General features: G+C 45.2%; 2 protein-coding genes across 4 annotated transcripts in view; both read left to right on the plus strand.

The window, feature by feature from the left end:
* The window catches only part of TUBB (tubulin beta class I), a 14,438-nt gene extending 1,941 nt beyond the window's left edge, over positions 1 to 12,497 (plus strand). Inside the window, exons 2-4 of the mRNA XM_040323471.1 lie at positions 4,984 to 5,092; positions 7,415 to 7,525; positions 10,317 to 12,497. Of these exons, the coding sequence (XP_040179405.1) occupies positions 4,984 to 5,092; positions 7,415 to 7,525; positions 10,317 to 11,374 (1,278 nt within the window). The 3' untranslated portion in view covers positions 11,375 to 12,497. The remainder of the gene's footprint in view (positions 1 to 4,983; positions 5,093 to 7,414; positions 7,526 to 10,316) is intronic.
* Positions 12,498 to 38,531: 26,034 nt separating this feature from the next.
* On the plus strand, positions 38,532 to 109,018 carry MDC1 (mediator of DNA damage checkpoint 1). Of its 3 annotated transcripts, XM_040323473.1 has the most exons (18): positions 38,532 to 38,604; positions 46,156 to 46,271; positions 50,683 to 51,132; positions 55,462 to 55,552; positions 58,639 to 60,656; positions 69,098 to 69,169; positions 71,446 to 71,511; positions 72,666 to 72,710; positions 76,532 to 77,326; positions 77,387 to 77,746; positions 78,493 to 78,539; positions 84,446 to 84,907; positions 86,889 to 88,913; positions 94,268 to 94,432; positions 96,551 to 96,733; positions 101,299 to 101,424; positions 108,107 to 108,217; positions 108,484 to 109,018. In XM_040323473.1, exons 2-18 carry the CDS (start codon positions 46,157 to 46,159, stop codon positions 108,673 to 108,675), a joined length of 7,323 nt encoding a protein of 2,440 aa, XP_040179407.1. In that variant the 5' UTR covers positions 38,532 to 38,604; position 46,156; the 3' UTR covers positions 108,676 to 109,018. The 3 variants fall into 3 exon arrangements, with proteins under 3 accessions (XP_040179407.1, XP_040179406.1, XP_040179408.1); XM_040323472.1 differs by having other exon boundaries at positions 76,532 to 77,746; XM_040323474.1 differs by having other exon boundaries at positions 76,532 to 77,746; positions 84,446 to 84,555; positions 86,999 to 88,913.
* Positions 109,019 to 112,794: the final 3,776 nt, after the last annotated feature.

A 112,794-nucleotide genomic window follows, 5' to 3' on the forward strand; every position in this document is an offset into this window, starting at 1 on the left:
GTCTTTGTTCTCAGGCAACCTCTAAAATAGGGAGGGAGTTTCCTTTAAAAAAAATGAATTTTTGACTTTTTTTCAATATCAAAAACTCCACTGGGAGGCATATTTTCTTCTCCTAGAAGTGGTCTCACCCATAGTCATTTATATGTAACCCCTTAAATCCCCCCGGAAAAAAAAAACTGCTTGTGACGTAGACGCTAACTGCAGTGCAGTAAAGCTGCCCAGTAATGCTATTACAGGGAAGATTAGGGGAAGGGTGTATTCACATCACATAGCCATCTGCAGGGTAGAAGAATGTATATCTTCACCATTGGAAGCCTCTTTATAAAGCCAGAATGGCTTATTTCCATTTAAATAAACAGAAATATTAAACTGCTGCATTTCTTAAAAAAATATACATTTGTTCATGTATTTTTTTTTTTTTTACAAAATATAAATCTTTTTGGCTTTGCTATGTACAAGCTAATATTTTAGCAATAGCTTTGTTTGGCTGTATTATTATGAAATAGTATTCTTCCTAATTGCTGCAAGACTGGGTGATTAAAGTGTCAGAGTATTGTGTCGTTTGCTGGCTATTAATAGGATAGGGGGACCCTCTAATTATAATGGGCTGGCAGCGTGACCGATGGCTGAGATACACATTGTACGTCTATGGTGATGACAGCCTGGTACAGCTGCAGTGCCACACCCTGGGGTGTAAACCTACACCCCCCCATCTATCCCCGAGCAGCAAAGATCTGTGCATACTATAGGATTTCAATAATGGATACAAGAGGTTGTTTAATATAAATGACAATATTAATAGTATGATGGTACAGAATTTAATAAACTAATAATACAGGGATACATACTAGATAGATAAGAGAGTGATACAGTATATAGATAGAAACCTAGCTAACCATATACATACAATAGATAGATAAATACAATACAGACAGGAGATATAAACAATTTATACTGTATTTGCGGGCGTATAAGACGACTGGGCATATAAGACGACCCCCTATTTTTCCAGGAAAAATGTTCGTTTTGGGATATACTCGCGTATACGACTACCCCCTTCCTACTAGTCTTTCTGGAAGCTAAGGGGTAGCCAGAACCGCTGACAGGAACAACCGCTGACAGAAACAGGCTTTTTTCAGATCTCACTGTGCCATTACATTACATTACATGCCTCACTGTGCCATTACATTACATGCCTCACTGTTACATTACATGCCTCCACTGTGCCATTACATTACATGCCTCCACTGTGCCACCACATGCCTCCACTGTGCCACCACATGCCTCCACTGTGCCACCACATGCCTCCACTGTGCCGGCCAAGATGATCTCCCTACCTTACTTTCTTTTCAGATTTTGGCTTCCAGGCTGCGGGCATCCATGATTCAAAAGCCGCGCCTCCTCCTCAGACTGTTCCCTGATAGGCGGAACACTAACTTTCCCAGCAGGGCCTCTGTTCAGTGTTCCGCCTATCACGGATGTCCTCTCGTCCGAGGATGAGAAGGCATCCGTGATTGGCGGAAACACTGAACAGAGGCCCTGCTGGGAAAATGAGTGTTCCGCCAATCGCGGAACAGTCTGAGGAGGAGGCGCGGCTTTTAAATCATGGATGCCCGCAGCCTGACGGAGACAGGTACCGGCGTATAAGACGACCCCCGACTTTGGATGCATTTTTTTGCATCCAAAAGGTCGTCTTATACGCCGGAAAATACGGTATACAAAATTATATTATTTAAAAAATTACATATAGAGTAAAACCTTGGATTGCGAGCATAATTCGCTCCAGAAACATGCTTGTGATCCAAAGCACTTGTATATCAAAGCATTTTTTTTTTACAGGGTATAAAAGAGAAGAGAGGTACATCTAAGTGTAGCAATAAGTTGGTAAATGTTGTACATTCATTAAATGTAACCATATTGCTACACTTAGAGGCTCCTCTCTTCTTTTTTATACTCAGTTGTGACATGACGCTACTTGTATATCAAGACATCGCTTGTATATCAAGGCAAAATGTATTACAACATTTTGCTTGTCTTGCAAAACGCTCTCGAACCAAGTTACTCTCAAACCAAGGTTTTACTGTATATGTGTGTGTGTGTGTGTGTGTGATATATATATATTATAGAGAGAGAGATACATTCTTTATGAAGAGAGTTTAATACATACATACATAAATTGATAGGGATAAATAGATACAAACCTGAATAGTTAGGGATAGATGGACAGATTATTATTATATTATACATATACATATACATTCATATCGCGCCAACAGGTTGCACATCACTTTACAATGGCAGACAATACAGTTACAATACACTTCATTAGAGAATCAGAGGGCCCTGCAGACACATCCATATATACGTTATGTACCAAGGGTGGACTGACCATGGGGGCACTGCCCGAGGGCCCCATGCCACTAGGGGGCCCCATCAGGGTTGCCAGCCTCAGTAAAACCAGGGACAGTATGTAAAAATCAGTGTTTTTAAAACAATCCCAAGGGTATAGCTGCCCCGCCTCTCCAGTACCTTTTCAGTGTGTGTATGTGTATTCTGTGTGTGTATATTGTGTGTCTGTGTATGTATACTGTATGTGTGTGTGTACTGTGGGGCCCCATAATCTATTGCCTGGGGGACCCATAATCTCCTATTGCCCGGGGGCCAAATGAGTTGTCAGTCCGCCGTTATGCACACACTGCTTACACTCTACATTACAGTTGTGTTCCTGAGCACTCTGCAATCTATACTAAGACATTCATCATTTGTAAGTGCATTTTGTGGTTCTTTTCTGAACCTTATGGTGCAGGATCACCACCAATGATGTTCCAATCATATCAATCAACTCATGGGGCCCCTGGGCAATAGGAGATTATGGGGCCCCCAGGCAATAGATTATGGGGCCACTAAGTATACACGTGCACACACATACAGTATATACACACAGAATACACACAGACACACAATATACACACAGTATACATACACACAGAATACACATACACACACTGAAAAGGTACTGGAGAGGCGGGGCAGCTAAAATCTTCTTCTTTTTTTTTTTAAACACTGATTTTTACATACTGTCCCTGGTTTTACTGAGGCTGGCAACCCTGATGGGGCCCCCTAGTGCCATGGGGCCCTCGGGCAGTGCCCGGGTGCTCGAATGGTCAGTCCGCCCCTGGGTCCTTCATAGGATTGATAATAGATATTGACCTTGCTTTGACTCTCATTGACCACGTTACAAACAAAATGTTCTTTTGGATTGCTGATCTCTTGCTATGCAAGTGACTTAATTTGGGGTGACTGGGCCTAGTGTCACATCCCCTTGCGTCCCCCTCTGTATTTGTAAGGCTGAATTGTTCTCCAATTTCCTCTGTCGATGTGGAGGGTGGAGGAGGGGAGGCCAAACCACAGTATGCTCAAGTGAAGCAGCAAGAGGGAGGGTGGAGGGTAGGTCTGCGTTCCATAGAGTAGGGATAGCATTGTAGAGCCACAGAATCAGACATAGCACAAGACTGCACATGATTCATACACACAGAGCTCCTAGGAATGTTTTGTTCACATTTCCCAGAAGAACTATAAAACCCACCAGTTCAATAAAGTTACTGTGTTACATTGGTGTTGGCACTCTGATCTGTGAACTTAAACACGAAGTTCAGCCTGGGTCAAAAAAATAATAATAAGTCAGCAGTTACAAATACTGTAGCTGCTGACTTTTAATATAGGGCACTTACCTATCCAGGGAGCCCATGATGTCACCATTCCTGGTAAGGGAACCAGGCAGTGATGCCTTTTGGCTTCACTGCTGGTTCCGTACTGTGCATAAGCAAAGCGCACTGTGCTTTCTAATTGGCCCAGCGGGGGGGGAAAACTTCTGGGAGATCGGGCCATAGCCCGTCTCTCGGAAGTGGGGAAGCTGCCCACTCCCCAATAAAAGGTGCCAAATCTGACACCAGAGGGGGGGGGGGGAGGAAGCATATAAGCGGTAGTTCCACTTTTGGGTGGAACTCCGCTTTAAGCTACTTTATTTAAAGCCGTGGACTCCAAACTGTGGCCCAGGGTCCAGATTTGGCCCTCGGCTTGCCTTTATCTGGCCCTTGGGGCACTATTCCTCCCATTGGACCACGGGTGGTGCACCATTTCTCCTACTGATATCAACGAAAGGGCACTCTTCCTTCCACTAACACCAACGATGGGGCAGATCTTCTTCCATTGACACCATGACTGGGCACTATTCCTCCTACTGCCACCAACAATGGGGCACATTTACTCCCACTGACACAAAGATAGGGCATTGTTTACTCCCACTGTACGCCAGGACATTCTACTTCAGCTGGCACTAGTCTGGTGGCCTGAAGGCCCTTTGTTTAGAAAGTTTGGAGACCCCTGATTTGAATGGTCAGTCCAACCACAACATATGATTTGATTATGGGTGTGTTGAGTCGCCCACTGGCCTCTTAAATATGTTAATGGCTGTGGGGCGACATTTCTTTGCTAGGGTTCCTCGCTTAGTTCTCCATTGCCACAATGTCACATTGATCCTACTGCAGCATAGACAATCGGTAAAACAAATCAAGTGGGGTGGATAAGCCTCACTTCTAGTTGCCAGGCCTGCAAAAAAACCAAATCTGGTTTCTCAAAACCTCAGCATTTTGCCTTGAAGCCCGACATCCCATATGTGTCACACCTGCTAGTGGGTTCTCAGCTAGAGACTGGTACGTTGGCGAGTACCATCTGGTCACCAGGGTTCTTGAGGGATTAACGACTTTTGTGGGTAACTCACATGACCATCAACCACCAGTAACTGAAATACCAGTTTTGGGTTGGAGTGCACTTGAAGTGAATCTGCAGATGTATTCAGGTTAAAAAGCAGCAGAATGAGGATGTGGTTGGAGATTCCTGTTTCTGTCTGCCAGTAGATCAGATTGTGAAACTGAGCATCTTCAGTGACATGTCCCTTAAAGTTTATTTCATCTTTCTTTACAGTTCTGGGAGGTCATCAGTGACGAGCACGGAATCGACCCAACAGGAACATACCATGGAGACAGCGACCTGCAGCTGGACAGGATCAGCGTCTACTACAATGAGGCAACAGGTAATCTGAGTCCCCCTCAAACATACTTTAATCCTATGAACTCATTTGTGGTGACGGCACATAACTTGGTGAGGACTGGAAACGCCACCCTATACAGATACTTAGAAGCTTTAGCAAGGTCTAGAATCCAGCAAAATAGTGCTGTGAGAAATACAGATGTTCTGTAGACCAGGGCTCGACAAATCCCGGTCGCCAGGTCGCCATGGCGACTAGAAATAGCATCCTGACGACTTGGGTTGGTTTTTTTTTTTTGTGAAGTCCCCAGCTCTTCCTTGTGTGAGCTGGCATCATCTGGTGGTGGCCGTTGGTATTACAAGTTATTACCACCAGATGTGAGCTGGCGCCATCTGGTGGTGGCTGTTGGTATTACAAGTTAAGCATTACAAGTTAAACAGCAATTCTAATGTCATTTTTCACTATTTTCACTGCCATCTTCTTCCCTCTAATTAGAACCCCCAAACATTATATATATTTTTTATCCTAACACCCTAGAGAATAAAATGGCGATCGTTGCAATACTTTCTGTCATGCCGTATTTGCGCAGCGGTCTTACAAGCGCACTTTTTTGGGAAAAAATTACACTTTTTTAAATTAAAAAATAAGACAACAGTAAAGTTATCCCCATTTTTTTTAATATTATGAAAGATAATGTTACGCCGAGTAAATTCATACCCAACATGTCACGCTTCAAAATTGCGTCCACTCGTGGAATGCCGACAAACTTTTACCCTTTAAAATCTTCATAGGCGATGTTTAAAAAAATCTACAGGTTGCATGTTTTGAGTTACAGAGGAGGTCTAGGGCTAGAATTATTGCTCTCGCTCTACCAATCGCGGCGATACCTCACATGTGTGGTTTGAACACCGTTTACATATGCGGGCGCTGCTCACGTATATGTTCACTCCTGCGCGCAAGCTCGTCGGGGCGGGGCGCGTTTTCTGGCTCCTAACTTTTTTAGCTGGCTCCTAGATTCCAAGCAAATTTGTCAAACCCTGCAGTAAATAAAGTCAATACTGCCGATCTGCATACTTGTTCCCGGCGAGTGACACCAAAATGATTGAAACCATTAGATTAGCATTAAACCAAGGTAGCTGCCATTTTCTTGAGAAAAAGAAAAATCAACAGTGACTGTCCCCATATTTCTGTCAGCACAGGTTTCCTTAAAAAATAAATCTGATTATATTTTGCCTTCCTTCGTTCGCCATTCGTTAGCATGCAAAGTATATTTCACTGTGTGTAAAAAACAAAAAACAAAACACAAAAAAAAAAACTATTTTCAGCCCACACTGGTCTGATCACATGTTCCTCTATCCACGGAGCAGCAGCTGCAAGGGGGAGGAGAGGGCGCTTAACATGAGCTTGGTTTTCCCAGAGCGGTAAAGTCACAATAGCCTACAATGCCCAAACCATTGTTAGTGCTCCCTCCTCTCCCCTGCAGCCTCCACTGGCTGACACACAGGTACCGTATAACGTGACCAGGCCAGAGCGTGCTAAAAATGAGTAAGTATATGCATTAAGAAGAGGAAGGGGGCATTTTTAGGACTGGTTTGGTTTAGGCTGGACTTCTACTTGAATTTTATTTGCATTCGTTGAGTACAGGTATTTTTTTTTAATTTTACATTTTTTTTTTTTTTGCATTGACTACCTTGCTCACACGTTTCATTTTAGTGCTAGCTAGCACAAAATGGTTATGGTCCAGTTTTAGATTGTGCAGCAGTCTGTAGCATCCAATGGCTCATTGTCTTCTGAGAATTTAGATTGGTTAATATGGATTGCTACACATTGTTGCTTCCTGTACTGTACAGCTTATTAAAGCTGTTTATAAGTATGTTATCGTATGCAATGCAGAAAAATGCAGACTTCTATTTTTCCTGCAGTGCACTGAATGTCACCACATATTATCACACTGCTCTGCAGAAACATGAATGAAGTGTCATTAGGTGACAAATAAAAGGAACATTGCACTGCCCCCTGCTGGACTTTACACATTAGCCTGCATGGTCAAATGCTGATTTTTACCAAGTCAGCTAGTGTGAATGATCCCTGAATGCTTCTTCACAGTTGTCATTTTAAAAATGGGTTTGGAATTTTGAGGAGTTTTTATTGTTGTTTCCCTCCCTAGAGCTCTAAATGTCAAAAGGGGGAGTGGCTTGCGGATTGCATTCCTCTAACTGACTTGCATACTGACAAAGGTGTAGCCAGTGGTGCCATTAAAATCAAATGACAGTATCTGTTTTGGCCATTCTGTAGTCAGATTCTTACCTATTATTATTATTATTATTATTATTATTATTATTATATATATATTTTTTTTTTATCCAGGTGGCAAATATGTCCCAAGAGCCATCCTCGTCGATCTGGAGCCAGGAACAATGGACTCTGTCCGATCCGGGCCCTTCGGACAGATATTCAGGCCCGACAATTTTGTATTTGGTAAGCTTTACTAAGTTAAAGAAAATATAATTTTACGGATTTTTTTTATTTTGAGTACAAGAGTCTAAAAATTTAGGAAACCTAAAAAAAGAACAGCTGCTATATATCATGATGTCCTTCATTGGGATCTGTAGCTTAGTTGTATGAAAATACAGGCCCGGATTCAGATACATTATCGTATCTATCGGCGGGCGTAGCGTATCTCAGATACACTACGCCGCCGTAACTTAGGGCGCAAGTTCCGTATTCAGAAAGAACTTGCGCCCTAAGTTACGGCGGCGTAGTGTAAATGTGTCGGCGTAAGCCCGCCTAATACAAATGTGGATGATGTGGGCGTGTTTTTTTTAAATTACTTGTGACCCCACGTAATTGACGTTTTTTTACAAACGGCGCATGCGCCGTCCGTGAAAGTTTCCAAGTGCGCATGCTCCAAATTACGCCGCAAACTGTCAATGCTTTCGACGTGAACGTAACTTACGTACAGCCCTAATACGCCGCTGTTCGTGTGTTTCCGACGTCCATACCTAACATGACTTACCCCTGCTTTATGAGGGGTAACTTTACACCTGAAAAAACATTACATAAACGACGTAAAAAAATGTGCCGGGCGGACGTACGTTTCTGAATCGGCGTATTTACCTAATTTGCATATTCCTCGCGTAAATCTCTGGAAGCGCCACCTAGCGTCCAGCGTAAATATACAACTAAGATACGACGGCGTAAGAGACTTACACCGGTCGGATCTTAGGGAAATCTATGCGTAACTGATTCTAAGAATCAGGCGCATAGATACGACCCCGCACACTCAGAGTTATGACGGCTTATCCGGAGATACGCCGTCGTAACTCGTATCTGAATTCGGGCCACAGTATCTTGTCTCAGAAGCAAAATATAAAGATTTATTTTGTGCAAACTGCAAATCTTTAAGTTCAAAGTCCAGCACTTATAGCAGAAGCTATATTTTTCCGGTCTGGAATTCTGATTGCTTGCTTTGAGATGGGTTTATGTACAGTGAGGAAAATAAGTATTTGAACACCCTGCTATTTTGCAAGTTCTCCCACTTGGAAATCATGGAAGGGTCTGAAATTGTCATCGTAGGTGCATGTCCACTGTGAGAGACATAATCAAAAAAAAAAATCCAGAAATCACAATTTATGATTTTTTAACTATTTATTTGTATGATACAGCTGCAAATAAGTATTTGAACACCTGTCTATCAGCTAGAATTCTGACCCTCAAAGACCTGTTAGTCTGCCTTTAAAATGTCCACCTCCACTCCATTTATTATCCTAAATTAGATGCACCTGTTTGAGGTCATTAGCTGCATAAAGACACCTGTCCACCCCATACAATCAGTAAGAATCCAACTACTAACATGGCCAAGACCAAAGAGCTGTCCAAAGACACTAGAGACAAAATTGTACACCTCCACAAGGCTGGAAAGGGCTACGGGGAAATTGCCAAGCAGCTTGGTGAAAAAAGGTCCACTGTTGGAGCAATCATTAGAAAATGGAAGAAGCTAAACATGACTGTCAATCTCCCTCGGACTGGGGCTCCATGCAAAATCTCACCTCGTGGGGTCTCAATGATCCTAAGAAAGGTGAGAAATCAGCCCAGGACTAAAAGGGAGGAGCTGGTCAATGACCTGAAAAGAGCTGGGACCACCGTTTCCAAGGTTACTGTTGGTAATACACTAAGACGTCATGGTTTGAAATCATGCATGGCATGGAAGGTTCCCCTGCTTAAACCAGCACATGTCAAGGCCCGTCTTAAGTTTGCCAATGACCATTTGGATGATCCAGAGGAGTCATGGGAGAAAGTTATGTGGTCAGATGAGACCAAAATAGAACTTTTTGGTCATAATTCCACTAACCGTGTTTGGAGGAAGAAGAATGATGAGTACCATCCCAAGAACGCCATCCCTACTGTGAAGCATGGGGGTGGTAGCATCATGCTTTGGGGGTGTTTTTCTGCACATGGGACAGGGCGACTGCACTGTATTAAGGAGAGGATGACCGGGGCCATGTATTGCAAGATTTTGGGCAACAACCTCCTTCCCTCAGTTAGAGCTTTGAAGATGGGTCGAGGCTGGGTCTTCCAACATGACAATGACCCGAAGCACACAGCCAGGATAACCAAGGAGTGGCTCTGTAAGAAGCATATCAAGGTTCTGGCGTGGCCTAGCCAGTCTCCAGACCTAAACCCAATAGAGAATCTTTGGAGGGAGCTCAAACTCTGTGTTTCTCAGCGACAGCCCAGAAACCTGACTGATCTAGAGAAGATCTGTGTGGAGGAGTGCGCCAAAATCCCTCCTCCAGTGTGTGCAAACCTGGTGAAAAACTACAAGAAACGTTTGACCTCTGTAATTGCAAACAAAGGCTACTGTACCAAATATTAACATTGATTTTCTCAGGTGTTCAAATACTTATTTGCAGCTGTATCATATAAATAAATATTTAAAAAAAATCATACATTGTGATTTCTGGATTTTTTTTTTTTGATTATGTCTCTCACAGTGGACATGCACCTACGGTAACAATTTCAGACCCCTCCATTATTTCCAAGTGGGAGAACTTGCAAAATAGCAGGGTGTTTAAATACTTATTTTCATCACTGTAGTTTGCAGTTACAATTTGCACTTTGCACAGTTCATTGAATGTAAATGCTTATCTCATACACACAGTTTTAATAAGGCTCACATAAATTTGGGTCATTGACTGTTTGCTGATTTAAGATTAATAATAGCTCCAAGAGTATACTCTTATACTTAAAACTTTTCTTCCTTCCTCAGGACAAAGTGGTGCTGGCAACAACTGGGCTAAGGGCCACTACACAGAAGGAGCTGAGCTGGTAGACTCTGTTCTAGATGTGGTGAGAAAGGAGGCAGAGAGCTGTGATTGTCTTCAGGGCTTCCAGCTTACACACTCCCTGGGTGGTGGTACCGGATCTGGTATGGGCACACTTCTCATCAGCAAAATCCGAGAAGAGTATCCTGACCGTATCATGAACACCTTCAGTGTTGTGCCCTCCCCCAAGGTGTCCGACACTGTTGTGGAACCCTACAACGCCACACTCTCTGTTCATCAACTGGTTGAAAACACAGATGAGACCTACTGCATTGACAATGAAGCCCTTTACGACATCTGCTTCCGCACCTTGAAGTTAACCACCCCAACCTACGGAGACCTGAACCATCTGGTTAGTGCTACCATGAGTGGAGTCACCACCTGCTTACGTTTCCCAGGCCAGCTGAATGCTGATCTTCGCAAACTGGCAGTCAACATGGTCCCCTTCCCACGTCTCCACTTCTTTATGCCAGGGTTCGCTCCTCTGACCAGCCGAGGCAGTCAGCAGTACCGTGCGCTAACCGTGCCTGAGCTCACTCAGCAGGTGTTCGATGCTAAGAACATGATGGCTGCCTGTGATCCACGCCACGGCCGGTATCTGACAGTGGCAGCAGTGTTCCGTGGTCGCATGTCCATGAAGGAGGTTGACGAGCAGATGCTTAATGTCCAGAACAAGAACAGCAGCTACTTCGTAGAATGGATCCCCAACAATGTCAAGACGGCAGTGTGCGACATCCCACCACGCGGCCTTAAGATGGCAGTCACATTCATCGGCAACAGCACTGCCATCCAGGAGCTGTTCAAACGCATCTCGGAGCAGTTCACTGCCATGTTCCGTCGCAAGGCTTTCCTCCACTGGTACACGGGAGAGGGCATGGACGAAATGGAGTTCACAGAGGCTGAAAGCAACATGAATGACCTTGTCTCCGAGTACCAACAGTACCAAGATGCTACAGCAGAAGAAGAGGAAGATTTCAATGAAGAAGCAGAGGAGGAGGCTTGAGATCTCTCTACCGCCACCTTTACCACCACTACTCCTTCTCCGTCTCCACTTCTTCCTCCTCCTTCATTCTCAGGCTGAGAGAAAAAAAAAAGTCTTTACAGATGATCTCCATTTGTTTTATTCCTCCATCCTTTTTCATTTTTCAGTGTTTTTGTTTTATGCTTCTCATTCTTTCTCCTGTATATGTTGCTTCAGTCTTGTAGAAAGTCCTTGATAGTAGGCCCTGGTTGGAGCAGGTTACATCTTGTTAAGGTTTTCAGTTTGATCTTAGGAGTTGCCGTAGCGGGCTCCTTAGATGACCGGCAAACCTTTGATTACTCGGGTTCAATCAAAAGGTGGCCTACTTAAAGTAAAAATTCTCGACCTTTACCTGTAGCTTAGTGCTGGTCTCTAGCTACAGGTTGGTTCAAAGTCTAATTATACCCGGAGATTGTAGAAGAGCCTAAAACCATCTAATCCCAACGATACTTTTCTGAGCCCCGTTCAGTGGCGGCTTCTTTGTCCTTTTTTACAAGCGGTTTCCTTTGTTTTTTTTTGTTTTCCTTAAGTTATTACTGTGGACACACATAAAATGTACCAATCACTGCCACTTCCCTAATTGCCAACTAAATGGAAACCGTGAAAAAATGTCTCCAATTTTAGCTTGGCTTAATATAGGTCTCAATATAAAAAAAAAGGCTTTGCCCCCATCATTGTTTACAATATAACAACTAGTGCTTGAGATCTAACAAAATGCACTTACCACTCTTTACAGCAAACAGTATTTTTAAATTTGCAGATTTTGGTTTTATTAATGAAATGGGCCTTAATTCTGCAGCCTGGGACGGCCGTACTCGAGTTGGCCTGAAGTTATCAAGGGAACGATTGTATTTAAAAAGAGAAAAATAATGAGTCTTGCTGTAAGCAAATGGAAGGAATTGTGGGGAAGAATCTTTCTCTAAGTAAAAATTGGATGTTTGTTTTTTTTCTCCTGTTTTTATTTTTGTTGTTCTGTTCATCCTTTTCCTCTCTTTCTCTCCCCATGCCATAATTATTTTTTTATTTTACTGTTGCTTTTTCATATTGAAAAGATGACAAGCCTGTGACGGAAAAAAAAATAATAAAACAGTTTTTTTTAAGTTTTGTTTGGTGTATGATGGGCTCTTTATTTGAATGCAGGGTGGAACGCTTCAGTTGGAGGAAGGTAAGAGTGTTGGAACTTAACCACTAAAGCCCCGGACCTTTAGGCCCCATACACACGATAGAATTTATCCGCGAATACGGTCCAGCGGACCGTTTCCGCGGATAAATCCTCTAGAGGATTTCGGAGGATTTTCATGCGATGGAGTGTACACACCATCGCATTGAAATCCGCGCCGAAATCCTCTGGCGATGACGTGTCGCGCCGTCGCCGCGATTATGACGCGGCGACGTGCGCGACACTGTCATATAAGGAATTCCACGCATGCGTCGAATCATTACGACGCATGCGGGGGATCCCTTCGGACGGATGGATCCGGTGAGTCTATACAGACCAGCGGATCCATCCGTTGGGATGGACTCCAGCAGATGGATTTGTTCTGCATGTCAGCGAATATTCGATCTGCTGGAATCCATCCCAGGGGAGAAATATCCGCGGAAACAGATCCGCTGGAGTGTACACACCATAGGATCTATCCGCTGAAACCCATTTGCTGGGATTTTTCAGCGGATGGATTCTATCGTGTGTACGGGGCCTAAGGCAGCTAAATGCCCAGGCCAGGTTTTGCGATTCGGCACTGCGTTGCTTTAACAGACAATTGCGCGGTCGTGCGACGTGGCTCCCAAACAAAATTGACGTCCTTTTTTCCCCACAAATAGAGCTTTCTTTTGGTGGCATTAGATCACCTCTGCGGTTTTTACTTTTTACGCTGTAAACAAAAATAGAGCGACAATTTTGAAAAAAATGCAATATTTTTTACTATAATAAATATCCCCCAAAAACATATATAAAAAATGTTTTTTTCCTCAGTTTAGGCCGATACGTATTCTTCTACCTATTTTTGGTAAAAAAAATCGCAATAAGCGTTTATCAATTGGTTTGCGCAAAATTTATAGCGTTTACAAAATAGGGGATAGTTTTATTGCATTTTTATTAATATTTTTTTTTTACTACTAATGGCGGCGATCAGCAATTTTTTTCGTGACTGCGACATTATGGCGGACACTTCGGAAAATTTGGACACATTTTTGGGACCATTGTAATTTTCACAGCAAAAAATGCATTTAAATTGCATTGTTTATTGTGAAAATGACAGTTGCAGTTTGGGAGTTAACCACAGGGGGCGCTGAAGGAGTTAGGGTTCACCTAGTGTGTGTTTACAACTGTAGGGGGGTGTGGCTGTAGGTCTGCCGTCATCGATCGTGTCTCCCTATAACAGGGATGACACGATCGATGCAGCCTCCACAGTGAAGCACGGGGAAGCCGTGTTTACATACGGCTCTCCCCGTTCTTCAGCTCCGGGGAGCGATCGCGAGGGGGCGGCTAGAAACGAATAGCCGCGCCCTCGTCCCGGATTGCTCCCCGCGGGTTTCCGACTGCCGCATGTACCGGGGGGGGGGGGGGGTCCCGATCGGCCCCCTGACCCGCGGAAAGGCAGGGACGTACATGTACGCCCATATGCCTGTACGTGCCATTCTGTGGACGTACATATACATGCGGTGCTCGTTAAGCGGTTAAAGTGAACTTTTGCTTTGCCTATTCAAGGCAAAGCAACGGTTTCACATGAATACCGGAATGGCTTACCGATCAAGGAAGTCTGATAACTCAAATGTAAGCAAAAGACTTACCTCAGCCGGCTGATTATCAGAAATTCACAGATCATCTCAAGCTCCCCGTTTCGGATCCTCAGGGTCAGCTGTAAATCTCCTCCTGGCTGGCTCGCCACCTGACATGGACATTTTATAGATAGGCAACTCCTATCCTCATATTGATTAGTGGTTCCAAATTAATAATGTCTGTGGCAGTAAGGAACAGACACAAAATATGCACTCTGCATTTTTCCAAATAACTGTTCTGCTTTATTATGACGCAATTGAAGGTTTTTATACACATGATTACGTAGGTATCACATTAAAGCGGGGGTTCGGCGGGAATACGTTTTTTTTTTAAAGGTTATTCTCCCGCTGTTACCATAGCAAATCGTGTACTCACCAGTCCGATCATTGCAGCCGCCAGCATTCTCATTTTCCCACAAAAGATGATTTATAAAAATGTAAGATGGACGTTTCCATGGGCACTCTGAAGTCCTCCAGGATTTCCTTCCGGGATGCGGTAAAAGCTGATGTCCCAGCATTCACCGCTCTATCCCGCGCATGCGCAGTGTTGACGGCGAGCCGCGCCGTCAACACTGCACAGTTGCCATCACAACGGCTGGCGGCGTCCTGAAAAGGACACGCCCCGTTGTGACGACATACAACAGATCTTTTCTATCAGCGAAAGCTCAGAACGCACTGAGCAGCTGATGAAAAGGTGTTTTCCACCTGTTTTCCATGAGTTAAAATGGCGGAACTGTATCCGCCCTCGTCACATGACCAGCTGCAGAGTCATGTGACGTGTAAAATCTCACGAGAATTCCTCTGCTGCTGGGCAAAAGAATCTTCTCCTGGTCAGCGTGACGACACACTGCTGAGTAATCCCAGGAATCAATGCGGCGATCGCAGACGAAGCGACACGCCCAGTCTCGCGGGATTGAAACCAGGAAGTGCCTGGTTCATGAGCCAGAAACAAGGTATGGAATCGTTTTTAAATTTTTTGCACAGCGAACTTTGAATAGACAGACTGAGCACTTTAAGGATAAGTTATAAATTAGGGTGTACCTCCACTTTAATATTACAATTGTACGTTTATGGTAACAAGGGGCGTAACATAGGCAGACTAATTCTAATCAGGACTCGAAAGAATGCAAACATGTAATGAAAACATTATTAGTGCTGTATGCACAGTGTGGTCAGTTTGCAATACATACAAAATAGAATACAATTATATACAGAACTTACAAATTTCCTTTACAGAGTGCACACTGAGTTCCCAGCATAGCTAGAGAACTGACCACGTTGTGTTCTCCTTTTTAGTGTGGTCAGTTTCTAATAGGAAAGCAGAGGGACTGGCAGGAACACCAGGGATTTCACACAAAGGAAGCAATACAAGGAGAACGGGACACTTTTATTCATAAAAGGACATGGTACGGCAGGCACATATCAGGAATATGAAATGCTGGGGTAACAAACACTTTAGGAGGGCAATGGAAGAGAAAAAGTTTGTGCTAACAGGGAGAGAGGCATTAAAAAAGCTACTGCTTTTCCCTTACATGGGCAAAATACAGGATTTTGCACATCTGGGGCTATCTAATTAAAGCAGAGTTCCACCCAAAAATTGAACTTTCGCATTTTGTAATCCTCCCCCCCTCTGGTGTCATCTGTCAAATCCAGGTATTTGCTCCCACTTCCGGGCATAGATTGCTACAGGCTCCGCGGCGATCTATGCCATGCCCGGCCCCTCCTCCGACCCCCCCCCACACTGTCTTCTGAGAAACACACAGGCCCCAGAAGACAGCAGGGACCAGTGAGGATGCGCAGCGCGACTCATGCATGCACAGTAAGGAACCAGGCTGTCATACTTCCTGATTCCCTCACCGAAGATGGCGGTGACCTCCACCCTAGAGCCAAGGAACAGGTTGGCTTTGGGTGAGGACATCGCGGGCGCCCTGGACAGGTAAGTGTCCATATTTTAAAAGTCAGCGGCTGCAGTATTTGTAGCTGATGAAGTTTATAAAAAAAAAACACGGCAGAACTCCGCTTTAGCCCAGGTTAACACTGGGCTGCGGGAGTGAAGCCATGCAAGTTCAGCTGAACTCGCACGATTTCACTCCCGCTGGCAGTCCCGATTTCGGCCACGATTTCAGAGACATCTGTGCAGGTTTCTGCACAGATGTCAATGTAAATCGCGGCCCGAAATCGCAAAAAGTAGTACAGGAACTACTTTTTGAAATCGGTGCAGCGGCGCAGATGCGGTGTCGCACCGATTAGGACAGTGCCATTGCCGGCAAATGCCGCCGATTTGAGATGCGATTTGACATGTCAAATCGCATCTCAAATCGTACCAAATCGTACCTAATGTGAACCAAACCTTAAGACATTTTTAGCTGTGAGACAGTTATCTGAAAAGTTACATACAACTGATTGCAAAATAAATTTGATTGTTATCCGTTAAGGCTCCATTCACACTTCTGCCGTTTGTCATGCGACTTTGGACATCAAAGTCACATTTTAAGTCACACCCAATCTTTTCAATGGCACCCATTCAAATCAGTCGCAAAAACTTTGTAAAGGTGCCTGCACTACTTTGGTGTGACTTTGATCCATAGAATGGGAAGTCAGATCAGAATTGCACCAAAAGTTGCATCAAGGTCATGACCCTAAACAGGGAGGTGTGATTCATTTCATTCAACACAGCACATATCTGCAAGGAGGAACATTAGATATGGAGTCGAGACCTTAAAGTGTTAATAAACCCAGTAATATGAAAATAGTTCATCCGCCCCCCCGCACAGTGCCCACAGCTTATAAATCTTCCTTTTACATTAAAATACTGACACTATATACCTTTTTGGCTGATCTGTATACCATGGTTACATCATAAACTGCAGTTTCCCCAGGGCTGAGAGTTCAGGTAGGAGGAGATTTCCAGTTATACTACAGCCTGTATACATGCCCACATGTGTGATGTCAATATCATGTGACCTGTCTAGCTCTAAGAACAAGTAAATGTTCTCTCCAGCATAAGGCTTCATTTCCACTGACGTTTTTACAGCCACTTTTCTGAGCGTTTTTTACAGCTTAAAAACGCCTGTCCATGTTATTCTATGGCATCATGCCCACATAGGCGTTTTTGAGCTGCAAATGGCATAGGCGGTTTTGAGCTGTAAAAAAACGCGGGACCAGGGCGTTCTGTGGCTCCAGCAATAGAGCTGTAAAAATGCCAGACATTAAAAAACGCGCAAAAACGCAACCACGCAAAATAAACATGGACAGGCGTTTTTAAGCTGTAAAAATGCACACTGGGAAATGTACACGGACGGCGCATGCGCCGTTTGTAAAAAACGTCACTCACGTCGGGTCACGAGTGATTAACATAAAACACGCCCCCCATCCTCATTTGAATTAGGCGCGCTTACGCCGGCCGCATTTACGCTACGCCGCCGTAAGTTAGGAGGCAAGTACTTTGTGAATACAGTACTTGCCTCTCTGACTTAAGGCGGCGTAGTGTAAATACGATACGCTACGCCGCCTTAAAGTTGCGGCGGCGTTTATGAATCTAGGTAATAGTCTACAAGATAGTGGTCATAAAAAGGATCGTCCCAAATCTTTCACACACCATATGGTTTCTCACACGTTGCTGTCTTGTGTTAGAATAATGGACATGAAATCCTATTAAATCTTTTGCTTCAGTAAGTGGGATGTTTTCACACTTTGGGGGACAATTACAAGTTGTTGTTTACATTACATGCTGAACCAAGATAAATACTTGGTAGAAACGCAATAAACAGTTTAAAGCCCAACTCCAGCCAGAATTGTTTTATTATTTTGGATGGGGCTGCAAGGGTCAACAGACCTTCTGTTTTGGCTTTTTACGGATGTCTGTGTTCCTATTGAGGTGATTTCCCTCACTTCCTGACAGGATACGAAATGATGGGAAATCTTTCCAATAGGAACATAGAGTAAAACACACTAGAGTGGGGTAGATTTAGAGCCACTGATAATGACAGTGCTGTATGTGCTTTCCTGATAACTTCTCATTTGTTGTCCTGGTTATACAAGGACAGGAGGTAATGCAAAATCTCCCCCAGTGATGTCCCATACAAAAATAAAAACCCGATAGGTAACTTTTCCACAGAAAAAAAAAACAACAAAACAAGTTTGGCTAGATTTGGGGCTTAAAACAAAAACATGAAGATATACACTTTGAATAGACATGACTACGAGAAGGCAGAAGAGAAACTGTGTTTTAGGAGGCAACACCAAACACTCTGGTTCTTGAAAAATACAATCTTTTTCTCATCTATGGAGGGACCCGAGAGTTCAGAAACATTTGGGATATACTGCTGCCTGCAGGAGGCTAGGAGGTTGGCTGGCAAGCATAAAAACATAAGCCCCTGTATAACCCTTCTTCTGCCCAACGTACCTCAATGGTTTGCTTGTGTCCTAAGAGGTTGGACATCCTTTTCCATGGCTCTGCTGAAAAAATTTGAATTTCTTCCTTGATGACTTTAAAGTGGTTGTATACCTTTTACAACCACTTTTCACTACAGGTTAGCCTAAAATAAGGCTTACCTGTAGCTACCGTGGATATGTCCTAAACCTGCACCATGTAGGACAGGGGTGTCAAACTCAATTTCATCGTTGACCGCATCAGCATTATGATTGTCCTCAAAAAGGGCCGGTTGTATCTGTAAGATTAGAAGTCCAGCGCATCCCCTCCCCTTACATTAGATGTCAAGAGCCACTTCACCATCAGGAGTTGAGTCCCCCACTCTGCCTTACATCACAGTGCACCCCCCTTTCCTTATGCTACTGCTGGGAAGAAGCTGGATGCATTGCTTAACCACTTGCCGCCCGCCAATGACAAATTGACGTCGGCAAAGTGGTTGTAGAATCCTGACTGGACGTCATATGACGTCCTCAGGATTCTTAGCCGCTGCGCGCCCCCGGGGGCGCGCATCGCGGCGATCGTTGTTGCGGGGTGTCAGTCTGACACCCCGCAACACCGATTTCGGTAAAGAGTCTCTCACGGAGACTCTTTACCACGTGATCAGCCGTGTCCAACCACGGCTGATCACGATGTAAACAGGAAGAGCCGTTGATGGCTCTTCCTCACTCGCGTCTGACAGACGCGAGTAGAGGAGAGCCGATCGGCGGCTCTCCTGACAGGGGGGGTTCGCGCTGATTGTTTATCAGCGCAGCCCCCCCTCGGATCGCCACATGGACCACCAGGGATGCCCACTAGGGAAGGGCAAAACTTAAAAAAAAAGTCCAAAAAAAAGTCTGAAAAAAAAAAAAAAAAAGTCTGAAAAAAAAAAAAAAAAAAGATGCAAAAAAAAAAAAAAAAGATGCCAATCAGTGCCCACAAATGGGCACTGACTGGCAACAAGTAAACAAGTAAATAATGCCGCCCCACAGTGTCCATCAGTGCCGCCCCACAGTGTCCATCAGTGCCGCCCCACAGTGTCCATCAGTGCCACCCCACAGTGCCCATCTGTGCCACCCCACAGTGCCCATCTGTGCCACCCATAAGTGCCACCCCACAGTGCCCATCTGTGCCGCCCATGAGTGCCCATCTGTGCCGCCCATGAGTGCCCAGTGCCGCCCATGAGTGCCCATCAGTGCCGCCCATAAGTGCCCATCAGTGCCGCCCATGAGTGCCCATCAGTGCTGCCCATCAGTGCCGCCTATGTGTGCCCATGAGTGCCGCCTATGTGTGCCCATCAGTGCCGCATACCAGTGCCGCCAATCAGTGCCACCTCATCTGTGCCCGTCAGTACTACCTCGTCGATGTCCATCAGTGCCATCTCATCTGTGCCCATCAGTGCCACCATATCAGTGCCTGTAATTGAAAGAGAAAACGTACTTATTTACAAAAAAATTACAGAAAAAAATAAAAACGTAATTTTTTTCAAAATTTTCGGTCTTTTTTTAGTTGTTGCGCAAAAAAAAAAATCGCAGAGGTGATCAAATACCACCAAAAGAAAGCTCTATTTGTGGGTAAAAAAGGACGCCAATTTTGTTTGGGTACAGTGTAGCATGACCGCGCAATTGCCATTCAAAGTGCGACAGTGCTGAAAGCTGAAAATTGGCTTGGGCGGGAAGGTGTATACGTGCCCTGTATGGAAGTGGTTAAAAGCAGAAAGTAAGGGTCTGGAGGAGGACTGGAGGTGCGAGGGCCACATGAAATGGCCTGGAGGGCCGGATTCGGCCCGCGGGCCTTGTGTTTGACATCTATGATGTAGGAGATATCCCCTGTATCAGCATGTGCCAACGTTATCGACACATGTGCACTGAAGCAACCGGTTGTTCGTGCCATTGCTTCAGCTGACGTGCCATTACCGGTTACATCATCGCTGCTCCTACCAATCACAGCACCGGAGGCCGCGATACCTGGAAATAACTTCAGGAGACATTTCGCGGGGCAGAGCAGTGTGCCGGGACTGCTGCAGGGGCTTCGATCTAAGGTGAGTATTTCATAATGAGCTATATGTTATTTGTCTTGCAGGGTTTTGTTTTTGTCTTGCAGGTTTTTTTTTGGAGTTTACAACCACTTTAAGGTAAAATATAAAAAAGCAAAAGAAAAAAGAACAAACGTCATACTTACCTGCCCTGTGTAATGGTTTTGCACAGAGCAGCCCAATCCTCCACTTTCCAGCCCCCCCCCCCCCACAGTGCTTCTTGCTCCTCCTCGCATTTTTTTTCAAACCTACTTACTAGGGTTGTCCCGATACCGATACTAGTATCGGTATCGGGACTGATACCAAGCATTTCCCAGAGTACTTGTACTCGGGGGAAAATTCTCCGATGCCTGACTTTCCCTGTATCCTCCTCCAGTTCCCCCATTTGTTCTGCTCTCTCCCTCCATGCTCCTGTGTCCCCCCTCCGTGCCGCTGCCGTTCTGCTCTCCCCCCTCCGTGCCCTGTGTCCATTCTCTGTGCCGCTGCTCTCCCCCCTCCGTGCCCTGTGTCCATTCTCCGTGCCGCTGCTCTCCCCCCCTCTGTGCCCTGTGTCCATTCTCCCTGACGCTGCTCTCCCCCCTCCGTGCCCTGTACCATTCTTCATGCCGCTGCTCTCCCCCCTCTGTGCCCTGTACCATTCTCCATGCCGCTGCTCTCCCCCCTCCGTGCCCTGTGTCCATTCTCTGTCCAGCTGCTCCCCCCCCCCCTCTGTGCCCTGTGTCCATTCTCCCTGCCGCTGCTCTCCCCCCTCCCTGCCCTGTACCATTCTTCATGCCCCTGCTCTCCCCCCTTCGTGCCCTGTACCATTCTCCATGCTGCTGCTCTCCCCCCTCCGTGCCCTGTACCATTCTCCATGCTGCTGCTCTCCCCCCTCCGTGCCCTGTACCATTCTCCGTGCCGCTGCTCTCCCCCCTCTGTCAGGATGGAGAGCGGAGGTAGGAGCCGCTAAATCGGGCTCCTACCTTTTCCGAATGAACAGAGTCAGTGATCACTGACTCTGTTCATTCATATAACTGAGCATCGTAAACTGTTTTACAATGCTTCAGTTTTTGAATGGAGAGGAGCTTCTGCCTCCTGTCCATTCATTTCCAGTGCAGCTGAGAAAGGGACTGGAGAATCTGTGTTCTTAGTCCCTTTCTCTGTCTCAAAGGGGAGATGTTAGAGATATGTTAAGACCCCTGATATCTCACCAAAGCCCCCCAACAGGGCTAAGAAAAAAAAAATAGCAATAAATAATGAAAATAATTAATTGTAAAAAATAATACATATTAATATAAAAAACACACTGACACATCATATAATGGACCTGTGAGTGTCTCAGAAGGCTGCAGGGGAAAGGAGGAGGGGCCAGACATCCTCGTAGATTGCCGCAGCTATCCAACCTGGAAGTGGGAGCGGGTACCTATCAAAACCAGGTACCCCCCCCCCCCAAAAAAAGTGGCAAATGTGGCACTGGGGGGGGGGGGGTGCAAACAAGCAGAGCTTCCTCTTTTGGGTGGAGCTTCGCTTTAACCAGCTTGACCACTAGACTTGATCATCTCTAGAGCCAGGGCGAACATGCCAAAGATTGAGCACTAATCAGCATGCTTACCCCCTAAGCATTAATTCCCCCTCCTCTCAGTACAAATCCAACCACCCTGCTGAAATCCCATCTCCCAGCACAACCCCCCCCCCCCATCTCAAATCCTCTTGTTTTGTATATGCTCCCCTCTCAGCACAAATCCCCTCCACCCAAAAAATTCAAAAATTTCCCATCCCAGCACAAATCCCCTTCCCCCCCATCATATCAACTTTACTAGCATAACCCCCCCCCCCCCCCAAATCCCCCCTCCTTGCCCAAATCCATCCCTCCTCTCAACATAATGCTCCCCCCCCCCCCCAGAGTGCCCGAATCAGTCCGCCCGTCATGTGATTGGCTGATTAGCAATTTGTGTTACCAAGCTATTGAACAGGTATATCTAATAAAGTGGCAGGTGAGTGTAAATGCCTATGATAAACAGTGTTAGAATACAGCCTATTTTTTTTTTTTAAAGAGATTTTTTTCCTAGTTTGAAATATCCAGTTCATCATCTCTATGGCCAGTTTCAATGTCTGCAAACTCATTAAAAGATGGGAAGAAGGAAGACTTTTCTCCAGCCTCCCCCTCTAGACCATTGCCATGGTAACAAGCCCAGCAATTTCCATGTTATCTCTAGTAGTGGGGGCAGGGAGGAGATTTCTCGCTCTGCATTGTATGACAGCACTCATACAGGTGCGTCTCATAAAATTAGAATATCATCAAAAAGTTCATTTATTTCAGTAATTACCGTAAATGTAAAAAGTGAAACTGATATATTTTATATAAGATGCGTTACACACAGAGTGATATATTTCAAGTATTTATTCTTTATTTTATTTTGATGATTATGGTGAAAACCCCAAATTCTGTACCTCAGAAAATTAGAATATTACATGAGACCAATAAAAAAAAGGATTTTTAATACAGAAATGTTGACTTACTGAAAAACATGTACATGTACAGTATACAATGCACTCAATACTTGGTCGGGGCTCCTTTTGCATGAATTACTGCATCAATGTGGCGTGGCATGGAGGCGATCAGCCTGTGGCACTGCTGAGGTGTTATGGAAGCCAAGGTTGCTTTGATATCGGCCTTCAACTCATCTGCATTGTTGGGTCTGGTGTCTCATTTTCTTCTTGACAATACCCCACAGATTCTCTATGGGGTTCAGGCAGTGTTGTAAGTAACGGCGTTTAAATAAACGCCGTTACCTAACGCAGCCCCTTTTGAGGATAACGAGTAATCTACCAGATTACTCTTCCCCTCACGGCAACGCCGTTGCCATTACTTGGGCGGCGTTACCGTAATTACACCTACCTGTCACTCGGCCGCCCGTCGGTCATCCCATCCATTATTAAAAAAGCGTGCCTCCCCCTCTGACTGTTCTGTCCGTGATAGGCAGAACACTAATTTTCCCAGCAGAGCCTCTGTTTAGTGTTCAGCCTATCACGGATGCCTTCTCATCCTCAGCCTCGGCCTTGGATGTGATAGGCTGAACACTAAACAGAGGCTCTGCTGGGAAAATGACTGTTCCGCCTATCAGTGAACAGCCTTAGAAGGAGGCGCGGCTTTTGAATAATGGATGGCCCTCTCCCCTCCTCCTCCCTCCCTCACAGTCCAGAGCCGCCAGGAGGAGGCCGCGTCCTGGCGGCTCCGGACTAGGATGCATTAAGGTAAAAAAACGTTTACCTTTACAACCCCTTTAATCAACCACCTCAATAACGCACGCTGTCATATGACGTCCTGTATTGAGGTGGGGCTATCTGAATGATGGCATCATTCAGATATCCTTCTTTTCAACTGGCGATTCCGCGCACCATAAGAATGATCATAGTGGCAGTTCCACCGCTTGATCGTTCTTATAGGCGCCCCCCCCTCCTGCCATCATCTGGCGCTTCTCTGGGCTCTCCCGTGCCATTGGAGGCCCGGAGAACAAATTGGCCGGCGCCAGTTCCCGAAGATAGAGATTTCTATGACCGCCGGAGGCCCGGGTGCGACGTTATGACGTCACGCCCCAGGTACCCGGAAGTAAACAAAGCCGCAATCGCGGCTGACGGTAAGAGATCTGTGAATTTTTTTTCACAATCTCATGCTTTCAAGCCTGGAGGAGAGACGTGGGGTCTTATTTTTTTTAAAATCAGAAAAGGTTTTATTAAGAGAAAAGAACCATACAATTTTACAAGCATATCCGTTACATTGTGCAGCATAAAAAAACACTGGATACAGGCTGCATCCTAGCACAAATCTTTCTACTCGTACACAAGGTTACTAAACAATATATGCTGTATCCAAACTAAGTTGTTAACATTGTCATACCTAGCGCTGTACATATCACATCCAATTCCGACCCCGCATCTCTCCATAAAGAGGACCTGTCACACACGTAAGTCCCGCCCACATATGTAAACGCCATTCAAACCACACATGTGAGGTATCGCCGCGTGTGTTAGCGCGTGTACAACAATTCTAGCACTAGACCTCCTCTGTAACTCTAAACTGGTAACCTGTAAAAAAAATTAAACCGTCACCTATTTTTAAGTACCGAAGTTTGGCGCTATTCCATGAGTGTGCGGAATTTTAAAGAGTGACAAGTTAGGTATCTATTTACTCGGCGTAACATCATCTTTCACATTATACAAAAAAATTGGGCTAACTTTACTGTTTTGTTATTTTTTAATTTAATAAAAAGCCGTTTAAAAAATGATTGCGCAAATACCGTGCGAGATAAAATGTTGCAATGACTGCCACTTTATTTCCTAGGGTGTCTGCTAAAAAAAATATATATAGCCGGATTCAGGAAGCACTTACGCCGACGTATCTTCTAATACGCCGCGTAAGTGCACTGATGCGCCGTCGTATCTATGCGCCTGATTCTTGCAATAAGATACGCCTGAATTTCGGCTCCATCCGACCGACGTAAGTCTCCTACGCCGTCGTATCATGGGCGCATATTTACGCTGGCCGCAAGGGGCGCTTCAATTGATTTACGCGTCGAATATGCAAATGACCGAGATACACCGATTCACGAACGTACTTGCGCCCGTCGCTGTAATCTACGCAGTTTATGTAAGGCGTACGTCAGGCGTAACGTTTTTCCACATAAAGCAGGTGTAAGTCATGTTAGGGTATGGACGTCGGAACAGCCGTCGTATTTTACGTCGTTTACGTAAGTCGTACGTGAATGGGGCTGGGCGTAGGTTACGTTCACGTCGTACGCATTGAGCTGTCGTATCTTAGGGAGTATATGCGACGTGATTCTGAGCATGCACGCGCATGCGCCGTTCGTTCAGCCATTCATTTACATGGGGTCACGGTTCATTTAAATGTAACACGCCCACTACCTTCCTACTTTGAATTAGGCGGGCTTGCGCCGGCCAATTTACGTTATGCTGGCGCAACGTAGGGAGCGAGTGCTTTGTGAATACTGCTCTTGCCTCTCAGAGTTACGTCAGCGTAGCGCATATGAGATGCGCTACGCCGGTCTAAAGATGCGCCGCTCTACGTGAATCCGGCTAATAATGTTTGGGGGTTCTGAGTAATTTTCTAGCAAAAAAATGATGATTTTTACATGAAGGAGAGAAGTGCCAGAATAGGCCTGGTATTGAGGTGGTTAAACACAATGGACCAACACCAGCAGATGACATGGCTCCCCAAATAATCACTGACTGTGGAAACTTCACACTGGACCTCATGAAACTTAAAGTAGCAGGCAATGCACCTGTCTTCCAGCACATCGCTATGCAAATACATTACATAAAATGGGTCATATGCAAATGTTGGCTGTTAGGATTTCTCGGCTGCCTTCACACAATGCACAACACAATGTGAATTTGTTAATGCACTTCTACGCAGCGCTAAAGTGTGAGCTGGTTCTTAGGCTAATCAAACGTTAATTGGCAATCGTCCTGATTCTATTATCACTTTGTAAAGTACTATTTTATTATCTGCTGTGAAATGCATTGTGCTGTAGTCTTCTCACAATGTATTCTCTAATCTACAATCAGAATTCAAACCTTTGGGGCAATACTATACATCAGGCATTTAGTGCCCATAAATAATATATTCTGGTCAGTCAGAAATCCAATTCTTTCTATATTCTGATCAGTGGCGGCTGGTGATTTCAGGGGGGGGCAGCAAACAATGCACCCACATTGCCTCGGCATCACAGTGGCCGTGAGTCTCCTCCCTCCTCCTCCTAGGCCAATAGGGTCGCTTCTCCTTTCAGTCAATCAGGAAACGAGTCTCAAGGCCGCTTTAAACTTCCCTGACCAGTCCAGCACTCTACAATACGAACAATGGCCCAGATTCAGGTACGATTTGCCCCTTTTTTACGGAGGCACAGGGCAGCGTTTTTGCCCTGCGCCCCCGCAAATTATCTGCGCTGCGCGCGATTCATGGAGCAGTAGCTCCGTAAATTGCGTGTGCGCTCTTTAAAATTGCCCTGCGTAAGGGCGCCTAATGTAAATGATCCCGTAGGGGGCGGGAATCATTTAAATTAGGCGCGCTCCCGCGCCGAGCGTAGAGCGTAGAGTGCATGCTCCGTCGGGAAACTTTCCCGACGTGCATTGCGGCAAATGACGTTGCAAGGACGTCATTTGCTTCCAAGTGAACGTGAATGGCGTCCAGCGCCATTCATGAATCACTTACGCAAACGACGTGAAATTCAAATTTCACGACGCGGGAACGGCGTGTATACTTTAGCATTGGCTGCCCCTACTATTAGAAGGGGCAGCCTTACGCTAAAGACGCCGTACGGAAACTCCGTAACTTGCGTACGCAGGGCCCGCGCAACATTGTGAATCGGTGTTAGTATGCAATTTGCATACTATACACTGAGCACAATGGGAGCGCCCCCTAGCGGTCATCGCAAGAATGCAGCCTAAAATCTGCGTGGCATAAGAGCCTTATGCCACGCAGATTTTAGGCTGCAGTCGGCGTTACGATGTTCCTGAATCAGGAGCATTCGTAACGCCGGAGCAAGTAAGCAATTGCGCTGTGTAACCTATGGTTACGCAGGCGCAATTGCTTCTTGAATCTGGGCCAATGCCTAAAGACATGATCTGAGTATGTACTCTGACATTGCAGAATACATGCTCAGGCCTGGATAGAAAATGTATTTACAAGATCCTAGGTAATCTAGTCAGCAGGGGCCGACTGACAACTTATGGGCCCCCCGGGCAATAGAAGATTATGGGGCCCCCAGGCTTACAGATGGCCACCACTCCAGGAGGCAGTGCAGAGGCAGGGCAGCTAAAATCTCAGGATTTTCACATCAAAAGCATGTCAGTTTCAGACATATCAGGGACAGATGTAAAAAAAATACAGATTTTTACATACTGTCCCTGGTTTTATTGAGCCTGGCAACCCTGATGGGGCCCCCTAGTGGCATGGGGCCCCCGGGCAGTCCCCGAGAGCCCCAATGGTCAGTCCGCCCCTGCTAGTCAGCGATATCTTGCTCATAGGCATGTGTGCAGGGTGTGCCTGGGCATACCCTAATCACCTTGTGCAGTGCAGTTTTCCCCTGTTTTCCCCTGCTTCCTGGCTCCCCCTGTCTCCCCCAGTGCTGCCAGCTGCCAGCTTCACTCCTCTCCTGCTGGATGCTGCAGGGGATGATTCAGGATGGAGAGTGGGGAAGGGGCCAGTAAATAGTTTGGTTCGCACCAGAACTTGCGAACAGGCACAAAATTTGTTCGAACGCGCGTTAAAGTCTATGGGACACGAACATGAAAAATCAAAAGTGTTAATTTTAAAGGCTAATATGCAAGTTATTGTCATAAAAAGTTTTTTGGGACCTGAGTCCTGCCCCAGGGGACATGTATCAGTGCAAAACAAAGTTTAAAAACTGCATTTTTTTCGGAAACAGTGATTTTAATAATGCTTACATTTAAACAATACAAGTATAAATATTCCTTTAAATTTCATGCCTGGGGGGTGCCTATAGTATGCCTGTAAAGTGGCACATGTTTCCCGTGTGTAGAACAGTCCCCGTACAAAATGAAATTTCTAAAGGAAAAAAAGTCATTTAAAACTGCTCACTGCTGTAATGAATTGTCGGGTCCCGGCAATAAAGATAAAATTCATTGAAAAAAACGGCATGAGTTACCCAGTCCATTACCAGGCCCTTCAGGTCTGGTATCGATATTAAGGGGAACCCCACGCCAGAATAAAAAAAAAATTGCGTAGGGGTCCCCCCAAAAATCCATACCAGACCCTTATCCGAGCACGCAATCTGGCAGGCCGCAGGAAAAGAGGGGGGATGAGAGAGCGTCCCTCCTCCCGAACCGTACCAGGCCACATGCCCTCAACATGGGAGGATGCTTTGGAGTCTGGACCCCATTTTGATGGGGACAAGGGCCTCATCCCCACAACCCTTGCCCAGTGGTTGTGGGGGTCTGCGGGCGAGGGCTTATGGAAATCTGGAAGCCCCCTTTAACAAGGGGACCCCCAGATCCTGTCCCCCCCTATGTAAATTGGTAATGGGGTACATTGTACCCCTACCATTTCACCCAAAAAAGTGTAAAAAAAAAAAAAAACGAGAGTCAGCTTGGGACTTTATTAAAAAAGAAAAAAAAAAGTCTAGCAATGTAGCTCCGACGATATCGGGAAAAAAAAGCCGCTACTATGTAGGGGGGGGGACACCCATGCCGTTTCTTTAAATTAATTTTATCTGTATTACCGGGACTCGACAATTCATTACATCCACAATCAATTTTCCATTACTTTTTTTTCCTTTAGAAATGTAATTTTGCTGCAGGGACTGTTCTAAACACGGGAAAAATTCGCCACTTTACAGGCATACTATAGACACTCACCAGGTATGAAATTTAAAAGAATATTTCACTTTTATTGTTTCACTTTAAGCATTATTAAAATCACTGCTCCCAAAAAAAGTCGAGCGGCGAGAGAGAAGACCACCGCGGAAGAGGAAGTGGCAGATTAGGACGATCTGCCTAGCAACAGCCATTTCTATTAGTATATAAAAAAAATCTTTATTTTTTATTTTTTTGGTAGCCTTTTGGGCTTTTTTTTTTTTTTTTTTTTTGGTGGACCTCCGCTTTAACATGTGCACATTGATCTGCTGAGAGACTCATGCAAATGAATGCAATGTTAGTACAGAAGACTTCCAGCTGGGCTGTTCTTCCATGCTGAAGAATCTCTGTTTGTTGTTATACAGAGGCCAGCCACTGTTAGGATAAAAATGGCATCTCCATAGAAATCTGTCCATTTTTTTCTACAAGAAAAGCCAGATCGGGAGACTTTTGCAAAGGCACCCAGAGGGCTGTACAGCACAGATCTCAGAAGAACAATAGGTGGTAAGTGTAAAGACCATTGATAGCCATTCTATAGGAATGAATAGGGGATTCTATTGCACATGCATGGCCTAGAAGATTGAAAAGAATTAGCAGCAATCGGTGGTCCTACAGCACAGAAGTGTGGATTGTGGACATGTAAGTGACAGAGTTAGAGAGCTTGTAGGGGGAAATAAGAAGGTCTTTTACTAGGTAAACTGAACGCAGGGAGGTGTGGGATTATGAAAAAGAGGCCCCATCAACTTTTTATATATCAAAAAAATAAAATAATGGTAGGCAGATTGTTTAAAGCTGAGCTTGAGTCACGCTGCGTGTCCTGACTGGTCTCTGCTGTCTTCTGGGACATGTGTGTCTCCCAGAAAACAGCAGGGGGGATGGAGGAGGGGCCGGACGTGGCTTAGATCACCGCAGATTATGCCGGAAGTGGGAGCAAATACCTGGATTAGACAGGTATCTGCTCCCCCCTCAAAGGAGCCAAATGTGACACCGGAGGGGGGAGGAACACAATTAGCGGAAGTTCCATTAATTACAATAATCGCAAGTTCAGCAAAAATACGAAGGGAACTTGGACAGCTGCACTCCAAAAACTTTCCTTTTATTAAAATAGATCACAAAATGAACATGCCACAGAAAAAAATGGAACAAAAGCTATGACTAAGCACTGAAGCTACAGTGCAAAACGCGTTAGCTTTTGTTCCAATTTTTGCTGTGGCATGTTCATTTTGTGATCTATTTTAATAAAATTAACGTTTTTGGAGTGCGGCTGTCCAAGTTCCCTTCATATTTTTGCATTGCCGGCACCCATGGTTTGGATTCAGTGAGGAGGTTCTCTGATTACAACTGAGCGGTTATGTGTAAAGGGGGGAACTAATGCGCAAAACCAAACTAACCATGGGCAGCTCAACTATGTATACTAAAATATATAAATATATTAAAATCTAAAAGCAGCAGCCACTACCAAAACAGTGCTCACGCACAAAATGTCATATGTAAAGCGGGGAGTGTAATAGCGCTTACCAGTGGGAAGCTAAAATTATAGTACGTAAATATCAAATATCGCACAGCAACGTATGGATAATGATCAATAAATTCAATATAACTGTGTTCCACTCCTAGTTTCCTTGAAGACCCCTCACCACATCCACAACTAGGATGTGAAGGGTAGGAATAGTGAGAATAATGAAATATAGTAGAAATTACAATGACATAATAAAAATCATTGAATAATGTGAAAAACAATTGCAGTATTAATAGACTCCAGAACCATTACCAAAATAGGCAAAAATATTAGTGCTGTGACCAATGATGAAGATCCAAAAAAACACAAAGTGAAGATACTTTGATTGTGTTTAAAAAGAGAAAAATATATAAATATGGAAAAAATGTGCACCAAAAAATATGTGCAAGGTGAAACAGATAAATAGTGTTCAAGCATAAATAAATAAATAAATATATAGTTCAAGTTCATAAAGTGTTTAAAGTGTTCAATAAATAAATAGTTCAAGTTCATAAAGTGTTTAAAGTGAATTCCAACGCTGGGTGGAATATTCCAAACGTGCAAAATAGTGTATATAGAATAAAGTTGATAAGGTGCTTAATTCCAGAATTTACCAAAGGTGCAATACTGTTTCAACAGAAGCTGCTGCACTCCACCGCACGATCCTCCAGTGTAGCTGTGCAGACACAAGATATGGAAAATGCTAGCCTCTCACCTCAGAGTAAATCGGCCGCGAGCGGAGATGACGTCACCAATGGCACTTCTCCTTCACCTGACGCGTTGCGTAGCTGGACAATGCTACTTAATCATAGGTACCTATGATTAATTAGCGTTGTCCAGCTACGCAACGCGTCAGGTGAAGTAGAAGTGCCGTTGGTGACGTCATCTCCGCTCGCGGCCGAGAGCGGAGATCTGCTACCCATCTATAACATTCGCTGGAACCAATTGCATGCTGTTCACAGCCATTTTAAATGTGAGTGCTACTATTTTTATTTATTAAATTGCATCTGATTTACTGCACTATGGAGCATGCCTTTTGCTTTCATTTGAGAGTGGTCTGGATGAACCTGTGATTGGAGGATCGGAGCAACTTGAGCTTTCCTGGATTGAGAGTGTGTGCTGCTGGGCTTCATCCATATTAAAACAGGCTTGTTTTGATTTACTCTGAGGTGAGAGGCTAGCATTTTCCATATCTTGTGTCTGCACAGCTATACTGGAGGATCGTGCGGTGGAGTGCAGCAGCTTCTGTTTAAACAGTATTGCACCTTTGGGAAATTCTGGAATTAAGCACCTTATCAACTTTATTCTATATACACTATTTTGCACGTTTGGAATATTTCATCCAGCGTTGGAATTCACTTTAAACACTTTATGAACTTGAACTATATATTTATTTATTTATTTATGCTTGAACACTATTTATCTGTTTCACCTTGCACATATTTTTTGGTGCACATTTTTTCCATATTTATATATTTTTCTCTTTTTAAACACAATCAAAGTATCTTCACTTTGTGTTTTTTGGATCTTCATCATTGGTCACAGCACTAATATTTTTGCCTATTTTGGTAATGGTTCTGGAGTCTATTAATACTGCAATTGTTTTTCACATTATTCAATGATTTTTATTATGTCATTGTAATTTCTACTTTATTTCATTATTCTCACTATTCCTACCCTTCACATCCTAGTTGTGGATGTGGTGAGGGGTCTTCAAGGAAACTAGGAGTGGAACACAGTTATATTGAATTTATTGATCATTATCCATACGTTGCTGTGCGATATTTGATATTTACGTACTATAATTTTAGCTTCCCACTGGTAAGCGCCATTACACTCCCCGCTTTACAACTGAGCGGTTACCTTTCCCTTCTAATCGCAATTTCAGCTTTCAGCGCTGTCACACTTTGAATGACAAGTAACGGTCAAGCAACACTGTACCCAAACAACATTTTCTTCCCACAAATAGAGCTTTCTTTTGGTGGTATTTGATCACCTCTGTGATTTAATTTTTTTGCTATACAAACTAAAAAAGACCAACATTTTTGAAAAAAAAAAAAGTTTTTCTTACTTTCTGTCATAAAATTTTGTTTTCACCTTTACTGATGGGCACTGATGAGGCGGCACTGATGAGGAGGCACTGATGGGTGGCACCAATAGGCGGCACTGATGGGCACCAATAGGTGGCACTGATGGACACTGACAGGCGGCACTGATGGGCATTGACAGGCGGCACTAATGGGCACTGACAGGCAGCGTTACGTCCTTTCCTATTCCCGTACGACTTACGCAAAAAAAATTAAAAATCTAAATTCGACGCGGGAACGACGGCCATACTTTAACATGGCTAGTCTAAATATAAGCCATTGAAATAGCATCCGTAACTTTACGACGGGAAAAGCCGACGTAAGAGAATGCGACGAGCGCGCGTAGCTTCGTGGATCGCCATAAACAGGTAATTAGCATACCCGACGCGGAAAACAACGCAAACTCCACCCAGCGGGCGCCGAAGTATTGCATCCTAAGATCCGAAGGCGTACGCCTGTCGGATCTTAGCCAAATGCCGTCGTATCTTTGTTTGAGAATTCAAAATAAAGGTACGATGCGGCAAATTTGAAAGTACGCCGGCGTATCAGTAGATACGCCGGCGTACTCTCACTGTGAATCTGGCCCATAGCGTTTACAAAATAGGAGGTATTTTTATTAATATTTTTTTTTTACTAGTAATGGCGATCAGCGATTTTTTTTTTGGTACTGCGACATTATGGCGGACACATCTGACACATTTTTGGGATCATTGGCATTTTTATAGCGATCAGTGCTATAAAAATGCATTAGATTACTATAAAAATGCCACTGGCAGGAAAGGGGTTAACACTAGGGGGCGGGGAAGTGGTTAAGTATGTTCCCTGGGTGTGTTCTAACTGTAGGGGGGGTGGACTGACTGGGGAAAATGACAGATCTTCTGTTCATACATTGTATGAACAGAAGATCAGCATTTCTCTCCCTGACAGGACCGGGAGCTGTGTGTTTACACACACAGCTCCCGGTCCCCGCTCTGTTACGAGTGATCGCGTGTGCCCGGTGGCGATCGCGCCGGCTCGGCACGCGCACGAGAGTCGGGGGAGAGCGGGGGGCGCGCATGCGCCCCTAGTGGCCTGCGCGAGAGCTGACGTATAGCTACGGGCTCTCGCGCAGGGGAGCCGACCTGCCGCCGTAAAATGACGGCGGCTGGTCGGCAAGTAGTTAAAAAGGTGGTATATACATAGGCAGGGTAAAAGATGTAGAATCAAGGGTGGAACCAAGGGGGGGAGGCGGCAAAGTGAGGTTTTGCCTAGGGTGTCAAGAATCCTTGCACCAGCCCTGTCTGTAACTCAAAACTGGTAACCCTTAGGCCCCTTTCACATTGGGGTGTTTTTCATGCGGTACAGCGCTAAAAATAGCGCTGCTATACCGCATGAAAAATCATGCCCTGTAGTGTTCAATGTGAAAGCCCGAAGGCTTTCACACTGAAGCGGTGCGCTAGCAGGAGCGCTCCAAAAGTCCTGCTAGTCGCATCTTTACCGCGGTATAGGAGCGGTGTGTTCACCGCTCCTATACTGCGCCTTCCCATTGAAATCAATGGGAAAGCGCGGTAATACCGCGGTATTAACCCTTTTTCGGCCACTAGCGGGGGTTAGCACAGTGGTGCAGTGAGTAGCACTTTCGCCTAGCAGCAAAAGGTTCGCTGGTTCGAATCCCAACCACGACACCATCTGCCTGGAGTTTGCATGTTCTCCCTGTGTCTGCGTGGGTTTCCTCCGGGTACTCCGGTTTCCTCCCACACTCCAAAGACATGCTAGTAGGTAAATTGGATCTCGTCCAAATTGGCCCAGTATATATATGTCTATATGTGTGTATGACTGTGTGTCCCTAGCGTGTCATGATCCTACGGGGTAAAAATGACCGCACCAGCCAAGTAGATACTGGCTGGAAAAAGCGCCCAGAGGCGATTCAGTTCGCATGCGTTGCACTATACAAGTCATTCATTCATTCATTCACCGCTAGCGCCGGAATATCGCGGTAAACATGACGGTATAGCCGCGCTACAAATAGTGTGGCTATACCGTCACCGCAGCTCCACGCTGCAATGTGAAAGCAGCCTTAGTGAATTTTTAACCATTACCTATGGAGATTTTTACCTACTTGCTTACTGGGCACTTAAACCCCCCTCCTGCGCAGACCAATTTTCAGCTTTTAGTGCTGATGCACTTTGAATGACAATTGCGCGGTCATGCAACACTGTACCCAAATGAAATTTTTTATCATTTTTTTCCACACAAATAGAGATTTCTTTTGGTGGTATTTGATCACCTCTGCGGTTTTTATTTTTTGATAAAAAAACAAAAAAAGATGGAAAATTTAGAAAAAATAAATAAATCATGTTTTATATTTTGTTATAACATTTTGCAAACAGGTACGTTTTCTCCTTCATTGATATGCGCTGATAGGCTGCACTGGTGGGCACTGATGGGGACAGATAAGGCGGCACTGATGGGGACAGATAAGGCGGCACTGATGGGGACAAATAAGGCGGTACTGAAGGGCACAGATAAGGCGGCACTGATGGGGACAGATAAGGCGGTACTGAAGGGCACAGATAAGGCGGCACTAAAGGGGACAGATAAGGTTGCACTGAAGGGCACAGATAAGGCGGCACTAAAGGGAACAGATAAGGTTTCACTGATGGGCACAGATAAGGTGGCACTGATGGGTGGCACTGATAGGTGACAATGATGGGCAGCACTGTGGATGATGCACTGATTAGTGACTTTGATAGGCGGCACTGGTAGGTGGCGCTGGTGGGCACTGGTAGGCGGCACTGTTGTGCACTGGTAGGTGGCACTGACAGGTGGCACACATGAGCTCAGGTGAGCTGGGCTCTCCCTGATTGGGACCGATGTCCCTCTGTCACCTGCGCTGATCGGCTTTTTTTTTCTCACGCTATCAGCATGAGGAGAAAAAATAGCCGATTACCGGCCCTGTTTACGTCACATGATCAACTGTCATTGGCTGACAGCTGATCACGTGGTAAGGGGTCTGGATCGACTCCTTACTCTGATCTATGATCAGAGTCTCATAGACTCGCTGATCATAGAGCAAGCCGCTCGCGCCCTGCAGGGGGTGTGCAGGCCGCTCGAACACAGAAGGATGTCTATTGACCGCCTCCCGGCAATTCAGGTCCGCGTTGTAGCTGTAGCGTGGACGCAAAGTGGTTAAAAGTCAAAGTTTGTCACCATTCCACGAGCGAGTGCAATTTTGAAGCATGACATGTTTGGTATCAATTTACTCGATGTAACATTATCTTTCACAATATAAAAAAAAAATTGGGGTATGTTTACTGTTGTCTTATTTTTAAAGTCAAAAATTGTTTTATTTTTCCCAAAAAATTGTGCTTGTAAGACTGCTAGGCAAATACGTTGTGACATAAAGTATTACAACAACCGCCATTTTATTCTCTAGGGTGTCTGAAAAAAAATATATAAAGTTTGGGGGTTCTGGTTGGGGGTTAGTCAGCGTGCTCGCCCCCTCCCTTGGGACTACATCCCTTGTTCACAGCCTCCCCCCGCAGGGATGCAGTCCCAAGAGAGGTGGCGATCACGCTGACTAACCCCCAGCCAGAACGGCTCGGATGATGGGGCTAAGCTTACTGAGGAGGAAAAGGAAGTGAGAAATTCAGACAAAGAAAAAAAACATTTAGAAGGGAAATGGAAGGAAAAGGTAAGTGAACCAACAATGCACTAGCTTAAAGGAACCTTTTTAGAAAATAAAAAAACAAACCTTTACAACCCCTTTAACCAGTTCCCGACCGGCTCCTGTACATTTACGTCTGCAGAATGGCACGGCTGGGCAAAGTGACATATATACGTCACTTTGAAATTCCCCTGCCGCGAGCTCCGTGCCCACGGACCTGGTGTCCCGCGATCGGGTCACAGAGCTGCAGAATGGGGAGAGGTAAGTGTAAACATGCATCGCCCCGTTCTTCCTAGTGACGTGTCACTGATCGAATGCTCCCTCTCATCGGGAACAGAGATCAGTGACGTGTCACTCGTAGCCACGCCCCCTAACAGTTAGAATCACTCCCTAGGACACACTTAACCCCTTCAGCGCCCCCTACAGGTTAATACCTTCACTGCCAGTGTCATTTTCACAGTAATCAGTGCAATTTTTATAGCACTGATCGCTGTAAAAATGACAATGGTCCCAAAAATTTGTCAAAAGTGTCCGCCATAATGTTGCAGTCATGATAAAAAAATCGTCATTACTAGTAAAAATAAATAATAATAATAAAAATGACATAAATCTATCCCCTATTTTGTAGACGCTTTAACTTCTTGCGCAAATCAATCAATAAACGATTATTGCGATTTTTTTTACCAAAAATATGTGGAAGAATACGTATCGAACTAAACTGAGGAAAAATTTAGTTTTTTTTATAGATTTTTGGGGGATATTTATTATAGCAAAAAGTAGTGGGCTAGATTCAGCAAAGAATTACGCCTGTGTATCCATAGATACGCCGCGTAAATTCAAAGCTGCGCCGGCGTATCTACGTTCTGTATTTCTGTATAGACATTAGCCTAAGATACGACTGGCATAATTCTCTTACGCCGTTGTATCTTAGGGTACATTCTCACGCTGGCCGCTAGGTGGCGCTTCCGTCGTTTTCGGCGCAGATTATGCAAATTACCTAGATACGCCGATTCACAAACGTACGTGCGCCCGGCGTTCGTTTTTTACGTCATTTGCGTAAGGCATTTTCGGCGTAACGTTGTGCCTGCTTCTATGAGGCGCACTCAATGTTAAATATGGACGTCGTTCCCGCTTCGATTTTTGACGTCGTTTGCGTAACTCGTTCGCGAATAGGGCTGGACGTAATTTACGTTCAAGTCGAAACCAATAACGTCCTTGCGACGTCATTTGGAGCAATGAACACTGGGATATGTACACGGACGGCGCCAATCACGTCAGGTCAACACACATTAACATAAAACACGCCCCCCTTACACAATTGAATTACGCGCGCTTACGCCGGCCCCATTTACGCTACGCCGCCGCAACTTACGGAGCTAGTGCTTTGTGAATACTGCACTTGCTCCTGTAAGTTGCGGCGGCGTAGTGTAAATACGATACGCTGCGCCACCGTAAGATCAGGCGCAGCTACCTAAATATAGCCCATTGTATTTTTTTTTAATTGTCGCTCTATTTTTGTTTATTGCGCAAGAAATAAAAACCACAGAGGTGATCAAATACCACCAAAAGAAAGCTCTATTTGGGGGAAAAAAAGGACGCAAATGTTGTTTGGGAGCCAAGTCGCACGACCACGCAATTGTCAGTTAAAGCGACGCAGTGCGGAATCGCAAAAAATGCTCTGGTCTTTGGCCAGCGAAATGGTCCGGTGCTGAAGTGGTTAAAGTACAGTTATCCTGAAATGAACCCAAACACTCATGACTGGATAAAATGTGAAGCACGTATTCAGGCAAATTAAAAACGTGCAATTTCCCATGTCAATGGATTGTAGGGCGATCGATAGAAATTGTATGTGTATGGTCAGCCCAGGCAGCTGAGAGAACAGTAAACTGTACACGGCTCCACATAACGGTCTGCAGGGAGCTCAGGTAGAACTTCCTGATCACACACATCCTGCACAGGACAAGGGGCGCGCACTTCTACAAACAGCTCTGCTGAGAATGCGCAAAACGGGCAGCCATTTCCCCCTAGATCAATTAATCCCATCATCTCTTCCAACAAAATGGTTCCAGCGAGGAGGACACGTACATTACAATAATTACTTCTCTAGTGTTTGAACTTTCAGCGAATTTAGAACACAAGAGCCAATCGGAAACAAACTTTCAGCGAACTTATAACGCAAGGGCCAATCAGAAGCAAACTTATAACGCAGAAGCCAATCAGAAGCGGGGAATCTAGAATCAGTAGCAGACACTGCTGCGACGTTCCCATCTCCTTTCTGGGCCACGCAGGGGGGTGAAGGACAGGAGGGTAGACCAATCAGAGTGCGCTGGTTTGTAGAGGGGCGGGGAGAAGGTCCTGCGTGCATTGGAGCAGCGGGAGAGAGGCAGGAAGTGAGCTGAGTTGATGTGTATACAATGTTTATGTACATATAGTGTGTAGTGTGTCCCACTTGTGGTGTGTGAGGGTCTGTATGGCGGCTTGGGGCGGCTGTGAGCGTCCCTGTACCGGGGCGGGTTGCTGGGCACTGAACAAAGTATAACAGACGAGGAGTGTGCTGGGGGAGGGGCTGGGGCTTATCATTCCATGCATTGAAGTTTGCTGAGATGTCTGTGTATGATTCCAGGGGTGACTGGGGGGGCTATAATGGTCAGCTGCCTCTCATAGAGACTGTCCCAGGTTCTGAAAATGTGGGGGTCTCTTTATTATTGTTTATGGGTGAAAACATTGATAATGCAACCCCTATGGCTCTGTCAGAGTGATACATTGGTACAAACTTCGCATTGTTTACTTTTTTTTTTTTTAAAGCAGAACTAAACCCTCCTATCCTTTACAGCCCAGGAAGCTGCCATCTTGTGGCCTCTGTTTGATCTGCAGTTGCCATGGTGATGCACATGTGATCAGCTATGACACCCGCCATTGAATGGGTTGACAGATCGCTTGAGGGTTCACTAATAACTGTTAGGCCCCTTTCACCCTGGGCGGATCCACTCAGTGGGAGATCGCTCCGTTGATCTCCGCTGAGCTGGCGGATGACAGGTCCGTCTCTGCTCACAACGGTGTCACGTCGCAGGCATGCGTGCGTGCGCATCCCCTACAGCTTCTTAAAGCGGCTGACGTACGATGATGGTGATTCGCGCAGCCGTGCCAACCTGCTGCAGTACAACTTCGGCAGCTGGTCGGCAAGAAGTTGAAGAAGTACCAGGGTGGATTTGATTTTAAATCGAGTCGATTTAAATCATAATTTTTAAAGAGAAACTGTCATCTCTGTCCCGCAGCGACGCCTTCTCTGACCCACCAAGAGTCATATTCACTTTAATGGGACAGCTGGTGAGGTATGTGGCGGCAGCAGGTGAGTGGATGCCCGCAGCGGCTCCTTCTCTGTCCCGCAGCGGCTCCTTCTCTGTCCCGCAGCGGCTCCTTCTCTGTCCCCCAGCGGCGCCTTCTCTGACCCACCAAGAGTCCTATTCACTTTAATGGGACAGCTGGTGAGGTATGTGGCGGCAGCAGGTGAGTGGATGCCCGCAGCAGCTCCTTCTCTGTCCCGCAGCGGCTCCTTCTCTGTCCCGCAGCGGCTCCTTCTCTGTCCCGCAGCGGCTCCTTCTCTGTCCCGCAGCGGCTCCTTCTCTGTCCCGCAGCGGCTCCTTCTCTGTCCCGCAGCGGCTCCTTCTCTGTCCCCCAGCGGCGCCTTCTCTGACCCACCAAGAGTCCTATTCACTTTAATGGGACAGCTGGTGAGGTATGTGGCGGCAGCAGGTGAGTGGATGCCCGCATACGGGCGCTGCCATGATGGACCTGAAGTGACAGGTGCCCTCTAAATGTAAGGACTTATTCTTGCTGGTACTTAGTATCCTGAAAGGGGTTGTAAAGGTTTGTTTTTTTATTTTCTAAATAGGTTCCTTTAAGCTAGTGCATTGTTGGTTCACTTACCTTTTCCTTCCATTTCCCTTGTAAATGTTTTTTTTCTTTGTCTGAATTTCTCACTTCCCGTTTCTCCTCAGTAAGCTTGCCCCCATCATCCGAGCTGTTCTGGCTGGGGGTTAGTCAGCCAGAACAGCTTACAGAGGAGGAACAGGAAGAAATTCAAAGAAATAAAAACATTTAGAAGGGAAATGGAAGGAAAAGGTATGTGAACCAACAATGCACTAGCTTAAAGGAACCAATTTAGAAAATAAAAAACAAACCTTTACAACCCCTTTAATATTTGAAAACAAAATGAAGGTTTCCTATTTAGAATAAGCCGTCCTGTTAGTAAAACTTCGATATCGGAGCCGATTTTAGGTTTATGCACACATAGTTGGAGAACTCAAATTATTTTATTTAATCAAAACAATAACATTATATTACATATTCTTGTATTTGCTTGTTTGATTTGCATCAATGTTTAGTAACTGAAGTGCAAAATATCTTTGAAAAACAAACAATAGAACTGAATATATCAGCTGGGTCCACAAACTTTAAACACATTCTTTCATCACAGCACATCTTCTCATGATGTTTCATTGGGGCCACCAGGCCTTGCATCTCTTTGTTGCACTTTGCACACATACCTGCTTTACACATAGGTAGAGGAACTTCAGTAAAACATTCTCAAACTGGGTCTCTTTTACGGCCTGCTGCCATTTTTGCTCCTCAAGGGAGGAATAAAGCACTTCAAGCTATGTGCCGAAAAATCTCAAGGTTTATAAGCTGCTTAGAAGATTTCACTTTTATTTTTACTGCTTGTCCTTCCTCTGCACACTTAGAGCCTGGTGCAGATGCATTTCTCTTCAAACAATCATACAGTTTGTAGTGTACGTAGATTTGCAAAACAATGGGATAAAGGAATATTCGTTGTTTTATCTCATGGTTACTGTGAAATTGTGTGAATGCATAAATACAGCCCATGTTATCTCAGCTTGCAGAGCTTGGATTCATTAAAGGGGTTGTAAAGGTACAATTTTTTTCCCCAAATAGCTTCCTTTACCGTAGTGCAGTCCTCCTTCACTTACCTCATCCTTCCATTTTACTTTTAAATGTCCTTATTTCTTCTGAGAAATCCTCACTTCCTGTTCTTCTGTCTGTAACTACACACAGTAATGCAAGGCTTTCTCCCTGGTGTGGAGTGTCGTGCTCGCCCCTCCCTTGGACTACAGGGGAGTCAGGGCGCCCACTAACACACAGCACCTTTCTCCATCTGCAACGCAGAGAGCGTCCTGACTCTCCTGTAGTCCAAGGGAGGGGGCGATCATGACACTCCACACCAGGGAGAAAGCCTCACAATACGGTGTGTAGTTACAGACATAAGAACAGGAAGTGAGGATTTCTCTGAAGAAATAAGGACATTTAAAAGCAAAATGGAAGGATGAGGTATGTGAAGGAGGACTGCACTAAAAGGCTGCATTCACACCTTAGCGCAGCGTTTTGTACCGCGATTTGCCGCGACAAATTGCGGCGTTTTGTACCGCGATTTGCCGCGACAAAATGCAGCGTTTTTAACCCAATGTTTTTTACAAGTCATTGTCAGCTATGCCAAACGCCGAAGCCGCCTGAATACGCGCGGCAAAAAAGGGTCCGGGACTTGTTTGAGCTTCACGCGATCGGCGTGGAGATGTGAACCATCTCCATAGACAACAATGTTATTTTCCCCCTCCAGCGTATCTGAGCGTCGCGCTTCAGGCGTTTTGCCGCTCAGGTGTGAATGGAGCCTAAGGTAAAGGAAGCCATTTAGGAAAACAATTTTTTACCTTTACAAGCCCTTTAAATGAGTTTACCAAAAATGTAAATATTGCAGAATATACAGCCTCATGCTACATAACTAAGCTCCATTTCATGCTGAATAAATTAAATTATCAATCTATCTTAAATAGAAAACTATCTTTAGATCGATTTTTACTCCAAAAGCATTTTAATAAAAAATATATTTTTTTTATTTGATTTAAATAAACAAAATCATATATATAATTTTTTTTTTTTTTTTTAAACAAAATAATAATAATAAATTGTTGATTTTTTTATTCACACTGAGAAGTACAGCCAAAGCTTGTTTGGCTGTACTTCTCCTATGGATTGCAGGAGTGCAATTTGTTCTGTACTCCTGTAAAGCCGTTTTCAGCAGACAGCGGGCTGAAGTCACAGAGCTGGTGCAGGCTCAGGCAAGATCACGTCGATTAAGTCAGGATCTGCCCACATAGAAAAAGTATATTGATTGCCTGGATCAACCGTTAATTATTAATTAAACTAGGAAAAAAATAATTATATATATATATATATATATATATATATATATATATATATATATATATATATATATATATATATATATATATATATATATATATATATATATATATATATATATATATATATATATATATACACAGTACAGACCAAAAGTTTGGACACACCTTCTCATTCAAAGAGTTTTCTTTATTTTCATGACTATGAAAATTGTAGATTCACACTGAAGGCATCAAAACTATGAATTAACACATGTGGAATTATACATAACAAAAAAGTGTGAAACAACTGAAAATATATTTCATATTCTAGGTTCTTCAAAGTAGCCACCTTTTGCTTTGATTACTGCTTGGCACACTCTTGGCACACTCTTGGCATTCTCTTGATGAGCTTCAAGAGGTAGTCACCTGGTGCAGCACCCCATCACTCTCCTTCTTGGTCAAATAGCCCTTACACAGCCTGGAGGTGTGTTTGGGGTCATTGTCCTGTTGAAAAATAAATGATGGTCCAACTAAATGCAAAACGGATGGAATAGCATGCCGCTGCAAGATGCTGTGGTAGCCATGCTGGTTCAGTATGCCTTCAATTTTGAATAAATCCCCAACAGTGTCACCAGCAAAGCACCCCCACACCATCACACCTCCTCCTCCATGCTTCACGGTGGGAACCAGGCATGTAGAGTCCATCCGTTCACCTTTTCTGCGTCACACAAAGACACGAGGGTTGGAACCGAAGATCTCAAGTTTGGACTCATCAGACCAAAGCACAGATTTCCACTGGTCTAATGTCCATTCCTTGTGTTCTTTAGCCCAAACAAGTCTCGTCTGCTTGTTGCCTTTCTTTAGCAGTGGTTTCCTAGCAGATATTCTACCATGAAGGCCTGATTCACACAGTCTCCTCTTACCAGTTCTAGAGATGTGTCTGCTGCAAAAGGTGGCTACTTTGAAGAACCAGAATATGAAATATATTTTCAGTTGTTTCACACTTTTTTGTTATGTATAATTCCACATGTGTTACTTCATAGTTTTAATGCCTTCAGTGTGAATCTACAATTTCCATAGTCATGAAAATAAAGAAAACTCTTTGAGAAGGTGTGTCCAAACTTTTGGTCTGTACTATCTATCTATATATATGTATGTATGTATGTATGTATGTATGTATGTATGTATGTATGTATGTATGTATGTATGTATGTATGTGTGTGTGTGTGTATGTATATATAGGATCTGCCCACGTACCTGAACCAGCACCCAGCTCAGCCTCTCAGTGAGCCACTGAGAGCCTGAGCCCAGCCGCTCCTGCCCCATCCACAGCTCAGTGCTCTATTGAGTGTGGGGGAGGGGGCAGAGCAGAGAGCTCTGTCTGCTCAGGGAGCTGTTAGAACTGAGTGATCATCAGTGTTTGCTCGGTTCTCCATGTCAGAGCCAACAGGGGACAGATGTGTATCATCTAGGTAAGTATGATTCTTTAAAAAAATAAGAAATACTTCTCTTTTAAAGCGGAGTTCCACTCAAAAGTGAAACTACCACTTATCTGTCTCCTCTCCGGTGCCACATTTGGCACCTTTCAGGGGGGAGGGGGGAAAGGGTACCTGTTTTTAACAGGTACCATTCCCCACTTTCGGAGATGGCGCCGTCTTTCCATAGTTCAGCCGCCCTTCTCCTTCCTCCGCCGCTGGGCCAATTAGAAAGCTCAGCGCGCATGCGCAGTAGGAAACCGGCTGTTACCAGGAATGGTGGCCGCTGTACCCGACAGTCGATCCAAAGATCAGCTGGGGTGCCGACATTGTGGGCTCCCTGGACTGGTAAGTGTCCATATATATTAAAAGTCAGCAGCTGCAGTATTTGTAGCTGCTGACTTTTATTTTTCGTGGGGTGGGCTGGACCTCCTCTTTAAGTACTGTAGCAGGGTATTCCTTCCACTAACCACCAAATCTTTTTCTGATTTACAGTGAATGCGCCCTTAAAGGGGTTGTCCTTGCTCTCCTCCATCGCCACCATCTCTCCCGGAGTGACTTCCGGGTATCGCGGCTCCGGCTCTGTGACTGGCCGGAGCCGCAAAGACGTCACTCCCGCGAATGCGCATATGGCACGATCCGCATTGAAAACGGCACGCTCGGTGAGCCTGCGCAATTGTCTACGTAGCAATCGGTGCCTTTCCTTTCTGAAAATATCTCCTAAACCTTTTAGGTTTGGGAGAGATTTCTTGCACCTACAGGTATGCCTTAATCTAGGCTTGCCTGTAGGTAAAAGTGGTCTGTAAGGGTTTACAACTACTTTAAAGTAGTGTTTGGTTGCTGTGGGACCTTTTTTTTTTACAGTAGCACATTTGTTATTTAATGTAGAATGGACTTCTCTTTTTGATAATCATTACCCATAAAGTTATGCTTGGAATGTGTTTGTAGAAACCTGTATATTTATATCTTATCTAATGTTAATGTTAGCAGGCTTATGCCATATCTAGATATCCTTCAATAGCATTATATAGAGGTTATATTTTGCCATGTCTATTCTACACACATGTATGATGGTAGGTTAGGTTCACATCTGTGCGGGTGGTTCCTGCTGCGGATCCGCCCTTGTTCCCACAGCCGCAACCACCCACACAGAAAAACGCAGGAGATGGGTGCCATTAATCCTAATAGAACGCACTGAAAATTGCTCCCGCACTGGGAACCGCACTACACTTGCTGCTCTTGTGCGAGCTACAATTCCAGAAATGGTGCAGGGACCTTTTCTTTGTGTTTCAGGTGGCTTGGCAACCCATTCAAATGAATGGGCAGACGTGCCCATACGAAACGCGCCTCACAGAGCCACATCAATGTGAACCTATTCTTACACAGAATAGCATGTTTTCAGGTATTTCTGAAGTTTGATTAAAAGTACTGGTCATGTGTATACAGTGGTGATATCAACAAAGAGTTATCCCTTTCAACAAAGCAATGGTAATCTCATCCAAGATCTAAGGTCATCGTTACTTTACCACAGTAGATGATGACTTTTACAGCAAGGACTGAGCAGATCTTGGCAATGTAATGTTTTCTTGAAATTAACATTTGATGCAGACGTCGTTTTTGTTTTGGCGTTCTTGCCATTCCATAGTTTATTTTATTATATTTCTTATACATTTTTCTAAATGGTCACTTTTGTCTCATGGTACCTGGTTCCTCCTCCTCTGCTACACTTCTGTCCGGAGAAGCTCCATATCGCAGTAGTAAGCCAATAGCACAACAGTAGGTGGCAGGTCCTTGTTCCCAATCTGGTAGGTGTTTGCATACTAAAGTGTCACCAGGATCCAGGGCACATTGGGTGCTTGGAAGCAAAGCTCTGCTGACTTGAAGGCACTATGACGTGGTTGCTTTTGATAGCAGTTTAGAAACACTATGATGACACTTTAGGTTTACTTGTGCTTTAGTGTGTGTTGCAGTGTCCCACAGTGAATAATCATTGAGGTGCTATTCAGATTGAATGAATGGCACTGCAGGCCAACAACACACATAACCGCATTACTGTGATGCAGCAGTGTGGCTAAAACCGGTACCTGAAGGCAGCACAAGATCTCTCTATGTCAGCATGGGTATTGCCTTAGAACTGGTCTAAACCAGTTCTCTTTTTGATATTGAATATGTATTGCTGTCTAGTCCTCTTTGATGTTGAGTATGAATTTCTGTCAGTTTTATGTGCTCATTGTACCACAAGAAACTAAATTTTGCCTTTGTTTTCTAGAATGGATCTGACACAGCGCTTGGATTGGGAAGATGAAGTAGAGGAGACTGCGGTAGAAAGACACAAACCTGTCGGAAACCTGCATATGTTTGCTGGGACTCATGGACCTGCACAGGGTGAGTGGGTGATCCCTAAGTACATGGCACAGAGGTTATACATAATGGATTGACCAAAACATCATCTGGCCATGGGCACCCTGCCTTAGTGTTTCTCTTGAGCTCTCAGCCCTGATGCAAACAGGGATGGTGGATGTCTGACAAAGTAGATGTTTCCAAGCGAACAACATTTGCATGCAGATCACCCTAGGTTACACCCGCATGTGATATTGAGGCACCATGATTGACATAACTGAAATTCAGTGAATAAGAGGGTGGGCCAGGGATAGTAAGGCAGGGGAAGAAAGAGCTTGTCAGGTGTTTACTCACCAAGGCCGAGATGCCGAGAGCGGTTCAACCTTGCGACTTGGTGCTCTCCGCCCCCTGGAGGTGAGACAGAGGCAGGATGGCACGAAGAGGCACTGGCTACCAGCAGGAAAGGTGGATCTTGCTAGATGGTCTGGTAGCGCTGAGCTGCAGGAGCAAGACAGGAGGGAGGTCACCAAGAGCAGGCCGAGGGTCAAACACGAGAGACAAGGAATCAGTCCAAGAAGTCCAATCAGCAGGTCAGGGGCTGGAGACAAATAGCAGATCCAAGGTGCAGGCAGAAGGTCAGGGGCTGGAGGCAAGTAGCAGATCCGAGAAACAAGCCAGGGGTCAGGTCCAGGAGAGAAGAGCAGAGTAGTCAAGCCGATCCGGGTCACAACAAGGTTCAGGCACAGGTAAACAGGAAGTCAGGTGCAACAGGAAGCTGACAACAAACCAGCAACCTGTCATGGTTCCTGAGCTGTCTTATCTAGGCCCGCCAGGGTTCCGATTGGCACGCCGTTCTACCGTCCCGCGCGCCACTCTACCGTCCCCCGCGCGCCACTCTACCGTCCCGCGCGCGCCGAAGCACTGTTCCTTTTAAATAAACAAGTGAAAAAACGAATCAAAAGCTTGCAAACATTAAACTAAATTCACTTTGATTCAGTAATAAATCTCATCAGTGCACCTTTAAAGCCGAACAATTAAAAAGTGTAATTAAATTGCAAAAAAAGTCCACATTTGTTGTGAATAAACGTGATCCACTCAGCAAGCTGTGTCCACTTCAGTGTTCCACCATTATTATTAGGGTTGTCCCGATACCACGTTTTTAAGACCGAGTACAAGTACCAATATTTTAAGTACTCGCAGATACCGAATACCAATACTTTTTTGATGTCATGTGACAGTGGCACATGTGTCAGTATTTTTATTTATTTTTTTACTATTTTTTATGTTTTTTTAAAATGCTTTCTTGGGGGGGGGGGGGGAGTGGATGGTATCAGTGTGTTTGTTTTTTATTTAAATTTTTATTTTTTTTTACAATTTTTTTTTTTTTTATTATTATTATTATTTATTTCAATTTTTTTTTTAAGCCCTGTTGGGGGCTTTGGTGAGATATCAGGACCTCTGACATCTCCCCTTTTGAGACAGAGAAAGGGACTAAGGACACAGATTCCCCAGTCCCTTTCTCAGCTGCACTGAAAATTAATAGACAGGAGACAGAGGCTCCTCTCCATTCATAAACTGATTCATAAACTGAAGCATCGTGATCACTGACTCTGTTCATTCAGAAAAGGTAGGAGCCGGGGGTGACACAGAGCTCAAAGGGAGACATGGAGGGTGACATCGAGCGCGGAGGAGAGAGCAGCAGCACGGAGGGGGGACACGGAGTGCGGTGGTGGGAGTGCAGATGAACGAAGGAGGACAGCAGCAGCACGGAAGGGGGGACACTGAGCGCGGAGGGGGAGAACAGAATAATGGAGGAGGACAGCAGCAGCACGGAGAGGGGAAACTGAGAGCGGAGAGGGAGAACAGAATAATGGAGGACAACAGCAGCACAGAGGGGGGACACTGAGCGTGGAGAACAGAATAATGGAGGACAGCAGCTGCACGGAGGGGGGACACTGAGCGCGGAGGGGGAGAGCAGAAGAACGCAGAGCACAGCAGGAGCATGGAGGGGAGACACAGAGTGCGGTGGAGGAGTGCAGAATAATGGAGGAGCACAGCAGCAGCACGGAGGGGGGACACGGAGCGCGGTGGAGGAGTGCAGAATAATGGAGGAGGACAGCAGCAGCACGGAGGGGGGACACGGAGCACGGTGGAGGAGTGCATAATAATGGAGGAGGATAGCAGCAGCAGGGAGGGGGGACACGGAGCGCGGTGGAGGAGTGCAGAATAATGGAGGAGGACTGCAGCAGCACGGAGGGGGGACACGGAGCGCGGTGGAGGAGTGCAGAATAATGGAGGAGCACAGCAGGAGCACGGAGGGGGGACACGGAGCGCGGTGGAGGAGTGCAGAATAATGGAGGAGCACAGCAGCAGCACAGAGGGGGGACACGGAGCGCGGTGGAGGAGTGCAGAATAGAGGAGGACAGCAGCACGGAGGGGGGACACAGAGGGGTGAACTGGAGGAGAATACAGGGACAGTTAGGTATCGGGTGAAGCATCGGAGAATTTTCCCCGAGTACAAGTGCTCGGGAAAATGCTTGGTATTGATATCGGGGACAACCCTAATTATAATGCACTCCAACTCCTTACCAAATGGATACGACTTCCCATGTATGAGGTCCTCAGTGCTTTGACAGGGCCTCTTGAATATACAACGTTCAGAGTAGAAATATCCGCATTCTCTAAGTTGACAATATTGCATAAAAGAATGTGTAAATACACACTAGCAGCCAGCATAATATTGTTGATGACAATGTGAAGTAAATGCAAAGAGTTTATATGAAGTGCTGAAAATATATGCATAAGTTGGTAGAATCCAGGGGAGATTGTGGATAGAAGAGACAAGGCCCTCGTGCCAACTTCATTGTATGTATCATCGCACCGCTACACAGTGAATACAAATATTGCTCTTACCAGATGGCAGATCAAAACCAGCATGTAAGCATAAGTGTTAAAGATGTCTCCAACTTCCAGGATGAACTGCTCGCCCAAACTGCAGATAATGCAACCGCTCCCCTTGTCCAAGATCTGTGCACAGAATGCTCTGCTCTATCATCCATTGAAGGAACTACGCCCCAAAAAATGAATATAAGGAAGGGCATCGTGAAGCACATATGGGTATTGTTAAAAATTGACTGAAAACGTACTCACAACAGCCGCGGCTTGTAGCGTGCTTGTGTCCTCGCGGCTACCAAACATTTTTAAATGCTTGTTTTTTCCACTCTGTTGTTCGCGCTTAATCTAGTTTCTAAATTCTAGTGGGGACACCTATTCCTGTGACAACTTTCTAAAAGAGTGTTCCCTCCATTTGTAGGTTTCTCTCTCTGTTGCTTCTTCAGGGCAGGACATGAATAAAATCTCCCCAGCAAGATGCAGGCAGAAAAAAATATGACTACCAATGATGTGCAGCCAACACAGAAGCAAGTGCATGTAGATAAGTGGCTGAAAGAGGCTGGACTAGAACAGCAGCATTGAAATACCATAGGGACAAATGCAACATTTTATTAAAAAAGTATAATTTGTTTAATACAGTGCTTTAGCAAACTTAACATGGTTCTAAAGCCTCAGGCAGGGTTGACACTAGTGTGGGTTCCCCCACATCCGATTCACATTACAGGAGATTGTGACCGGCTCTCTATGGAGCCAGTTCACACATCTCTGGGGCAGTTGCGGAGCGGATTGCATAGAGGTCCTGTGTGTCTTTGGCTCTGTTTCAGGGCCAAATTCAGGCAAAAATGTGTCCCTGAAACAGAGAACAGGGACACGCCAGACCCCTACTGCGAGCCGCATGTGGCCTAAATGTGAACCCAGCCTCAAGGTTTTTATTTTATTTTATTTTTTACACCTTACTGCATGCTATGCAGTAAGGTAAAAAACCTTCTGTGCTGCAGGAGAACCCCAGCCCCTCCACACTTTATTCTGATCTTCTCCCGATCCAGCAACGCGCACAAGAGCAGAAGCTCTTGCTGCTGTCTCACTCCTTATTGGGCAGATTAATAGCAGTGGCAGCCATTGACTCCCACTGCTGTCAATCAAATGTTGTGACGAGGGAGTGGGGAATGGGCGCGAGTTGCCCAGTCTGTGTCAATAGACGCAGACTGGGTGGCTCGGGAGCGAGCATGCATGGGTGCCCCCAGGGGGAACTTGCCGAAGCGGAGGGGCATTAAGTGTCCCAAAGGGGGACCCCAGAAAAGGAGGATTGGGCTGTTCTGTGCAAAACCAATGCATGGAGCAGGTACGTATGACATGTTTGTTATTAAACCTTTCAGGTTTTTTAAACTAAAATATCACTTTAATCGCACCCAGTTGGGGTTTAGATCAACTTTAAAGTTACAGTTTTAATACCACAGAAATATCCTTCACGGGTTGCATATTTCTAAAATGATAATGATTGCATGTTGTGTATATTTTAGATGGAGTGTTTTTTTTCTGACCCCCTTTTATGTCGTGTTTACAGATTACCCCATCTACCAAGGCCCCAATGTCATTGGGCGTCACTCCAGTTGTGATATCACCCTGCCAGCCCAGTCTGTGTCAAAGAAACATGCCGTCTTGTGTGTTACTGGGGACTGTCATACCATCTGTGACAATGGCAGCCTGAACAAGACTCGGCGCAGCAAGATGGCCCTGGAGCCAGATGTGCGCTACTCTTTGTCTACTGGGGACTTTTTGCTTTTCGCTGATGTGGCTTGTCGATACACCATACTGAAAAAAATTGAGGCGGAGACTACCATAGCAGAAGACAGCGAGGATGACTCCATGTTGGTACCTGGAACGCAGGCACCATTGGTTATTGAAAAAACTCCAGGTGCAGCTATACGGCGGATGGGGTGCGGTGCTGTGCTGGCGAGGGATTCCGGAGATGAAGATGAGGAAGTACGGAGAGGGTGGAGTGATGGCGGTGAAGGTAAGGGACAGAAATTGCAAATTATTATAACAACTTAATTCGTACATAGAATTGAAAATAGTTTTCTCAAGTCGTCTTTCAGGACAGCACCCTGAGAGATGACTGGTCCCACCTGACAGGAAACACAATCGGCAAAGAGGTAAAAAAAAACAGCCCCCTTTCTGTGCTCCTCAGTTCTCGATTGTGTTTTCCCACAGCGAAACCGTTTATTTTTTTTCCTAAGACCCGAAGCCTTGGGCTGGTGCGATCCCCCTGGGAGCCAGACCGCAAGCTTGTGAAGCTTTTTGGGTCTGGTGGGTTTTAACCTTTCTGGGGTGGGGGTCTCCCTATTTTCTCAGTGGGGGGCAACAGGGACTGGAAGAGCCCCACCTGATGCCGCGTACACACGATCATTTTTCGGCATGAAAAAAAACGTTGTTTTTAAAAAATATCATTTAAAATGATCGTGTTTGGGCTTCACATAATTTTTCGGGTTCTGAAAAACGACAAAAAAAAAAATCGAACATGCTGCATTTTTTAACGACGTTTTAAACAATGTCGTTTTTCGGGTTGTAAAAAATGATCGTGTGTGGGCTAAAACAACGTTAAAAACCTGCGCATGCTCAGAGACAAGTTATGAGACGGGAGCGCTCGTTCTGGTAAAACTACCATTCGTATTGGAGTAAGCACATTCATCACGCTGTAACAGACAGAAAAGCGCGAATCGTCTTTTACTAACACGGAATCGGCTAAAGCAGCCCCAAGGGTGGCGTCATCCACATGGAACTTCCCCTTTACAGTGCCGTCGTACGTGTTGTACGTCACCGCGCTTTGCTAGAGCATTTTTTTAAAACGATGGTGTGTGGGCAACATGACGAAAAACATTGTTATTTTTCATGCCGATAAATTATCGTGTGTACGCGGCATAAGGATTGTAGGACTCTGGGTACAGTGGGCTACCCAGAACTTCAGGGGCTGGTGTTCTCCGACTACTAAAGGCTCCTGCAGGGTCGCGCAGTGGCTGGCAGGGTGGATGGCGCTGATGAGCTTCTCGGAGCTCGGTCACATCTTTCCAGCGCTCGGAAGGGGAATGACACCACTTCCTCTCAGCGCCGTTTAATCAGCCAGGAAAAGTCATCTTTGATTCCTGCTCAGACCAAGGTCTATTTGGAATTCCTGGTAGATTCTGCTGCACAGAAACTTATCTTGCCTCAGGGATAAGTAGAGGGCCTCATGGCAGCAGTATTATACCTTCTAGAAACAGAAAACGTCTCCTACAGAAGGATAATGAGAGTCCTCGGATTGATGATTTCTTGTATCCCCCCCGGTACCATGGACTAGGCTTTATTCCCGGGCTCTTCAGCAATTCCTTCTATCCTCCTGGGATGGAAAAAGACGGTCACTAGTTGTCAGTGTCTCCATTCCCGGGAGGGGTCCTTGCGGTGGTGGCTCAGTCCTTAGGTGGGTCTCCTTTGGGCCCAGCATCAACCCCTCAGGGTGAAGACGGATGCAAGCGCCTGGGGTTGGGGGGCCCACCTAGAGAAACTTTGAGCCCAGGGTGTCTGGAATCGGGCTCAGAGGGAAGCCTCCTCCAACTTCCGTGAGCTTTTGGCGGTCCGGGAGGCCCTAAGGTCTTTCGAGGAAAGAATCGAGGGCAGGGAGGTCCAGGTTCTTTCCGACAACATGACCGTGGTAGCTTTCCTGAATCGGGGAGGCACCAGGTCGCGCTTTCTTCTGTCCCTGGCTCAGGAACTCCTGGAGTGGGCAGAACAGAGTACATATAAAGGGGGTTTACAATATCGAAGCGGACTATCTCAGCCGGCAGACGATCCTCCAAAGGGAGTTGGAATTGAACCCCCAAGGTGTTCACCCTGGTGTGTCGGCACTTCGGCAGCCCAGAGATAGATCTCTTTTACCGCAGAGAGAACAGGAAAGTGAAGAGGTTCTTCTCGCTTTCCAGAGAGAGCAGGTCAGAGGGGGTAGACACATTGGCCCAGGTTTGGGATTTCCACCTGGTCTATGCCTTTCCCCCCTCGGTTCTGATTCCCAGGATAATAAACAAATTGAGCCTATCAGAGGGCAAGCTGATTCTGGTCACCCCCTGGCGGCCCAAGAGGACCTTGATAATTGGTCTGTGTCCCCTCCTCAGCGCCTCCCGGAGAGGCAGGACCTTCTCCTTCAGGGCACAGTCTGCCACCCAAACCCCAGTTTCTTCAAACTGACGGCTTGGCTCTTGTAAGGGAGGGCCTATGCAAAAGGGGGTGTTCTGAGAGGGCAATCAACACCCTCCTTTTAAGTAGGAAGCCAGTTACCCGGCGTATATATGCCAAGGTCTGGGGAGTCTTCTTGCGCTGGTGCCAGGCAAAGGGGACTTCCCAACAAGAGATCCCTGCGATCCTGGATTTTCTCCAGGATGGTGTGGTTCAGGGGCCAACAGCCAAGACTCTTAAGGTTCAGGTTGCAGCCTTGACCAGTTTTTTTTTTTTTTTTTGGACAAAAGACTTTCTCTTGACCCTCTGATTAAAAAAAGTTTTTTGTCAGCGAGAGAAAGGATGTCCCCGTTGCAAATGAGCAGATTTTCGCCTTGGGACCTAACTTTAGTTTTAGAAGCCCTAACCAGGGCACCGTTTGGGCCATTGGCTCCTATGCCCCTCAAGTTACTCACCCTTAGCACAGCCTTCCTACTGGCCGTCACATTGGCAGGGAGCATAGGTGACATCCAGGCTCTGTCAATAAAAGAGCCTTTTTTTCTTTTCTTTGAGGACACCTTCCGAAGGTAGCCTCGAGGTTCCACAGGACTCAAGAGATTGTCCTTCCTTCCTTTTTGTACTAATCCTCAGAATGAGAGAGAGAGAGAGTTCCTTTCACTGTTTAGATGTCAGACGATGTTTGTTGATTTATTTGGATAGAGTGAAGGAGTTTAGGAAATCCAGTCACCTATTAGTTTTTCCGGACAGAAAAAGGGTCAGCAAGCTTCTAAGGCAGTCATAGCAAGATGAATCAGGCAAACCATTACCATAGCCTATGAGCAAACGGGTAGTTCAGTTCCTGCCAACCTCAAATCACATTCTACTCGGTCTCTGGAGACCTCTTAGGAAGAAAGAACCGGAGCATCGGTAGAGCAGATATGCAGAGCCCTAAGGTGGGCCTGAGCTACTTGCTCATCTCTCAGGGTGCTGTCCTGGAAGACGACTTGAGAAAATAACCTGTTACACTTATATAGGTAGATTCAGGTAGAGTTAGGCCGACTTATCAGTAGATAAGTCGACCTAACTCAGAATCTACGCCGACCTATGTTTAAGCATATGCTCAAACAGAGATACGCCTAAACATATCTTAGATTGCAATATTTTGGTAAATGAGGAGATACGCCGATTCACGAACGTACGCCCGGCCGACGCAGTACTTTTACGCCGTTTACGTAAGAGATAGGCCGCGTAAAGTTAGAGCTGGGCCCTAGTTGGAATAGTAATGTCAAGTATGGCCGCCGTTCCCGCCGCAAAATTTTTACGTTGTTTGCGAATCGGGATCTACGTAGTTTACGTCCACATCGAAATCAATAGGCCCATGCGGCGTACTTGGCAGCAATGCACACTGGGAAATGTAGACGCCCGGCGCATGCGCAGTTAAAAAAAAACGTAAAAAACGTGAGGTCAAGCCTCATTACGATCATAAAAACACCCCCCCTCCAAGACATTTGAATTCGGCACCCTTACGCCCGCCCGCTTTAGGCTACGCCGCCGTATATTAGCAGGCAAGTACATTGAGAATCATTACTTGCCTAGCTAACTAACGGCGGCGTAGCCTAAACAGGCTAAGCTACGCCGCCGCAAGTTTAAGCCTTCGTACCTGAATCTAGCTAATAGTGTTCCTGGGAAGTCTTCCAGGATGGCAGGCCTACGTCCCACCCATTCTATTGGTATCATTAAGCTGTTATATGAATTTGAGGTGTTTCTCAGTCTCGTGCACTGGTGTGGGTCAATACTTTTTCACAACTGATGGGCGGGGGTTTTAACCTTTTTGCTGATTGTGTTTCCTGTCAGGTGGGACCAGTCATCTCTCGGGGTGCCGTCCTGGAAGACTTGTACATGTACGTGATGCAGCCCTTCCAGCTAGGGGGTGTGTGCCACTGTGACTGTGCTGTCATTCGGTACGGCACAAGCCGATCAGCGGATTCTGGCCAATGATTTATGATTGCAGGAACGCAATTCGCTCTGTGTATGGCCTGCCCAAAATATCACGTTTGGGTGGACTGGCTTTATAATATAAAGTTTACATTTGATTCTGCGTATCTTTCTCCTGAAATAATTAACCTTGTAACAATGCCTTTCTCAATGATTGCAAATTTAGGAGGATCCAAAGATGCTCTGAGAACATCAAGACCTGCAGCTGGAGCCTTTTTCTCTCCGGATGCTGATGCTGACACAGTCGTGCCTGAAAGGTGAGAACATTTTTATTTTGCTGGGATTCCTTCAGGACTTCTCCTTCCTTTATTACTACCAGATAAATTACTAATTAAAATGGTTTATTCAGATTTTCAGAAACCCTCTCTAAAGGGAGAGCAGGTGCTTGCGATAAAAAGCGTTCAGGTAGCTTATGCTGGCTATAAACCTTACTACCTGATGGTACAATCTACTTTAGATCTTTCAAAGATGATGTAGTCCAAGTGAATAATGTAAAGGCACATTGAACTAGAACTGTTTTGTAATGTTCAAATGTTAAATAACAAGCCCAGCTGAATGTGTCTAATACATATATAAAGTGATTTGGGCAAATTAAAACATTTAAAGATGGGTAGTAAGAAGGCTTTCCTGAATGTAAATAAATAATTTGGCTTGTTTTAGGTAGATCATACACTACATGGCTTATGGTAGATATAAAGCAGATTGCACAGTAATGCGTGTTCATCTGTTAACCACTTCAATACCGCACCATAGCTGAAAGATGGCTACAGCGCGGCTCTGTCATTCTGGGAAGATGTCCATGGACGTCCTCTCAGAACTGCGCGCCCCCTGGGGCTCTGTGATCGCTGTGTCCTTAGGACACAGTTGATCGTGGTAAAGGGCCAATCACAATGGCTAGTTACAATCTTATCAGCTCTGTTCAATCTCAGCTGATCACATGTAAACAGAAAAGGAGAGGCGCCTCCAAGTGCATATGTTCAGATAACTTTATTACATCAAATAGTTGTCAACTCACATTTAGCTAGTATAATGAAGGCACGTCAATAAAGTATTATGGGGAGGCTGTCGGCAGTGATGGTCATCGGGAACCCCATCTCAAGCCAGCGTAGTCCAACTCTCGATGCCAAGAAGATGGCCGAATAGTGGAGAAGATCCCAGAGTGAGGGCTGAGGTGCTCAAGGCGCAGGAAAGTCACTGGACCAGGTGTATTATCAAGTTTGACAAAGGAGTGCGATTCCCACAAGGCCCACGGTCGGAAACGCGTTGCACCTGGTCCAGTGATGTCACCACATCTCACACTAGGCTCCACGAGCGCCTCAGTCCTCGCTGTGGGATCTATACTGGCTTGAGATGGCGTTCAGACGATCAGTGCTGACAGCCTCCCCATGATACCTTATTGATGTGCCTTCATTTAACTAGTTAAATTAGAGTTGTCAGCTAATTGATGTAATAAATTTATCTGAATGTCTGCATTTCGAGGTGCCTCTTTTCTATAGTTCTTATTGGAACCCACTTCAGGTCCCACACTGAGGCTGCCACTTGTAAAGAGACTTTCTTTATACCTTGGAAAGACTTTTTATCGCATTTTCCACAGCCAATTGCATTTTTTTTCATTGCATATAGATCACTAGTTCTGCTCTTTCTCGTTTATTGTCACATGTAAACAGACTTCCCGGTAATGACAGGGCTTTCCTCACACGCTGTCTCTGTGTGAGGAATGAAAACACGATAACCGGCTGTCGGCACACAGTTTACACTCCTAATCAGTGCAGCCCCATCAATGCCACCTATCAGTGCCCATTAGTGCTGCCTCATCAATGAAGAAGAAAACATACGTATTTGCCAAATTTTATAACTGAAACTAAGAAAAACATTTTTTTGTTCCAAAATTTTCGAAATTTTTTGTTTAGCAAAAAAAAAAAAAACCTAGTGTTGATTAAATACCACCAAATGAAAGCTCTAAGTGCCCGTTCACACTACCGTGACTTGGGATCCAACTTGTGTCGCCCCAAGTCGCACGACATGAGAAATTAAAGTGAATGAGAGCCGTCTTAATGTACACTACTGAAGTTGCTCTGACTTCAGAAAAGCTTCCTGTACTACTTCAAGGTGACTTCTAGGCGACTTGTACCCATTGGCCCAGATTCAAGTAGAATCGCGCAATATTTGCGTGGGCAAAGAGCAAATTTTTTTCTCTGCGCCCACGCAAATATTGCGCTTTGCCCGCGATTCACGGAGCAGTTGCTCCATAAATTGCGCGGGCAATATGCTAAGCAGCCGGGCGCAAGGCTGCCTAATGTAAATGATCCCGCCGGGGGCCGGAATCATTTAAATTAGGCGCGCTCCCGCGCCGAGCGAACAGCGCATGCTCCGTCGGGAAACTTTCCCGACGTGCATTGCGGCAAATGACGTCGCAAGGACGTCATTTGCTTGTAAGTGAACGTGAATGGCGTCCAGCGCCATTCACGGTTCACTTACGTAAACGACGTGAAATTTGAACGTCGCGAGCGGGAGGCGCAGCTATACTTTAGCATTGGCTGCGCCTGCTATTAGCAGGAGCAACCTTATGCTAAAGGCGCCGTACGGAAACTCCGTACCTTGCGTACGCAGGGCCCGCGCAACTTTTGTGAATCGGTGGTAGTATGCAATTTGCATACTACACGCCGATCACAAAGGCCGCGCCCCCTAGCGGCCAATGCAAGAATGCAGCCTGGGATGTGAAGGCATAAGGAGGCTTATGTTTGTCACATCCTAGGCTGCATTCGGTGTAACGAGGTTCCTGAATCAGGAGCACTCGTTACACCAGAGCAAGTAAGCACTTGCGCCGCGCAACTATGGTTGCGCGGGCACAAGTGCTTCTTGAATCTGGGCCATTGATTTCAATGGAAGTCGCCTCCAAAGTTGGATCAGTGTCAGGAAGAGAAAATAGTTTTCTCAGGCAAACCCCATCCCTCCCACAGAGCTGATTATTGTTTGATTGGCCACTGGCAAAGTTGCCTGTCCTGGAGGCGACTCGAAGTTGCCTCACAAAGTCGTGCCAACTTTCATGTCGCTGTAGTGTGAACCGGCACTGACTGTCTCGAAGAAAGATACAAATTTAATTTGGGTACAGTGTTGCATGACCGCACAATTGTCATTTAGCATGTGACTGTACTGAAAGCTGGCCTGGGCAGGAAAAGGGTAAAAGCCCAGTATTGAAGTGGTTAAAGCACAAGCTGTAATCTTTAGGATGTGTTGGTTATGTGCTTTTTGCGATTTCTCTGGTCTTTGTCTTATAGATCCCATAATATTGCTGTCATGATTCTATTAAAGGAATGTTAATTCTACTGTTGCCTTTTCCCAGTGATGAGGAGAATGATACGTCCTCTTCCGGGACGCGCTTCACATCTCTTCACCTGCATTGTGACAGTGACATCGACAACCGCGGGACTCCCACAAAAGAAAGCTCCTTTATAACCTCTTCATTGGACAAATTCACCCCAGCAGCTGTGAAAGAACCAGCAAAGGAGGAAAGCAGTAGGTTGTTACAAACAAACAAAGATGAGAAGCCAGTCGGAGAACAGACAGATGAAGAAAAAGAATTAAGCTCAGTGGGGAGAGATGTGGTCTCTGACGGTGAGCTTTTAGAAGAGAGAAAGGAGACAAGTAAGGATGGAGCAGGTGACCGATCACCTTGTCTAGGTGGGACGGTTGTACAAAAAGATACCCTAGACTGTGGGTTAAAAGATGGAGGAACCAAAGCTATTAACCGCAGCAATAGTCACGAAGACAAAAACTTGAAGAATAATGCAGCAAGTATTGAAAATCTTGAAGTGTCCTCAACTAGCAGTCACCGTTTAAAGGACAATGACGATGAAACTTCAAGAAGGGATATTGCAGCAACTACTGCTATTGAAAGCACCCAGGAAGAGGACAACCTCAAATCTACAGAAGAAAAACTAAAAGTAGCAGCCGACCTTTGCTTAGACAGTGACACAGACTCTGATGAAGATGTTCCTACGACTTCTGGAACTGATGTAAAGAAAAAGGATGACCCTGAAATCAAATCTGATAAAGCACCAGAGCAAAGTAGCGTTGATGGAACCTCTGATGCTGGTGTTCACATGGATAGGGACACCAGTGTTGATGAGGATAAAGAGAAAATCTCAGCTGTAGAGCATGGAGGGGTGGGTGAAATTAACATTGACAGTGATACAGATGTAGAGGACGATAAGGAGATGTCAGAGACTGGAGATGGGAACTCTGGTGAAGTCCATAAAGTACATTCCGTTTCAGGGACAAATGTATCTACCGGCTTTGATATTGACAGCGATACGGATGTTGAAGATGCAGATATAACCAGATCTGATGGAAAGGTGGAAGAGAAAAAAGAGAAATTCCATCTGGACAGTGACACAGATGAAGAGGACAATGGTGATGTCTCCAGCACAAAAGTGAGGAAAGGTGACTTGGATTCTGTTGCAGTTGTTCTGTTAAAAGAGACTAAAGATGAAATCCACATGGACAGTGACACAGATGTGGAGGAAGACGTCAATGTCTCTAGTACAGATGTCACCAAAGGAAAGCAGACCTTGAATATAGCTGCTCAGGAGGGTTTCCATGTAGACAGTGATACAGATGTGGAAGATGTTGATGTCTCCAGTACAGTGGTCACCAAAGAGAAACAAGACTTTAGCAAAAGTGTTAAAACTGCAAGAGATGGTCTCCCCCTGGACAGTGATACAGATGTGGATGAAGAGGACCAAGGACCGGGACCCTCCAGTGCTGCTGTGCAAAGCAGAACAACAGAAAGTCACATAGATGAACTACAGTTTGAGATGGTAAAAAATGAAAAGAAAGCAGTAAGTGTGATAAACAAAGACGCAGCAGACCTGCACTTCGATAGTGACACTGATGACGATGATGGGACATCCACAGAACCAAAACAAGCAGGAGGATCTGTAAAAACCGATGCAGAGAAAAATAAAACAGAGGTAGCAAATGAAGCGGATGCTTTACACATAGATAGTGACACTGATGAGGATGATGGGACATCCACAGGACCGAAGAAAGCAGGAGGATCTGTAAAAACTGATGCAGAACAAAATGAAGCAGAGGCAGCAAATGAAGCAGATGCTTTACACATGGATAGCGACACAGATTTGGATGAGGATGATGCAAGTATGATAATAAATAAACCCCAAACGGCTGAAACGGCTGAGGGAGAACTCCACAGCGATGGCGTTTCAGAAGGAGGTGATAAAAACTTAGTCGAGGTTGCAGGATCATCAGTTGGTGTGATGGGTGAAGTTCCTAAAGCAGATACTAGTACTGGGTCTGTGAAAAGCAATGAAGTGGAGGCTCCAAAAGCTGACTCTCAAGGTAAGTGTTTGCAAGCATGCTAGAACAACACTGCTGAATACATTTTGTATCAAAACTGACCTAATTTAACTTTGGTTTCAAAAAAATAAATAAGCAAAAGCAATATCCCTTTCTAAGGAAAAATATATTTTCTCCATGACACTATAACATCCGTCTGGATTCAGAGAGCAAGTGTTAATTGTCTCATGCCACGTACACACGACCGTTTTCTTTATCGTACATCACGGGACACAGAGCGGCATATTCATTACTATGTGGGTTATATGGAGTACCTTCAGGTGATGGACACTGGCAATCTCAAACAGGAAGTGCCCCTCCCTATATAACCCCCTCCCATAGGAGGAGTACCTCAGTTTTTTTCGCCAGTGTCTTAGGTGTTGGTCATGGAATAGCTTTGCCTCCACATCCTTGGGATCAAGGCAGGCTAACCGGATCTGTCCAAGGTGCCTCAGAGCCAAAGTGGACAGTACCCGGGCCCCTAACTAGGGGGTTTTGCCCATAATGCTTCTCTTTCAGAGAGCTGGATCCTGGGCCCAGGACTTAGAACCTTTTGGGGTGCCTAAAGTCCCTGTTTGCCAGGATGCTATATGGGTCCAGGACAGTGGGTTCCTTCAAAGGACCCCAGGGCCTGAAGGTCTAGACGCCACCCACGGAGATGGGGGAAGATTGGACCACTTGCTGTGCAAGGTCCTGCGGCATGGAGCAGGTAAGAAGGGGGGGCCTGCGGGACTTGGTTCGTCAGCAGGCTCTCCAGGGGGATCTTTTGGGGGAGTTTGCCTGAGTATGCTCCTGCATTGGCAGTCTGGGGCCACTATGTCTGTGTAAGACAGGATGGTCTGTGTTGTTACTCCCCATATATGTGATCTCCCTGGTCTATGTGTTGCAGGTTCTATCTGGCTGGGCGCTAGGTGGGGTATTAGTGTGTGCCTACTCTTTACCCTGAACTAGGGAGGTGTCTGGGCCTACCTGGAAGTTCTTACCTGGCCGGGTGCCGTGCGGATGTTTCCTCTGTGTCCTGTCCATTTCTCCAGCGTCCCTGCAGCATGCTGCCTCCACCATGGCCCCCCCCGTGACACGGGCACGCGCGCGGGCGCGTGCACAGCGATATATAAAAAAAAAAAAAAAGACGAAATTCGCGCCGTTTTTCAGAGGGGGGGGCGGGACGTTGGATCTCATAAGAGGAAGGGGCGGCCCTTCCTCTATGCTGTATTAGCTCAGTTTGTTTCTGAGCTCAGGAGAGGAGGACACAGAGCTGCAGCAGTGCAAGCCTGATGCACAGTGGCACCCGGTGGCGCAAGGGAGTATTGCAGTTCTGACAAACAGAACTAGCTTTTCAATCTAGCCTAAACAATTCCTTACAGCAGGTGGATTCTTGCAATTTCTCTTGTGGGGAGACAATGTGATTCCATAGAAAAGGGGGAAAAGGGACTCAGGATCCAAAAATCCCAAAAAAAATATATGCATAATTGAAAAAAAAATAAAAAAAAAGACAAGAAAAAGGGGGAACACATACTGGTCTCCCCATTGGGTTTTTTGGGCATTAGTTGTTCACTACTGTCCCCTTAAAACCGCATAGTTTTTTCTCCTACCTACATCAGTTGGTTGTTGTAAGTAGGGGTACCTCGGTATTGTACCATGGCTTCCAAAGCATCAGGATCAGGGGAAATGGCAAGAGGTGCCAGAGGACAAAAGGGTTCCCCCTCAGATTCTGAAGGTTCGAGTCGGGATATGCCTGTACTCTCCCCACAAATTATTCCAGTAGTGGGTGCCTTGGTTAAGCCATTAGGGGCGTCTGGTGCTGAGGCTAGATCAGATCCACCCAACCCTGTGTTTGTCACAGAGGAAATGCTAGCCCTTTCCTTAGGGGGACTAGAGAAGAGATTGGCAACTATGATAGTCAATTCCATGTCGGGCAAGAAGCGGACTAGGTCTCCGTCACCTGGGGGTGTACCCCCAGATGCTGAGGTTCTCTCCCTTGGAGAATTAGAAGCTCAGGAAAATCATTCAGACCAGGACCATGAGGGTTCAGGGAATGAGGAGTCTACTTATGAGGAGCCAGTCTCGGCCTCCCAGGCAGAAAGTTTGTGGATTCAGTCATTGACAGACATGGTCCGCCTGGCATTTAAGTTGCCCTTACCAGAGCCTCAGGCTTCGGCGGTATCATCCTTAGGTTCATTGAAAGCGCCTTTGAGCAACGCTGTTTTTCCGGTCCATCCTCTTTTAGAGGAACTGATCTTTCAGGATTGGATACGACCAGATAGAATCTTTTTACCACCTAAAAGATTTTCCATCATCTACCCTATGGAAGAAAATTTTTCCAAGAAGTGGGCTCTCCCAGCTGTGGATGCCGCCATCTCTTGTGTAAATAAATCTTTAACTTGCCCGGTGGAAAACATACAGATGTTTAAAGAACCGGTGGATAAGCGTTTTGAGACACTTTTAAAGGCATCCTTTGCTACGGCAGGTGCAGTGATACAGCCAGCAGTGGCTGCTATTGGGGTTTGTCAGGCGTTAACAGACCAGACAAAACAGATGCTTAAAGACATTCCTGCCCAGCAGGCAGAAGAATTATCAGATATTCCTAGAGCCCTGTGCTTTGCGGTGGATGCTATATAGGACTCCATTCAGCAGGCGTCTCGTTTGTCACTATTTTTAGTACACATGAGAAGGCTCTTATGGTTAAAGAACTGGGCGGCTGAGCCCCCATGCAAAAAACTTCTGGCAGGTTTTCCCTACCATGGAGGTCGACTCTTCGGAGAGGATCTAGATAAATATATTCAGACTATATCGAGTGGCAAAAGTACCCTTCTACCAGTCAAAAAGAAGTTTCGGGGACCTGCGTTCAAAAGGCAGCTCTCCCCTATTCCGGGGCCCTCCAATTCCAGGCAGTATCGACGGCCTCCTGCGAGATCAAACTTTAGCAATAAGTCGCAGGGACAGGCCTCTGGGGGCAAGAAGCAGTGGTATCGTAAGCCAGCAAAGCCAGCCCCTAAATCTGCCTTATGAAGGGGCGCCCCCACCCACAAAGGTGGGGGGAAGGCTTCGTCTTTTTGCGGAGGTTTGGGAAGCCGATATCCCCGACAGATGGGTCCGGTCTTCCGTGGCCACAGGCTACAGATTAGAGTTTCTAGAGTTTCCTCCACCTCATTATCAGGAGTCAAGGGTACCGAACGATCCAACAAAAAAGGCCTCTTTACTGGCGGCGTTGGATCATCTGCTTTGCCAGGGCGTGATAGTAGAGGTACCAGCCCAAGAGCAAGGGCTAGGGTTCTACTCCAATCTGTTTACTGTTCCAAAGCCCAACGGCGATGTCAGGCCAATTTTGGACCTAAAGGGTTTAAACGTTTACCTAAGGGTTCGTTCTTTCCGGATGGAATCTGTTCGGTCTGCAGCCGCCGCACTCCAGAAGGACGACTTTCTGGCGTCCATAGACATAAAGGATGCTTACCTTCATGTGCCAATTTTTCAGCCACATCAAAGATTTCTCCGCTTCACGGTGGCCCAGCGTCATTTCCAATTTGTGGCGCTCCCTTTCGGGCTGGCTACGGCCCCCCGGGTATTCACGAAGATCCTAGCTCCGATCGTAGCCAGTCTAAGGATCGAAGGGGTCACGGTCCTAGCCTACCTGGACGACCTCCTAGTCATAGATCGCTCGTCTCCTTGCCTGGAACGAGCAGTGGCCCTCACGGTCCAGTACCTCGAAAGGTTCGGTTGGATCCTAAACCGAGAAAAATCAGCATTCCAACCCACAAGACGGTTGGAATACCTCGGCATGACATTAGACACAGAGCAGCAAAGAGTGTTCCTGCCTCTGGTAAAGGTCGAGGCCATCAAAGACTTGATACATCTGGTTCTAAGCAAAAGAGAACCAACTATTCGCCTATGTATGCGACTACTAGGCAAGCTAGTGGCCACGTTCGAGGCGGTACCTTACGCTCAAAGCCACACTCGCATCCTACAGGCAGCCATTCTGTCAGCATGGAGCAAGAGGCCACAGGCCTTGGAATTTCCTTTGCCACTCTCATCAAGAGTTCGGCAAAGTCTGTGCTGGTGGTTAAATCCTCAGAATCTACTGAAGGGAAAATCTTTCAGCCCCGTGGCCTGGAAGATAGTGACCACAGATGCCAGCCTGAGGGGCTGGGGAGCGATCTTGGATGGTTGCACTCGCCAAGGTACTTGGGCACAGGCGGAGAGGCAGTTGCCCATCAATATCTTGGAGCTCAGAGCTGCTCGGCTAGCCCTCGAGGCTTGGACAGCCAAATTGCAGGGGTTCCCGGTGAGGATACAATCGGACAATGCCACAGCTGTGGCATATATAAACCACCAAGGGGGGACCAAGAGTCAGGCAGCTCAGAGAGAGGTGAGCTTAATTTTCCTGTGGGCAGAAGCTCATGTGCCCTGCATATCGGCAATATTCATTCCCGGGGTGGACAACCTGCAGGCGGACTTCTTGAGTCGTCAGACTCTGTCGCCAGGGGAATGGTCTCTGCATCCGCAAATGTTTCAGGTAATCTGCCAGAGATGGGGGATGCCGGACGTGGATGTCATGGCATCGAGATTCAACAAGAAGCTAGACAGGTTCATGTCCCGGACTCGGGACCCTATGGCCTGCGGAGCCGATGCGTTGGTTTGCCCTTGGCATCAGTTCAAACTCCTATATGCCTTTCCCCCGCTACAGTTGCTACCCCGCCTGTTACGCAGGATCAGGGTGGAGCACAAACCAGTCATCCTGGTAGCTCCAGCATGGCCCAGGAGGGCATGGTACTCACTAATCCTAAAGATGGCAGTGGGAGACCCTTGGACGCTTTCTCTACGGCCAGACCTACTCTCGCAAGGCCCGATCCTCCACCCTGCATTACGGCGTCTAAATTTGACGGCCTGGCGGCTGAATCCCTGATTCTCAGGGGTAGAGGGCTGTCTAGGCAGGTAATCTCTACCCTGATCAGGGCTAGAAAGCCGGTCTCCAGGGTGATTTATTACAGGGTCTGGAAGGCCTACGTAGGCTGGTGTGAGTCCAAGAAATGGCTTTCCCGCAAGTATACCATTGATCGAGTGTTAAGTTTTCTCCAGCTAGGAGTGGATAAAGGCCTGGCATTAAGCACAATCAAAGGACAGATTTCAGCTTTGTCAGTGTGGTTTCAGAGGCCGTTGGCCACCCACTCGCTGGTTAAGACCTTCATACAGGGGGTCTTACGTATTAATCCTCCGGTTAAGTCACCACTTTGTCCGTGGGATTTAAATATTGTTCTGTCAACTCTGCAGAAACAACCTTTTGAGCCGTTGGCTGAGATTCCTTTGGTTTTACTGACAAGGAAGTTGGTATTTCTGGTTGCAATAGTTTCCGCCAGAAGAGTGTCAGAATTGGCAGCCTTATCTTGTAAGGAGCCATATCTTATTCTGCATAAGGACAGGGTGGTTCTCCGTCCTCATCCTTCCTTTCTACCAAAGGTTATATCCAGTTTTCACCTGAACCAGGATTTGGTACTACCATCCTTCTTTCCGAAGCCTACTTCCAGAAAGGAAGGGTTGCTGCATACCTTGGATATTGTCAGGGCCATGAAGGCCTATCTTAAAGCTACAGAGAAGATTCGGAAAACAGATGTGGTGTTCATTCTACCGGATGGGCCCAAGAAAGGGCAGGCAGCTGCAAAATCCACCATCTCGAGATGGATTAAACAGTTAATTACTCAGGCCTACGGCTTGAAGAGGTTGCCTCCTCATTTGTCAGTAAAGGCCCATTCTACCAGGGCCATGGGCGCCTCCTGGGCAGCACACCATCAGATCTCTATGGCTCAAGTATGCAAAGCGGCAACCTGGTCTTCAGTCCACACGTTTACTAAATTTTACCAGGTGGACGTAAGAAGGAATACTGATACAGCCTTTGGGTAGGCAGTGCTGCAGGCTGCAATTTAAGACCCTCAGAATCGGGGGCACCCTTGAGTTAAAATTTAAGTTTAATTTTTCTCGACTAAGTTGGATTTATTATTATTATTTGAGTATACCTCTAATTTAAATCCTTTGTCTTGGGAAGATGTCTCCCTCCCCTCATTAAAAGCATTGCTTTGGGACATCCCACATAGTAATGAATATGCCGCTCTGTGTCCCGTGATGTACGATAAAGAAAAAGGGATTTTTAATACAGCTTACCTGTAAAATCCTTTTCTTGGAGTACATCACGGGACACAGAGCTCCCACCCCTCTTATGGGGACCATTTTGGGAGGCATACTGCTTGCTACAAAACTGAGGTACTCCTCCTATGGGAGGGGGTTATATAGGGAGGGGCACTTCCTGTTTGAGATTGCCAGTGTCCATCACCTGAAGGTACTCCAAATAACCCACATAGTAATGAATATGCCGCCCTGTGTCCCGTGATGTACTCCAAGAAAAGGATTTTACAGGTAAGCTGTATTAAAAATCCCTTTTTTCATGACGTGAAAAATGCAATTTTTTAAAAAATAATCGTGTGTGGGCTCCAGAGCATTTTTCTCGACATGAAAAATGGGCAATAAAAATGTAGAACATGCTTTAATTTTTCGCATCATTTTTCACGTTGGCGTTTTTCACAACGTAAAAAATGATGGTGTGTGGGCTTTAATGACGGGAAAAAAGCATGCATGCTTAGAAGCAAGTTATGAGACGGGAGCACTTGTTCTGGTAAAACTAGCGTTTGTAATGGAGATAGCACATTCGTCACGCTGTAACAGACTGGAAAGCATATAGACTGAAAAGTGCGAATCGTCTCTCACCAAACTTTTACTAACACGAAATCAGCAAAAGCAGCCCAAAGGGTGGCGCCATCTGAATGGAACTTCCCCTTTATAGTGCCGTCGTGTGTTGTACGTCACTGCGCTTTGCTCCAGCATTTTTTTTTTCACGATCGTGTGTCTGCAAGGCAGGTTTGACAAGAATCGCGTAGAGAAAAACGTTGTTTTTTCTAGGACATGAAAAACGGTCGTGTGTACGCGGCATCACTGCTAACTTTTTGTTTAATTTTCTGTTAGTGCTAAGAATGATTTAAATTCCCTCAACCGGCAGGAGGCTAAATGTGCTTCTCTGTGTGCATTGGTCTGACATGTCCCCACCAGCAGCAGCTTTGTGTAAAGGTGAGGGTGCTGTTTTAGACCGCTGTACAGAGACCTCTTCTCTAATGCCACGTACACACGACCGTTTTTCATGACGAGAAAAATGCAATTTTTTTAATTAGTCATTAAAAACGACCGTGTGTAGGTTCCAGAACATTTTTCTCGACCATAAAAATGGGCATTAAAAATTTAGTACCTGCTCTATTTTTTCTCGATTGTTTTTCACGTCGCCGTTTTTCTTGTCGTGAAAAATGGTCGCGTGTAGGCTTTAACGACGCGGAAAAAAACCGCATCATGCTCAGAAGCAAGTTTATGAGAAGGGAAATTTGCATAATCAGCCCAAAGGGTGGCGCCATTCGAATGGAACTTCCCATTTATAGTGCCGTTGTATGTGTTGTAGGTCACCGCGCTTTGCTCAAACATTTTTTTTTTTTCACGATCGTGTATATGCAAGGCAGGCTTGACAAGAATCACATCGAGGAAAAAACTTCATTTTTTTCCATGACATTAAAAACGGTCGTGTGTACGCAGGCATCGCACAAATAGCAGCAGACTTGAGCAGCAGCCGCCTTTTTTTTGTTTTCGTACAAATACTATTCATTAAAGAGGCAAGCATTGTTAATCTACACCAAAGATTATGGACAGACGGTATAATGGGTTGCCTCAGGAAGGTGAAGTAATCAACATTTGTTAGGAGGGGTGGGAAGCAAGAGAAGAATCTGGTAAGCTGCAGTATATTATGTTTTTGGTTTAGGGTTTAATATTACTTTAATGCTTACCTGTTCTGCCTGCAATCTTCTGTCTTATCTTCTTTTGCAGCTACATCTACCTAAAAAAATATTCTGCACCTTACATTTTGGGTGTGCCAGGCTGGGCATTATGGTTTTTATTTTGTTTTTTACCAGAAGCGACAAAGTTGCTTTAAAGGGGGGGGGGGGGGGGGGGGGGGGGGGGGTTGTAAAGGTTTGTCTTTTTTTATTTTCTAAATTGGTTCCTTTAAGCTTGTGCATTGTTGGTTAACTTGCCTTTTCCTTCGATTTCCCTTCTAAATGTTGTTTTTCTTTGTTTTCTTTGTTATTTCTCACTTCCTGTTTCTCCTCAGTAAGCTTTCCACCATCACCCGAGCGGTGGAAAGTCATTTAGAACAGCTTACTGATCACCTTACTGAGGAGGAACAGGAAGTGAGACATTCAAACAAAGAAAAAAAAACAATTAGAAGGGAAATTGAAAGAAAAGGTAAGTGAACCAACAATATACTAGCTTAAAGTAACCCATTTGGAAAATATAAAACAAACCTTTACAACCCCTTTAAGACAACTTCATTACTTATGTTGGTTTTGTGTAATTGTGCCTTGCAGGTGCTGACTATGAGTTAATGGCCACACAGTGCTTCTTAGAAGAACCACAGGAACCTGAGGAAGACTTGCCAGGTAATGGCACAGTTTTTGATAAATTGCAGTCATGCTCCGAAGCTGGGCTGTGTGCGTCCATAGACACACACAGCAGGGTTTGGTTGCTTCCTTCTCACAGACTTTGACTGTCTCCTGCTGCTCTCACCCTAGCTTGTGAGAGAAGGGGGAGCAGGCCGGGGACTCTAGGAGCTGCTCTGTGCAAAATTGTTGCACAGAGCAGATAAAATATGACATGTTTGTTATTTGAGAAGAAATAAAATAAAGCTTTAGAATCACTTTTTTAATGCATAGCATTAAGGTAAAAAAAAACCTTTTTAACTTTAGAACCAATTTAATTACTTCATGCAAAACAACGTACCGGTATATCTGTGTTTTGATGCTAAATGCCGTTGTTATGGCAGCAGCTAGCTGCAATAACCCCGGTATTTTCGGGAACGGCGTGAATTTCGCTTTAAGATAAAAGTGGTCTCCGCAGCAAGATCACTTTTGTCGCTGGCGGGAGAGGTGCCCTCCCGCCACGCTCCAGTTGTCTCCACTGCTTACCGGACCCACCGGTAGCAGCGGAGACGATCACGTCCTATTTTTTTTTTATTAATAAGTGTATTTTTTTTTCCAAAAAAATTGCACTTGTAAGACCGCTGCGCAAATACGGTGGGACAAAGTATTGCAACGACCACCATTTTATTCTCTACGGTGTTCGAAAGAAAATATATATAATATTTGGGGGTTCTAAATAATTTTCCAGCAAAAAAAAAAAGATTCTAACTTGTAAACAACAAGTATGTACCTGTACGTCATTTGATTGACGATACAATTTTTTAGAGCTATCGGTGGGCTCTCTCATGATAACAACCGCTGCGATTGTTATCCCCCCTCCGCTGCTCTGCGCCTCGGTCTCCCGTCCCACCGTAGTGTCCTTTTCACTTTCTGTGACTGAAGTCACAAACCATCTTACATTTTTTCAGACTATCTTCTGTAATCCAAAAAATCCTTTATCCACCATTTCTTTGGGATGGAGAGGAACTTGTGTTTGTAGTACAAATCAGTAGAGAAGCCTGGGTGACAATGGCTCCCTTTTTAAAGAGAGTGTAGGAATGAGTGTAGCTATTCTCAGCAGAAAGTGTGTCATTTACAGGATAACCTGGTACAAAATGGCTAAATTGGGCCCAAAGTGTCAATATTTGGTGTGGCCACCATTATTTTCCAGCACTGCCTTAACCCTCTTGGGCATGAAGTTCACCAGAGCTTTACCGGTTATAACTGGAGTCCTCTTCCACTCCTCCATGGTGAAATCACAGAGCTGGTGGATGTTGGAGGTCTTGAGCTCCTTCCCCTTCCATTTGAGCATGCACCACAGATGCTCCATAGGGTTTTGGTCTGGAGACTTGCTTGGCCAGTCCATCACCTTTACCCTCAGCTTCTTTAGCAAGGCAGTGGTCATCTTGGAAGTGTGTTTGGGGTTGTTATCATGTTGGAATACCGCCCTGTGGCCCAGTCCTCGAAGGGAGGACTACATTTCAAAGTGCATGAGCATCATGGGAAATGTAGTTCCAAAACATCTGGGGTGCCAAGGTTTGCCATCACTGGCCTATGCCATCTTTATGTAGAGAAACAATTATTTTTTTAGATCCTCAGAGAGTCCTTTGCCATGAGGTGCCATGTTGAACTTCCAGTGACCAGTATGAGAGAGTGAGAGCGATAACACCAAATTTAACACACCTGCTCCCCATTCACACCTGAGACTTTGTAACAGTAACGAGTCACATGACACCAGGGAGGGAAAATGGCTAATTGGGCGCAATTTGGACATTTTCAATTTTTTGTTGCCAGCGGTTTTAACATTGTTGAGTTATTTTGAGGGGACAGCAAATTTACACTGTTATACAAGCTGTACACTCACTACTTTACATTGTAGCAAAGTGTCATTTCTTTAGTGTTGTCACATGAAAAGATAATAAAATATTTACAAAAATGTGAGGGGTGTACTCATTTTGTGAGATACTGTACATATTTTGCATATTTTTAACCACTTCATGTTTACTCCATGATGTTTACATAGTATTTCTAAGGGCTGCTTTCCTGATGGGGACAACAGTGCACATTGCCTGTGAAATGTGTACTTGTAGTCTCCATCAGAAGCTCATGTCATGTGACAATACAGAAGTAAAATTGTGAATGGAGACAGAGCGTTGTCACCCTATAACAGGAAATTACTGTTTTGTATTGTTTTTTTTGGTTTTGCCCATAATTCAGTTTTAAAGCTTTGATGACTTGGTTTTGCTTTGCTCTTTCAGATGAAGAGGAAGCCACGCAGGCATACATCCTGAGTTCCACATGGGCAGAGCCACATACATTTAAACGTAAGCCTCTTTTATTGATAATCGGAACCTGAATCTTGCAGCCAAAGGAGAGTCACACACCGCTGGTATCATCCACAAGAAACTTTATTGGAGACTGCTCAGACAGAACATGGTTCTGCCATGGTGTTTCTTGTGGATGGTACCATCAGTGTGTGACCCTTCATTTTGACTGGCATAGAATTGTATTCTTCTCATGATAATTCTAAGCAGATGTACAGAGCACCCCGCCCCCTTACTTCAGATCTCAAGAACTCCCCCACCATCAGATGTCAAGAGTCTCTCTCCCTTACATCCCAGTGCACCCCCCTTACCTTGTACTGGGACTGGGAAGAAGAAAGTGCAGGGTTTGGAGGAGGACCAGACTCCAGTTGCTGGCGTCTGCCTACTGCTGAGTCTAGGGGTGGCAGAGAAGAGAGGGTGCTGCAGCTGAACAGGATCTGTAGAAATTCCTTTTTTTTTGCTGCCAACTGAAGGGGGCGGGGATCAGAGAAGAGCCTCTCTGCAGCCACACGGAAAAGTACAGGATCTGGCGGAGGAGTTTTGTCCTTCTTTTTGCTGCCGACTGCTGAGTCAAGGTGGGGGCGGAGACAAGGAGAGGTGCTAGAGACACATAAATTGGCATGGCTGGCTGGATTCGGCATGCAGGCCTTGTGTTTGGAATATTTGTTGGCAACTCCAAATATGGTTGAATGATGGCAACTCCAAATATGGTTTGAATCATTGTGGTGAATTGTGAATGTTATTCTCGCATTTTAAAATATTTTAACTCCTCTCGGTCAGCAATGTTCTGTCCATGTGATCAGCCATATGAAAGACTATTTACCGCGTTTCCCCGAAAATAAGACCTACCCCGAAAGTAAGACCTAGTGCTATTTTCCAGGAGGGCTGCAATTTAAGCCCTACCCCGAAAATAAGCCCTAGTTTGAGGTGCGTGTGTACTCCTATAATCCACTCTGATACGGCGGTGTGCTGTGGCTGTGTATGTGTCTCTTTGATCTACGGTAGCAGTGTCAGGTGCTTTTGTTATAAGCCCTACTGGGTCTTTTGTTGCCAAAATTAATATAAGACCCAGGCTTATTTTCAGGGAAACCCGGTATGTCTTAAATAATCCTTCTTTGAACTGCTGTCCTGTAAACCCTCTTGTTATTGTACAGGTCCTTCAGATCCTGTAGGAGTTCTGCAGATCTCTGCTGTAACATGTAAGTACCTCTTCTATATATTGCCTTTTATTTCTCACAATTTTATTTTAGGGAACATTGGTATTTTTTTCATTTTTTCTGTGTTCAGTGATTTTTATTTTAGAATTTCAAATGCAGACATAATAACAACTGTGTTAGGCCCACGCGGGGGCAATGACATCAGTTGACTACTAGTCTTAATGGAAGAAATCAGAATAGTGAATCAGTGCAAGCAGTCAATAGGCAAGCATTGCTAATCTACACCAAAGATTATGGACAGACGGTATAATGGGTTGCCTCAGGAAGGTGAAGTAATCAACATTTGTTAGGAGGGGTGGGAAGCAAGAGAAGTTAAAAAGGGAAAGGGGTTGGGGAAGTCAGGGAAGAAGTCCCCACGAACTAGGGTCCCAATCAAAGTAGAAGGCTTAGGCCTTGTACACACGGTTGGACCAAACCGATGAGAATGGTCCGACGGACCGTTTTCATCGGTTCACTGCTGAAGTGGCCTGATGGTCTGATGTGTGTACACCACACCATCGTTCCAAAAACCGATCGGGTCAGAACGCGGTGACGTCAAACACATGACGTGCTGAATAAAACAAAGTTCAATGCTTCCAAGCATGCGTCGACTTGATTCTGAGCATGCGCCGGTTTTGAACTGATGCTTTCTGTACTAACCATCGGTTTGGATCGATCGGGCAGCGGTCCATCGGTTCCGTTTTGAAGCATGTTTTAAAATTTTGGACCAAAGGAAAACAGACCGATGGGCTATACACACGGTCGGTTTGGACCGAAGAAACTGAACCTCGGTCCATTCTCATTGGTTTTGTCCGACCGTGTGTACGGGGCCTTAGAAGTAAGATAGGCTTGTTGAGTTTAAAGGATAAGTTCACCTTTTTGTAAAAAATAAATAAATAAAATCATAAATGCACATCTTTTTGCAGGTAAAAAAAAGTACATTTTTTTTTTTTACTAGGAGCCTAAAAAACAGATTGCGGGTGCAATGCAGAACTCCTGCAGACTGTCTGTATAAGTTGTCTGCCCATACCTCGTACGAGTTGGCAGTTACACACTGACAGGAAGAAACAATGAACTACATAGAGCACTCAACATGCTACAAAAAGTGAACTTCTCCTTTTAAAGAGGGCAGGGCATAATTAAGCCACAGTTCTGAAGTCCTTACAAATTCCAGAATTCTGGAAAAGTTTTTCAATAATTATTTAATTAATTAGCATCTGGGGCATTCAGCTGTTCACTAATCATCTGCCCCCACCCCAAAACACTTTCTGCTATGTCTCCTGAGTATGGGGATACCACATGTGTTAGACTTTCACAGCCTATATAGAATAGAGGGGTCTAAAATTCCAAGGAGCACCTTTTGGGCTTTTAAGGAGCATAAATTACGCATCTAATTTCCTGACCACCTGTTACATATGTGATGGTGATGATCACTGTATAAGCAATCATTTCCATCTGTTTGGCATCCATTCATGATGCCATTGTTTACAATTATGATTCCTGTGATTGGCCACAGCTAACACATGGTCCAGGACCACTGTGATTAGCCCTTTTCCATGTGATCGCTTTAACTCATTACAGAGATCACAGTAGTAAGCAGTGGTGTCATGAATGATAGCCATTGTTTGCCTATTTTTTTGTAATCTCTGTTATTGGTCACCGCAATCGCATGCTACCAGGGTCAATCACAGCAGCTGGGTACACCATTCTTACAGATTGCATTGCTTCACGGCCCCAAGGCCACACACTAGCGCCAAAATTGGGAGCACAGGTGCATCCTCACAGAGTGACCCCTGTCCCACCCGTCTGCATCTGTGCATTGGCTGAGTGGGAGGTGGTTAATTAACCTTTAAAGCGGGAGTTCACCCGAAAAAATGTTTTAACCTTAGATTGAGGCTCATTTTGTCTAGGGGAATCGGGTAGTTTTTTTAAAAACGAAGCAGTACTTACCGTTTTAGAGAGCGATCTTCTCCGCCGCTTCCCGGTATGGTCTTCGGGACTGGGCGTTTCTATTTGATTGACAGTCTTCTGACAGGCTTCCGACGGTCGCATACATCGCGTCACGAGTAGCCGAACGTCGGTGCGGCTCTATACGGCGCCTGCGCAGCGACGTTCGGCTACTTTCGAAAAATCGTGATGCGATAGATGCGACCGTCGGAAGCCTGTCGGATGACTGTCAATCAAATAGGAACGCCCAGTCCCGCAGCCCATACCCGGAAGCGGCGGAGAAGATCGCTCTCTAAAACGGTAAGTACTGCTTAGATTTGAAAAAAACTACCCGATTCCCCTTGACAAAATGAGCCTCAATCTAAGGTTAAAAATTAACATTTCCGGGTGAACCTCCACTTTAATACCAGGCTGCTTTAATTCATTGCTTCCTAAGAGACTCAGAGAAGGAGTGCCATCTTTAGGAGGCATAAGGCTTTGTTGCATGAATGACATTCTGGCCACTACATCGCTACAAGTTTCAGAAGTCTCATAGAAGCCGGTGGGAGAAATTACAGAATGCAGAGTTGGGCCAGATATTTGACACACCTAAAAGTGTTGACTAACAGTAGCACCTGTAGCTCTTTAAATGTGCAAAGATTTGAGTCACCCCCTGCCAGAAGGGCAATTATTAAAATAGTCTTAAACCTAAAATGTCATATATTGCAGTTTACCAATCAGATTTGATGACTGTATTAATTTTCTTTTTTAGCCCCCCCCCCCCCCCCCCCTCTCTGTTTTCTCCTGGTGATATGGCCAGTAACAAGCCTTCAGTATTCTTCAGATACCATTCTGGATGAAGGAGCACAGGGGGCAGAATTGGTCAGCTGCATTGTCGGTCTGGGGGGGAGGGGAGTGTTAGATGTACAAGCAGAATTAAATACACAAATAAATTGAAGCTGGACTCTCCATCTTCTTTTCAGCGCTTCTGGGATGGGTCGGAGAAATGCTGATTGGTTAAAGCCATCACAGAGCATTGCTTTGAATCATCTCAAAAGCGCTGCAGGAAGAAGAGCGGGAGTTTCAAATCCCTGGACCACTCGACCAATTTCATGGGCACTGACAGCTCATCATCCCTGGAGGTGGGGACCAGGAGGGGGTGAGCAGAGTGTACAGTGTTACTTCACCTTTACATTTTTTTTCTGTAGGCGAACGAACACTTTAAAGTCCCCCCACCCCACCTTTCCATCGAACTGATTTGATGGTTAAAGCGGGGGTTCACCCGAATTTTTTTTTTTTTTAACATTAGATTAAGGCTAATTGTGGGAAGCACAATCGGGTGTTTTTTTTTAAATCAATGCAGTACATACCGTTTTAGAGATAGATGTTCTCTGCGGCTTCCGGGTATGATCTGCGGGACTGGGGGTTCCTATTTGATTGACAGGCTTCCGACCGTCGCATACAACGCGTCACGAGTTGCCGAAAGAAGCCGGACTGCGAGTCGGCTCTATAAGGCGCCTGCGCACCGACGTTCGGCTACTTTCGGCAACTCGTGACGCGCTGTATGCGACGGTCGGAAGCCTGTCGCTCAAATAGCGGTCATCTGCACCTGAAAACGGTGGTGATTATATCTTGTTTCTACTGATTAAAAATAAAAACAAACTTTTCAAAAGGGGTTAGAGAGGGTGCAAGGGAGGGTTTAGCGTTAATTCATATTTTGTCAGCAATGGGGTTCTAAATGAAAATGCGAAAAGGGTGATAAACAAAACTATACAGGGGAAATCTGTAGTGCTTTCCCATTATTCATCGCTACACATTTACTCTAAGGAAGTTATACTTACCTTTTTTTTATTAGATATGTGGCTATTACATTTTTGTTATCAATATTTCTTTTTTAGTGGACAAGTCCGAGGAGGAGGTTGATGAAAATGCCATAGCCGAGACTCAGCTGTTCTGTTTTGGGGTGGACCAGTCACCGGGTTCTGACTTCAAGGAGACTCCTCAACTTGAAGAACAAGTCATGGATAACCAGCAAGACACTCAACCTACCAGTAGTGTAGAGGGATCAAGGCAGAAGGATCAGGAGCCACCTCATGGAGAAATGATACAAGAAGACACTGAACCAGTCTCTCAGTGTTTGTCAGCTAACCCTCCAGCTGATACAGGGACTTTGTTACACCTGAAACGAGATGTTCCAGCTGCGGTTTGGATGAAGGGCCTTCAGCAACAACTTGAGACCAGCGATGTGAAAGAGGATTCAACGCCAGAGGATTTAACAGAAGATGAACAGGACCTACCACCACTGGAGCTGGAAGCCACACAGTCCTTCATCCTAGAGGTTCCGAACATACAGGAACACCGCAAAGAACACCATGACCCATCCTCCCTAGCTGTCCATGTAGACACTAAGCTTGCTGAATCAGCAGAGCCAGCAACAGAAAACCCACCCAAAGACCCAATCGCCCTTGGACCAGGTGTAGATGTGTCAGCAACAGAGATACTACCCACAGGACTAAGCATACCTGAGAGAGATGCATCACCAGTACCATCAACAGAAAGCACGCCCACAGGACCAAGCACACTTGAGCTAGCAAACGAGAGCCCACTCACAGAATCCAGCAACCTTGAAACGGGTATATCTGCAGCGTCATTAACCGAAGGCCCACCCACAGAACTGAGCAACCTTGAACTAGATGTATCAGCAGTGCCAGCAACTGAAATCCCACCCACAGAACTGAGCAACCTTGAACTAGATGTATCAGCAGTGCCAGCAACTGAAATCCCACCCACAGAACTGAGCAACCTTGAACTAGATGTATCAGCAGTGCCAGCAACTGAAAGCCCGCCCAACGAACTGAGCAACGTGGAGAAAGAAGTAAATGAGGATGATGCCACCCAAGCCTACAGTCTAAACCTTCCAGTGTCTGATGCTAATGTCCCTCAAAGCAACCTGGAAGTACATTCCACTGAAGATGCCACCCAGCCCTGTAGCTCAGATGTGGCGTCCATAGCAAGTAAAGAAGCACAGTCTACTGGTGTTTCTATGTTGGCTGTGGGGGAGAAGGAAACTGAATTGACTGACACAGGAAAAGGAAAGCCATCTTCTAAAAGGGGTGAGTTCCTATGATGATTCTTAGATTTGTTGTTAGACACACAGACCAAAGGTAGAGTATTTGTGGTCAACAGGAAGTGAGAAATCCATTTGCACTCACCTGCACAGGATCTGTCAATATTTTGTGCCAGATTGAGCCAATGTGTGGATCCAGTGCGCACAAGGTATAACGCGTGTTACCTTTTCTTTCTTGGAAAGGCAAACCGCAACCTTGTGTCACAGACATTCCATCATGCTGGAAAATCCTTCTGTGCAGTAATGATATCTGCTGACAGCAAGTGAACATCTGAGCAAACGAGAATATAAAAACAAACATACACAGTGCACCTTTCTGCTGGACCAAAAAACACCTAGCTCTTATGATATGGAGACAAGGGGAGATGTTCTGTAGTCCAGCAAAGGAGGAAAGGGCTGGGCTGGCAGCACTCTTTGGGATTTCAGAGCTGCAGAGGCAATTTTTTTCTATGCCAACCTCTGCTCTACTACTCTGTCCTGGAGCAAGCAGTGATTGGGTGGGGGAGGGGGTGGCACAGAAGTTCAACACTTTTAGAAGTGTTGGTTTACCAGCAAACCTCAAAGGATGTTTCCTCATCAAAGCCTTGTTCAGTGGCACGGCAGTGGTAAAGGTAAGCATTTACAGTCAGGCAAACACTTTATTTTAATGTTGATATTGGTTATAAGCCCACTTTAAAGCAGATATTTAATTTTTAATTTTACAGGCTTTTGTATTTGTGTTGTGTATTGTAGGTCTGAGCAGAAGTAGAAAAAAGGAGCAGCCTGAGAGGAGTACAGAGGTGAGAAGCTTGTGGTGATGTTTATTTAATGTATTGGTTCTCAAACCTTGGTTAGTATATCAAATACAGGTCATAGAGGTGTTCAAGTTGTTTGTATTACTGGGCAGCCAGGTGGAACAGTTTTAAAAATTCTATGACAGATTTATTATTAAAGACTAGACAGATGTCCGCTCTAAACATGCAAAATTAAGAAGTAGTCAGGGTCCAGTTGCATTTGGTTACAAGTGTGACTTTAGAACAACCAAAGGAGGATGTTATGACTCCAGCTGTAACCTATTAGTAAATCTGTCTCAGGGTGACTCTCGGTGCTCCTGTTTAGCATTGTTTCGCCATGTGACTGGATTGATAAATGTCCCCCATTGTGTATGCAGAGGTTATCATTAGTGAGGCTAAGAAAAATACTGTTCCTTTTTGTCTCCCTATCTGACCACTAAATGAACACTTAGGCCTTCCACACAGGCGGACTCTGTCGCTACAGAGTCCGCCTGCTCCCGCCGGCTCAGCGTGAGATCTCTCCGCTGAGCTGGCGGATGACAAGTCCCTCTCTGCTCACTGAGCGGGGAGGAACTTGTCCAGCGCGGCTGTCTCCTATGGGGAGAGCTGATGAAAATGGACAGCATGTCCGTTTTCTTCAGATTTGACCCGATCTGCCATGGACGGATGGGGACGTATCGCCATCCGTCCTATTTTGGCGGATCGGGTCGGATGTTAGCGCACATGTCTCTGCTGACATCCGACGGTCCATAGGACTGCATGGAGCAGTTTTTCAGGTCCGCCGTCAAAACTGACAGGCGGACCTGAGCGGTCCGATCGTGTGAAAGTGGCCTTAATTTTTGTCATGCACTTATTTTTTTGGTGACCTCATCTGGATTGGATGAAAGACAATCAGAAAGGAGATTGATTGTGGATGTTCATATTGGTAAGGAGGGTGGGTAGATTGCAATCCCGAACATCTGGGTGAAGTACAAATCCAGATATATTGAAATTCTGTACATTTTTCAAATTGGCTAAGAAATAATGGGAGAATGCAGTGCAGGAAAGGCATTGTTCCGAACGTGTTTCCCGCACCACATTCAAAACACATTGCATTTGCAATCGCCTAGGGTGCCTATACATTTTTAACATGAGGCCCAATTGCAGATCACAAATGCAGTGCGTTTGTGGGCACCAGATCACCTGGTACTTTGGTATGGTGCATACACTACTTTTTGTACATTCCGGTGCAATTTTCAGCCCATTCAAATAAATGAGTTGCAAAATCTCACTGAAGGGGAATGCAGAATATGTTCCTGTGCGATTTTTGGTGTGAACTGACCCTTATGCCAGACATTTTAATCCTGAACGTTTCTCTATTCGGACAAGTGCAGGTTTTCCCAGTTTTCTTTTTTTTATATTAATGATCTCTCTGCAGCTTCAGTCAATAACGTCCTATCTGTGTTCCAAACACCACAGGACACTGCTATTCAGGTCATACTCATATTGTCTGGGGATTCCTTGCTTTTTTTCAGGCCAAGAGCTGACCCCATTCCTTGAAGGCACCTGTGGTTGGGTCATGTCAGTCTAGCATTGTCTGGTGATTTTCTCAAATCTTTTCATTGGGCAGAAAGGTACATGGACATAACAATATATCCCTTGGGTTTAGTTAGTTCCGTGGGGCGCAGACTCCCTCCACATGTCTGGTCTTTTCACTACTTCCAGGGCACCTTCCTCCAATTCCTTTGTGTCAATGGAGGAATTCTCACCTGACATTTCTGATTTACAACACCAGCTTTCCAGAATCCTTTCTGGGTTGGAATCACAAGTAGAAGCATTCTTCCTCGCCTTTCACTTCCTTATTAACAGAGGAGCAACCTGCAGGGGATGAGAATTTTCCAGTGGAGGGGGAATCTATGCTTCAGGTACCATAAGGTCAAGTCTCGGACCCAAAAGTAATTTGTGAGTTTTCTCTCAGTGGTAATCCAGACCAATTTAAAACTACTGCTTCCTGAGCCCTCTGCTCCAAATGTTTCAGGATTTGGATCATGGCATCTGCCACAACATCCTCATTCCTTTTTTATTCATCCTCATTTAAAGGATCCTCTGTACATGGACTGGGCTCACTCTGAAGTCAATGTCTTCATTCTGCTGCAAAGATTCGCACAACAATAACCCGTGGGAATGAGTTCACTAAGAAATGCAGCATGCCTTTGGTGGATCCGACAGTTTTCTATCTCAAGACTCTTAACAGTCCTACAGGCTTTTTCTGCCACTTTTTGCTTACATGAAACAATCTTTTACAACCCCCCACAAAGGTGCCAAATGTGGCACTGTGAGGTGGGAATTAGATAAGCGGAAGTATCACTTTTGGGTGGAACTCTTTAATTAGGTACTTTTCTGTATTGCAGTTATCTCCTTTCGAACCCTTCTGGGATATTTCCTTAGTCCTCACTAGGAAGACAATTTTTCTGCTCCAGGCTCCCCCAGAAGACTACGAGGGAAGGAGGGGGGCAAACTTCCGGCTCAGATTGCTGCAGTTATTTGAGCCGGAAGTGGGGAGCGGGTACCTGTCAAAACCTCCCCCCAAAAAAAGTGCCAAATGTGTCAGTGGATGTGGGTAGGATGCAAACAAGCAGAACTTCCCCCTTTGGGTGAAGTTCCATCCACTTTAATTGTATCTGGAACTAAGGCAATAATGTCAGACTGTCATTAGAGTGAATTACATTTTTTCTTTTCCTCCTCTAGCTTTAATTAAAAAAAAAAATTGTGATATTTTGTAATTTTTACATTGGTGTCACTAATGTATCTGGTATCTCCAGTTGCAATGGGCTGTACATTTCAGGGGGGGCACCAAGTGTTGCTATGGTAACATTTGCTTTCTTATTTTTCATGTACCTTGCAACTTTGCCACATGGGGGAATCATCATCCTATTTCTGCTTGGGATTATTTCATGGTCATGACACAAAGATAGAAGTTACCAAAAACACGAAATGTATGCTTGTCATATACACTGTGACATCTCATTAATTCTGTGACACATTTATGTTTTGAAAGGGCCACTGGGAGTTTGTTAGGCATATGACAGGCATCTGCTTTTCCATTCATGCCATTTTCAATCTCTCCATGTGTCCCCTGCTGGAAATCGCACACACAAGCCCATATAGCCTCCTCTGGCCTCTGTTAAGCTGCTGTAGATTATTTTGTCTTAATCTGGATACACAAGGAGAAAAATTGGACAAAAATGGTCGGTTCGCCTAGCTTCTGTCAACCGAACATGATGGGAAAACCAGCATCTGATCAGCGCTCGCAGCCAATGGCAGTGATAGCAACTCGGAAGATTTATTTGTTGTAACGTTTTTTTTTTTTTTTTTTTTTCTGTTTTTTTATTTGTGGTTGCACAGATTGACTTTTGCACTTGGTTTACATTTTAGAAAGTGCCTGAATTCCTAAAGTTCAGCTTTACATTTATATTACTTCAACAAGAATATTACATAGTGTCAACATTCTTGTTACAGTATTTGCTCAACTGTTCTGTGTGTTGGACTTGCTTGTTCTGGAAGTGAACTAAATGAAAAAAATGTAATACTGCGCTAACAGAGAAATATAAATACCAAAATTAAAAATAAAGAATCAGCTGCAGCTTAAAACGTTGGAAAAAACGTATAGGAGCATAAAAGGTGTAAAGCAAGCTGCGCTACAATACAATAACTAAAAGTGAAAATACCAACAATGATAGTTGGAGATTGAAATAAGCCAATCCTCAGTCAATCACTTATGTAAAAAATGAAATTAAGAGATTGGTGAAGAACCACATAGACGAAAGTCTATGAAGACAATCCACTGGGGTCTAAGAAGTGAGAAAAAACACGTAGAAGAAAGTCTATGAAGATAAATCCAATAAGGTCTTGAAAAAGAAATTAAGTCCCAGACTTGAAGGTGCCATCAGAAATACTGAATATAATTTCACACCACAAAACACTCGTGATCCACCATCGTAAGAATTTTGTGCTTACCAGCAGGGCTCAAAATTTCAAGCCCCGAGCTACTAGCCAGGCCTCAAGAGTTACTCGCCACCAGTTGCCCCACCTAATTCATACACTGCTCCACGCCTAATTGCGCCCCTAAACACGCCTTCGTAGATTATCTCATGGAATGACACTGTTAAATGTTTCATGCAGAATCAAGTTACACAATTAAATATTACCAAAAACAACTTTAACAAAATGGGACAGGGCACTGGGGACAGACCAGAGGGACAGGGCACTGGGGGCAGACCAGAGGGACAGGGCACTAGAACTGGATCTCTTCCCCATTCTCTTGCCGTCTCCTCTGCAACTCCCATCCATCCATCCTCTCTCTCCCTCTCCTATTCATCTCATCATCAGGAGCCTGTGTGTGCGGCTCCACGCTTGCATGTCCCCACTTCCCCCTTTTATTCAGGCTGGCAGTGAGGAGAGGAGCTGCAGCACAGCGGGAGGGAGTACAATCCAGCGCCGAGATCCACACAACTGCACATCCGTTGACACCATAGCACAGCACACATTGACACTGCACAGCACACATTGAGACCAGTCTGCTCACAGTGCTCAGGCTGAACTGCTGGACACCTACATAGAGCACAAGGAGAAGAAAACTGCACAAACTGGAAGGCTGCCACTCTCATGTCAGGGCAACTTTCAGTGAGCGCTGCACTGCCTACCTGGGACACCAGGAGTGGTAATTTTCGCAATCCTCCACCTGACTCATTACTTCCTACTCCCTGCTCTCTGCTCTCCAGCTACATTGGTCGGGGGGGGGGGGGGGGGGCAGGCTCAGAGAGGTCATACTGTTAGGTCCCATGGCTTAATGAGAATTGTAAGGAGAGCACCTGTGTACTGCTCTGCCTGTGCGCGGCTCACCAGACTACTTTTCCCGAGCATGCACCTTTCCTCTTCGGCCGCCAATCGCATTGGGTCTCTAAGTATAGGCACAGATTGAAGGGACATTGGTCATGCAGCCCTGTCATCACTCGCCCCTAGCTTAAATCCACTCGCCAAATGCTAGCAGGCGAGTGGAAATTTTGAGGGCTGCTTACCAGAACAGGCTGATAAAACAGCCTGTATAATTGGACCTGCAGGTACCAGTCACACTCCTCCGATTTAGGCAAAGGCTGGATAATAGTTGAACTGCTAACACTCAGAGATCTAATTGATCTTTACCTTATTGGATTTATCTTTATAGACTTTCTTCTACGTGATTTTTCTCACTTCTAAGACCCCAGTGGATTGTCTTCATAGACTTTCTTCTATGTGGTTCTTCACCAATTTCTTAATTTCATTTTTTACATAAGTGATTGACTGAGGATTGGCTTATTTCAATCTCTATCATTGTTGGTATTTTCACTTTTAGTTATTGTATTGTAGCACAGCTTGCTTTACACCTTTTAGTGAACTAAATGAGCCTCCTGCAGCTTAAAAGTTTCAGCCTTTTTCTCAGGCGTTTGGAGTCTTGGAAGGCAATAGAAGTATAGATTATAAGTAATAACACAGGGATTAAACTGATTATTGGTACCATATTTGCCTTTTCTGTGTATTAATCTGTCAGTCCACCCAAACTTGACTTTTTTTTTTTTTGGTGGACAGAATTTCCTTTTATCTCTCAGCAAAAAGACCTCCCTAATTGATTTCCAGCATCTGCCCCTTGCTGCCATCAAGTCACCTTGCTCCTACTGCTAGCTATGTAATGTAAATGTAAAACACTTGGATGTTGCAAGCTTCTAAAACCTGTGGGAGGTGAAAATAAACAAAAGAAAAAGATTTGACCAGTGTGAAAAATAATTGACCTACTTGCATCTTGTGAAAAACTGTAAAACATAATTTATTTACTGTGACTGGACCCAACAGTAATAACAATTCTAATTTGTTAATGTTTGCATGTATTTTCTTTGCAGATTTCAAATGAAAAAGCTCAGCTGTCAGAGCAAGCTGCTCCTGCAGCGCATTCAGCACCAGAAGAAACGGCTGAATTGCGTGCAGGTGAATTGGGACAGTCTGGACCCAGGAATGTGGCCTCTGAAACGAGAAGAAAGACCTCAACAGAGGATAGTGGAAAGCTGACGGAAAACACAGAGGTGGAAGAGGAACAAAGTGAGGGTACAAAGAAGATAGCAGATGAAGAGACCTCAAGGAAAGGAAGGACAAGTAGAGCATCAGCCAAAGAGGAGCCTCCCCAGGTGTCCACCCCTGTGGCTAACAGAAAGAGAGGACAAGCTTTAAAGGCAGATGTTAATCTCAAAAGGAAGAAATCAGATGAAACATCAGAAGCCGAAGAAGTAAGACCAGCAGGCAGAAGAGGAAGACCACGAAAATTGAGTACAACAGATGACTCTCAAACAAGTGCTGGTGGCAGCAGGGTGAGTAGCATGCAAAAGAAGCATCATCTTCAGCTTACATACACGCTAGAATGAGGAAACTGTTTATTCCTGACCTAAGGGGGGTGATTTACTAAAACCGGAGAGTGCAAAATCTGGTGCAGCCGTGCATGGTAGCCATTCATCTCCTAACTTCAGCTTGTTAAGCTTTGACAAAAAAAAAAGCGGATTGGTTTCTATGCAAAGCTGCACTAGATTTGATCTAATTGATCTTTGCCTTATTGGATTTATCTTTATAGATTTTCTTCTACGTGATTTTTCTCACTTCTTAGACCCCAGTGGATTGTCTTCATAGACTTTCTTCTATGTGGTTCTTCACCAATTTCTTAAAGGGGTTGTAAATGTAAAAGTATTTTTACCTTAAAGCGGGAGTTCACCCATTTATTTAATTGTTGCCCTTTTCCCCTTAGATTCCTGCTCGTTTGGTCTAGGGGAATCGGCTACTTGTTTTAAAATATGATCCGTACTTACCCGTTTTTGAGATGCATCTTCTTCCGTCGCTTCCGGGTATGGGTCTTCGGGAGCGGGCGTTTCTTTCTTGATTGACAGTCTTCCAAGAGGCTTCCGACGGTCGCATCCATCGCGTCACTCGTAGCCGAAAGAAGCCGAACGTCGGTGCGGCTCTATACTGCGCCTGCGCACCGACGTTCGGCTTCTTTCGGAAAATCGTGACGCGAAGGATGCGACCGTCGAAGCCTCTCGGAAGACTGCCAATCAAGAAGGAACGCCCATTCCCGCAGCCCATACCCGGAAGCGACGGAGAGGATGCATCTCGTAAACGGGTAAGTACGGATCATATTTTAAAACCAATAGCCGATTCCCCTAGACAAAACGAGCATTAATCTAAGGGGAAAATGTGCTCTCTAACGGTGAACCTCCGCTTTAATGCATCCTATGCATTAAGGTAAAAAAACATCTAACAGCACCGGCCCCCCCTGGGCCCCTGTTTTATTTACCTCACCGTTCGAAAGTCCCGGGCGCGTGCTTGTCATTCTGTTCGGTTCCCAGCCTAGCGGTTGATTGGCTAGGCTGGGCGGATTGATAGCAGCGCAGCCATTGGCTGGCGCTGCTGTCAATCACAGCAGATGACGCGGCGCCGAGTGATACAGTCGGAGGCTATGGCCGCCGCTGTATCACTGGAGCATGCTCGCAAAAGCTTTCCACCATGCGAGCTTGCTCGCATGAAGGTAGAAAGCTTTTGCGAGGAGCCGAGACAGCCGCCGAGGGACCCCAGAAGACAGGATTCGGGGACACTCTGTGCAAAACGAGCTGCACAGTGGAGGTAAGTATAACATGTTTGTTATTTAAAAAAAAAAAAAAAAAATCTGGCTTTAGTGTTCCTTTAATTTCATTTTTTACATAAGTGATTGACTGGGGTTTGTTTTATTTCAATCTCTATCATTGTTGGTATTTTCACTTTTAGTTATTGTATTGTAGCACAGCTTGCTTTACACCTTTTAGTGAACTAAATGAGCCTCCTGCAGCTTAAAAGTTTCAGCCTTATTCACAGGAGTTTGGAGTCTTGGAAGGCAATAGAAGTATAGTTTATAAGTAATAACACAGGGATTAAACTGATTATTAGTACCATATTTGCCTTTTCTGTGTATTAATCTGTCAGTCCACCCAAAATTGACATTTCTTTTATTGGTGGACAGAATTTCCTTTTATCTCTCAGCAAAAATACCTCCCTAATTGATTTCCAGGATCTGACCCTTGCTGCCATCAAGTCACCTTGCTCCTACTGCTAGCTATGTAATGTAAATGTAAAACACTTGGATGTTGCAAGCTTCTAAAACCTGTGGGAGGTGGAAATAAACAAAAGAAAAAGACTTGACCAGTGTGAAAAATAATTGACCTACCTGCATCTTGTGAAAAACTGTAAAACATAATTTATTTACTATGACTGGACCCAACAGTAATAACAATTCTAATTTGTTAATGTTTGCATGTATTTTCTTTGCAGATTTCAAATGAAAAAGCTCAGCTGTCAGAGCAAGCTGCTCCTGCAGCGCATTCAGCACCAGAAGAAACGGCTGAATTGCATGCAGGTGAATTGGGACAGTCTGGACCCAGGATTGTGGCCTCTGAAACGACGGAGGAGATTGAGCCAGAGAAAGATGGAAGAAGAAGAGGAAGGAGAAAAGCAACTGAAGATTCTGAAACCAAAGCTAAAACAAAGAATGAATTGGTTGTCCCAACAGCATCTCGAAAGAGATCCAGCAGAATAGCCTTAGAGGCTGAACCATCAACATCAGGAAATAACGAGATAAGCAGAAAGCAACCAAATAGGAAAAGTATAGTTAAGATGCAAGAAGAAGAAAAGCAAGATGAATCTAAAAAAGACTTTGGCTCAGCCTCTGAGAAGTGTAAGAAGAGCGATGTCTTTGAAACCCTTTCAGATAATCACCCTGAGAAGATAGGGCTAAGATCAGAATTTGAGAATGTGACTGGACCTACATCCATGGAGCTAATTGTAGGTCAAATGGAGAGCGACCAAGAAAGAGATGTTACCTCAACGTTATTGGAGTCTAATAGGGATAAAAAAGTCTCAACGTCTTCCAATAATACTGAAAAGAATGAATCCACGATTGTGGACCTCCCAGAACAGTTAGAGACTATTTCTGCTCCTCAGAACAAGAAGCCTGTCAGAGGCAAAAGACAAGCCGCTACCAAAGCAAAACAGGATAATACACAAGAAACCATATCCAATGATAAGACGGAATCTGAAACCAGCGGTACTAATTTGGAAACGCAAGATGACTTCAAGATTCCAACCCCAAGAACCAATGACTTGCAAGATGGTGGAAACAAAGGTCCAAGAGGCAGAAGAACAAGGACTTCCCATATTTCCACTTCAGAGCTTTTGGAACATGAGAAACCTAAAGGGGCAGACACAAAAGCAAGCCAAAATGAAGAAGCCAATAAAACCAGTCCAGGTGATCAAAATTCTGCAGATACAAGATCAACAAGGCAGCGGAGGAACGTGAAGGAAGAAGCTAAAGAAGATTTACAAAAAGAAGAGCAAATCGGGAGATCCAAGCGTACCATAAATTTAGGAGGCAATCAGAAAAATAAAGAAACAAACAGTGAACGCACTTTGGAAGACAATTTAGGAAGAAGCTCACTTCCTAAAAGAACACGAAAAAATTCCAAAGAGGAAACGCCAAAACCAGAACCAGATGTACCAGAAGTTGAAAAGATTGAGGAAGATAACATGGCAAAGCTACCAAGAAGGACACGAAAAGGCTACAAAGAAGAGCAGAAATTGGAAGAGAATAAAGGAAGTCTGGAGAGTTCAAACACAGCTGAAGCCCAAACAACAAAAAGAACACAAAGAAGTAGCAAGGGGCAAGATATTGTTGATGAAGAAACTGTGAAAGAAACCGTCACCAGAAAAGGGAGAAATTCAAAATCGGAAGATGCACAATTAGGAGAAGACCAAGGCAAAAGATCTGTGAGGACAAGAAGGCTCTCAAAGGAAGAGGTAGTTGAAGAGACCACTACAGATACCACTAAAGAAAATGCAGCTGGACAAAACACCTCTCGAAGAACAAGGAGAAATGTGAAAGCAGATGAAAAAACTGAAAGTGAGCATGCAGGAGACATTATACCAGATAAGGAGCTTTCACAATCTGAAAGATCGTCCTCAAGAACAAGAAGAAAGACCTCAACAGAGGATAGTGGAAAACTGACGGAAAACACAGAGGTGGAAGAGGAACAAAGTGAGGGTACAAAGAAGATAGCAGATGAAGAGACCCCAAGGAAAGGAAGGACAAGTAGAGCATCAGCCAAAGAGGAGCCTCCCCAGGTGTCCACCCCTGTGGCTAACAGAAAGAGAGGACAAGCTTTAAAGGCAGATGTTAATCTCAAAAGGAAGAAATCGGATGAAATATCAGAAGCCGAAGAAGAAAGACCAGCAGGCAGAAGAGGAAGACCACGAAAATTGAGTACAACAGATGACTCTCAAACAAGTGCTGGTGGCAGCAGGGTGAGTAGCATGCAAAAGAAGCATCATCTTCAGCTTACATACACGCTAGAACGAGGAAACCGTTTATTCCTGACCTAAGGGGGGTGATTTACTAAAACCGGAGAGTGCAAAATCTGGTGCAGCCGTGCATGGTAGCCATTCATCTTCTAACTTCAGCTTGTTAAGCTTTGACAAAAAAAGAAAACTGGAAGCGGATTGGTTTCTATGCAAAGCTGCACTAGATTTTGCAGTTTTCGTTTTTAGTAAATCAACCCCCCAAAGCTTATTGGCCCAGCAATGACAACCAACTTCCAGGTTCAGACTGAACCTAAGCCCAAACCCAAGCTCATCCGTAATCTCCAGCAAGTTTCTCTCTGGTCCTTTGAAACTCAATACAGTTATCTTTTAGATTTTGCAGGAATTTTGTAAGTTATGTTGTTTGTGTCCACTAACAATGATTTTACTTTTTTTGTGAAAATTGAAGCAGTACTTTCACTGCACATACCAAGTCTAAAAATTATGGAGAAATTGGACCTCTAAAGCACTGTGTGACTAACTGCACATGTTGTATGATGTGTCCAGGTCCTACAGCAGGATCAATTGTATTTCAGCAACGTTGCAGGCTCCTCTCCTTCCATCCAGAGGGGTCTGGGACTGAACATTGACTGCTTGGTGGAATATTTGAAGTGCTCACTTTCCCCGCATTCAGTGTTAAGGAAGCAACATGTCGGATCCTAGACACACAGGCCCAGATTCTCGTAGATGGGCGTAAAACTGCGGCGGCGTAACGTATGTCATTTACGTTACGCCGCTGCAAGTTTTACAGGCAAGTGCTTTATTCACAAAGAACTTGCCTGTAAAGTTGCGGCGGCATAGGGTAAATCCCCCGGCGCAAGCCCGCCTAATTCAAATGATCCAGGTAGGGGGCGTGGAGCATTTAAATTAGGCGCGTTCCCGCGCCTACGGGCCTTGCCATCATACTGCAGTCAGACAATGCCATGACTGTGGTATACATCTGCCATCACTAGAAGTCTTGCCGCTCAAGCAGAAGTGGACTCGATCTTGTCTTGGGCATAACTTTACGTTCCGGCCCTCTAACTGTGTGCATTGGCGGCAAGGAAAAGTGCCAAGCAGACTTTTTGGCATCCAGATTCAACAAAAAAACGAGACATGCTTGTGTCGTGAACCTGGGATCCTCAGGCATTTGTGGTAGATGCCCGGTGACTCCTTGGGACCAGCTTTCACTGACCTATGCTTTCCTGCCACTTTAGCTTTTTCCTCATTTGTTATGCAGTATAAAGGGCATTACAGTGATTGTGATTACGCTGCCTTGGCTAAAAGGAATGTGGCAGGCAGACATAATAAATCTCCTGGCAGACGAGATGTGGCCTCTTTCAGGTTGGCCAGATTTGCTGTTGCGGGGTCGTCTGATCTTCCATTCTGCTTTACGGTCACTGGCTTTGACAGCATGACTGTTAAAGCCCAAGTCCTGAGGGACAGGGTTGTTTCTGTGGCTCCTACCTTCCTTTATGGCTAGAAAGTCAACCTTTAGGAAGGTGTACAATCATACGTATAAGGCTTATTTCGCCTGGTGTGAGGCTCGTAAGTTTCATCCCTGACAGGGGGACAGCCTGGTGTGGGGATGTCTCTGGTTCCTAGTACCACCAAGGAACAGATATGGGCCCTGGCCATTTTGTTTGAGAGACTTATCGCTTTTCATTTTTTAGTTAAAGCCTTTATGCAGGGTATTGTAGGGATCCTTCTGCTTCTATGGCCCCCTTTATTTTCGGTCTTATTTGTTTTTCATGCTTCTCCCTTTTGAACCTCCTTTGAGAGACTCCCTTGTCACATCTTACACGTGAAGTTGTCTTGGCTCGCAGAGTCTCAAAACTAGCTGTGCTTCCCTGTGAGAATAAGGTTGTGTTGGGCTTCTTTTCTACCTAATGTGGTTTCTTGGTTCCTCCTAAATTTTAAAAAGGTTTCCACCATCCTTTTGTTTTAATTTTACGCATTCAAAGGAGTAGGTGCATCGCACTTTGCATGACGTTCAAGCTTCGGGTTTATCTGAAGTCTGCAGCTTCATTTAGGCAGTCTGATTCCCTGTTTGTTCTACCTGCAGATGCTTCAAATGGTCAGGCTGCTTATTGATTCACTGTTTCTAAGCAGATTCATCAGCTCCTTTCCCAGGCCTGTAGTAATTGGAGCAAGGTTCCTCCTTTTCTGGCCAAGGCCCATTCCACCAAGTGTGCTAGCGCTTTTTGGGCTGTTCAGTAGAATGCTTCTGTTCATGTTTGTAAGGCTGCTACCTGGATTTCTTTTCATAATTTATCGAGTAAATGTTTGTGCCTCTGCGTGGGGGCTCAACAAATTCCTAAAGTCACAAATATTCAGGAAGGAGTCATCCTGTTGGAGAATGCTTGGTTTCCATCAGGGAACTTCCTGGCCAGTTTGCAGAATTACCATTTTTAGTCTGTCGATGATCTCAAGAGTTTGAGTTTTTACAGAGTTGCTGGCTCAGGTTCTGTTCTTTTTTTTAAGGACCCGTGGTATCCCCATTGTGGAGTACTGGACTACTTGCTTCTCAAGGAAAAAACAGCTTGGAAGCTGACATTAAAAACTGCTGATCCCTTGGCTTTGCTTCCGTCCCACTAAACCAAAAAGGTGCTGGCTATGCACAGGTGCATTGGATAGAAGAAGATCCTGGACTGCCGCACCCCTATAAACAATGGGCCAGATTCAGATAGGTCAGCGGATCTTTAGATCCGTGTAACCTATCTGATTTACATTACGCCGCCGCAAGTTTTTGAGGCAAGTGCTTTATTCAGAAAGCACTTGCCTCTAAAGTTGCGGCGGCGTATCGTAAATCCCCCGGCGGAATTAAAATTCCGCGGCTAGGGGGCGTGTAAAATTTAAATCAGGCGCGTCCCCGCGCCGAACGAACTGCGCATGTGCCGTCCGCTAAATTTCCCAGCGTGCATTGCTCCAAATGACGTCGCTAGGACGTCATTGGTTTCGACGTGAACGTAAATTACGTCCATCCGTATTCGCAAACGACTTACGCAAACGACATAAAAAATTCAAAATTCGACCTGGGAACGACGGCCATACTTAACATAGGATACGCCGCATATAGCAGGGGTAACTATATGCCGGAAAAAGCCGAACGCAAACGACGTAAAAAAAATGCGCCAGGCGGTCGTTCGTTTCTGAATCGGCGTAACTCCTCATTTGCATATTCCTCGCGTATACAAACGGAAGCGCCACCTAGCGGCCAGCGTGAGATTGCAGCCTAAGATCCGACGGTGTAAGTCACTTACATCTGTCGGATCTTAGGGAGATCTATGAGGAACCTGATTCTATGAATCAGGCGCATGGATCCGACCGACGGAACAGAGAGATACGACGGCGTATCAGGAGATACGCCGTCGTATCTCTATCTGAATCTGCCCCCATGTCTTTATTGTACAAATAAACTCCAAAAAACAACCAAAGCGATGCAGTCAAAATGAAGTGAACAACCTGAGGTTGTTCAATTCATTTTGACTGCATTGCTTTGGTTGTTTTTTGGATTTTATTTGTACAATAAAGACATCGGCCCAGATTCTCAAAGACTTACGACGACGTATCTCGAGATACGCCGTCGTAAGTCCGAATGGGCGCCGTCGTATCTATGCGCCTGATTCATAGAATCAGTTGCGCATAAATTCTGCTAAGATACGGAAGTCTCCTACGCCGTCGTATCTTGGGTGCATATTTACGCTGGCCGCTAGGTGGCGCTTCCGTTGATTTCCACATTGAATATGTAAATGAGCAAGATACGCCGATTCACGAACGTACGTACGCCTGTCGCAATTAGTTACGCCGTTTATGTAAGACATACTTGCGTAAAGATAAAGCTGGTCTCTAGGTGGCGCAGCCCATGCAAGGTATGGACGTCGGAACAAGCGTATCTTTTTGCGTTGTTTACGTAAGTCGTACGTGAATGGGGCTGTGCGTAGATTACGTTCACGTCACAGGCATTGAGCCGGCGTATCTTTGGGCGTAAATACGACGTGATACTGAGCATGCGCTGTTCGTTCTGCCATGCATCTACATGGGGTCACGCTTAATTTAAATACAACACGCCCACGACCTGCCTACTTTGAAATACGCGCGCTTACGCCGGCCCATTTACGCTACGCCGCCGTAACTTAGGACGCAAGTGCTTTGTGAATACAGCACTTGCCTCTCTAAGTTGCGGCGGCGTATCGTAAATAAGATATGCTACGCCCGCACATAGTTACGCTGCCCTACGTGAATCTAGGCCATCGTTTTAAGGAGTGTGGCAGTCCAGGATCTTCTAATGCTGCGTACACACGATAGGTTAGTCTGATGAAAACGGTCTGATGGACCGTTTTCATCAGAGCAAACCGATCGTGTGTGGGCCACATCTGTTATTTATCCATAGGTTTAAAAAAAAAAAATACTAGAGGTCGACCGATATGGGTTTTTCTCTGGCCGATGCCGATATTTAGAAATCTGGGCGGCCGATATATGATGCCGATTTTTGCGGCCGATATTTTAGGCCGATTTTTTTTTTTTGGTAGCACTGAATGGCACCAATTGGCACTGCACTATTTGGCAAACGGCCAAATATCGGCCGATATATCGGTCGACCTCTAATCTATACTTGAGCATTTAAAGTTTTGCTTCAGCTACAGTTGAAAATTGCAGCCTTCACATGCATCACAGCGATCATAGCCCACCACCTTTAATACTTATACAGTTTGTCATTAAATCGCTGTATTGCATCAGTCCATTTCTTTCTTGTAATTTGAAGATCTGAGAACCCTTGCTTGTAATGTTGGTGAGCTGTTCACAAGCGCACATACTGTGTGTCCCGTGATGTCTCTCGCATACAGAAAGTCTTATTTAAAAAGAGAAAAAATGCAGTTGTACGTAGCTTATTACAGCCAGCAATCCTATTCAATTTAGGTTTATTTTGCCTATTAGAATGTTGTATGTTTGCTGGCGTGCAGTTACATGGGTGATACATTAGCTTTCAACACTGTGAGATCAGCACTGGTATTTTTTATTTTGGTAGTGAGAGTGATGTCCTACCATGTGACACGTCTCGCACTAACCCTCCCTGTAGCCTTTTACTCCAACCCTTCCCGTTAACCTCACGCTAACACTTCTCTGTAACGCTCATAGTAACTCCTCTCTGTAACCCTCCCTGTGACCCCCCCCACACCAACCTTCCTGTTCTTTTACCTGGCTGCCATCTATGATGGTTCCAAGATGACCACAAAAGGTGCCATTTATGTACAGAATCGGTAACAGGGGTATACATAGACATTGTGTAGTTTGTAACAATGTAATGCTTTCCTCCACAGGAAATGTCAACTCCTGAACCGTCCCCATCCCGCAGCAGCCGTCTGAGGCAGAGTCCAGCTTTAAGTAACCTTCCAGAAGTCCTAACTCCGAGACGCACTGGCAGATTGTCTGTGTCCACTTTGACTGCCAGTCCCTACATTCCTCAGTCTGGAGCACCGCCCAAGGTTTGTCTATATTCTAGTTTTTTTTATTTTTTTATAATCTGTGTCGGTCACAGTCGAGCACAAGTTGGTTTCTTTATTGTTTATCCCAAGACATAGGACATCTTCCTATTCATTATGATAGGTTATGCTGCCACCTTCAAGTGATTAAACACTGGCAAAAAAAAGATGGAGAGGCCCCATCTTACCTTTTCCATATATGCAAGGCTTCATTTTTTTCTTTTACTAGTGTCATAGGTGATTTTCATGTCTGTTCAGTTGCTGCACAAAAATAGATATCTTTTCAATGATTCCATCTGGGATTTGGAGACTGTCTGTCTCTTTCCGGATACATTGGCTTTTCTATTCTCAGAATGGCACCCGGACCCCGCACTGTACACGTGAGTGCAACTTGTAAGGTTGCCAGTCGGCACTGGACCCTGCGCAACACACATTCCTCTGCAATGATACACTATATTGTCAAGTCACCTGCCTTTACATGCACTTTAATGGCATCCCAGTCTTAGTCTGTAGGGTTCAGGATTGAGTTGGCCCACCCTTTTCAGCTATAACAGCTTCAACTCTTCTGGGAAGGCTGTCCACAAGGTTTAGGAGTGTGTCTATGGGAATGTTCGACCATTCTTCCAGAAGTGCATTTGTGAGGTCAGATGTAAATTGAAGCCTAACTCCAGCATTTCTATCGCTTTAAATACTGTAGTTTGTTTAGAGCAGCTTGGCAGTTTTCTTTTTACTATCAGATGTACCTGCTGTCAGTACTGTATGCAGTATCGGCTGTATACAGTGTAAATTGCTGTGTTCCAGCAGTAGTACTATCTGTATGCTGCCGGAATAAAATCTGAGCACTTTTCTGCAATTCATAGGAAGCCTTGTGTTTTGTCAATGAATACAAGGCTTCCTCTGATTGGCTGCGATAGAGATTGTAATGTCCTCCTCCTGCGTCTCCACCTCAGAGGAAGCCTTGTATTAATTGACAAAATACAAGGCTTCCTGTGAGTGGCTGAGTAGCTCTCAGTCTGACTCGATTTAGTTCCAGCATCAGACAGGAAGTCCCATATTCATACGGGAACACAGCTCTATATACTGTATGCAGTTGTAGCTACATTGTGTACAGTGCTGACAGCTGCCATAGCAATTGAAAAAATGGTTCGTTTGAGCCAGCTTGGCCCAAATTAACTATTGTAACGTAATAGCAAACATAAAGTTAGGCTTTTACCACTTCAGCCCCGGACCACATTGCTGGTCAATGACCGGGCCACTTTTTGCGATTTTGGTACTGCGTCACTTTAACTGACAATTGCACGGTTGTGCGACGTGGCTTCCAAACAAAATTGGCGTCCTTTTTTTTCCAACAAATAGAGCTTTCTTTTGGTGGTATTTGATCACCTCTGCGGTTTTTAGTTTTTGCGCAATAAGCGTTTATTGATTCGTTTGCGCAAAAGTTCTAGCGTTTACAAAATAGGGGATAGTTTTATGGCATTTTTATTAATATTTTTTTTTTACTAGTAATAGCGGCGATCAGCGATTTTTATCGGTACTGCGATATTATGGCGGACACTTCGGACACATTTTTGGGACCATTGGCATTTTTATAGCGATCAGTGCTATAAAAATGCATTGATTACTATAAAAATGCCACTGGCAGTGAAGGGGTTAACCACTAGGGGGCGAGGAAGGGGTTAATCATGTTCCCTGGGTGTGTTCTAACTGAAGGGGGGTGGGACTGACTTAGGGGAAATGACAAATCGCTGTTTATACATTGTATGAACAGACAATAGATCATTTCCCGGTTCTCGCTCTAACGAGCGATCGTGGGTGCCCGGCCGTGATCGCACGCACCGGGCACGCGCGTCGGGAGCAGGGGGCACGCTCGCGCCCCTATTGGCTGAACAGCGAGATGACATAGATCTACGTGATCTCGCCCAGCAGAGCTGACCTGCCACCGTATAACTGCGGCGGCTGGTCGGCAAGTAGTTAAACATAGCAAGCTGTATTCTTTCAAATTGTTTGGAATATTCAGAGATGTAATGTCTTTGACATTCTGCCAAATTTAAATGGTGAAATTTAGTAAGAAATGATGTCACAGTATACTTGAGTATGAGTGTTTTGCTTTCTCTTCCTCAGGTCCTGTTCACAGGGGTGGTGGATGCAATGGGTGAAGAGATAATCCGCTCGTTGGGCGGAGACATTGCAGACTCCGTATTTGATTGCACTCACCTGATAACAGACCGCGTCCGAAGAACCGTGAAATTCCTCTGCGCACTTGCGAGGGGCATCCCTATTGTTACACTGGACTGGATAGACAAGGTGTGTAATGTTTTTTTCATAGTATATAGATCTTAATAAAATTGCATGTTTTTTAGTCTTGGTTCTTAAATGATACTGCTCAGTCAGGACTCCACTGGTGGCTGCTAGTAACAATATCTGTTAAATTTAGAGGGGGACAAAGTTGGAGAAGTTAGTAGAGTAGGGAAGGGTGACTTCTGGATTGATATAGGCTCCTTTGTATCTTTTGCACTGGGTTTCCCAAATAGCTGGCTGGGACAAGGGCGTTCCCTCCTTGTATGATTTGATTATGAACCAGTACGCATTAGAAAATAAAGTTAGTGTGGACATACCATATGTGCGTGTGGATGTTTTCACTGCCAATGCATTGGGGAGCCTCCATACATCCAGATTGTCCTTGGAGCCCAGGTCTAGTTCAACCAGCAACCTTACATAGTGGGAAGGATAGGTAGAGGGCGCTAGACCACAAGTGATAAAAAAAAATATATAAATCTCCTATAATCGTATTACATATAATCAATACAGTGAACTCATTGAACAAAAAAAATATATATAAATTGAATAGTGTCTCTGAGTCATAGGAGACCTCTATGAAATAAAGTCCCAATGGAAAATAAAATATAAATAAGTAGTAATTCAATCTTCTTATTTGCTGAAATCTTGATTTAAGTGAAAATAAAGTGCCACTACCACACTTGAATCTTCTTTTACACCCAAAATGTGCTGAAGAAAATGGATGCGCTTACCAGAACGAGTTGACTACTTTAATGAAAAAGTTAGTCAAATGAGCTTGAGCAGGATTGTGCCTGCACACATGTTGACAGGAAAATAGATAGATGTATAGCCTCGTCCCCAGGCGTTCCAAATAGTATATGTGGAAAAAACAGGGAAAAGCCAATAGCGTGATATTGCTTTTATTAAAACACTTAAAAACAAAGGAAAAAAAGGATTTTTGTACTCACCGTAAAATCCATTTCTCTGAGTTCATAGACGGACACAGCCTTCATTGACCTTAGGGTTATGCTTCTTCCTACCAGGAGATTTAGGCAGAATTCTACAGCACTTAAGGTGTTAAAAACTTTCCTTAATGCCGCTCCTCCCAGGGGGCGTGGCTCCCCCAGGCATAACCCACACCCTGCTTTAGCAGCCTCAGTTCGTAACAAGCAGTACAAACAAAGGAGGGGTGGGTGCTGTGTCCGTCTATGAACTCAGAGAAATGGATTTTACGGTGAGTACAAAAATCCTTTTTTCTCTTTCGTTCATAGACGGACACAGCCTTCATTGACCTTAGGGACGTCCCCAAGCAGTGTCAAAAAAATTCGAGGGGTGGGAAAAATAACACAGCAAAAACAGGTTACACCCCAAACAAAAACCGGAGTTACTCAACGGAGGAACTCCAACCTTAAACTGCCGCCTGTAACACCCTGCGGTCAATGGAGGCATCCGAAGATGCACTCACATCCACCATATAAAACTTTGAAAAAGCGTGGACCGACGACCAGGTCGCTGCCTTACACAACAGGAACACAGAGGCTTGGTGTCGGAAAGCCCAAGAGGCCCCGATCGCCCTGGTCGAATGTGCCATGACCCGAAAGGGGGGCGCCCGCCCTTCAGGGCATAGGCCTGAAGCACAATCCGTCGGATCCACCTGGAAATGGTGGCCGACGAAACTGCCAGGCCCTTACTGGGACCGGACACAGACACGAACAGCGAGTCCGACATCCGGAACGGAGCTGTCGCCGACAAGTAAACTCGAAGGGCCCGAACCACATCCAAAGAATGTAAAGTGGCCTCCTTCGGGTTCTTCGGCTGAGGACACAAGGATGGAAGAACAATGTCCACATCCAAGTGAAAAGCCGAAACGACCTTAGGGAGAAAAACGGCTGCGGCCGCAGCACCACCTCATCCTTACGGATGACCAAGCAGGGAGCCTTGCAAGACAAGGCCGCCAGAACAGACAGACACCCGTCTGATCGAGGTAATTGCTACCAGAAATAAAATCACCTTTTGTGACAATAAAACAAAAAACCTCCCGAATGTCCTCAAAGGGAGCATCCCGAAGCACTGAAAGGACTAAATTCAAGTCCCATGGGGGTAATGGAGGGCGCACCGGAGGGGCCACCTGCCAGACCCCCTGACCCAACGCACGCACCCAGGAGTGCGATGCCAAGGGTCGCTGCAAGTAAAAAACAGCCAGAGCAGAAATCTGGCTCCTAACCGTACGTAAGGCGAGAGCCTGAACCACTCCCTGCTGCAAAGACAGCAGAATCCTGTACACAACGCATGTACGAGAGTGCCAGTTCATCTCCCCACACACAGAGAAGTAGGCCTTCCATGTATGAGGAAAAAACCTACGTGAGGTAGACCTCCGTGCAGGCAGCACGGTAGAGACCACCGAGCCCAATAGGCCTCGGTCCTTAAGCCCCTGGCTCTCAACAGCCACGCCGCTAAGACCGGTGGCTGTGAAACAGGGTGGAAGATTGGACCCTGTAACAGAAAATCAATTCCCAGGGGAAGACGCTAGAGGGCGTTTGCCAGCAGACGCACCTGGTCCGCGTACCAGAAGCGACGCGGCCAATCTGGGGCAATCAGGACCGATAGAATCCCTACAGCTTCTACTCTGCGCAGCAGGCGAGGAAGAAGCTTCCGAGGAGGGAAGGTGTAAAGTAGGCGACAGCGACCCCAAGGAGCCACCAACGCGCCTGACGCGTCCGCCCACGGGTCCTTAAACCTGGCCACGAACCGTGGCACCTACCGATAGAGACGGGACGCTAGAAGGTCCACGTCCGGAGTGCCCCACTTTCGGCACAGACCCCGAAACACCTGCGGGTGGAGAGACCACTCTCCTTGGCCCAGTGCAGTGCGACTTAGTCGGCTAGCCAATTCCGTATTCCCGGAATGTACCCGGCCGATAGAGCCGGAACGGACCCTTCGGCCCACCGAAAGGATGCGCGCGACCCCCGTCGCTGCAACAGAACTCCGTGTGCCTCCCTGATGATCAACCTACGCCACGGACGTGGTGTTATCGGACAGGATCCTGACCGGTCGGCCCTGTAGATCCAGGGACCACCTGGTAAGGCAAAGCTTGATTGCCCGGAGCTCCAGAACGTTGATCAGTAGGCAGGACTCCACCTGAGTCCAGTGCCCCTGGGCTGACTGGGTGCCCCAAGCGCCCCTCCCCAACCGGAGAGGCTGGCATCCGTCGTGACCACTGTCCAGTGGCCTGCAGAAAAATGACTTTCCGGCCCGAAGCACCGGAAACGCCAGCCACCATACCAGGGGAGACATGATCAGATGACTCAACTGAATCTGGTAATCCAGAGATGACGGAAGCTAGTGAAAATAGTGAGTATTGAGGCTGCTAAAGCAGGGTGTGGGTTATGCCTGGGGGAGCCACGCCCCCTGGGAGGAGCGGCATTAAGGAAAGTTTTTAACACCTTAAGTGCTGTAGAATTCTGCCTAAATCTCCTGGTAGGAAGAAGCATAACCCTAAGGTCAATGAAGGCTGTGTCCGTCTATGAACGAAAGAGAAAGCCAAATGGCCTCTTACTATACCTTACTGGCCTCTTCACCGCCAATATGCGGTAGGAATTGGGTCGTCAGGGATCGCCGCCACCTCTGTTCCCGGCTGCTAGCTCCACAGGTCGGAGAGCACGTCACGTGATCAGGTACCGCCTCCGACGTACGTTTCATTAATTGAACATCTTCATAGTGCACCCTAAAAACTGTCTGCTGGGCATATTTGGTGATCTTGCTGTCCAGCCTCAGGCTAAAAGACTACTTTGCATCCTCTATTTCTATGCAAGGAAGTCCCTTCTGCTGACATGGAAAGGGTCAGAGACCCCCAACGCAGAATATGTGGCTGAAACTTAACGATTCCCAGCCTCTATATAAACTTACCTTTTGACATCCGTAAGAGGACTAAAGCATTCCACAAAATATAGAGCAGGTGGCTGGTTAGCCTACTGACCCTCTCCCCTGTACTACCTTGACAGGAGTTCACCCTGTGAGTGTTGTGTTAAACAGGAACTTCTGTTATGCCCAGGATGTTTAAAAACCGTATCGCTTACTCCTCTGTTGATGTTTATATCTGGTAGATGTAATATCTAGTTTATTATTGCACACTGCCCGGATTTTCATGATATGCTGGATTAGGAGCATTCTGTTATCGTGTTGTAGTTTTTGCTTGTGCCTTTTGTTTTATGTCTGTATGTCATAAAACTGCAATAAAAATATCTTAAAAAAATGAAAAGAGTAGGGAAGAGTAACATAAATATGCCTTTGGTGGCACCATGACATTGAGTGGCCATGCAATGGAAATATAATAAAACTTGACCGAAGCTCTAGCTTAAAGCTGAACTCCAGCCTTCCCTTCAGACTTGTACAGGCTCCTTTTCTTACAGTGTGCATTAGACTTGCTGTAGTACAATAAATAGTCAGGAGGTCAGCAATGGCAGCCATATATTTCTCTCAGTAGAGGTATCTATTTTGCACATGAGAGCCTAAAAATGACAATTTTCTAGCCCTATATTTTATGCTTTTATTGTCTGAATTAATTTCCTACCTTCTTCTGGCTTCTTTGACAGTGTAAGAAGAGCGGCTGTTTCTTGTCTCACACAAAATATCTGGTGAAAGATAAAGAACAAGAGAAGAATTTCAACTTTGTACTGTCGCAATCTCTGCAGAAAGCCAAGAGAAGTCCACTGTTTGAGGTACAGGGCTATGATTGTCACTCCAAAGATCGTTAGCAGTGAAAAGCTCCAGCCTATTATTGGCAGCGTGTTGATTTGCATCAGTTATAGTTGGATGTTTTGGGTGAACTTGCCTTTTATTGTTTTTGTCATGCATCAATGTAAATGCAATTTAAACAAATCTCAAACTGAATTCAGATGCAAGCTATTTTTCATCATTGACTTGCTTCTGTATCTGAAATCCGTGTAAACCCAGCCAGAGCTTGTGTACATAGGCTTTTGTTTGCTACTGAGCCCATTTTCTTCATCCTCCTCATCTCAATATTAATATGGCTGTAAAATTGGATTTAAAAAAAAATTAAATTTGCACTCGCTGTGAAATCCTTTTTTTGGAGTCCATAGAGAGTCACTGCACAACAAAAAAACATTTTCAAAAGTTTTGCTTAAACACTTTTGGCAATGTGCTAAGAAATAATAGTAGTGTGGCATTTATCAGCAGAGTTGGTGTGGAAGTATTAAAGGAGTTGGAAAGGAAACATTTTTTTTGCCTAAAATTAATGTCTGCAAGGTAGGCAGACAGAATAGTGTAATGATTCTGTTAAAAAAATAGTAAATACCTATTAAATTCCTTCATCTATATCACCTCCGGCGGTCTAGTTTCTGTTCTCTCATTCACTTCCTGGTTTGTGGCGCTCGATCATGTAAGAACTACATTTCCCAGTATGAATTGCGGCACGCCCAGTAATTCACACCTCCTTGAAGTCTCTAACACGTAGAGAGCGTCCTGCCACACAGATGTAGTTCCCAGGAGGGGGTGAGTACGTTACTGACCACCGCAGTAAAGCCTCCCATCACGGTGGTGAGTAACAATCAGACAAGCAGGAAGTGAACAGGACAGAGAAGAAAAAGAGCAATTTCTGAGCAAAAACGAACAATGAGGAAGTGAAAAGAGGAATGTCTGCAGGTAAAGGATGCTTATTATGAAAAAAATAGTTTTCCTTTACAACCCCTTTAAACAAAACATGGCCACTAATAATGTCCCAAATAGATAACTAATTTTTCTGGTGATTTTTGTTTTTTGTTTGTACTCAAGTGTCCAGCGCATCTCACTGACGTATCCAACAATAGTCAGTGAGCATTGATGGATTCCAGGGACCCTGATACCGCATTTCTGTTATTGCAATGTCCTGGTGAAACCTTTCACCATGTTTGTCACTATCTGCACCTAGATTTTCAGGAAAGAAGTCTAACTGTGAAGGTAGAAAATGAATCTTTAGACCCCCTTCAAACTGAAGCGTTTTTACAGCGTTTTAGCGTTAAAAATAGCACTAATAAATACTCATCATGCATCTCAATGGACCCTTTCACACGGAGTCCTGCAAGCAGCATCTTTGGAGCAGCTTGGGTGCTGAAAAAAACGCTCCAAAAACGCCCCTCTCCATTGAAATGAATCGGAAGCGCTGTAAAAACGCCTTACCCTTTCACACTGAGGCACTGCAAAAACGCCCTAAAACGTTGGGGTCTTAGTGGTGCTTTACCAACGTTTTTCGAGCGCTGGCAGTGTGAAAGGGCTCTGAAAGCACTCAGGCTTTCACATTGGGATTGCAGATAAGGCTTTGCTCGAATAACGCTCGAATAACGCTCGAAAAACGCCCCAGTGTGAAAGGGGCCTTAATGACATGTTGCACTTCATGGTCTTGTACGCAATAAAAAGTTTGCTTTTCTCTGGCCCAAGAACAGATCTTCTAAATGCTTGTCATTGATGATGAATCAGATCTTAAGACCAACATAAATGCTTTCTTTAATCTTGGCATCAGTTATCCTTGAAAACAATCCAATTGCCCAAAGCTCCAGGAAGTTGATCGCAAGATTTCGATAGCAACCAAGTCCACTGCATGGACGGGTTACCCAGCCCAGCATCCTCCAAATGACGGGAAAGAGACTTCCTGGGCAGATATGCCATGGACAACCTACTCCTGTGCGACAACCCGTTCACTTTTTTTTAGGGACCAGATGGACTTGTCGTATGTCAACATAATGTTTAGTTTTAAAGGTTTGGCGTGGAACTAGGCAAATAGGACTGTCTCAAAGGGAGCTACCATCAGGCCCAAGACTGTCATGCAAAAGCCGAGAGTCTGCATTTTTTCCTGTGGAAAGGACACTCTAGTCTGAAACGTGTGCAGGACTAGACCCAGATCCAAATAATAAGTTGGTTCCAGCGACGATTTGTAAAGTTTCAGGACCTACCCAAACCGATCTGTCACGGAGTGAAAGATACAAACCTAGATTGTACTATTTGTTCACTCAGTAGGAGGTTGTCTAAGTATGCCACAATTAGCAGGGCTAATACATTTGTAACCTTAAGAGGTGCTGTCAAGATGCCGATGGGCAGTGCCATGAGCTGGTAGGGTAGGGATGTTCTGTAAAAATGTGGAGATATAGGCACATCATCCTTGATGTCCATAGAAGCCAGTATATTTCCCTAATGATTGGAAGGTGAAGACAGGTTTGATGGATTTTGTGTGGAATTTCTGGGCTTCAGAGATGACTTTTAAAAGCTTTTAGATACAAGATGGGGGCAGATGCCCCCTTTGAGTTTGGGAATGGTGAACAAGTTGGAGAAAATCACTGACACTTTCCATCCCAGGAAGTAAAGCCATGACTGCTTGATCCAGAAGACCTAAGAAGGCCCAGTGGAGATCTGCTAATCTTTGTGGTGATACAGGAAGGTTGGAACTGAGAAACTGAGGAATGGGCAGGGAGTAAAATTCCAGTTTGTAGCTCTGGGATACAAACTTCTGCACCCAAGCATCAGAAATGCAAGTTGTCCTAGCGTCTCCAAAGGTTAGCAAATGTCCCCTGACTCTAGAAAGTTAAGAGGGTGGAATAGTAAGTGGTTGGGTAATTCAGGACACCGCCAGACCCAGTTTACGTTTGCACAAAATACTTATCAAATGGATGCCAAGCTAATTAGTGCTTGGAGGCAGCAAACTGCTTATAAGGATGTTTAGAGTCTCTGTAGAGGGAGTAAGCTGAGTGCCCCAGCTTTAGTAGTGTGTGAGCTTGGGGTACATAGTACAGCAGGACTGTCCCATCTATTCTAGAATCAGACATATGTTGCTGCTGCATGATGTTAAGGTGATGTATAGACTCGGGGTAAAAGGCAAGGTCTGGGCAGCTGGGTGCAGATGATGGATAGAAGACCACAAGTGACCAAAGTCATTGTAGGTGGGCAGCAGGAACTAATCTTGCAAGCAGAAGCAGCAGTGGGCAGAGATGCTTCCTAGACACTGTATGAAGTTAAAGTAGTTGTAAAGCCTTAAGGTTTTTCACCTTAATGCATTCTATGCATCAAGGTGAACAACCTTCTGTGCTGCAAAGCCCTTCCCCCTTTTTTCTTACCTGAGCCCAATCTGATCCATCTATGTGCACAAGTGCAGCGGCTCCAGCTGCTGTCTCTCTCATCATTGGACAGATTGCTAGCTGCTGTCAATCAAAACCAGTGACATGGGAGGGGGCGGGGACGAGTCCCGCTGTCTATGTCAATAGATGCAGCAGTGAGTGCGCACAGGTGTCTCGTGGAAAGCGGCTTTCCATGGGGGTACCCAATGAAGAGGAGGAGCTTGGAGCGTCAGCGGGGACCCCAGAAGAAGAGGATCAGGGCTGCTCTGTGCAAAAGCATTGCACAGGGCAGGTAAGCATAGACATGTTTGTTATTTAATACAAAAAAAAGCTTTACAACCACTTGAATGCAAAATTTAAGAATAAAAATGTGCTGGCAAAAAAATAGGTTGGTCTTTTAACATAGCAGACCTACAGAAAAGAAATCAGCCGCGATTCAGATACATTGTCGTATCTTTGAGCGGGCGTAACTCATCTCCTATGCGCTACGCCGACGTAACATTGAGAGGCAAGTACTGTATTCAGAAAGAACTTGCTCCCAAAGTTACGTTGGCGTATAGTAAATGGGCCAGCGTAAGCCCGCGTAATTCAAAGTAGCAAGGCAGTGGGCGTGTTGTATTGTAATGAAGCGTGACCCCATGTAAATGCATGGCCGATCGAACGGCGCATGCTCAGAGTCACGTCGCAAATACTCCCTAAGATACGTCGGCACAATGCTTTGTCGACGTGAATGTAACACACGCCCAGCCCCATTCACATACGACTTGCGCAAACAACGTAAAATACGACGCTGTTCCGACGTCCATACCTTAACATGACTTACCCCTGCTTTATGAGGGGGTAAACGTACGCCGGACCGATGCCTTACGTAAACGGCGTAGCTAAATCCGACGGGCGCAAGTACGTTTCTGAATCGGCGTATCTAGGTCATTTGCATATTCAACGCGTAAATGTACGGAAGCGCCCCTAGCGGCCAGCGTAAATATGCACCCAAGATACGACGGCGTAGGAGACTTGCGTCGGTCGTATCTTGGCCAAATTCAGGCGTAACTGCCTTTTATGAATCGGCGCATAGATACGACGGCGCTCATTTGGACTTACGACGGCGTATCTGGAGATATGCCGTCGTAAGTCCTTTCTGAATCCGGGCCATCCATTCTCCTGGAAAACTAGCAAAAAATTGAGGAATCGTGGTAGTAGGGAGGATTATTCTGGGCTGGCCAACTACTTTTTTTTAGTTTGTTAGCGTCTTGTAGGTTTAGCGATATAAGCCAAAGGTGAGAGCCTTCCTGGGCCCTTCAGCGGACGAGACAGAAAGCAGATCAAAGCATCTTCGTGTCAAGTCAAAGCATTTGACCTTTAACTTGCTTCTGAGTTTGCCATGTGCATATCCTTTAATGTGGATATTATGTGCGTCAATATATATGTTACTTCCATCTGATCAGGTTAGAATAATACAGTGGAGAATCTCAGTGGTCTCTGCTACTACAGTGATCCTCACTTTCTTTGGGATACCATCCCTGCCATTCCTCTCTACTCGTCCAATCAGAGAAGCTTTGTATGCAAAGTGTTCTCTGAATGGCACTTGTGCCAAGCAAGCAACTCTCTGTGAATACCATGCAGTAGGGGGATTTACTGCTTCCACGAACATTGGTCAGATATGAAATATGCATTTCTACATTGGTCCAACCTGGGCCAACTATGAAAAAAAAAAACCATACCTTGAATTCAGCTTTAAAATCTAATATTAATGCTGACATTGCTGACTGTCTGAAATGCTGGTTATGTCAAAGCTTTCGGTCACTGGCTCAGGAAAACCATGCAGATCAGGTAACCCATTTGACTTTGCCTTTTAATAGCTGAATACTTGCGTTGGACCATTGAGTTTTGAGTCCAGAGACAGCGAGGTAGCTAACATTTTCAGAAGTTGTACAGCTGCAATAACCTGTGTATTTTGCTTTTGACAAAATAATTATTCACTGGATTCATTTGTTCCTACACACTTGTTTGACGTTGAACAGTTGCCATAAGACCCCTCCGTGTACTGAGAAGAGGTGCCGCCGAAGACACACTAACCTAATGCCTCGTTTCCACTCCACTGAACGGAACGGTTCGGGTCAGAAAATTTGGAACGGTTAGAATGAACCTGTCTATTCTCGTGAGCGTTTCCACTGCAAATCGAACCGTCAGGGACCATACAGGATTTAGAAAAAATGCCTAGCGCGTCCACCAATCAGTGGAATGTATTGCATCTCCGCCCTAATGGAACCGTTCCATTTTCTATGGCCCCACATCTGAAGCAGGACCCAGAATGGTCCGGTACAGTTCGGTTTTATGGCACACTTTCATAATGGAAACGCCCAAAATAGCGTACCGAACCGATCTGTTCAGTGGAAACGAGGCATATTTGTACCTGCCAGTCATACGTAATCAAAGTCACACTGAAGTCACCATTACAACAGCTTCTAGAATGATAGCAATGAAAATGATAACTTTAGGTCACTGAAGCACCCCTGCTGCTGAAAATGCCCCTTATACAATCTTTATTCTGTTGCTGTGCAAGGCCACCCCAGTGATCTTTTCTTCTAAGATACGTTCTGGGGTCAGATGCCTGGTTACATGCTGTAATCTGTGGTCGGTCCCACCATCCTCTAAACCAGGCATATGCAATTAGCGGACCTCCAGCTGTTGTAAAACTACAAGTCCCATCATGCCTCTGGATGTCCTGTTTGTGGCTGTCAGAATCTTGCAATGCCTCATGGGACTTGTAGTTCTGCAACAGCTGGAGGTCTGCTAATTGCATATCCCTGCTCTAAACCATGGGTCTTCAAACTATGGCCCTCCAGTTGTTCAGGAACTACAATTCCCATCATGCCTAGTCATGTCTGTGAATGTCAGTTTTACAGTGCCTCATGGGATGTGTAGTTCCGCAACAGCTGGAGGGCCGTAGTTTGAGGATCCATCCTCTAAACCCTACAATACGTAGTAGTGACAATGGAGCCTGTGGGAGGAATCGCAGAGCATATTGAGGGACACGAACATCGGACACACTTGGAAATGCATGTGAAGTCTGGAGTTCCTTTGGGCGTCTTTGCACAGCAACAGAGCGAAGATTCTAATAAATAGCGCCAGGACAGGCAAGTATAATTTAGTGACTTCTTTTAAAGGAGTATTTTAATTTTCAGCACCAGGATTGCTTTAAATTCCACAAACTCACATATATGAGCAGTATTTTTATTCTCTCGGTTTCATCCACTCTGCTGCGTTTATTATTCCTGACCTGCTTATTCTGTGCTTTTAGGGCTACGATATTCACATCACCCCCAGTGTCAAGCCAGATCCCGAGTCGATGAAGGATATAGTTTGCTGCAGCGGGGCAAATTTCCTTCCCAAGATGCCCCGGACATTTAAGGTAACTGTGAGACTTTTTATTTATTTTAGTCATCCCAAGATGCTTTCCCTGACTTGTTCATTCCCCGACTTAGTTGGGGTTGGCGGTACACTTTGGTGGGGGTGGGTCAGCCACACCCTGTGACCTCTGGGAACCTGCCTTCTGACCTCTGGGGGAGGTCCCTGTTCCAATTCCTGAGTCCTAGCCTTATTCTTCAATGGGAAACCCTAACCCTGTAGCTTTTCAGATTGTATAACGCATACATCTTCATGAATTTTACCTTCTAGGAGAAGTGCGTCATTGTGTCGTGCCCAGAAGATGCAGCGCGGTGCAAGTCGGTGCCATCGAAAATACCAGTTACTACAGCCGAGTTTATTCTAAGCGGGATATTGCGCCAGGAAGTCAATCCAAGCGCCTACTTGTTGAGCAGTGAAATGGAGGAGGACAATGCACCAGCTCCCGCCAAACGTAGACGCTGAGTTTGTATGAGGGACGGTCCTTTTAATAGGGAATGTAATTTTCTCTAATAAGCAGTGTAGATAAATGCTCCAGTTGAATAATATTACCTTTTGCTTTCATTATGTAAATTCAATCATGGAGCCTTCTGTGTGAGAAGCTGGCATTCCTTGACTTGTGTGTTATGCTGTTGTTCTGGGGTAAATCAGCCTAATCTGCGCATAGTTGCTGCCTTGCAATTATTGCTAGACATGTAATGGCTTCTTCCGTCAGAGCCTTTCACACAGGCATTTAAAGGGGTGTTCCAGGCATTTTTTGTGTTTTATTAAAAGTCAGCAGCTACAAAAAGTGTAGCTGCTGGCTTTTAATAAACACACACTCACCTGCTCCATGTTCCAGCGACGCGCCGACCGGGGCTCCGCTCCTCTCCCCCCCTCCCCGGCCGGCGTCTTCATCCTAAGTGTTGGCACCCGGCCGTGACAGCTTTCGGCTTCACGGCCGGGCACCCGCTGCGCTCTCTTCTCATTGGACAGGCGATCGCATGGGACCTGTCATGTGTCCCAGGCGATCGCCTACCGCAGCCCCTCCCTGTAGGCGATTAAGCTATTCGCCTACGATGCCCCTCGGAGGAAGTGCTGAAGCCCCCCACTAACCCCCCAAAAAAATTACATGCCAAATGTGGCATGTAAGGGGGCGAGGAGTGGGTTAAGCGGAAGTTCCAATTTTGGGTGGAACTCCGCTTTAAGGATCTCGGCTTTTCCAGCCACTGAAAGCCAGTACATGTTCAAAGTGCCTGAAGGGAATTTGTTTTTTTTTTGGTTCAAGAACTCCCCATCGTTGTATCCTTTGTAGTCACTGATTTGTGCAGCAGTGCTTTCTGTCCATTGGCATTCACTGCCTAAGTTTATGTAGCCTTACTGTATCATAGTGTGAATAAGTACATTCTTAAAGATTCAGGCAAATAAAAAATAGGAAAGCTCCCATCTGATCCCAGGGTTAGGATTGACATAAATCAAAGAATGAGGACCGCTCTTCTTTGTTTTTCAACCTTGGTAATAGATGAGTGCTTGTAGTGGCAGTAGAGGATGGCACAGAGCATATCACACTCAAATGATGAGAAGTCACCAGCACTATGTTACAAACATACGCTCTTTTTTGGTGCAGCGTCACAGTAGTCAAATAAGTCAAAGTTTCGGGGCTGCGCTGGGCTGAGTCCCTTCTTCAATTCTTGGACACCACAGCGGGTACCATCCATAAATACGTTTGTTTATAAAATGTCATGGCAAAAGTTGCATATAAAAAAAAAAAAAGTATTGGTGCCCTCTAGACCCTCCCTGTACATTTTTCTGTCTTTCTTTCTGGTACCATTGTCTCTGGTGACACCCATCCACCTATACTGTGGATAGCACCACCTATTCTAATTCTAATGAGTGGGATTCCCAAGATCTACCAAATTTTTCTTTTTACCCCCCCTCTTAAATTGACAGTGTCCCTAGTGATGTCATGGTGGCATAATCCCTGGAAAAAAACACACTACAGTGCTACATATTGCAAGTTGCCGCTAAGTCTTGAGGAAGGGACCCTGCATGGCCCCCGAAGCGGTCCTTATTTGACTAATGTGACATTGCATTATTGGGTGAGTGTACATATTTGCAACTGGGTGCTGGTGACATCTCATCCTTTTACTAGGGTTAGGATTAACCCATTATGGCTGTGAGTGGCTGCACATATGCAGACTAAGTTTTTTTTTTTTTTTTTTAAGGACATTCTAGACCAGTAAGGCAACCTGCAGTAGTGATGTTTGTAGCAGAGCAATACTTGGCTTCTAGAATGGAGGAACATGGGCAAATCTTAGCAGTACAATTGTGTTTCTATAATCACTAGCGATTATTTGCCGCAGAACAGTCGGATGCTAAACATGATGGAACAAAGTAGCATGTAGTTGCAGCAAATCACACACAGTTGCAAGATCAATCGCCACTATTGTGTATTTTACATAATTGGGATCCATTTGTTTTATCAGTGTAATGAATAAAGGAAAACTCCAGGCGAGTGCTGTCCTCCTAAGCCCCTGCCATATGGCCACCCCCCAGTACAATTTTATGCTTTTAGTTTTTTCTTTTTTTTTTCCTTTACGTCCTCTGGCCTGCTGGGCCTTGACTCAACCCAGGAGACAGGTGACATCTTGTGGCCAAAAAGAGGTACTTTTGGGGGGCAGCTTTAAAATGAAGAGTGAATATCGCCTAAGCTGCATCTTCTTTTTTTTAAAAACATGAGTAAAATTAGAAAAAAAAAAAAAAATGATCCTGGAGTTTGGCTTTATTCACTAGCGATTTTAGTACTGTGGTTGCAATTACCAAAGACTCTGCTGCACCTGTAGTTTAATTGTTCTTAATTGCCAAGTTTATAACAAAAGATGAAGCATCAAAATTGTACCTGGTCAAACACAAAGGGGAAATATTTATAAAAAAAAAAATGTATGGCCCGTAGCAACCGGATCACAGCTGTCATTTTTCCCATTAAACACTAATGGTAACTGGCGTGTGGTTGCTATTGGCTGTAGACATCTTTCATTCCCTTGTTTAAAACAATAAACATCATTATTTGTCATGTCCTATTTTGTAGATTTTCAATATCTGAAGCAGCTCTGTGTGTATTGTTCTTAATCTTTGCCTGTATATAAAGCAGAGCCCTGTGTACATAATAAAAATGATGTATTTTTTGCTTTTTGTTCCTTTTTTCTTTCAAATTGCTTAATTTAAAACACTGCATTTATCTTCACACCTTTCCTTGTGTATTTTCATGTCAACATGTGTTTGGCTGCATGTACCCTTCTTGCACCTTTCTTCTTGACCTAAGTGGTGTAACCACTTTCTGCCCAGTCAATGTATATAAATGACCAGGCAAATGCTATCTAGTTATGGGAGGACATATCTGTACTGCCTTCCAGGAGTGTGTGCCCCCTGGGGCGTGATATGGGATTGTTGTGTCTGCCAGATGCAGTGGATCACTGATCATGGCACCGGGCTGCTGAGATTGGTCACAGCAATCACATGGTACCAGGGCCAATCATAGCAATCCGTTACAGTAAGTAGTAAACAAGGCTATCGTTCATGATGCCTTGCTTACTACTGTGTGATCTCAGTGATTGGTCACAGCAATCATATGGTGCCAGGGCCAATCACAGTGGCTCTATACCATGTACTAGGTGTGACCAATCACAACAGTAAACAAAGGTTTCATGAATGAAACATTTGAACAGTGTTACTGATTGCCTATTACTGTATAAGCAATCGGAGTGTAAAGGGGGGGGGGGGTGGAATCCCTGATAAGTTTTAATCCCAGAGTAGTACAGTGTCATGATAGTGACAATATATAATAAAAAAAAGAAAGTGTACTTTCCATCACAAGAAGCAGTGCAATGTCACTATAGTGACCATGTACCGCTGTGGCAGTGACCACGTACAATGGCTGGCTGTTCTGATATCACTTTATGCCAGCCATTATCTCTGATCACCGTCACAGCAGTTCAATGTCACCAGACCAGTGCTGCCAGTTGGTGTCCCTAATCACCTCCACACCAGTTATAGTGTTGCCTCTGCCTGTACTAACCCTGGCCTGTTTATTGATCATGTTTTTGCCTGTTGCCTGAACTGATTCTTTGCCTGTTTGCTGACCATGCCTGCGGCATGAACTGACCCCCATCTGTACATCCCACTGACTATGTTCCTGCAAGACACCAAGCCAATAAACATGGCATTCCTGGGGGCAGTGATGTACCAGTAGGCTAGGCTTGGCTTATAAGAACTTTAGAAAATATCTTGGAGAGTTTGCTTTCCAAATAGGGGTATTTTTTTTGGGTGTTGCCACTGTCCAATGTGTTAGTTAGTCAGGAAATAATGTGTAATTTATGCTCCTTGAAAGACCAAAGGTGCTCCTTGGATTTTTGTTGGCCTCTCTGCATATCTAGGCTTTGAAAAATTCTCACACATGTGGTATCCACATACTTGGGAGGCATAGCAGAATGTGTTTTGGAGTCTAATGCTAAAGATTTATATTCTGTGTGTGAGAAATAACTAGTTTAATAGCAACTTTTGTAGAAAAATAAAAAAAAAAATCTTAATTTCCAAAATTGTGACAAA

The sequence above is a fragment of the Rana temporaria genome, chromosome 9 (assembly GCF_905171775.1).
Source record: "Rana temporaria chromosome 9, aRanTem1.1, whole genome shotgun sequence".
NCBI lineage: Eukaryota > Metazoa > Chordata > Amphibia > Anura > Ranidae > Rana > Rana temporaria.

Coding starts and splice junctions, on each gene's coding strand:
- MDC1 (XM_040323472.1), top strand. CDS start 46,157: ATGGATCTGACACAGCGCTTGGATTGGGAAGATGAAGTAGAGGAGACT. Junction 84,908..86,888: donor CAAGTGCTGGTGGCAGCAGG/GTGAGTAGCATG, acceptor TTTTCTTTGCAG/ATTTCAAATGAAAAAGCTCA. Junction 96,734..101,298: donor CACTGGACTGGATAGACAAG/GTGTGTAATGTT, acceptor CTTCTTTGACAG/TGTAAGAAGAGCGGCTGTTT.